Genomic DNA, 144,179 nt, shown 5'->3' with positions numbered 1-144,179 from the left:
TATGATGTGGACAGCCGTCTCTTTTCCACACAACAGGACCTGAGAGAGACCACCTGACTAAAGGGGGTGGAGAGAGGAAGAAAGGGGGGGTAGGAATGTGACTTACCCTGTGTGATGTGATTGTTTACAGAGAAATTGGTTGACCTTGCCCCTTGCTGCCACGCACACACACAGACACACACACATACAGACACGCACATACACGCACATACATGCACATACACACAGACAGATAGACATGCACACTCCCTCTGGCCTGGCTGTAGGTGTGTGGGACAAGGCTGCTGACTGCTGGAGCTCTGGGAACCACTAATATCAGACCTGATGGAGTTGATAGAGGAACTGTAGAAGTAAGGACGGACTGTAGAAATAAGGACGGACTGTAGAAGTAAGGACGGACTGTAGAAGTAAGGACGGACTGTAGAAATAAGGACGGACTGTAGAAATAAGGACGGACTGTAGAAATAAGGACGGACTGTAGAAGTAAGGACGGACTGTAGAAGTAAGGACGGACTGTAGAAGTAAGGACGGACTGTAGAAATAAGGACGGACTGTAGAAATAAGGACGGACTGTAGAAATAAGGACGGACTGTAGAAATAAGGACGGACTGTAGAAATAAGGACGGACTGTAGAAATAAGGACGGACTGTAGAAATAAGGACGGACTGTAGAAATAAGGACGGACTGTAGAAATAAGGACGGACTGTTTAAATAAGGACGGACTGTTTAAATAAGGACGGACTGTTTAAATAAGGACGGACTGTAGAAGTAAGGACGGACGGACTGTAGAAGTAAGGACGGACGGACTGTAGAAGTAAGGACGGACGGACTGTAGAAGTAAGGACGGACGGACTGTAGAAGTAAGGACGGACGGACTGTAGAAGTAAGGACGGACGGACTGTAGAAGTAAGGACGGACGGACTGTAGAAGTAAGGACGGACGGACTGTAGAAGTAAGGACGGACGGACTGTAGAAGTAAGGACGGACGGACTGTAGAAGTAAGGACGGACGGACTGTAGAAGTAAGGACGGACGGACTGTAGAAGTAAGGACGGACGGACTGTAGAAGTAAGGACGGACGGACTGTAGAAGTAAGGACGGACGGACTGTAGAAGTAAGGACGGACTGTATAAATAAGGACGGACTGTATAAATAAGGACGGACTGTTTAAATAAGGACGGACTGTAGAAGTAAGGATCGACTGTAGAAGTAAGGATCGACTGTAGAAGTAAGGATGGACTGCAGAAGTAAGGATGGACTGCAGAAGTAAGGATGGACTGTATAAATAAGGATGGACTGTATAAGTAAGGATGGACTGTATAAATAAGGATGGACTGTATAAGTAAGGATGGACTGTAGAAGTAAGGATGGGACAGTGTGTAGTGCAACCATGGCCACAAAAATACATATGTCACCTGTTTCTGTCTCTCGGCTTCTTGAAGTTAGTTCTAAAATGGAGCCGGAGATGAAGTTTGTTTGGTTTTTCAGCTTCTATACTCTCCTCGTTGGAGAGTATACTCTGACCTTAATCCCATAGAAAGCCCTGACCTTAATCCCATAAAAAATTTGTGAGTAGAACTGAAAAAGCGTGTGAGAGCAAGGAGGCCCACAAACCTGACTCAGTTATAGCAGCTCTGTCAGGAGGAATAGGACAAAATTCACCCAAGTTATTGTGGGAAGCTTGTGGAAGGCTACCCGAAACGTTTGACCCAAGTTAAACAATTTAAAGGCAATGCTACCAAATACTAATTGAGTGTATGTAAACTTCTGACCCACTGGGAATGTGATGAAAGAAATAAAAGCTGAAATAAATCATTCTCTCTACTATTATTCTGATATTTCATATTCTTAAAAAAAGTGGTGATCCTAACTGACCAAAGACAGGGAATTTTTACTAGGATTTAATGTCAGGAATTGTGAAAAACTGAGTTTAAATGTATTTGGCCCCACCTGGGGCAGCAGGTAGCCTAGTGGTTAGATCGTTGGGCCAGTAACCGAAAGGTTGCCAGATCGAATCCCTGAGCTGACAAGGTAAAGATCTGTCGTTCTGCACCTGAACAAGGCAGTTAACCCACTGTTCCCCGGTAGACCGTCATTGTAAATAAGAAGTTGTTCTTAACTGACTTGCATAGTTAAATAAAGATAAAAAAGAATGTAAACTTCCGACTTCAACTGTATGTACCTATAGGTAGGTATAATGTGACTAGGCCACAGGATAAATCATGAACAGTAGCAGCAGCGTCCAGTATGTGATGAGTCAAAAGGGTTCGTGTAGTCTTATAGCTTGGGGGTAGAAGCTCTTCAGAAGCCTTTTGGTTCCAGACTTGGTGCATTGGTACCGCTTGCTGTGTGGTAGTAGAGAGAAGAGTCTATGACTTGGGTGGTTGGAGTCTTTGAAAATATTTAGGGCATTCCTCTGACACTGCCTGGTATGGAGGTCCTGGATGGCAGATAGGTCGGCCCCAGTGATGTACTGGGTCATACGCACTACCCTCTGTAGCGCCTTGCAGTTGGATGCCAAGCAGTTGCCATACCAGTCAAGATGCTCTCAATGATGCATCTGTAGAGCTTTTTGAGGATCTGAGGGACCATGCCAAATCTTTTCAGTCTCCTGAGAAGGAAGTGGCGTTGTTGTGCCTTCTTCATGACTGTGTTGGTGTGTGTGGAACATGATAATTCCTTAGTGATGTGGACATTTAGGAACTTCAAGCTCTCCATCGTGTTTGTTTTACATTTACTTTGTTTACAAATATTGAAGACAACAAGCATATATTTGGGGTCTGATGGGGTAGGACAAATGAACTAAGCTCATGATGCATTTATAAATTATTTTCTCCAAGAATCAATGGGCACATTTCATTAATTTATAAGTCCAAAAATGGATGTAGCAACTGCTGATTGCCCCTTCAATTCCAACTGAGAATATTTAATATAACTCGTAATGCTATGAAACATTTTCAAATATGAAAAGTTCAAGTGTTGCGCGTTTGTCGAGTTTTTCCCAGCAAACAATCAACTTCAGTTTGTGATGAATCTTTGAGAACAAGTCAATAAATCGTTGATTGATTAATTATTAGTGTAACGGTCTGGGCGTAGTGGGTGATGAGTCAGGCGCAGGAGACAGAAAGTTCAATGTAGCGCTTTATTACGCACAAAAGTAATTCGCCCAAAATGCCGGGCGCACCAAAATACAAACGCCCAAAATATACTATCCACCACACAGAACACAGTGGAAGGATCATTAAGCCCGCACAAAGAACAGGCGTGCCTACTGGCTTAAATAGCCCAACTAACAAGCCTAAATGAAAACAGGTGAAACTAATTAGACAAAACAAACCGAAAGGGAAAAAGGGATCGGTGGCAGCTAGTAGGCCGGTGACGACGACCGCCGAGCGCCACCCGAACAGGGAGAGGAGTCACTCTCAGTAGGAATCCTGAAAGTACCCCCCCCCCAACGCGCGGCTCCCGCAGCGGGCAGAACCGGAGGGCGAGGCGCAGGGCGATCCGGATGGAGGCGATGGAAATCCCTCAACAGTGATGGATCCAGGATGTCTCCCACCGGTACCCAGCACCTCTCCTCCGGGCTGTACCCCTCCAAGTCCACGAGGTACTGCAGGCCCCTCACCCGGCGTCTCGAGTCCAGAATAGCACGTACTGTGTACGCCGGGGACCCCTCGATGTCCAGAGGGGGCGGAGGGACCTCCGGCACCTCACCTTCTTGCAGGGGACCAGCTACCACCGGCCTGAGGAGAGACACATGAAACGAGGTGTTAGTACGATAATAGGAAGGGAGTTGTAATCTGTAACACACCTCGTTTATCCTCCTCAGGACTTTGAAGGGCCCTACACACTGCGGCCCCAGCTTCCGGCAGGGCAAGCGGAGAGGTAGGTTTCGGGTCGAGAGCCAGACCCTGTCCCCCGGTACGAACACGGGGGCCTCACTGCGGTGGCGGTCAGCGCTCCTCTTCTGCCGTCCACCTGCTTGCTTGAGGGATTCCTGGACAGCCCTCCAGGTCTCTTTGGAGTGATGCACCCACTCCTCCACTGCAGGAGCCTCGGTCTGACTCTGATGCCACGGTGCCAGGATCGGCTGGTAGCCTAACACGCATTGAAATGGTGACATGTTAGTGGAGGAGTGGCGGAGTGAGTTCTGTGCCAGCTCTGCCCATGGGACGTACCTGGACCACTCCCCTGGCCAGTCCTGGCAATACGACCGCAGAAACCTACCCACCTCCTGGTTCACTCTCTCCACCTGCCCATTGCTCTCGGGGTGATAACCGGAGGTCAAGCTGACCGAGACCCCCAGACCCCCAGACGCTCCATAAACGCCCTCCACACTCGGGACGTGAACTGGGGACCCCGATCAGAGACGATGTCCTCCGGCACCCTGTAGTGTCGGAAGACATAGGTAAATAGAGCTTCCGCAGTCTGCAGGGCCGTAGGGAGACCGGGCAACGGAAGGAGACAGCAGGACTTAGAAAACTGATCCACAACAACCAGGACCGTGGTGTTCCCCTGAGATGGAGGAAGATCGGTAAGGAAGTCCACCGACTGGTGAGACCACGGCCATTGTGGAATGGGGAAGGGTTGTAACTTCCCTCTAGGAAGGTGCCTAGGAGCCTTACTCTGGGCGCACACCGAACAGGAAGAGACATAGAACCTCATGTCCTTAGCCAAGGTGGGCCACCAGTACTTCCCCCTAAGACCCCACACTGTCCTCTCCACACCAGGATGACCCAAAGAGGGTAGTGTGTGAGCCCACCGAATCAGTCGATCACGGACACCAAGCAGCACGTACTTGCGACCTGTAGGACATTTAGGAGGTGTAGGTTCCACCTGTAACGCCCGCTCAATGTCCGCGTCCACCTCCCATACCACTGGTGCTATCAGCTTAGAGGCTGGAAGGATGGGAGTAGGATCGATGGGCCGATCCTCCGTGTCATAGAGACGGGACAGCGCGTCGGCCTTAGTGTTCAGGGAACCTGGTCTATACGAAATGGTGAACCTAAAGCGGGTGAAGAACATGGCCCACCTTGCCTGACGCGGATTCAGTCTCCTAGCTGCCTGGATATACTCCAGGTTCTGGTGGTCCGTCCAGATGAGAAAAGGGTGTCTAGCCCCCTCAAGCCAGTGTCTCCACACCTTCAGAGCTTTTACCACAGCCAACAGCTCCCGGTCCCTCACATCATAGTTGCCTTCCGCTGGACCGAGCTTTCTAGAAAAGAAAGCGCAGGGGCGGAGTTTTGGTGGCGTACCCAGGCGCTGTGATAGCACGGCACCCACCCCAGCCTTGGACGCGTCCACCTCCACTATGAACGCTAAAGAGGGGTCCGGGTGCGCCAACACGGGTGCATCAGTGAACAGCGCCTTCAACTGGTTGATCAGGATATCGTCGATATACATAATCACGCCCTGCCCGTGGAGGTCCCTGAGAATCTCGTCCACAAAGGATTGAAAGACGGCTGAAGCATTCTTCAACCCATACGGCATGACGAGATACTCATAGTGGCCCGATGTGGTACTAAACGCTGTTTTCCACTCGTCTCCCTCCCGAATATGCACCAGATTATACGCGTTCCTGAGGTCCAGTTTCATGAAAAACCGCGCTCCGTGAAATGATTCCACCGCCGTAGCGATGAGAGGTAGCGGGTAACTAAACCCCAATGTAATGGAATTGAGACCTCTATAATCAATGCATGGATGCAGACCTCCCTCCTTTTTCTTCACGAAAAAGAAACTCGAGGAGACGGATGAAATGGAGGGTCGAATGTACCCCTGTCCCAGAGATTCTGTGACATATGTCTCCATAGCCAACGTCTCCTCCTGAGACAATGGGTACACGTGACTCCTGGGAAGTGCAGCGTTTACCTGGAGGTTTATTGCACAATCACTCTGTCAATGGGGTGGTAATTTAGTCGCCCTCTTCTTACAGAAGGCGAGAGCCAAAACGGCATACTCAGGGGGAATGCGCACAGTGGGACCCTGGTCTGGACTTTCCACCGATGTGGCGCAATGGAAACTCCCATACCCCTACCTGAACACTCCTCTGACCACCCCTGGAGAACCCCCTGTTTCCACAAAATCCTGGGATTGTGACTGACCAGCCAGGGCACCCCCAGCACCACTGGAAACGCAGGTGAATCGATAAGGAAGAGACTAATCCGCTCCTTATGATTCCCCTGCGTTACCATGTCCAGTGGAACCGTGGCCTCCCTGACCAGCCCTGACCCTAATGGCTCTCCATCATCCGGCTATCTAAGGAGTGCACGGGGAAGGGGGGGACCTATCGGCACCAGCGGAATCCCCAGCTTGAGGGTGAGTCCACAATCCATAAAGTTCCCAGCTGCGCCTGAATCGACTAGCGCCTTATGCTGGGAAGAGGGAGAAAAGTCAAGAAAATAAATTAATACAAACATGTGACCAACAGGGGGTTCTGGGTGAGTTTGATGCTGACTCACCTGGAATGACCGAGAAGTGTTCTGCCTGCCCTCTCGACTCCCAGAGGGGCCCCACCCCAGCACCAGTCGGCCGTGTGTCCTCTCCGACCACAGCTGGTGCAGGAGGAGCGCCCTCCTCCGGTTCCCCTCGATGCGGCCCCCCCTAACGCCATAGGAATGGGCGCGGGAGGGCTAGGAGGTGGAACTGACAGGACCCTTTCTGAACCCTCGCGGGCAGCCAGCAGATTGTCCAGTCGGATTGACGTGTCTATCAGTTCGTCGAGGGAAAGAGTGGTGTCCCGACACGCTAGCTCCCTGCGGATGTCCTCCCGGAGGCTACACCGGTAGTGGTCCATTAGGGCCCTGTCGTTCCACCCGGCCCCAGTGGCCAAGGTCCGGAACTCCAACCCAAAGTCTTGCGCGCTCCTCGTCTCCTGCCTAAGGTGGAATAGTCGCTCACCCACCGCTTGGCCCTCTGGGGGGTGGTCGAATATGGCCCGGAAACGGCAGGTGAACTCTGGCTAGTGGTCCCTCGCCGAGTCTGGGCCATTCCAGACAGCGTTGGCCCACTCCAGAGCTCGACCCGTCAGGCAGGAGACGAGGAGGCTCACACTCTCCTCCCCCGACGGAGTCGGCCTCACGGTAGCCAGGTACAACTCGAGCTGGAGTAGAAATCCCTGGCACCCAGCCGCCGCTCCATCGTGTACTCCCTCAGGGCGCAAGACGAAGTGCGCCGGTGCCAGACGTGGAGGGGGGAGGAGTAGGTGGACTCGTAGGGGGAGCCGGCGGTGAAGTGAGGAGACTACTCCTCTCCCATCGGTCCATTCTCTCCATCATCTGGTCCATCGCTGACCCAATCCGATGGAGGACGGTGGTGTGATGGAGGACACGTTCCTCCATCGATGGAAGTGGGGTGGCGGCTGCTCCTGCTGACTCCATGCTGAAGGTGCGGGCTTCTGTAACGGTCTGGGCGTAGTGGGTGATGAGTCAGGCGCAGGAGACAGAAAGTTCAATGTAGCGCTTTTTTACGCACAAAAGTAATTAGCCCAAAATGCCTGGTTCACCAAAATACAAACGCCCAAAATATACTATCCACCACACAGAACACAGTGGAAGGATCATTAAAGCCCGCACACAGAACACAGTGGAAGGATCATTAAGCCCGCACAAAGAACAGGCGGGCCTACTGGCTTAAATAGCCCAACTAACAAGCCTAAATGAAAACGGGTGAAACGAATTACACAAAACAAACAAAAAGGGATCGGTGGGAGCTAGTAGGCCGGTGACGACGACCGCCGAGCGCCACCCGAACAGGGAGAGGAGTCACCCTCGGTAGGAGTCGTGACAATTAGACTGCTACAGACAGAGACGAAATGTAGGATACCCTATATTATCTGCAATTATGAATGCATTAGGCCTAACTAACATCTCTTTAAAATCATGGTCTTTCAGATATTGCTCAAGACGACAAAATGTTATGAAACAACACTCAATGCGTATTAGAAAACTCAAAGATGGCGGAAAAAGACAGGTCTATATAAAGGTTTTTTAAAAATGTGACATCACAATTAATATGCTATACATTTCTCAATTTTTAAAGGTTTGACTTGGTTATGGGATGTTTTACTCCCTGCCAGTCAGTTTAAGATTGTTTAAATTAACCAATTGCATTATTATATACAAACTTAAAATATAGTCTATCCTTAATATATACCGCACTTGACCCCCTGACCTGATTAAAATGTCTAATTTAATAGGCTAACTATTTTAATTTAGTGATAGGCCCCTACATTCGTTTATAACAATCTGACATATTTGTAATATTGAAGTTATAAAGAATAACGGATTTCATATTATGCCTAACAGTTGTTTGATGAAATATTAATTATTAAAAAGGTGAATTGGAAATGCGCGTACTTTAGGCCTACACGCACCTCGGCAGACGCACTTGTCAAACCATCTAACCAAACACATTTTCTCATGATCAGTTGCTGTTCGTGATGAATGTAGCGTAGTGTTTTCGTTCCTGTTCATTCTAAAGGAGATGACACATGCAATTATAGCAATCAACTAAAACAGTTGGTCTTGAGTTTGAATTGACATAACTATTTTCCTTGACATTAGCCGTATTGAGTGACAAAGCATCAGACTTTATTTAATCTGAATTATGTGAATTATAGGCCTACATGTTCACTTATGCAGCCAAAGAAGACGACAATCACTCGACAGTTAAAAATGAAATAGGTCTATTCAATAAATATACTGCGAGTGTAGGACAATTATCTCGAAACGATTGTTTAACATAATTCTAAATCTTCTACACATTTTTATAAAATTCTTCAAGAAAAATGTGTTTTATATCTCACACTTACCAACTAAGGCTGCTGTTTCTTATCGCAGGATTAGGATTTGAGACATTGAGGGTTCTAACTCTCTCGCTCACTCGCTGTCTCGCTCTCGCTCACTCGCTGTCTCTCTCAGCGTTCCGCTGCACATGAAGTTTAGAAACAGTCGTTGTCTGATATTCGCAAAACACCCTCACATCGTCTAGTTATCAATAGCAGGTTGATATTTGTCCATCGGTCATTTCCATCCATTTCTCTGGCAGTTGAAATGCTTATAATACCACAGATTGGTAGTAGTAGACTAGACCTAATGTTGACTATATAGGCCTATCTCTGTGATCATTAACAGTGTAACCAAACCGTGCGGGTCCGCGGGGGGTCAGTCGTATGAGCGTGGTGACGTCTGTGGTGTACGTGGCGACGGAAACCGTTATCAGAGCATCCCCCCAACTCAACACACACAATCTCCACTCCACAACAGCCACAATCCTAATGCCACTCCATGACAGCACATTATCTATATGAATGTCCCAACGCACAGACGTATGGACTGCTTCATATGAGACCGTCGAGGACTGTTGACAGACTAGTAGCCTACAGACCGAATAGAGTCAATAGACCATAAATGTCCCAGCGCTGAACTGACATCTGAACACGGTAAGACGCAACAATTGTTGAAATAACCTGGTCTGTTTTGGAGAGGTGCATGGCCTACAGGCTATAGTCGTTTGTCTTTTTATTTGTGAGAAAAATAGAGATCTATCCTACTTAGCATATATTTATGAAAGCATATAATATAAGACTATTAATATAGGACTATTATTAAATGATCTGCTAGGCTATCACTTGAGAAAATAATTGTTGGGTTAAAGGGAAACTTGCGCGTTAGAGCGCGCGGGACACTGCATGTATAACAGCCCAAATTAAGGTGAGAATCTTGTAATAAGGAGTTTATTACCGTCAGAAATGACCGTTTTGAAGAACATGAACAAATATCAAAGAAGAATGTCAAGGATATGGAGTCATTATCGGTAGCCTATGAGTCGAAGCCAAGAAAATGTTAGAAAAGTATATAAAATAGCCTATATGCTATAATTATTTAGGCCTACACAAAGCCAATTTCTTACACAAACGCATAATGCGCAGGTCTATAATTTAACACAATTTGGCTATTACAATAGACTACATCTGCAATGTAGCCCTGACAGACTATTTCAGTGTGTGTGATTGCGGATGGATTATTTCATGGAAATCAGAGTCAAATTCATTTCGCCAACCGGAGAGAGCCGAGTCCAAACGAGCGCCAGTTTACCTCGCGCTGACCCCTTCAACTTTCAACTCCGGTTGACTCTGGTCTAGAGCTGCACGGTAATGCGCAAAACCGGTTGATTATCTCGATTGTCAGTAATCCAGACAGAAAAACGAAGGGATTTCCTTGAAGCTTATCATTGCTGATTTGAGGGACACACTGAGAGCTCCCCTGCACGGAGAGAGAGAGGGAGAGGAGGAGGGAAGGCGGGAACACGGGGGTCTCTTGAGGCTCGACCAGGCTGGCTGCGACAACGGTCAGAGTCAGATAGTGTACGAAAGTTTGTCCAGACATAGGCTACAATCCAGTTTTAAAATACTAAGACGTATATAACCTTCGTCCAGTATGATATTCACGGTATAATGCGTTACTGACGGAGGTCTGCTCACAGAGTGTTCTAATTAATTCGGTTACTTATGTGCATGAGTGTGGGCCTGTGGGAATTTCGGATATAGGTAACACAGCGACTCTGGACACTGATTTAACACACACACACACACACACACACACACACACACACCAGGATGACCGTTGAATTTCGGATATAGGTAAAACAGCGACTCTGGACACTGATTTAACACACACACACACCAGGATGACCGTTGAATTTCGGATATAGGTAACACAGCGACTCTGGACACTGATTTAACACACACACACACACACACCAGGATGACAGCTAAACTGTGTTCTCCAGGGACGAAACAGAACAGCGCATAAGGTAGGCGGTCTACACCCAAAGAGTAAGGAGTGTTTGAGTATGAATGTGTTGTTTAGTCTCAGCGGCTTGGCTTTAGACGGCGGCCTCCATGACGTTCCTGTCCAGAGTTGATGTATAGTGCAGACCTATTTAACGTAGGGATTTCCATTACTTCAAAGTCATTTCGAAGTAGGCTAAGTATTTGGATATTTTTTATTTGAAAATAAAAGTAGTTTAATGTTGGAATGTAGGCCTATTTGGAAACATTGTTGGAATGTAGGCCTATTTGGAAATATTGGCATGTGAAAATACTCAAAAACACAAAGTGTAATTTTAAACACAAATATTTAAATACTATATGCATTTGAACCCAGTTTGGTCCTATGGGTATTTCAAATAATGGGTTTTTGGAAACAAGTATTTGTAAATAGTTTCAGGTATTTATAGGATGTTATTTGAAAATACTATCAAATAGGCTACTTCAAATAGAAGTAGCTGATTTGGCCACATTATTTGACAGTACAAAAATACACAGAAAAATAAGTAGGCTACCAGACATAGCATATGTATTTCAACCCGGGTGCTGTTCAGTGAGAGATATTCATGTGCAGTCTGGGATTTTACCTACAACAAGTCAAACTGGACCTCTCATCGGTCATCTAGAAACAGTGTTTAGATTTTGGGCTCTATTCAGTCTCATCGCGTAAATTCAGTTTTACAGCGTGATTGAAATTTAAAGGCAATGTCCCTGATTTAGCGGAGATTGCATTCACGGTAAACGCTGCATATTTCGGCTCCATCGGAAATCACCTTTACATTTCTATCGCGTATATGTAACGCTTCAGTTTTACAGATTGAAAGAGCCTTTAGCGTTACTAGAAATGTTATAGTCAATAATATATTGAAAACAATGTGGGTTTTTTTTACCAGTGGGCCCTGATCTTTCACAGTTTATAGCATCATATCATTGTATAGCTTACTAATAACATATTTGATTTCTAGTAGCCTAAAATAGTGTTATTCTTAGGTTATTATTGATACATTATTTATAGGCTTAAATTCATGTATGCATAAACTACATTATTCATTATTAGACTGTTATTAGATTATGATTATGATGATGATGGTGATGATTATTATTGTTGTTGTTGTTGTTATTGTTGTTATTATTATTATTATTATTGTTGTTGTTATTATTACGTTGTTAATATGCCCACCATGTGACATAATCATGAAATTATTTTCAATATATCCTAATAATAGTTTGTCACAAAGCCTTAGCCTACTGATATTTGATTTCTTAATTTGTTTCATTTGATTATATAGACCATTTGTGCATGGGCATATTTCTTTACGTGTTTTAAAAGGTATAACCCAGATTATTTGGTAATATAGTTTTAGTTTGAATTGCATTATTATTTTGGCATATTTTCTGTGAAATGAGAATGAGCTGCACATTGAATTCAAGTCAATATTATCAGCTCTACAGTCAACATATTCATATATTTGTAGAGATCATATTTGCTTTATTTTGTAACGTTTCAATGTAGCCTATAATGCAAGCTTTAGTGAACACTTTTCATTTGGATGATAAGCTAAGCATATAATTGAATCCGGATATACACTGAGTGTACAAAACATTAAGAACACCGTCTCTTTCCGTGACATAGACACTGGCCAGGTGAATAGGTGAAAGCTGTTTTCCCTTATTGATGTCACTTGTTAAATCCACTTCAGTGTAGATGAAGGGGAGGAGAAAGGTTAAAGAAGGATATTTAAGCCAATTAAGACATGGATTGTGTGTGTGTCATTCGGAGGGTGAATGGGCAAGACAAAATATTTAAGTGCCTTTGAATGGGGTATGGTAGGTGCTACCCGTTTGTATCAAGAACTGCAACGCTGCTGGGTTTTCCATGCTCAACAGTTTCCTGTGTGTATCAAGAACGGTCCACCACCCAAAGAACATCCAGCCAACTTGGCACAACTGTGGGAAGCATTGGAGTCAACATGGGCCCGCATCCCTGTGGAACGCTTTCGACACTCTACACTTGTAGAGTCCATGCTCCAACGATTTGAGGCTGTTCTGAGGGCAAAAATTGGGGGGGGGGTGTTCTTATTGTTTTCTACACACAGTGTACAGTATAGGCCTAGGCCGATGATTCTGAAAATATAGCATCTATATAGGCCTATCGCTTTTGGCTATTAGCTTAATGGAATATGGAATGATAGCCTCTGTAGTAGGTCTAATAGGCTAATAGTAAAGTATTGACTGATAATATAATATTAGAAAATAGTGTGTGTGTGTGTGTGTTGTCTATCCCGTCCGTGTGTCCCTCGCTGTCAGACAGTGTAATGGCTAACGCCATCCATGAGCGCGTGGACACCGGCAAGGACTCACCGAAAGAGAACAAACCGGAGAATCACACTCGCTCCCTGAGCTCGCCACCTTCACCGCAGACAACGTGCACACAGCAGGTAACTAACCGTGTGTGTGCGTGTGTGTTTAGTTGTTCTAAACATAAAAACGATGCACTTCCATGTATTTTTAAATTGTGGGTGATGACGATTTTTGCATGCACGGTAATTACATGATTTTTTTCTCCTTAAGTGATATGGAAAAATCCTTATTGAAAATAATGTCATTATTAGGCTAATAATCTACGGTGTTATAGCCTATTAGAGATCCCTGTTTTTTCACAGAATAATATAGGCCTAGGCCACTAATTTAAACGATTATCTTATTCCCCCAATATACTAACTTAAAGTCAGCTAGGTAAGAGTCCATGTCATGTCAAAGCAGAAACAAACAGTCCGTTTTGGGAATGCAGGAGCTGAATATGACCTAGATTTGGTTTCAAAACTGTCGGTTGGTTACCTAGAACATGCCCAGAGCAACACGGAATGACTGACTGACTGCTTCTCTCTGGTCAAATCTGTGTCAAACTCCGTTAAAATATCGTTGTTGACGGATAAATGTGAAACCTTCAGGATAAATGTGAAACCTTCAGTAGCCTGTTTAACAGTGTAGAACTATGCAGCATGTAATACATAGGCTTACACTAGTTATTGTTATTAATGTAAAGTAAACCAAGGTCCAATAATACGACCTAGTCTCATTAAGATAAAATACAATGTAAATGGGCAGGCTTTACAGGCCAGCATATTTGTATTTTATTTATTGTTTTAACAATGTTCAAATAAGTTTGTGTAGACCTTGGTAGGATATTCATGGCGGAGGGAGTTTAAATGTTTAATATATTTATGATCTCATCTGTTCTCTCTATTCTCAGGGAATGGATGGAATAAAAGTATACATGCAAGAGCGGGAACTGTGGGATAAATTCCACGAGCTTGGAACGGAGATGATCATCACTAAGGCGGGAAGGTCTTAATCTCTTCATTTTTATCTTCAAACATCAGTGCTGAATGCTTTGAAAAAGTAAAAGTAGCCTATTCTTTGCTGAATGTATTTTTGTGTTAGGTGAGATTGAGAATGAAAATCGTGTCCCTATAAACTTGCAAAATACATAGTTTCTTTCTTTTTACTTAGGCTATATGGTAATTACCAAGGAGCATTTATGAAAATATAAAAACTAATCTACTAGGCCTATAGACCTCTTAAACCTTCAAATATTTAGTCACATTTTTGTGATTAATGTTTGTAGCCTAACATTTTTATTTAGCCTATAATTATCACAATTATATTTTGTTTCGGTTTTTGCTCACAACTGCAGCGATGGTTGTTATGCCTCAGTGATAGGCCTACGGAAATGGCATTTTTTTGCTATGTTCCTTACTGTCGGTGGTTTTCCTGTCTCGCCAGGCGGATGTTCCCCTGCTACAAGGTGAAGGTGACGGGCCTCAACCCTAAAAGCAAGTACATTCTCCTCATGGATGTCGTGCCAGCGGATGACCACCGCTACAAGTTCGCTGATAATAAATGGCAAGCTTCATATCACATCTTTGCATATTTAAATAGCCTATTTGATGTGTATTGTTTGTGTTAAATGTAGATTCATGTTTATTTCATGAGCTTATGAAATAAATACTTGAAATGGGTGTAGTAGCCTATAACTGACTCAACACACCCAATAACCCATAGTCAAGGTTCAAGCTTCAAAGTATCAGAAAACCAAGAGCTAGGCTTATATCTATCTCTCCTATTAGAGATTTCATCCCAATAAGACTATGCTGCTATTAGAGATTTCATCCCAATAAGACTATGCTGATAAGAATTACATTTACATTTGAGTCATTTAGCAGAAGCTCTGATCCAGAGCGATTTACAGGAGCAATTATGATTAAGTGCCTTGCTCAACAGATTTTTCACCTAGTCAGCTCTGGGATTCAAATCAGCAACCTTTCGCTTACTGGCCCATCGTTCTTAACCGATAGGCTACCTGCCGCCCATGATAAAATGCTATATGCTGTATTTTAACAACATCATAGAGAGAGAAATATAACACAGAGCAGAGCCGTGGATGTATAGCCCTTCTAAAACGGTGCAGTGATGTGCCAGTCCTGCCCTGTTCCCTATTTCCCTGTGTTTTCCTGCTGGCCGCGCGCCACTCCCCCTGTCCCTGACCACCGGTTCAGTCTCAGTACCATGGGTTCATGTGGCGGGCAGATTAAAGACCGGGTCTCTCTGAGGTCCACACAGCATGAGGCTGCAGGGGAGATCTAAACCCACTTGTGCTGCGTGAGTCTGTCATCCTCTCCCTGGTCACGTGATGATGCCCTGTGGCACCCTAAAAGACGCTTCATTCAGCTGATCCCACTGGCCCAATGGGAGGCAGATGGCCCGTTTTCAGTCATGTTTAGGACAAGGACCTATGTTAATGTCTAATGTGAATGCTGTTGTGCGTGGGTACATCTCCCTCTAAGGGAGGTTCTTTGTTTGTAAATATCCGTGGTGCTCTGTCATTTCCCTGTCCCATTTGACAGACGTGAAATAACTTCAGTGAACATGTTTTCCAGCTCGGTCCAGTTGTTGCCAGTTGGAGGCATCCTTCTCGGACAGATTCCAACTTAAGAAGTCATACACACCGACAACAATACGCACACACGTTATAGTCTATTGTATTTCATGTGAACCAGAACATTTTGCCTGTTTGAAATAGATCAGATTAGTTTATTATCCTACAAGGACAATCATTTTTGGAAACATCTTTCATGCTCACATGGTTGTGATTTGCCAGTACGTCATCCATCGCTCTGATTAACACCTGTATTGGTATTAACATATCCTGATGTAACTGATGAGGGCCAGCTGTGTCTCTCTTCATGTTGAAAGCAGTTTACATGTGAGGAGGATGTTGGTCTAATAATAAGAATAGATAATAATAGATACAGCCAGAGGCACAACCGTGGCATGTCCTGTGCCAGTGTGACAGTAGAGGAACAGTATAGAGCATGGCTGGGTCAGACTGTGTGTGTGAGAGAGAGAGAAACACATACAGTATGAGTGGCGGCAGAAAAGGGCAGGGCTGGGTCAAAGCAGGGCCATCTGACACTCACATCAGCGTCCAATTGCGATTGATATTTGGTTGAGTTGTCAACGTGTGAATTCAGTGTGTGTGTGTGTGTGTGTGTCAGGTCTGTTTCGGGGAAGGCGGAGCCGGCCATGCCAGGGAGGTTGTATGTCCACCCTGACTCTCCGGCCACTGGGAGCCACTGGACACGCCAGCTTGTCTCCTTCCAGAAACTCAAACTCACTAACAACCACCTGGACCCCTTTGGACACGTCAGTCCTTTACTTCTCTCTACCTGTGTGTGTGTGTGTGTGTGTGTGTGTGTGTGTGTGTGTGAGGATGGATAACGCTGCTGATAAAGCGGCGGTAACCACAATAATGATGTTAATGAAGTTCAGGGCCATTAGCTCTTGCCTCATACCCATGCCTGGTGGGACTATCACATCAATTAGGATTAGGTCTCTCAACGAACACACACACACACACGTTAGAGAGGGAGCACAACAAAGATACACCCAGTAAATTGGTACAAAAAGAGACACATCTGGAAATTAACAATTGAGCATGGGTCCAGAGTATTCTACAAGTGGGATGGCGCTACAGCATTCAGTGTTTTACTGTTTACTGTATGTCTCTGTTTTTGCTGTATTGCAGATTATATTAAACTCAATGCATAAATACCAACCCCGCCTCCACATCGTCAAAGCAGATGAACACAATGGGTTTGGTTCCAAGAACACAGCCTTCTGCACGCACATGTTCTCAGAGACCTCATTCATCGCCGTGACATCATACCAGAACCACAAGGTACTGAAACACTGAAAACACAAAGTCATTATTATTTAGTTAACAAAGTCACTTTTTTGTTGATCTTATTTGATCAGATATTTGGATTATTTTGTCATAGATACAATTGAATTATCCAGGTCCTGTTGTGCAGATTATTTAAATGAGTTGCAGCTAAAGCAGGCCAGAGTTGTCTTATGGGTGTATCTTTTTTTGCCATGTGAATCAGTGCATTATTCCCCAGGGTCACTGTTCTCAATTCAACATGTCCAGTTTGATAACATCCCAGTGTGTACACTTCACAGGGCAGTTCTGACCTGTTCCTTTCCTTTGATCATGTCTGTTATGGTTCCAGCACCAGAGAGCAATCCCTCTCACACACATAGTTCTCTCTCTCTCTCTATCTCTCGCTCGCTCGCTCTCTCTCAATTCAATTTAATTCAATTCAAGGGGCTTTATTGGCATGGGAAACATACAGCTGATGTTGGAAGTTTACATACACTTAGGTTGGAGTCATTAACTTGTTTTTCAACCACTCTGCAAATTTCTTGTTAACAACTATAGTTTTTGCAAGTCGGTTAGGACATCTACTTTGTGCATGACACAAGTAATTTTTCCAGCAATTGTTTACAGACAGATTATTTCACTTATAACTCACTATAACAAATCAAATCAAATGTATTTAAATAGCCCTTCTTACATCAGCTGATATCTCAAAGTGCTGCACAGAAACCCAGCCTAAAACCCCAAACAGCAAGTAATGCAGGTGTAGAAGCACAATTCCAGTGGCTCAGAAGTTTACATACACTAAGTTGACTGTGCCTTTAAACAGCTTAGAAAATTCCAGAAAATGTCATGGCTTTAGAAGCTTCTGATAGGCTAATTGACATAATTTGAGTCAATTGGAGGTGTACCTGTGGATGTATTTCAAGGCCCACCTTCAAACTCAGTGCCTCTTTGCTTGACATTATGGGAAAATCAAAAGAAATAAGCTAAGACTTCAGAAAAAGTATTGTAGACCTCCACAAATCTGGTTCATCCTTGTGAGCAATTTCAAAACGCCTGAAGGTACCACGTTCATCTGTACAAACAATAGTACGCAAGTATAAACACCATGAGACCACGCAGCATAACACCGCTCAGGAAGGAGACGCGCACTTTGGTGCAAAAAGTGCAAATCAATCCCAGAACAACTGCAAAGGACCTTGTGAAGATGCTGGAGGAAACAGGTACAAAAGTGTCTATATCCACAGTAAAACGAGTCCTATATCGACATAACCTGAAAGGCCACTCAGCAAGGAAGAAGCCCCTGCTCCAAAACCGCCATAAAAAAAGCCAGACTACGGTTTGCAACTGCACATGGGGGCAAAGATCCTACTTTTTGGAGAAATGTCCTCTGGTCTGATGAACCAAAACTAGAACTGTTTGGCCATAATGACCATAATCATGTTTGGAGGAAAAAGGGTGAGGCTTGCAAGCCGAACAACACCATCCCAACCGTGAAGCACGGGGGTGGCAGCATCATGTTGTGAGGGTGCTTTGCTGCAGGAGGGACTGGTGCACTTCACAAAATAGATGGCATCATTAGGGAGGAAAATTATGTGGATATATTGAAGCAACATCTCAAGACATCAGTCAGGAAGTTAAAGCTTGGTCGCAAATGGACAATAACCTCAAGCATACTTCCAAAGTTGTGGCAAAATGGCTTAAGGACAACAAAGTCAAGGTATTGGAGTGGCCATCACAAAGCCCTGACCTCAATCCTATAGAACATTTGTGGGCAGAACTGAAAAAGCTTGTGTGAGCAAGGAGGCCTACAAACCTGACTCAGTTACAGCAGCTCTGTCAGGAGGAATGGGCCAAAATTCACCCAACTTATTGTGGGAAGCTTGTGGAAGGCTACCGGAAACGTTTCACCCAAGTTAAACAATTTAAAGGCAATGCTACCAAATACCAATTGAGTGTATGTAAACTTCTGACCCACTGGGAATGTGATGAAAGAAATAAAAGCTGAAATAAATCATTCTCTCTACTATTATTCTGACATTTCACATTCTTAAAAAAAAGTGGTGATCCTAACTGACCAAAGACAGGGAATTTTTACTAGGATTAAATGTCAGGAATTGTGAAAAACTGAATTTAAATGTATTTGGCTAAGGTGTATGTAAACTTCCAACTTCAACTGCATGTTAACATTGACAAAGCAAGTGAAGTAGATAATATACAAAAGGGAAATTAACAATAAAAATGGACAGTAAACATTACACTCACAGAAGTTCTCTCTCTCTGTCACGCACGCACACACACAAAGACATGCAATACAAATTCAATGTATGCGTTCAATAATTTTATTTTTGCAATATAACATTTTAAACTATTGAATTCAAATAACATTTCTAAACACAAATTCAACTTTCTTTAATTCAAATTACACTTCTGTTGGCATTGATTTTGCTCCATAGTTAAAGCCCACGTGTATTGTGATAAATACATCCCGTGCCTAACAGGAAAAACACAAACCAACCCCACCGTGACGTTGACAGTGAAAATAAATATTTTTCACTCCAAATGTTCCAAGAACCAGTATATTTGGCTTGATGTATTTAAACCTGGCGACTGTTTAGGGAAACAGTTTACACTGGGATCTTCTGCTGGTTAAAAAAATGTATTCTGTCAGAATATAGGTTCCATGTTTGGGTTCCAAGTAGATCCCTTTTGGGTTCCAGATAGAACCCTTTTGGGTTCCATGTAGAACCCTCTGTGGAAAGGGTTCTACATTGCACCCAAAAGGGTCCTTCCAGGAACCAACAAAGGTTATTCAAAGGGTTGTCCTATGGGGATAGTCAAATAACCCTTTTAGGTTCTCTATAGCACCTTTTCTTTCTAAGAATGTGGTCAGGTTCTGTGAAATGTTCATGTAGCGTTCCAGAGTCCTCAAATCCACCCCCGTTCAGGTCCAGATTCAACATTCCTTCTGGATCAGTAGGATACAGTATAACACAGGACTGGGCTGGGTGTTAAGTGATCTAAGGAAGTATGTTGTGTCCCTGTCAGATCACCCAGCTGAAGATTGAGAACAACCCGTTCGCTAAGGGCTTCAGAGGCAGTGATGACATGGAGCTGCACCGCATGGCTAAGATACAGAGGTGAGTACAGCCTCTCTCTCTCTCTCTCCCTCTCTATCTCTCTATCTCTCTCCCTCTCTCCCTCTCTCTCTCTCTCTCTCTCTGTCTCTCTTTCTCTCCCTCTCTCTCCCTCTCTCTCGCTCTCTCTCTCTCGCTCTCTCTCTCTCTCTCTCGCTCTCTCTCTCTCTCTCTCTCTCTCTCTCTCGCTCTCTCACTCCCTCTCTCTCTCTCTACAGTGGAGGATTCTGTGGGAAAGAGGAGACAGTTAAGCATCTGTTTTTTTTCTCGTTCCAGACTGGTAGGGGTGTTTTCTGTCCTGGGTGGGTGGTGTACAGGCCTAGGGTTTGGGCTGACTCTGGACCTATACTGTACGTTGACCAGGCCTGGGTATACATTGCCATCAAAAAGTATTTAAACCCCTTTTTCCACATTTTGTTATGTTACAGCCCTATTCTAAAATATATATATTTTTTTTAAATCCTCAGCAATCTACACACAATAACCCATAATGAAAAAGCGAAAACAGGTTTTTAGAAATATTTGCAATTTTTTTTTAATTATCTAAATGAAATACCTTATTTACATAAGTATTCAGACCCTCTGCTATGAGACTCGAAAATAAGCTCAGGTGCATCCTGTTTCCATTGATTATCCTTGGGATGTTTCTACAACTTCATTGTAGTCCACTTGTGGTAAATTCAATTGATTGGACATGATTTGGAAAGGCACACACCTGTCTATATAAAGGTCCCACAGTTGACAGTGCGTGTCAGAGAAAAAAACCAAGCCATGAGGTCGAAGGAACTGTCTGTAGAGCTCCGAGACAGGATTGTGTCGAGACACAGATCTGGGGAAGGGTACCAAAAAATGTGTGCAGCATTGAAGGTCCCCAAGAACACAGTGGCCTCCATCATCCTTAAATGGATGATGTTTGTAACCACCAAGACTCTTCCTAGAGCTGGCCGCCCGGCCAAACTGAGCAATCGGGGGAGAAGGGCCTTGGTCAGGGAGGTGACCAAGAACCTGATGGTCACTCTGACAGAGTTCCTCTGTGGAGTTGGGAGAACCTTCCAGAAGGACAACCATCTCTGCAGCACTCCACCAGACCGAAGAGTGGCCAGACCGAAGCCACTTCTCAGTAAAAGTCACATGACAGCTCGCTTGGAGTTTGCCAAAAGGCACCTAAAGACTCTCAGACCACGAGAAACAAGATTCTCTGGTCTGATGAGATGAAGATTGTACTCTTTGGCCTGAATGCCAAGCGTCATGTCTGGAGGAAACCTGGCACAATCCCTACAGTGAAGCATGGTGGTGGCAGCATCATGCTGTGGGGTTGTTTTTCAGTGGCAGGGACTGGGAGACTAGTCAGGATTGAGGCAAAGATGAACGGAGCAAAGCACAGAGAGATCCTTGATGAAAACCTGCTCCAGAGTGCTCAGGACCTCAGACTGGGGCGAAGGTTCAACAGGACAACGACCCTAAGCACACAGCCAAAACAAAGCAGGAGTGGCTTCGGGACAAGTCTCTGAATGTCCTTGAGGGGCCCAGCCATAGCCCGGACTTGAACCCGATCGAACATCTCTGGAGAGACCTCTAGAAAGACCTGCATCAACACTCCCCACCCAACCTGACAGAGCTTGAGAGGATCTGCAGAGAAGAATGGGAGAAACTCCCCTAATACAGGTGTGCCAAGCTTGTATCGTCATACCCAAGAAGACTCGAGGCTGTAATTGGTGCCATAGGTGCTTGAACAAATTACTGAGTAAAGGGTCTGAATACTTATGTAAATATGATATACACTTCTAAAAACCTGTTTTTGCTTTGTCATTGTGGGTTATTGTGTGTAGATTGATGAGGGGAAAAAAACTATTTAATCAATTTTAGAATAAGGCTGTTACGTAACAAAATGTGGAAAAAGTCAAGGGGTCTGAATACCTTCCGAAGGCATTGTAGCGTAGCCAACAGGCGAAGGGACTGACTAGTAAACTACTTGTTTGGGCAGGCAAAAATGGCAGTGTGGAAGACCAGGAAACATGAGATGCGGGGTGGAAGGACCCCAGAGCTGTGCTGCTGAGGTTGGTGTGGCCCAGCTCACATTGGAGCATATACAGTGAGCTCCAAAAGTATTGGGACAGTGACACATTTTTTAAAAATAATACAATGACTACAATGTTAAAGTGGAGACTGACAGTTTTAATTTGAGTCTTTTTTCATTCATATTGGGTGAACCCTTTAGAAATTACAGCACTTTCTGTACATTTTCCCCCATTTTAGGGGACAAACTAACTTGTATGTGTATTAATAAAGTAGTCAAAAGTTTAGTATTTGGCCGGGTGGTCCCATATTGTGGATTGTCCTAAATGAAAATTAAATAATGATGCGTGAGAAAGTTACAGACGGACAAGTGTCATACTCCCAAGACATGCTAACCTCTCGCCATTACAATAACAGGGAAGGTTAGCATTTTCGAGGGGGGTATGATATACAGTACCGGTCAAAAGTTTGGATACACCCACTCATTCAAGGGTTTTTCTTTATTTTTACTATTTTATACATTGTAGAATAATAGTGAAGACATCAGAACTATGAAATAACACATATGGAATCATGTAGTAACCAAAAAAGTGTTAAACAAATCTAAATATATTTTATGTCTTAGATTCTTCAAAGTAGACACCCTTTGCCTTGATGAAAGCTTTGCACACTCTTGTCATTCTCTCAACCAGCTTCACCTGGAATGCTTTTCCAAGAGTCTTGAAGGAGTTCCCACATATAATGAGCACTTGTTGGCTGCTTTTCCTTCACTCTGCGGTCCAACTCATCCCAAACTATCTCAATTGGGTTGAGTCGGGTGATTGTGGAGGCCAGGTTGTCACGACTTCCGCCGAAGTTGGTCCCTCTCCTTGTTCGGGCGGCGTTCGGCGGTCGACGTCACCGGTCTTCTAGCCATCGCCAATCCACCTTTCATTTTCTATTTGTTTTGTCTTGTCTTCCCACACACCTGGTTTCAATTCCATCATTACATGTTGTGTATTTTACCCCCATGTCCTTGTCCGGAATTGTTTATTGTAGTGCTTGTGCAAGTAATGCTGGTGTGTATCGGGTTTTTGTTTACCCATTGATTTATGGTTCTGTTAACGGTGGTTTTATTTATTAAACTGCGCCGTTGTAAATCAGTTTTTGCTCTCCTGCGCCTGACTTCTCTGCTGCCAGTAAGCACCCCCTACAGAATTCCGGAGCAAATTTATGGAGTCAGCAGGAGCAGGTAACCCAGGTATAGGGGTGGAGTAGGGGATCCGGGAACACAGCAATGCTCCACCATCTTGGCACCGCCATGGACCGCGTTGTCCAGACAATGGACCGCTGGGAGAGACAGGGAGTTCTCCCAGCGCCTCCACCAGCACAACCGGGGTCTCCACTACACGCTCCTCCTTCTCCTGGTCCCAGTGTGATTCGTCTCTCCCTTCCCCAGGAATACGATGGGACGGCTGCGAACTGCCAGGGGTTCCTTTTGCAGCTGGACTTATACCTGGCAACCGTCCACCCGGCTCCTTCAGGTCATGAGAGGGTGTCCGCCCTCGTCTCGTGCCTCAACGGAAAAGCCCTGGAGTGGTCCAACGCCGTGTGAAGAGAGGGAGATGCGGCGTTGGACCAGTTTGAGGAGTTCACCCGCCGCTTCCGGGCTGTCTTCGACCACCCGCCCGAGGGTAGAGCGGCGGGTGAACGCCTCTTCCATCTGAGGCAGGGGACGAGGAGCGCCCAGGAGTTGGCCCTGGAGTTTCGGACCCTGGCTGCCGGCGCGGGATGGAATGACAGGGCCCTGATCAACCATTATCGCTGCAGTCTGCGCATGGACGTCCGTCGGGAGTTGGCCTGCAGAGACACCACCCTCACGTTCGACCAGCTGGTGGACCTGTCCATCCGGCTGGATAACCTGCTGGCTACCCGCGGACGTTCAGATTGGGGTCTGTTGGTTCCACCCCCCTGCACCCCCTCTCCGATACCCATGGAGCTGGGAGGGGTGGTGCGCAGGGAGACCGGAGGGGGTTCCAGCTCGTGTACCATCTGTGGCCGCAGAGGTCACACTGCCGGTCGGTGCCGGGTTGGTTCCTCTGGGTATTGAGGCAGCAGGCAGGGCGCTCTGGCGTCACCCCAGGTGAGCCGGTACCATTCTCACCCAGAGCCCTCTGTTGCACATATGTTTGTGTATATCACTTTTCCTGAGTTTTCCCCGCATTCCCAGCATAAGGCGCTCGTCGATTCAGGCGCGGCTGGGAATTTTATAGATAGATCGTTCACCCATAGTTTAGGGATCCCCATTATTCCCGTGGCTGTGCCCTTCCCCGTTCACGCCTTAGATAGTCGACCATTAGGGTCAGGGTTGATTAGGGAGGCCACCGCTCCTCTGGGCATGGTGACGCAGGGGAGAATTAGTATCTTCCTTATTGACTCTCCTGCGTTTCCCGAGGTGCTAGGCCTACCCTGGTTAGCTTGTCATGACCCCACTGTTTCTTGGCCACAGAGGGCTCTTACGGGGTGGTCACGAGAGTTCTCGGGGAGGTGTTTAGGGGTTTCCGTTGGTGCTACTATGGAGGAAAGTCCAGACCAGGTCTCTACCGTGCACATTCCCCCTGAATATGCCGATTTGGCTCCTGTCTTCTGCAAAATGAAGGCGACTCAATTACCACCCCATCGACGGGGCGATTGTGCGATAAATCTCCTGGTAGACGCTGCACTTCCCAGGAGTCACATGTATCCCCTCTCACAGGCGGAGACGGAGGCTATGGAAACATATGTCTCCGAATCCCTGCATCAGGGGTACAGTCGGTCCTCCACTTCACCCGCCTCCTGTATGACACAGAGGAGCGGCCCATGGACCCCACTCCCATACTCCCCGCCTCCTGCCTGGTGGCGCCGGTATTGTGGGAGCTGGACGCGGACATTGAGCAGGCGTTACGTGTAGAGCCCGCTCCCGTCCAGTGTCCCACTGGACGTCTGCACGTTCCGTTTGCTGTTCGTAACCGGTTGATCTATTGGGCCCACACGTCACCCTTCTCAGGTCATCCGGGGATCGGTCGGACAGTGCGCTGATTGAGCAGGAGGTACTGATGGCCTACCTTGGCTAAGGACGTGAGGGTTTATGTTTCCTCCTGCTCGGTGTGCGCCCAGTGTAAGGCTCCTAGGCACCTGCCCAGAGGGAAGCTACACCCCTTACCCGTTCCACAACGGCCTTGTTTGCACCTGTCGGTGGATTTTCTAACCGATCTCCCCCATCACACAGGGTAACACCGCGATCCTGGTCATTGTGGATCAGTTCTCAAAGTCCTGTCATCTCCTCCCTCTGCCCGGTCTTCCTACGGCCCTACAGACTGCGGAGGCCTTGTTTACGCACGTCTTCCGGCACTACGGAGTGCCTGAGAATATAGTGTCTGATCGAGGTCTCCAGTTCACGTCTAGGGTCTGGAAAGCGTTCATGGAACATCTGGGGGTCTCAATCAGCCTTACTTCAGGGTTTCACCCCGAGAGTAATGGGCAGGTGGAGAGAGTAAACCAGGATGTGGGCAGGTTTCTGCGGTCCTATTGCCAGGACCAGCCGGGGGAGTGGGCAGCATTCGTGCCCTGGGCCGAGATGGCACAGAACTCGCTTCGCCACTCCTCCACTAACCTCTCTCCTTTCCAGTGCGTACTGGGGTATCAGCCGGTTCTGGCACCGTGGCATCAGAGCCAGATCGAAGCTCCTGCGGTGGACGAATGGTTTAAGCACTCAGAAGAGACCTGGGACGCCGCCCATGTGCACCTGCAACGGGCCGTGAAGCGGTTGAAGGCGAGCGCTGACCGCCTCCGCAGTGAGGCCCCGGTGTTCGCACAGGGGGACCGGGTCTGGCTCTCGACCCAAAACCTGCCCCTCCGCCTGCCCTGCTGGAAGCTGGGTCCGCGGATTGTGGGGCCATTCAAAGTCCTGAGGAGACTGAATGAGGTATGCTACAGGTTACAGCTTCCCCCAGATTACCGTATTAATCCCTCGTTCCATGTGTCTCTCCTCAGGCCGGTGGTGGCTGGTCCACTCCAGGAGTCTGAGGTGCGGGAGGTTCCTCCGCCCCCTCTGGATATCCAGGGGGCCCCGGCGTTTGCTGTTCGAGCCATCCTGGACTCGAGGCATCGGGCGAGGGGCCTTCAGTACCTCGTGGAGTGGGAGGGGTACGGTCCGGAGGAGAGATGCTGGGTGCCGGTGGAGGATGTCTTGGACCCTTTGTTGCTGCGGGAGTTCCACCGTCTCCATCCGGATCGCCCTGCGCCTCGTCCTCCGAGTCGTCCCCGAGGTCGGAGCCGACACTGACTTCCGCCGAAGTTGGACCCTCTCCTTGTTCGGGCGGCATTCGACGGTCGACGTCACCGGCCTTCTAGCCATCGCCAATCCACTTTTCATTTTCCATTTGTTTTGTCTTTGTCTTACACACCTGGTTTCAATTCCCCAATTACTTGTTCATTATTTAACCCTCTGTTCCCCATGTTTGTTTGTGAGTGATTATTTTTATGTAATACGGTCCGTTTATGTGGGCTCGCTTATTTTGTATTGTCTTTGACATTTTTGAGTAAAATACGTTTATTTACTCATATCTGCTGTCCTGCGCCTGACTCCTCTAAACCAGCTACACACAGACCACATTACACACTGTGCTGGTTAATTCTAAATAAATCACCGTCGGTAAATAAATCACTGACAATGTCACCAGCAAAGCACCCCCAGACCATCACACCTCCTCCTCCATGCTTCATGGTGGGAACCACACATACAGAGATCATCCGTTACCTACTCTGCGTCTTACAAAGACACAGCGTTTGGAAGCAAGAAATTCACATTTGGACTAATCAGATATTTTGATTTGTTTAACACTTTTTTGGTTACTACATGATTCCATATGTGTTATTTCATAGTTCTGATGTCTTCACTATTATTCTACAATGTATAAAATAGTAAAAATAAAGAAAAATCCTTGAATGAGTAGGTGTGTCCAAACTTTTGACCGGTACTGCATGTGCATCTGTAACTTTCCTACTTATCATTATTTACGATTAATTCAGCACTATCTGTAATCATGGTATCATCTACATTAACATATTCTATTCTTATTTACAATAAAGTGACTCCAAAATGACACAATACATTGTTCACCATTAATTTCTATTGCTAACAAAATAATGTGAAACACAACCAAAACAATCAGCAAATGCATCCAACAAGTTTGTAGAGTCACGAGCTTGGTGTAATCATTGCGTGCAAGGAATATGGGACCAAGTACTAAACTTTTGACTACTTTAATGCACATATAAGGGAATTTGTCCCAATACTTTTGGTCCCCTAAAATGGGGGAACTATGTACAAAAAGTGCTATAATTTATAAACGGTTCACCCGATATGAATGAAAATACCCTCAAATTCAGGCTGACAATCTACACTTTAACCTCAGTCATTGTATAATTTCAAATCCAAAGTACTGGAGTACAGAGCCTCAGACGTTTGAAAGGGACAGTCTGTTTTGTGTCAGCAGTTTAAGGGGTTAAGTGTTCTATGTCCTCTCAGAGAGAGACTAGATTAGGAAAAGAAGGAGAGGAGGAGAGAGGATGAGAAGGGAGGACTGGAAAGGTAAGTAGTCAGTGTACTGCTCTATGTGAGGAGAAAGGAAGGAGGAAATAAGAAAGGGGATGGCCTGTGGTGTTAGAGTGAGAGAAGAGGGAAACAGGAGAGTATCTGAAGTGGCATGTGGCTGAGAGTTTATTTTTAGAGAAGCATATTATCTCTCAGTAGAGTGTGTGTGTGTGTGTGTGTGTGTGTGTGTGTGTGTGTGTGTGTGTGTGTGTGTGTGTGTGTGTCACAGTAGGATGAGAGGTAGAGAGACAGCCCACTGTCCCCTACATAACACTGAGGTAGCTGAGAGGCCAGTGTAGACGAGAAAAAGAGAGAGAGGGAGAGAGAGTGGAGGAAAAGCAAGTAGAGAGAATAAAATGTGTATTTTTGCAGAGTGGATATTTGCTGTACAGCAGGCAAATACTTCATAAAATGCAAGTCTATAATAGAACAAGAATGATGAAACTGGGAGGGAGAGTGCAAAAATAAAGAAATAATGTGGTTTGATTCTGAAGGGGTAGACACAAGTATGGAAATATACAGTACTTTTAAGAACAGGCTGAACTAAATTCTTGTGTAATGTCTTGGCAAGCAGCTTAGACAATATTTTCACCTTAATTAGATGGTTAGGCCTAAAATATACTCATATCTGCAGTGACTGGAGACCTGTCTAATTACTGTGCTTGGTCTCTCTCTCTCTCTCTCTCTCTCTCTCTCTCTCTCTCTCTCTCTCTCTCTCTCTCTCTCTCTCTCTCTCTCTCAGTAAGGAGTATCCGGTGGTTCCTCGTAGCTCAGTGCGTCAGAGGGTGTGTCCTAGTGTGAGTCCGTTTGGGGGGGAAGCGAGGGGGTTGGGTTCACACCCCTATTCCTGTGAGAATGGGGTGAGCAGCACCACCCAGGATCTCCTCACCCCCCCTCCAGCCCCCTACACCCTCCCCCAACCAGACTCAAACAAACACATGCAGGTGTACCACTGCAACAAGAGGAAAGGTACGCAACGCTGCATTTGTCTGCTTACTGTCACCCTAGACCAGGGGTGTCAAACATCCGGCCCACGGTTGGTTTGAGTATTTATTTTTAGATTTTAGATTCGTTTTTTCGTTTTTTCCAATATACTTTCAAATGTCTAAAACCAAATCAAAACTGTGTAGAAATTATGATGTTTCCTGACTGTGTCCAGATCGCTAATAATCCAGTCAGATCACCCTTTATACAAGTCAGTATTCAACGTCCATCCATGTCTGAGGACGTCGGGAGATGATGTGGAAGCCAGCCACTAGGGGCAACAGTGAGCGCTGTTACCTTCAAGTAGGTTTGGTTTTCTAGGCTGTTGTGGATGGGGATAGCGAATGGGCGTAAGCATCTGTAAATTCAAATCCAGCGATAGAAAGTTGTTTTGGATATTTTGGTTTTAAATGTATCCCAAATCTTAACCCTTACCTCAACCATTTGGAGTTAATGCCTAAACTCCACCCTAACCCTAAAAATGTTGAGTTAATGCCTAAACTTGACCTTTAACACTTCAAAATTTGACTTTGTAACAAACTCAAAAGATTTGAATGACAAACATGTATGAATGTCTCATTCTGATGTGAGACTGTGAGAACTTGTTGAATAATAACCTAAATGAAAGCAAGACAGATCAGGGAGCATCAAAAAAAAAAACGATGGATAGAGGAAAATGTTTAGCACATTTTGACGACAAGGAAATATAACCAATTTTCAGTGCGGACCTCCAGACCTTGTTGAAGATGGAATGCGGCCCCATGGTAAAAGGAGTTTGACACCCCTGCTCTAAACACTGGATTAGTTTTTATGCCTCTTTGAGTCTGGCATGTTTTGTTTCCATGATTGTCGTTGCTAGTGGAAGACCACCCAGCTAGCACATAGTGTTCTGAAAACCATATGTTTCTTAGAGCTTAATGAGAGCTTGGTTGTCCTGTGGTTATTTTGCATATAACCTTCCCACAACGTTCTAGGAGTGGTGCAGGACAGTTGCTTAACTTTGGAATATTCTCAGCACATTGAAGGATCTTGACAAAATAACTTTCTTTTCTTGGTATTTCATTACTTTAACAGAACATTTCCTAAAGGTTCAAGCATGGTTACATTTAATTACATTTTTGGTAATGTTCTAGGAACGTTCTCCAACTGCTTTACATTGGGATTGGTCTCAAATAGTTCAGAGAACGTTAAGAAAGAACGTTCTCCTTTGGGAATTTCAATACTTCAGCATAACGTTTACTACAGGTTTCCTCATGGTTCTATTTAAGTCATGTTCTCAGAACATTAAGAAAACTTTCCATAAATACATTAATGTTCAAAGAACGGTCTAATGTTATTGAAAAACATTTACATTCCGTCTCAGCATCTTGTTAAGTGTGTTCAGGTGTGTGGTCACGCCCACTTATTGGCCACACCTGATCTTAATGAGTGCTTGTTTCCTTTGAAATAGGATCTGTTTGAATGGGCTAAATTGAACAGCTTCGTATGAGCTAAAAAACACATTGCATGCTTGCTACATCCTGGTGGCGCAGTGGACTAATTCCATGGCTAGAGAACAGGAGATCATAGGTTTGAACCTCACTGATGCCGTGCCACAATAAAAAAAGAAATGTGTTTTCCAAAGCAAATTAATCTCCATGTGTCCTATCTGTGCTTTGAGTTCAAAACCATTAATGCAAGCTATTGTTGTTATTGAAACATTCAGTGAATGTTTTCAAGAAGTTATTCAAAAACCTCTAAATAACCTATAATTTCCGTTCTCAGAATGTTAATAAAACCTCCCAGGAAAATGTTCAGGGAACCACAGTAAAACACTCTCAAAACTTTCCTGCAACCTAAAAATGTACTTTCCCAGAGCAGCAGAATATTTCACTTCCGTTCTCAGAACGTTTAAAAAAACATTACATTTTGTCAGTCAGGAAACTTTATGGCTTCGTTACCAGAACCAACGGGGAACCAAGAATGTACGTTCCCACAACTTCCAAGGAACCAAATGTGCTTGCGGGGCAGTTCCTTTCTTAGTGTATTCCTCAGTCTCATACCTCCTTCTCTCTCTCTCTCTCTCTCTCTCTCTCTCTCTCTCTCTCTCTCTCTCTCTCTCTCTCTCTACAGCAGATGATACCTGTCCTACAACAGAGCATCACCACTACAATAAGTCCTACATCAACAGTTCTCCCAGCGATGCTGCATCTTACTATCACCCATCTGCTTACCCTCCTCCCCCTCTCCCTCCCGCTGTCCATCCCCCTGGTCTCTCTGACTCCCTCCACAGGTCAGAGGCGGGGCAGCGGCAGGCGTGTATGTTTGCTGGATCTGAGCCCAGACTGGATGACCCTAGCTGTACATCCTGGTCCTACAGCTGCCCTTTGACTCCTGCTATGACCCCCATGACCCCTACTGACCCCTACATGACCTTCCCCCACCAGCCCTACTCCTCCAGTCCCCGGGGCTCTCAGCTGAGCTCAGTAGCCCACCAAGGCTCTCCTCCTCTGGAGGACTCTCTCTCTCAGTGCCCCTACCAGACCCAGAACTCCAGACCACCCCAGACACCCCAACACACCAGCTCACCCCTCAGAGAGTACCACTGCTACCCAACCTCCCTGTCTCCTACCCAATACCACACCCTACACACACAGATCAGGGGAGGGGTCCCAGAGTGGAGCGAGCCCACCTGATTGGACCACAGGTGTAGGGGAAAGACAGACTGGTGGCTGGGGGTTCTGTTTATGTGAGGTGTTTATGTGAGGTGTGTCGTTTGATGTGTGAAGAGATTTAATTTGTCAATTGTGTCTTTCCCTGTGCTGTGGATTGAGCCTTGGATCGTCTTTGTGTTACATTTAATACCATCCCCCTCTGTCTGGGACCACTCTGGAAGGGACTGATGTTAGCGGAACCAGGTGGATAAGCACTCTAACTGGAGGGACAGGAAGGAAGATGACACCATCAACTACAACGTTCCGAACTTCATCCCTGAGACTGTTTTTAATAATGCACTATGTTACCTGTCTGTCCCCTGAAGAAGTGAGACTTTGTCTTTGTGGCCGTGGTTTCCAGTTGGTTTGTGTGTGTGTGTGTGTGTGTGTGTGTGTGTGTGTGTGTGTGTGTGTGTGTGTGTGTGTGTGTGTGTGTGTGTGTGTGTGTGTGTGTGTGTGTGTGTGTGTGTGTGTGTGTGTGTTTGTGTCAGCTCAGCTCAGCTCAGGGCTGCTGTGAGTTAATGTCGACTGAGAGGCCGGCTGAGTGGCCACAGGCAGAGCAGAAGAGAGATAAACAGTTAGTTTAGACCAGGCTGCAGGGAGTAAGACGTGACACACACGGACACACAGACAAACACACATGCATATACATACACACACACACACACACACACAGGGCCATGCACAGATCTTTGGTGGGGCAGGTTCTCAAAGTGAAATAACCACCCCAAAATAATAATATGTATAACTTAAATCCATTCATTGTTTTCTACTGCTCCTGTAGCCAAATTCTAATGTATTATTATTATCTCTGCAATAACACACTCATTCATCACACATTGTAGGGCATTAAAGCTAGACAGATGACAGGGAGTTAGTTCAAATAAGCACTACTGGGGTGGGCTATATCAGCTGATCATCTAGATTGTAGGTTATGAATCAGCTAGTTAGCAAGGCTAATCTGTTAAAACAAGCAAACTAGTGTTTACCTGATTTAAATTTGTTCTGCTGCTGACAAACAGTCAAACTTGCAGATGTCCCCTTCCCTGTCCCTGACTGTGAAACAACACATGCTAGCAACTCCACAGTAACCCACTACTGGCAATATTCATTTCAAATCCCCCGCCCGGCACCGGTAGGTAGCTAATGCAGGTAGGAGGATTGCAGCAGCGCACTGGCGCACTCGCAGTGGCAAAAGGGCATTGGAGGGGACTTTTCTCAAGATTGATGAGTTCATGAGAAATGATCTAATTTGATGGACAATGTGTTGCATTGGAAGTTAAAAGAGACGACACTAATCAAAAGGGCACTTTTTTCAAAGGAGGGCAAAAGGGCAGGTACTCCAACACCCCTAGGGTGTCTGTGCACCACAGGAGGTTGTTGGCACCTTCATTGGGGAAGACGGGCTCGTGGTAATGGCTGGAGTGGAATAAGTGGAATAGTAACAATTACATCAAAGAAATGATTTCCATGTGTTTGATGCCATTCCATTCGCTCCGTTCCAGCCATTATTATGAGCCGTCCTCCCCTCAGCAGCCTCCTGTGATGTGCACGTGCCTGCATACACACACACATTTTGTTTTGTTTAGAGGCAGCCGCGGGGCAGAAGACCTGTACACAATCCCATTTCATTTTTGGTATTCACACATCTCATCATCATGCTGCTGTCACTACTGCCATGTCCTTTACTCCCGAACTGGCTAAACAACACTCCGTTTCCCCAAACTGACCAATCACACCTTGGTTGTGCATCATTCCTCTTGTTGTGCAAGTCACTCAATTAGCCCATGTCAGCTACATTTTTTAGATTGGTAAGTTAGTCTATCTAGATATCTAAACTTGTAGTAATCATGGCCGAATTACCGACGGCATGAAGGGCACATGCACAGGGGCTCTGACCTCCAGGGTCCTCATTGATATTGTGAGTCACTCTCACTAAGATTTCATATTATCGTGGTATGAGTCATGGCAAAATATGTAGAATTTCAGGAAATGTGCTTTAAAACAACATGCAAAATTTCTCTCCACCTCTATGGCAAAATTTGTAGAATTTCAGGAAATATGCTGCATGCAAAATTTCTCTCCACCCCCATGGCAAAATGTGTAGAATAGCAGGAAACTTGCGGTAAACTGCACAATTTCCTCTCAGCCCCATGACAAAACTAATAAAATTGAATTACATTTCTTATAATATTGCAACATTTCTCTCCATCCCATGGCAATAAAATGTGTAGAATTGCAGGAAAATAACTTTAAAACATAAAAAGGTTCTCTCTGCCTTCAAGAGGGGCATGTTACAATGTTTTGCCAATGAGATAAACAAAAACATGCTGCATATGAGTCAGTGGGTGCATTATTTGGAACTGGGTGATGGCCAGGTGGTTTGCACTAACATAGGAATAGTTACATGCTGGGGGAGAGTCATTCCTGTGTGTGTGTGTGTGTGTGTGTGTGAGTGTGAGAGTGTGTAAGAGTTGAGAAATAAGTGATCAATTGGGAAGTGTTTTTGCTTTATTGTATTGTAATTTTTGATAGTATTTATTGGTATAGAGATTTTGTCTGGTTTTGTTGTAAGTTCATGAAATGACACATTGTTGGTTAAATTGTTCAAGTTGATTGTTTCTCATTGAAGGTTTGTTTTTTGGCTTTTTCTATCTCCTGTCATTTCCTTATGGAGACTATGTTTAACATGGTTGGAATAAATGGCTTTATAAATACATTTGAAGAGAATTTGGAATAACTTTGTTTTCATGTTTATGTTCCTTCTGAAGAGACATGCAGCATATACTTCAACATACTGTAGAAGACTGTCCTTACTCAGCGCTACATGGTGTACACTCTTAGAAAAAAAGGTACTATCTAGAACCTAAAAGGGTTCTTTGGCTGTCCCCATAGGAGAACCTTTTGAAGAACCATTTTTGGTTCCAGGTAGAACCCTTTTGTGTTCCATTTGGCTGGGGACAGCCAAATAAACCTTTTGGAACCCTTTTTGTGTGCTGCTGGCCATGGACCACAGCGGATGAGAACACACACGCATACACATGAACATGCACACTAAGGCTGAGTAGTGGGTTACTCCTACAGTGCAGGTTAAAGAACACCGATGAGGTGACCTGAGCTGTCAGTGTTGATAAAGGAGGTTAAGTTAAACAGAGTAGTCTAGTTCTGGGGTTCGAGTGCAGCTGTGTGTGTGTGTGTGTGTGTGTGTGTGTGTGTGTGTGTGTGTGACAGGTTGTTTGGCCTCTCGAGTCTCCTCCAGCTGGACCCCCTCACACAGATGACCTACTGCCCAGAGAAGAGTGGGGTTGGCTGTGCTGGAGTGTACCGGGCATCTCCATGATGACTGTTGGTGGTCACCTATCTCACTCTCCCTCTCTCTCCTCTGTAGTGTTTCTCGTTAAGGTGTCATGTTTCTGCTCCTCAGTGGGGTTAAGGACTCCTCACACCTGCTCACAGCTCAGGGAAGAGAAGAGCCCGTTACAACACACACACAGACACTCAGACAGACACAGTGCTTTGTAGAGAAATGTGTGTGTGTGTGTGCATGCAAGTGTGTGTGTGTGTGTGTCAGCTTGACTTTCCCCAGCTTTCTCTCCAAGACTTTGCCACAGACAAAATGTAAACACACTCTTACTCTCTACATCTCTGTCCCTCTTTCTCCCTCGCTCTCTTTTTCTCTCTCTGTATCTCTCTCTCTCTTTCTGTGTCTGGTGTCGGGGGTTAAGCAGACAGCGCCTTTGAGGGTCTGTTTTTCCTTAACCCCTTCTCTCCTGTGTTAGAAAGCACTGAAAGGAGGAGAGGGGAAGCGAAGAGGAGAGGAGAAAGGGAGAGGCCCCTGATCCGTCTGTCATACAAACAAAGTGGAGATAAATCACACACTCCTAGAGGAATGTTCAGTTACACTACTGTAATACTATAACAGGGTTCTCCAGACAGAGAAATGACACAATCAGGTTATGAATGAGAAATGTCTCTCTGTAACTGTTGAGACTATCAAACAGTGGATATTGTGTGTGTGTGTGTGTGTGTGTGTGTGTGTGTGTGTGTGTGTGTGTATGCATTGCAAAAGCTGAGTGTTCAGTCTGGATACTGTCTTAAACATACTGGTCTAGCTGGGAGATGGATGAACCATATGATCAAAGAGCCTAAGTGGTGCTTATCGTTATCTCCCCCTCCCTCCCTCCCTCCCTCCCTCCCTCCCTCCCTCCCTCCCTCCCTCCCTCCCTCCCTCCCTCCCTCCCTCCCTCCCTCCTCCATCCCTCTCTGTCTTCCCTTCTCTCCCTCCTCCATCCCTCTCTGTCTTCCCTTCTCTCCCTCCTCTGTCCCTCTGTCTTCCCTTCTTTTCCTCCTCCATCCCTCTCTGTCTTCCCTCCCTCCTCCATCCCTCTCTGTCTTCCCCTCCCTCCCTCCCTCCCTCCCTCCCTCCCTCCCTCCCTCCCTCCTCCATCCCTCTCTGTCTTCCCTTCTCTCCCTCCTCCATCCCTCTCTGTCTTCCCTTCTTTTCCTCCCTCCCTCCCTCCCTCCCTCCCTCCCTCCCTCCCTCCCTCCCTCCCTCCCTCTCTGTCTTCCCTTCTCTCCCTCCTCCATCCCTCTCTGTCTTCCCTTCTCTCCCTCCTCCATCCCTCTCTGTCTTCCCTTCTCTCCCTCCTCCATCCCTCTCTGTCTTCCCTCCCTCCCTCCCTCCCTCCCTCCCTCCCTCCCTCCCTCCCTCCCTCCCTCTCTCTCTCTCTGTCTTCCCTTCTCTCCCTCCTCCATCCCTCTCTGTCCTCCCTCCCTCCCTCCCTCCCTCCCTCCCTCCCTCCCTCCCTCCCTCCCTCTCTCTCTGTCTTCCCTTCTCTCCCTCCTCCATCCCTCTCTGTCTTCCCTTCTCTCCCTCCTCCATCCCTCTCTGTCTTCCCTCCCTCCCTCCCTCCCTCCCTCCCTCCCTCCCTCCCTCCCTCTCTATCTTCCTTCTCTCACTCCCCTCTCCCTCCTTCCTTAGTTTTGGTTATAGGTAAGTATTATAAATAATTACAATCTGACATAAATATCCACAGTTTTACCCATCCTCTTTAAGAACACAGTGAGGCATTTGTGCGATGTTTGGTCATACATAATTTTGGGCAATTAAGCAATCAGAAATTAAGCGTAATTGATGATGAGTATGTTGCACTTACAGAATCAGGGCCTAGGAGTCAGTCACTAACAGCAGTGGAGGGGTCTGATGGTCTTCTAGCCGCTCTAGTTTTGTAAACTAGGCTAGTTAGTTAGCTAGTAGCTATGGCTACGCATATTTACAGTTACTTACAACAGCTGGTGCCTGCAACAATGATAGCTTACTTACCATGCCCACAGCTGTTCCTCTTCATTTGATTCAACATTCCAAATGGTATGTATCAAATATGGCTGCTGGTACACCCACCAGGGAAGATCTGAAGGATAATGTATGTTCTATAAATTCAAATTCTACGGTTTTAAAGCCCTAAGAGTGGTAAGGTCATTAAGCTGTTCATAGTAACGAGCCCCAGACTCAGGCTAATAACCCCAAATGAGACTTTATGGCTGAACACATGATACACATTATAAGATGCTGATACACATTACAGGATGCTGATACACATTACAGGATGCTGATACACATTACAGGATGCTGATACACATTATAAGATGCTGATACACATTACAGGATGCTGATACACATTACAGGATGCTGATACACATTACAGGATGCTGATACACATTACAGGATGCTGATACACATTACAGGATGCTGATACACATTACAGGATGATGATACACATTACAGGATGCCGATACACATTATAGGATGCTGATACACATTACAAGATGCTGATACACATTATAAGATGCTGATACACATTACAGGATGCTGATACACATTACAGGATGCTGATACATATTACAGGATGCTGATAAACATTATAAGATGCTGATACACATTACAGGATGCTGATACACATTACAGGATGCTGATACACATTACAGGATGCTGATACACATTATAAGATGCTGATACACATTACAGGATGCTGATACACATTACAGGATGCTGATACACATTACAGGATGCTGATACACATTACAGGATGCTGATACACATTACAGGATGCTGATACACATTATAAGATGCTGATACACATTACAGGATGCTGATACACATTACAGGATGATGATACACATTACAGGATGCTGATACACATTATAGGATGCTGAAACACATTATAAGATGCTGATACACATTACAGGATGCTGATACACATTACAGGATGCCGATACACATTATAAGATGCTGATACACATTACAGGATGCTGATACACATTACAGGATGCTGATACACATTACAGGATGCTGATACACATTACAGGATGCCGATACACATTATAGGATGCTGATACACATTATAAGATGCTGATACACATTACAGGATGCTGATACACATTACAGGATGCTGATACACATTATAGGATGCTGATACACATTACAGGATGCTGATACACATTACAGGATGCTGATACACATTACAGGATGCCGATACACATTATAGGATGCTGAAACACATTATAAGATGCTGATACACATTACAGGATGCCGATACACATTGCAGGATGCCGATACACATTATAGGATGCTGATACACATTACAGGATGCTGAATCCCATTACAGGATGCTGATACACATTGCAGGATGCTGATACCCATTATAAGATGCTGATACACATTACAGGATGCTGATACACATTACAGGATGCTGATACACATTACAGGATGCTGATACACATTACAGGATGCTGATACACATTATAAGATGCTGATACACATTACAGGATGCTGATACACATTACAGGATGCTGATACACATTACAGGATGCTGATACACATTACAGGATGCTGATACACATTACAGGATGCTGATACACATTACAGGATGATGATACACATTACAGGATGCCGATACACATTATAGGATGCTGATACACATTACAGGATGCTGATACACATTATAAGATGCTGATACACATTACAGGATGCTGATACACATTACAGGATGCTGATACATATTACAGGATGCTGATAAACATTATAAGATGCTGATACACATTACAGGATGCTGATACACATTACAGGATGCTGATACACATTACAGGATGCTGATACACATTATAAGATGCTGATACACATTACAGGATGCTGATACACATTACAGGATGCTGATACACATTACAGGATGCTGATACACATTACAGGATGCTGATACACATTACAGGATGCTGATACACATTATAAGATGCTGATACACATTACAGGATGCTGATACACATTACAGGATGATGATACACATTACAGGATGCTGATACACATTATAGGATGCTGAAACACATTATAAGATGCTGATACACATTACAGGATGCTGATACACATTACAGGATGCCGATACACATTATAAGATGCTGATACACATTACAGGATGCTGATACACATTACAGGATGCTGATACACATTACAGGATGCTGATACACATTACAGGATGCCGATACACATTATAGGATGCTGATACACATTATAAGATGCTGATACACATTACAGGATGCTGATACACATTACAGGATGCTGATACACATTATAGGATGCTGATACACATTACAGGATGCTGATACACATTACAGGATGCTGATACACATTACAGGATGCCGATACACATTATAGGATGCTGAAACACATTATAAGATGCTGATACACATTACAGGATGCCGATACACATTGCAGGATGCCGATACACATTATAGGATGCTGATACACATTACAGGATGCTGAATCCCATTACAGGATGCTGATACACATTGCAGGATGCTGATACCCATTATAAGATGCTGATACACATTACAGGATGCTGATACACATTACAGGATGCTGATACACATTACAGGATGCTGATACACATTACAGGATGCTGATACACATTACAGGATGCTGATACACATTATAAGATGCTGATACACATTACAGGATGCTGATACACATTACAGGATGATGATACACATTACAGGATGCTGATACACATTATAGGATGCTGAAACACATTATAAGATGCTGATACACATTACAGGATGCTGATACACATTACAGGATGCCGATACACATTATAAGATGCTGATACACATTACAGGATGCTGATACACATTACAGGATGCTGATACACATTACAGGATGCTGATACACATTACAGGATGCCGATACACATTATAGGATGCTGATACAGATTATAAGATGCTGATACACATTACAGGATGCTGATACACATTACAGGATGCTGATACACATTATAGGATGCTGATACACATTACAGGATGCTGATACACATTACAGGATGCTGATACACATTACAGGATGCCGATACACATTATAGGATGCTGAAACACATTATAAGATGCTGATACACATTACAGGATGCCGATACACATTGCAGGATGCCGATACACATTATAGGATGCTGATACACATTACAGGATGCTGAATCCCATTACAGGATGCTGATACACATTGCAGGATGCTGATACCCATTATAAGATGCTGATACACATTACAGGATGCTGATACACATTACAGGATGCTGATACACATTACAGGATGCTGATACACATTACAGGATGCTGATACACATTATAAGATGCTGATACACATTACAGGATGCTGATACACATTACAGGATGCTGATACACATTACAGGATGCTGATACACATTACAGGATGCTGATACACATTACAGGATGCCGATACACATTACAGGATGCCGATACACATTACAGGATGCTGATACACATTATAAGATGCTGATACACATTACAGGATGCTGATACACATTACAGGATGCTGATACACATTACAGGATGCTGATACACATTATAGGATGCTGATACACATTATAAGATGCTGATACACATTACAGGATGCAGATACACATTACAGGATGCTGATACACATTATAAGATGCTGATACACATTACAGGATGCTGATACACATTACAGGATGCTGATACATATTACAGGATGCTGATACACATTACAGGATGCCGATACACATTATAAGATGCTGATACACATTACAGGATGCTGATACACATTACAGGATGCTGATACACATTATAGGATGCTGATACACATTACAGGATGCTGATACACATTACAGGATGCTGATACACATTACAGGATGCCGATACACATTATAGGATGCTGATACACATTATAAGATGCTGATACACATTACAGGATGCCGATACACATTACAGGATGCCGATACACATTATAGGATGCTGATACACATTACAGGATGCTGATACACATTATAGGATGCTGATACACATTATAAGATGCTGATACACATTATAAGATGCTGATACACATTACAGGATGCTGATACACATTACAGGATGCTGATACACATTACAGGATGCTGATACACATTACAGGATGCTGATACACATTATAAGATGCCGATACACATTACAGGATGCCGATACACATTATAGGATGCTGATACACATTACAGGATGCTGATACACATTATAGGATGCTGATACACATTATAAGATGCTGATACACATTATAGGATGCTGAATCACATTACAGGATGCTGATACACATTACAGGATGCTGATACACATTATAAGATGCTGATACACATTACAGGATGCTGATACACATTACAGGATGCTGATACACATTACAGGAGGCTGATACACATTACAGGATGCTGATACACATTATAGGATGCTGATACACATTACAGGATGCTGAATCCCATTACAGGATGCTGATAGACATTGCAGGATGCTGATACCCATTATAAGATGCTGATACACATTACAGGATGCTGATACACATTACAGGATGCTGATACACATTATAAGATGCTGATACACATTACAGGATGCTGATACACATTACAGGATGCTGATACACATTACAGGATGCTGATACACATTATAAGACGCTGATACACATTATAAGATGCTGATACACATTACAGGATGCTGATACACATTACAGGATGCTGATACACATTATAAGACGCTGATACACATTATAAGATGCTGATACACATTACAGGATGCTGATACACATTACAGGATGCTGATACACATTATAAGACGCTGATACACATTATAAGATGCTGATACACATTACAGGATGCTGATACACATTACAGGATGCTGATACACATTATAAGATGCTGATACACATTATAGGATGCTGATACACATTACAGGATGCTGATACACATTATAAGATGCTGATACACATTACAGGATGCTGATACACATTACAGGATGCTGATACATATTACAGGATGCTGATAAACATTATAAGATGCTGATACACATTACAGGATGCTGATACACATTACAGGATGCTGATACACATTACAGGATGCTGATACACATTATAAGATGCTGATACACATTACAGGATGCTGATACACATTACAGGATGCTGATACACATTATAAGATGCTGATACACATTATAGGATGCTGATACACATTATAAGATGCTGATACACATTATAAGATGCTGATACACATTATAGGATGCTGATACACATTACAGGATGCTGATACACATTACAGGATGCTGATACACATTATAAGATGCTGATACACATTATAGGATGCTGATACACATTACAGGATGCTGATACACATTATAAGATGCTGATACACATTATAGGATGCTGATACACATTACAGGATGCTGATACACATTACAGGATGCCGATACACATTATAGGATGCTGATACACATTACAGGATGCTGATACACATTATAAGATGCTGATACACATTATAGGATGCTGATACACATTACAGGATGCTGATACACATTATAAGATGCTGATACACATTATAGGATGCTGATACACATTACAAGACGCTGATACACATTACAGGATGCTGATACACATTACAGGATGCTGATACACATTACAGGATGCTGATACACATTACAGGATGCTGATACACATTATAAGATGCTGATACACATTATAGGATGCTGATACACATTATAAGATGCTGATACACATTACAGGATGCTGATACACATTGCAGGATGCTGATACACATTACAGGATGCTGATACACATTACAGGATGCTGATACACATTATAAGATGCTGATACACATTATAGGATGCTGATACACATTACAGGATGCTGATACACATTATAAGATGCTGATACACATTATAGGATGCTGATACACATTACAGGATGCTGATACACATTACAGGATGCCGATACACATTATAGGATGCTGATACACATTGCAGGATGCTGATACACATTATAAGATGCTGATACACATTATAGGATGCTGATACACATTACAGGATGCTGATACACATTATAAGATGCTGATACACATTATAGGATGCTGATACACATTACAAGACGCTGATACACATTACAGGATGCTGATACACATTACAGGATGCTGATACACATTACAGGATGCTGATACACATTACAGGATGCTGATACACATTACAGGATGCTGATACAGTAGCTCTTATCTGTGTGAGGTTTGTGAGCAGGAACCCACAAACACAAAAATCAGTGTGGGTAAGATCTGGTAAATTGGACAAGGGATAGATAAATTCAGATCATAATTTCCCTGAATTCATCATTAGTCTTCCTCATCACTCACATGAAAACACACACATACACACACACACACACACACACACACACACACACACACACACACACACACACACACACACACACACACACACACACACACACACACACACACACGCACACTGGTGAGCGGGTCAGTGGACTGCAGTACAAAGACAATGGGAGGGGTTGTAGGTCACACTACCAGCAGATAGGTCAGAGAGGTCAGACTAACCTGATTGGAGGATCTGGAAAGGCTGTCGTCCTACCTCAACACTGGTCTAGTGCTGTATATAGTCCATACAGTCTGCAGTATAGATCCCTGTATGCGTTAAACTACCCTAATCCTGCAGGTTCAGAGAAGGTCAGAGGCTGTTCAAGCAGGGGACAGAGATCCTCCCTGACCTCCCCGTCTGTCTGCAGCATGGACCTCCGTGAGGGGGCCCAGTAACCAGACTGCCTGTCTCCAGTATGGAGCTCTGTGAGGAGGCTCGGTGACCAGCCTGAATGTCTCCAGTGTGGAGCTCTGTGAGGAGGCCCCCTGCGGCACAAAAATACAAACCATCTAATGGAGTCATGCCCTGTTCACCAGCCCAGAAACTCAAACAAACTATTACTAGACCCAAGAAACCCACCCTCCCCTCAAACACACAGGATCAAATGCAGTGACAAACACAGAGACAGACACATGCACACACACGCACACACACACACAAACGAGGCGCAAACACACATGAAACGGGAGTAGAGACGTACCCCCCAGTGAGTAGTTAAAGGTTTGGGGGTCGACGTGGAGCCAGTGTCCAGTCTCATTACAGACGGGAGAGTTGAGAGGCACGCTAATCCACCCACCCCCTTCCATCAATACACACACACACGCACGCACACACACACACACACACACACACACACACACACACACACACCACACACACACACACACACCACACACACACCACACACACACACACACACACACACACACAAGCCCCTTTCACCACCTGCAGAGTTACTGTTGAGCTAGCTGTAGTAAAGTGTCATACATTTGGTATATTTAAAAGATGTGGTTGTAGTAAGAATTAGCAACTCCTTGTTCACAAAGCTCAGGATTTCTACATTTATACAAAGTGGGTGGGGTGGAAAGCATTTTCTACTACTAAAATCTGTTGAAATTCCAAAGACGTTTAGACCAAAACTGCTATTATCAAAAAAATCTGTGAGGTCGACTTAATATAATTTTATAACGTCTCATGTCAAGCAAGTTTCAAGTTTAAAAGCAACGTCAGATGAGACTTCAACGTCCAGGCCTCAGGCCCTCCTTCAGCAGCAGGCAGCACATGCAGCCAGAAGGCTCCTCCCCCAGTGTTCCTCCAGTGTTCCCTGAAGGTTTGTTGTTACCCGTGTTGCACGATGTTGGCAAACAGCCCAACAAGACCCCTGCAGAGACACTAACACACAACACAAACATCAATAAACAAATAAATGCATACACACACCTCTACACACATCCATACACACACCTCTACACACATCCATACACACATCTCCACTGCACACATCCATACACACACCTCTACACACATCCATACACACATCCCCACTGCACACACACACCCTCCCCTTTCTGCCCGTTTTGTTGGCCATGGAGTGAATTGTTTTCCAACTACTCCCCCCTCCCCAAACACACACACACACACACTCACACACAGTTCAGGCATCACTCAAATATGGTCTCTCATCACTAATCGATGAGCCCAAAGAGCATCATTACCATAAACACAGACTTCCTATCAGGAAGGTACTCACTCTGTTTGGGATGTCCTGTTGACCTTTAATAATGGATGACTAAATGTTTATCATCCGCCCTCAGTGGGGGTGAGAGGGATGGAGAGAGAGAGAGAGAGAGAGAGAGAGAAGGAGAGAGAGAGAGAAGGAGAGAGAGATAGAGAGAGAGAGAGAGAGAGAGAGAGAGAGAGAGAAAGAAAGAGAAAGAAAGAGAGAGAGCGTGAAGCAGGGCGGGAGAGAGAGGGGGAGAGAAGGAGAGAGAGAGAGAGAGAGAAGGAGAGAGAGAGAGAGTGAGAGAGAGAAGGAGAGAGAGAGAGAGAGACAGAGAGAGAGAGAGAGAGAGAGAGAGAGAGAGAGGAGAGAGAGGAGAGGAGAGGAGAGAGAGAGCGTGAAGCAGGGGCGGAGAGGAGAGGAGGAGGAGGAAAGAGAGAGAGATGAGAGAAAGGAGGAGAGAGAAGGAGAGAGAGAAGGAGAGAGAGAGAGAGAGAGAGAGAAGGAGAGAGAGAGAGAGCGTGAAGCAGGGCGGGAGAGAGAGGGAGAGAGAAAGAGAGAGAGAGAGAGAGAGAGGAGAGAGAGAGAGAGAGAAGGAGGAGAGCGAGAGAGAGAGAAGGAGAGAGAGAGAGAGAGAGAGAGAGAGAGAGAGAGAGAGAGAGTGAGAGAGGGGTGAGCATGTGAGGCATCTTTTTTAACATATTTTTTTCAACACTTTCCGTTAGTTGGAGATTTAAACTTTGTGTTTGTGCAGCCATCACACTAGCTGGGGTTGAGATGTATGATGTGTGTCCCTGAAAGCTGAAGTGTGTGTATATTCATAGATGGAGGTTGATGTGTATGTGTGCTGGTATCTGCCCCTCCTCTCCTCTCCCAGGGGACAGCAGAGTGACCGAGGGAGACCCAGAGATGGATGGATGGAACAGGAAACGACAAGCAATCAAAGATAATCAGAGAGTCAGGAACATGGAGGATGCCTTCAAATATTAATCAGCTGGTAAAAGGTCTGCTGAAGTTTAAATGGGTGTGAGGTCCCCATCTCCACATCCTCATACTGTCACCCTCGATAACACACTTTTATTCTAATAGCATAGCTACATTAGCATGAATAACTTTATGTGTATGCACGTGTGTGTGTGTGTGTTTCATATTTGCATTTGTAGATGCATTTTCCTGGTCCTGCTGCTCTCCTCTCGTCTGTCTTACCATCTTCAACACAATATGATCAGTAGAGTTACACTCCGCTGGCAGGCAGAACATCACACTGTATTGCCATTAGCTACAGTGCCTTCGGAAATTATTCAGCATCAGGGACTCAGAGACTAGTCAGGATTGAGGCAAAGATGAACGGAGCAAAGTACAGAGAGATCCTTGATGAAAACCTGCTCAGGACCTCAGACTGGGGCGAAGGTTCACCTTCCAACAGGACAATGACCCTAAGCACACAGCCAAGATAATGGAGGAGTGGCTTTGGGACAAGTCTCTGAATGTCCTTGAGTGGCCCAGCCAGAGCCTGGACTTGAACCCAAACGACCATCTCTGGAAAGACCTGAAAATAGCTGCGCAGCAACACTCCCCATCCAACCTGACAGAGCTTGAAAGGATCTGCAGAGAAGAATGGGAGAAACTCCCCTAATACAGGTGTGCCAAGCTTGTAGCGTCATACCCAAGAAGACTCGAGGCTGTAATCGCTGCCAAAGGTGCTTCAATAAAGTACTGAGTAAAGGGTCTGAATACTTATGTAAATGTGATATTTATGTTAGTTTTTTTTCTAGATTAGCAAAAATGTATAAAAACCTGTTTTTTCTTTGTCATTAATGGATATTGTGTGTAGATTGATGAAAAAAACGAGTTAATCAATTTTAGAATAAGGCTGTAACCCAACAAAATGTGGAAAAAGTCAAGGGGTCGGAATACTTTTCAAAGGCACTGTACATTGGAACACTGTTAATAACAGTCCCATCTGTGTCCTGTGATGTTGTAATGTAGTCTAACAAGGTGGCCACTGAGCTGTTAACTGTCTGCAGTCTGAAGATGACACTGCCCTCTGGATCACAGGTAGCAACTAGTCAGTGAGGATCAGTTATAGTCACTTTACACGCCTGCCTATGTTAGCTGTGTCACAGTCCCCAGAGAAATGTGTGATATCAAGTGTGATACTACAGCTTCAAGTCACGAGATTACACTTTTCTCTCTTTGTTTGCAGACATTAGTCAGATGAGAGAAATACACACACACACACACAAATACACGCATGCATGCACGCAAGCACACCAGTGGAGGCTGCTGAGGGGAGGACGGCTCATAATAATGTCTGTAATGGAGTCAATGGAATGGTATCAACCACATGGAAACCACGCGTTTAATGTGTTTGATGCCATTCCATTGACTCCATTCCAGCCATTATTATGAGCCGTCCTCCCCTCAGAAGCCTCCACTTACACACACTCACACCTCTGAGGCTATCTGGAGTGGTTCTGGGTAGTAAAAAATATAGTCTAAAGATATAGATCCTGCTATAGATATGCAGGTAGGCTATACATAGAAGTAGAGAAAGAGAGACAGCGTGTAAAACAGACCACATGCGTTATTAGCGGGGTTCCCCATATGTACTGCAAGAAGTCCGTGATCAGATCTCACTTTTTTTAATGAATATTACTAACAGATTAAACACATTTTGACAAAGGGGTCCGTGGAATAAGTTTAGAGTGTGTAATACAATACAATATAATATTATTAATCTACAATTGAACTCCTTGTATGCTATTTTTTATCTCACTCAAGTTGTGTTCTGTTCTGGGCCAGACAGATTACCAGGATGTGTAGTCAGAGCATTTGCTGACCAGTTGGCGAGTGTCTTCACTGACATTTTCAACCTCTCCCTGACCCAGTCTGTAATACCTACATGTTTCAAGCAGACCACCATAGTCCCTGTACCCAACAAAGCAAAGGTAACCTGCCTAAATGATTACCGCCCTGTAGCACTCACATCGGTAGCCATGAAGTGCTTTGAAAGGCTGTTCATTGCTCATATCAACACCATCATGCCGGAAACCCTAGAACCACTCCAATTTGCGTACCACCCCAACAGATCCACAGATGACGTAATCTCAATCACACTCCACACTGCCCTATTCCGGCTGGACAAATGGAACACCTATGTGAGAATGCTGTTCATTGACTACAGCTCACCATAGTGCCCACAAAGCTCACCACTAAGCTGATGACCCTGGGAAATAAACACTTCCCTCTGCAACTGGATCCTAGAATTCCTGACGTGCTACCCCAAGGTGGGGAGGGTGGGCAACATTACCACCACCATGTTGACCCTCAACACGGGGGCCCCACAAGGGTATGTGCTTAGTCCCCTCCTGTACTCCCTGTTCACCTACGACTGCGTGTCCACGCACAACTACAACAGCACCATCAAGTTGTCTGATGACACAACGGTGGTAGGCCTGATCACCGGTGACGATGACCATGATACAGCCTATAGGGAGGAGGTCAGTGACCTGTCAGTGTGGTGCCAGGACAACAACCTCTCCCTCAACGTCAGTAAGACCAAGGAGCTGATCATGGACTACAGGAAACGGGGCTGCAGTGGAGCGGGTCGAGAGCTTCAAGTTCCTTGGTGTCCAAATTACTAAGGACTTAAAATGGTCGACACACACACAAACAGTCATGAAGAAAGCACAACAGAACCTCTTCCCCCTCAGGAAGTTGAAAAGATTTGGCATGGGCCCTCAAATCCTCAAAAAGTTCTACAGGTGCATCATTGAGAGCATCTTGACCGGATGCATCACTGCTTGGTATGGCAACTGCACCGCCTTTGATCGCATGGCACTACAGGGGGTGATGTAGACAGCCCAGTACATCACTGGGGCCGAGTGTCCTGCCATCCAGGACCTTTATATAAGGCGGTGTGAAAGGAAGGCCCAGATAGTTGTTGAAATACTCCAGTCACCCAAGCCATAGACTCAAGCCATAGTTCTCTCTGCTTCCGCACGGCAAGTGGTACCGGAGCATCAAGTCTGACACCAACAGGCTCCTGAACAGCTTCTAACGGAGCGAATGGAATGGCATCAAACAGGGGTGCGTGCTTAGTCCCCTCCTGTACTCCCTGTTCACCCATGACTGCGTGGCCAAGCACGACTCCAACACCTTAATATAGTTTGCTAACGACACAATGGTGGTAGGCCTGATCACCGGTGACGATGACCATGAGACAGCCTATAGGGAGGAGGTCATAGACCTGGCAGTATGGTGCCAGGACAACAACCTCTCCCTCAATGTGAGCAAGACAAAGGAGATGATCGTGGACTACAGGAAAAGGAGGGCCGAACACGCCCCCATTCACATCGACAGGGCTGTAGTGGAGCGGGTCGAGAGTTTCAAGTTCCTTGGTGTCCACATCACCAACAAACTATCATGGTCCTAACACACCACGAAAGTTGTGAAGAAGGCACGACAACGCCTTTTCCCCCTCAGGAGACTGAAAAGATTTGGCATGGGTACCGAGATCGTCAACAAGTCATACAGCTGCACCATCGAGAGTATCCTGACCGATTGCATCACCGCCTGATATGGCAACTGCTCGGCATCCAACCGTAAGGCGTTACAGGGGGTAGTGCGTACGGCCCAGTACATCACTGGGGCCAAGCTTCCTGCCACACAGAACCTACAGTTGAAGTCAGAAGTTTACATACACCTGAGCAAAATACAGTGAGGGAAAAAAGTATTTGATCCCCTGCTGATTTTGTACGTTTGCCCACTGACAAAGAAATGATCAGTCTATAATTTTAATGGTAGGTTTATTTGAACAGTGAGAGACAGAATAACAACAAAAAAATCAAGAAAAACGCATGTCAAAAATGTTATAAATTGATTTGCATTTTTAAAAGACTGTTGAATAATTCATCAAATGGCCACCTGGACTATTTGCATCGACCCCCCCCCCCCCTTGTTTTTACACTGCTGCTACTCACTGTTTATTATCAGCGCATAATCACTTTACCCCTACCTATATGTACAAATTACCTCGACTAACCTGTACCCCCTCACATTGACTCGGTACCGGTACCACCACCTCATTATTTTAATTTCATTACATTTTTTACTTTTGTTTATTTAGTAAATATTTTCTTAACTCTATTTTCTTAAAACTGCATTGTCGGTTATGGGCTTGTAAGTAAGCATTTCATGGTAAGGTCTACACCTGTTGTATTCGGCGCAGGTGACAAATAAAATATGATTTGACTTGATTATGAGGGGGTCTCTGATGAATTTGCTATCACAAAAGGGGTCCCCGCATACACACACACACACACACACACACACACACACACACACACACACACACACACACACACACACAGGCACAGACACACAAACACATACACACACAGTAGTGGAGCTTCTATGTCAGTAGTTTGCCACTGGGGGCGACAGAGGCTTTGTCTATGTGTTGCCATAGAGACAGGATTGTATAGCAGGGTATAAAGAAGTCCAAAGGGAAAGCTGCTTAAGTTTCTAACTGAAGATCAGAAACTCCCTGGAGACAGCAGAGATAATGGCCTTGGATCTGGAGGATTATTTCCGTACTGTCTTTGAGGAACATCTCTTAATGTGAGTTTGTTTGTGTTTGTGTTAGTATGCTCTCCGCTAGTGGGGCTGAGTGAAGGAACACAGATTGATGTCCACTGAAAGTTCTGTGTGTATGCGTGTGTGCGTGCGTTTCTGTATGAAATGCATGCATTCACTACTGTAAGTCGCTCTGGATAAGAGCGTCTGCTAAATGACTAAAATGTAAAATGTAAATGCATACGTACTTTCGTGCTTATGTGTGTAGGAAAGTGCCTGTGCGGGACAGAGGTCTGATGAGCGGAGCCACACGGATGATTGAGAAACAGAGAGAGATCAGAGAGGTGGATAAACAACTCCAGACACACAGAGAGGTAGGAGCTACGTTCTTATTCATAGTACTCATAATCATGGGAACCTGTGACAAAAATGTGACTATCATAGTTAACATACTGTATGTACCTGGGATATTGTGTGTGTGTGTGTGTGTGTGTGTGTGTGTGTGTGTGTGTGTGTGTGTGTGTGTGTGTGTGTGTGTGTGTGTGTGTGTGTGTGTGTGTGTGTGTGTTTCACAGGAGTTTGAGTTAAAGACGGAGAGTTTGCAAAGGCGGAGAGATGAGGTGATGAAGAAGGAGGAGAAACTGAAGGAGTCGCTGTTCAAATTTGACAAATTCCTCAAAGTTGGTGGCTAACACACACACACACACACACGCACTGAAACACACAGACTGGAAAAAACATCGTAATCAAATGTGCCATCTTGCAGGAAAATGACGCAAAACGTGGTCGGGGTGAGAAGAAGGCAGAGAGAGAGAGGGATGCTGTGCGTCAGAAGGAGGGAGAGATAGAGAAACTGAAGGAGGAGTGTGCTGTCCTGGAGGCCTGGAGATTGAGGCTGCAGCGCAGGGTGGAGAAGACTGCTTTCTACTGGACCTTCCTGGAACAGGTCCTTAGACTGGCCAAGGTACCCAAGCCTGGCATTCACTAAAAACACCCTTTTCGCACTACTGCGCTAAACTGAACCACCCACCCACTCCCCCCCCTCTCTCTCTTTCCTCTTTTCTATGTATTATCATGAATCTACCCCCCCCCCACACACACACACACACACACACCTCAGTTCATCTGATCTGTTCTCAACTCCGGAGAATAAATAATAAATAAAACATAATGTGTTTCCTGTGGGATCATGGCACTTGCTTTCTCTTGTTAATTACATTTTTATAATCAAATTTCCTCCTCTTCAGTGTGGGCTGACTAATCTACCAGCTCACGTGTGTTGCCTATGCCATGTCCACATCCCTGTTTAACCATAACCCTAACCCTAACCCTAGCCTCAACCACAACCCTAACCCTAGCCTCAACCATAACCCTAACCCGAAACCTTAACCCTAGCCTCAACAGCAATCCTAACCCTATCTTCATGTCCACATCCCAGTTCAACCCTAACCCTAGCTTCAACCCTAACCCAAATCCTAAACCTTACCCTAAACCTCTCCACATCCCGATTCAACCCTAACCTTAGCCTCAACCACGAACCTAACCCTAGCTTCAAATGTATAACGTGTACATGTGTGTGTGTGTATGTAGTATGAGGATGTGTGGGAGCTACTGGGGAGGTTTGCCACCCTGCTATCCACCAAAGAGCAGCTGCGTCAGAGGGAGAGTGAGGTGCAGGAGCAGGCTGATGGCCAACGGGGGGCGCTACAGAGATACACAGACCAGCAGAGCTGCAGCATTCTGCAGAAGAATAACCTGCTGTCTCAGCTACAGACAGAGCTGGACCAGATACGCTCCAACGCTCTCAGATGGGTACCAGACCTGATCACGCTTTCACAGGGTCGTCACTAGAGGGTCGTCACTAGTTACCACAGCCACAAAGTCATAATTATGGCTAAACCTATTTCTACAATTTATCTTCTCAATATCTGATATTTAACCTAACCCTAACCTTAACAACACTGCTATCCTTATGCCTATCCCTCACCTTAAATTAAGACCAAAAAGCAACTTTTTGATGTCATTAATGTTTACGATATAGCCAATATGCCTTTGTGGCTGTGGTAACTAGTGACAATCCCTTTAGATGGGTCACAGATTTACAATTGATTATAGTCCATGTCTTTCTATCCAGAAAATAAACAATGTTTTTTGTTCAGGAGAACACGTGGTATCACATCCAAACCACAGCGGCGAAGGAGACGCTTTTATTGGGCCAAATTAAAGTGGTGACCCTTAACCTCTACCACATGATGGGCGGGACCACAGGGCAGGAAAAGGGCGTGGCCATCGATGACACAGAGACACAGCTAGAGAAGGTTAGTGATGTTATTATGTCATAGATTGAGGTTTGTGATGTTACAGATGGACTGTGTTTGTGATGTCACCGCTGGAAAAGGTCAGTGATGTCACAGCTGGAGAAGGTTTGTGATGTCACAGCTGGAGAAGGTCAGTGATGTCACTGTGATGTTACAGATGGAGGCTTGTGATGTCACAGATAGTGAAGGTTAGTGATAGAAATAGAATGAATAGAACAAACTTTGAACCTCTAACCCTGATACACATCAACCCACATCAACTCTATCATCCCAGACACCCTAGACCCACTCCAATTTGCATACCACTCCAACAGATCTATAGATGATGCAATCTCAATTGCACTCCACACTAACCTCAACCCCCTAGATAAGAGGAATACCTACAGTACCGTTCAAAAGTTTGGGGTCACTTAGAAATGTCCTTGTTTTGAAAGAAAAGCACATTTTTGGTCCATTAAAATAGCATCAAATTGATCAGAAATACAGTGTAGACATTGTTAATGTTGTAAATTACTATTGTAGCTGGAAACGGCAGATCTTTAATGGAATATCTACATAGGCGTACAGAGGCCCATTATTAGCAACCATCACTCCTGTGTTCCAATGACACGTTGTGTTAGCTAATCCAAGTTTATCATTTTAAAAGGCTAATTGATCATTGGAAAACCCTTTTGCAATTATGTTAGCATAGCTAACATAAAGAAGCAATACAACTGGCCTTCTTTAGACTAGTTGAGTACCTGGAGCATCAGCATTTGTGGGTTCAATTACAGGCTCAAAATGGCCAGAAAAAAGAACCTTCTTCTGATACTCGTCAGTCTATTCTTGTTCTGAGAAATGAAGGCTATTTCATGCGAGAAATTTCCAAGAAACTGAAGATCTCGTACAACGCTGTGTACTACTCCCTTCACAGAGCGCAAACTGTCTCTAACCAGAATAGAAAGAGGAGTGGGAGGCCCCGGTGCACAACTGAGCTAGAGGACAAGTACATTAGAGTGTCTAGTTTGAGAAACAGACGCCTCACAAGTCCTCAACTGGCAGCTTCATTAAATAGTACCGGCAAACACCAGTCTCAACTTCAACAGTGAAGAGGCGACTCCGGGATGCTGGGCTTCTAGGCAGTAAGACCAAGGAGCTGATTTTGGACTAGAGTAAACGGGACTGCAGTGGAGCGGGTCAAGAGCTTCAAGTTCCTTGATTACCAAATTACTAAGGACTTGGTCGACACACATGCAAACAGTCGAGAAGAAAGCACAACAGCAATTCTTCCACCTCAGGAGGTTGAAAAGATTTGGCATGGGCCCTCAAATCCTCAAAAAGTTCTACAGCTGCATCATTGAGAGCATCTTGACTGCTGCATCACTGCTTGGTATGGTAACTGCACCGCCTTTGATTGCATGGCACTACAGAGGGTGGTGTAGACAGCCCAGTACATCACTGGGGCCGAGTTTCCTGCCATCCAGGACCTTTATATAAGGCGGTGTGAAAGGAAGGCCCAGATAGTTGTTGAAAGACTCCAGTCACCCAAGCCATAGACCCAAGCCATAGTTATCTCTGCTTCCGCACGGCAAGTGGTACCAGAGCATCAAGTCCGACGCCAACAGGCTCCTGAACAGCTTCTAATGGAGTGAATGGAATAGCCTCAATAACATTGAAACCATGTGGTTTTGGCACTGACCCTGGAACTGCCAATATCAAGTGCCAATATGCAGGGAACCAACGCTCGTGTTCTTCTTATTTCTATTCTTCATGTGTTTTTGTTCTACTTTACTTTTTATTTAAAAAAATTCTAGTATTACTGATATTGATTACTGCATTGTTGGGAAAGAGCAAGCAAGAAAGTCATTTCACTGTACTAGTGCACATGACTTAAAACTTGTCAATTTGACTGGTAAACTCATGGGTACCCTCACAATGGCTGCCTGGTATTGTGATGCAATAATTTCCATATTAATGTATAATGTTCATTAAAATTATACTTACTGATGTGGCTCATGCAATCAAATTTACACTCAGTGGCCAATTTATTAGTTAGACCCATCAAGTACCGGGTCTGACCCCGCTTCGCCTCCAGAACAGTCTGAATTCTCTGAAACATGGAAACGTTGCTCCATTGGTATCAATGGACCTAACGTGTGCCAGGAAAACATTCTCCACATCATTACACCACCGCCACCAGCCTGTACCGTTGACACTAGGCAGGCTGGGGCCATGGACTCATGCTGCTTACGCCAAATCCTGACTCTGCCATCAGCATGATCCAACAGGAACTGGGATTCATCGTACCAGGCAATGTTTTTCCACTCCTCAATTGTCCAGTGATGGTGATAACGTGCCCCCTGGAGCAGCTTCTTTTAGCTGATAGGAGTGGAACCCGGTGTGGTTGTTTGTTGCAATAGCCCAACCGTGACAAGGACCGACGAGTCGTGTGTTCCAAGATGCTGTTCTGCACACCACTGTTGTACTGCGCAGTTATTTGTGTGTTTGTGGCCCACCCATTTAGCTTGCACGATTCTTGCCATTCTCATTCGACCTCTCATCAACAAGCTGTTTTCACCCATAGGACTGCCGCTGACTAGATGTTTTTTGTTTGTCGTACCATTATCAGTAAACCCTACACACTGTGGCAAGTGAAAAGCCCAGGAGGCCAGCCGTTTCACGAGACTGGCACCGACGATCATACCAGGCTCAAAGTCGCTTAGGTCACTCATTTTGCCCATTCTAACATTCAGTCGAACTGTGACTGGATGCCTGTCTGCCTGCTTTATATAGCAAGTCATGGCCACGTGATTCACTGTCTGTAGGAGTGAACCGTTTTCGAGAACGGAGTGGTGTACCTAATAAACTAAGTATTTTGTAATGTCAGTTAAATCGATTCAACAAATCACAGCACAGATTGAAGGGTACACTTCTTGCTTTTACTTCCTGCTTTGCTCCTATGGGTACACTCACAATGGCAGTCAGTCCCCCCATTATGCCATCATTGACTTGAAAGGGATTCCCATTCTATTCATTCTATTTCTATGGATGACACAGCTGAAGGTCAGTTATGTCACATTTATGTCACAGCTAGAGAAGGTTAGTGATGTCACAGTTAGAGAAGGATACCGATGTCACAGTGATGTAGAGTAGGGGACATATTCATTTGCTAACAGTAAAATCTAAATGTGTTTTCCTCTCCAGATCCAACTCTTCATCCAAGACCAGTCTGCCATAGTGAACAACCTCAAACAGAGCCCTTCTCATGCCACTACTAAAGCCAACTTGAAGTGAACAGGTGGAGGATGATCAAGTGGGTAGACAGAGGATCCTGCAGGTCTTATTATTGGAGATTTCAATGCATATCTTGTATTGTTTTCACACAGATAGTAATGTTATGGTCAGCACTCTGTGCAGCAGTGGTGGAAAAAGTACATAAAAGGTACCTTAATAGAAAATAACTCAAGTAAAAGTGAAAGTCACCCAGTAAAATATAACTTCAGTAAAAGTCTAAAAGTATATGGTTGTACATGTACTTAAATAGTGGTGAAAAAAGTACTTGTCATACTTGAGTAAAAGTCAAAGTAAATGCTATATATCAAATTCCTTATATTAAGCAAACCAGATGGCACAATTTTCTGGTTTCTTTTATTTACGGAGAGCCAGGAGCACATTCCAACACTCAGACATCATTTACAAACAAACACAGTATTTGGTTTTAGTTAGTCCACCAGATCAGAGTTAGTAAGGATGGCAAAGCTTTATATTGTTAGGTTTGTGTATTGGACCATATTGATGTCCTGCCTGAGCATTCAAAATGTAACTAGTACTTTTGGGTGCCAGGGAAAATGTATAGGAGTAAAAAGTACATATTTTCTTTAGGGATGTAATGGAGTAAAAGTTGTCAAAAATATAAATAGTAAAGTAAAGACACCCCAAAAAAACGACTTTACACCACTGCTGTGGAGCAAACCTACCATGATGACAATAATAATTCTGCAATCAGTCTAGTACTGACACCTAGTGGCAACTGGAGGGAATACTAACTATACATATCAATAGAGGGCCAACCTGTTTAGTGTTTCTCAAGCCTTGATCAAATGTATCCAACAATTGCATGGTGCCAGTTTTCTATTATTCTGACCAATTTTGCATAACAACTATAAATGGTTGAATTCCTAAACTGATTCATTAATACCACACTGTACATGTTTCAATAAAAATGATTTTTAAACAACGGTTTTAAAAAATCCCCTTTTCTTTTAAGAAACACTTAAGAATAGATAACATCAAACACAGAGTAGTAATCATACAATAGTAATCAAGAGCTGCGTTGCAGAGTATTTATTGGAATAAACTCTTGACACCTAAAAGGAAAACATACAAAAGGAGAAAAGGAAAATGGACGTGTTTTTGGAGAGCTGCCACATCTTTCCCACAAATATAAAAACCATGCTGGAATAATGGACTGTCCTGGTCTGGCCGAGTTTTCCACAGGGCCGCTGCTGTTATTTGCCCTTCTTGCCTTTGCCCTTCTTGCCCTTGCTACCCTTCTTGCCCTTCCCCCTCATGGCCTTGCGGACACGGTGGCCCCTCCAGTAAGCCTGGATAATGGTGGCGGCACGGCTCTTCTTTTCCAGCTCTTTCTGCTCCTCCTCCCTCCTCTCCTCGGCCAAACGCCGCTCCTCCTGGATCTGACTGAACTCCTGCTCCAGGACAGCATACGCCTCTTCTAGCTCTCTCAGCTCCTCCTTCTCCTCATCATAGAGCCTTGTCATGTCCTCCAGCTCAAACTGGGAGGGACCAGACAACACAGAGAGAGAGATAGAGAGGGGGGTGGGGGATTTACTAAGCATCACTAAAATCGTATATTAATTGCTGTTACTCAGTGGAAGATTTGTTATGATTTTTTAGGGTTAGTCTACCTGTTTCTCTCCCATATCAGCATCATACTTCAGGATCCAGTTCTCTATTTCTGTCTCCACTTTATATTTTTTCTGCCAGGAGGGGAGAACAACATTGAAAAAAGTTATATTTCCCATTGCAGGATCTACTACATGCATAGAGAATACTTATCAAAATGTTTTAGATAAGGGGCAGGGGCTAGGGCTCTATTTCTGGGATCTCCCACCTTGCGGAGCGAAGTTTCTACCTCGCGGTTCTCAGAAATCAGGTTGTTAAGCTGAACTCTCAGTTGATTGGCTTCCTGCTGCATGCGGGCCCGCCTCCCCTCTGAGGTCTTAGCGTCTGATTGGTTCTGCTTGTCGGCATCCTGCTGTGTCCGCAACACAAAGTCCTCAGAGATCTTCTCCATCTGGTGCAGAGAGCTCTTCAACTTCCTGATCACCTCATTTTTCTTAGAGGTCTTAGAGAGCAGGGGGTAGGGGGGCGGGGAGAGAGAAAGATAAAGAGAGCAGCAGAGAAAGTAGAGAGTTTACGTTTTGGAGAACTGAGCTAGAATTATCACGGGTTAAAACTTTCAAGGTCTAAACTCTGGTGTAATAACAACAGTAGTATAACGACAATGATAACTGTATCGGCACCTCAGCATCTCTGTCTTTGATGGCGGCAGCGACTTCCGCCTCCAGTGTAGCAACCAGCTCCATGTTGTTACCATGGCGCAGCGAAACCTCCTGCATGTAGCGTGTTCTTTGACGTTCCTCGGCAGGGCTGGTGAGCAGTTTCTCTAACAGCACCCCCTGCAACTCCTGCAGCCCCCCTACCAGCCCTCGCACCCCTTCACTCACCCCCTGCCCCCCTACCTCTGCCTCACTCCTCAGGGCACGGGTGGCGGCTGGATGAGCTCTCAGCAGTCTGAGCACGTTCCTCAGTGAGCTGGGGATGGTCCTTTCTAACTCTGCTCTCGCTCTCTCCCCTGCCTCCCCCTCAACCAGCTTCTGCCCCAGGCCCTCCAGCCTCTCTCCAAGGTGCTGGTGCTCCTGTAAGGCCCCCTCCAACTCCAACCCCAATCCCACAGACAGCCCTCCCAGGCGGGCCAGCACAGCCGGCAGCACGGCTACCGTCTCCACCCTGGCGATGCAGTCTTCCAGCACCCCTGCGATGCGCTGCGTCTCCAAAGATGACAGCTTCTTCCGTGAAGGGTCCAGGATCTTTAGGAGGTCCTCCCTGAGCACTTTGGCCCGAGGCTGTGGACTGGGTTGGGGACTGGAGCACATCATTTGGGTGCAAACATCCTCCAGGGGCTGTATGGCCACCTCTGCAGACATACTGCCATAGACAGGGGGGAATCTTATTAAACAATAAAACATCATGCCCAAATTAACACTATAACATCGGTCAATTCAGCATCACAAACATATTTACCACTAACGTTAGGACAATATTACTATTTGCTAACTACGTTATTAACAGTTGCCTAATGTCTAGTGTAGTTTACTTTTAGATATAATGTACTTACTTAACGTTAGCTACAAAAAGATACAGATTCCATGCGGGTAAAACATTTTATCAAGAAAACATAACGTTAGGCCTAAAGGAAAACAACATACCTCCTCTGAACTTAAACAGCACCTAAATAAAGCAAATCGAATCGCACTAGCCACATTACTGGCAGCAGCATAGAAAACAACATCACATCGATGTTGATAGTTTACAATACAGTTGCTAAGAGACCAAAGAAGTGGGGTGGGAGGGGCCCATTCGCGTTGACGAAGAGCTGAAATAAATTAGCATAAATAAATCATGGTCATGATCATGCATTGTAATTTAGGCTCATTAGCTTGTTATATTACAACATGATTACTAAAGTCCGATTTATGGAGGCCGGTCTGATTGATAAACTTTTGAATTTCAAGTTCAACTTTTGTTTTGATTAACAAGGACTGCCTTTAGTCTCATAGCGCTGTATTATAATTTAAAGTGAACGCTACAGCCAGAGAGCTATTCAATCGTACCAAACATTTCTGTCAAAAACCCATCCGTAAAACCTTGAGTTCCTAATTTTTGTATTCGTTTCGCGCTATTATCGGTAGGTGCACTTGATTCAGAAAACCTAGCACCGGGAAAGCAAAGTGTTCCAATTTTGAACCATTCAATGTGTCTGAATGTAGAACTCCGCCTACCCGGCAGATCCTGGGAGAAAATCAAATGCACCTATAGGCCTAGTTCTGGCCAATCGGATAGCTCAGATCACCGTGTCCGCAGTTTCCTCGCACAAAGGACTGTCAAAAAAGCCGCGAACGCACAACAAATGTGATAATGTAATATTTCAAAACGTTTAAAACCATGACTAGAGAGAGACTCAACGAACACAACAAGATCTGCTGTTTTTATGAGTAAGTTCATGTATAAGTTGTTATTCAGCACTGTCAACACTTTGTTTAATAGTTTTATAAGCCATCAAATGCACATGTTTCGTTAAGCTTTCATTGTTATTATTTGCGGCCTGTGTCTTATAGTATAGAGGAATATTTCACTTTCTCTGGTCATAGGAGTAACAACATGAATTTGTGCACGAGGCAGAAGTAATTCAGTGTGACTTAAAGAGCATACCCTTTTTTTCAATTTTCGTCTAAAATGACATACCCAAATCTAACTGCCTGTAGCTCAGGACTGAAGCAAGGATATGCATAATTCTTGTTACTATTTGAAAGGAAACACTTTGAAGTTTGTGGAAATGTGATCTTAATGTAGGAGAGTATAACATATTAGATCGGGTAAAAGATAATACAAACTAAAAAACATGTGTTCCAGAGACAGCAGGGGTTCAAACTGTAGAACCCAGTTCCTACATTTGAATATAAAAATGGATTTTATCAAACAAAACTATGCTACCATTTATCTCTGTGACCCTCAGGATGACAAATCAGAGCAAGATTACAGAATGTAAGTACATTATTTACCTTCAGAGGTGAATGTATCAAACCAGTTGCCTTGATAAAAGCGTTTTGTTGTTGTGCACTCTCCTCAAACAATAGCATGGTATTTTTTCACCATAATAGCTACAGTATATTGGACAGTGCAGTTAGATTAACAAGAATTTAAACTTTCTGCCGATATAAGACCTCTGCCTCACTCCTCCTGGAATGTTGGCTGTTACTTAAAACGTTATTCTAGTCACTATGCATAGTCACTTTAATAACTCAACCTACTACCTCAACTATACCGGTACTCCCCTGTATATAGTCTCGCTATTGTTATTTTACTGCTGCTCTCACCTAGTCAACAGCCAGTGGAATAGCGTGGCGCGAAATACAAATACCTCATAAATGCTATAACTTCAATTTCTCAAACATATGACTATTTTACACCATTTTAAAGACAAGACTCTCGTTAATGTAACCACATTGTCCTCGTTTCAAAAAGGCTTTACAGCGAAAGCAAAACATTAAATTATGTCAGGAGAGTACCCTGCCAAATATAATCACACAGCCGTTTTCAAAGCAAGCATATATGTCACAAAAACAAAAACCACAGCTAAATGCAGCACTAACCTTTGATGATCTTCATCAGATGACACTCCTAGGACATTATGTTATACAATACATGCATGTTTTGTTCAATCAAGTTCATATTTATATCAAAAAACAGCTTTTTACATTAGCATGTGATGTTCAGAACTAGCATACCCACCGCAAACTTCTGGTGAATTTACTAAATTACTCACGATTAACGTTCACAAAATACATTACAATTACTTTAAGAATTATAGATACAGAACTCCTTTATGCAATCGCGGTGTCAGATTTTAAAATAGCTTTTAGGCGAAAGCACATTTTGCAATATTCTGAGTAGATAGCCCGGCCATCACGGCTAGCTAATTTGACACCCACCAAGTTTGGCCCTCACCAAACTCAGATTTACTATAAGAAAAATTGGATTACCTTTGCTGTTCTTCGTCAGAATGCACTCCCAGGACTTCTACTTCAACAACATATGTTGTTTTGGTTCCAAATAATCCATAGTTATATTGAAATAGCTCCGTTTTGTTCGTGCGTTCAGGTCAGTATCCGAAGGGTGACGCGGCGAGCGCACCCTTCGTAAAATAGCGATAATATTCCAACCGGGCGACGTTGTATTCATTCAAAGAGAGAAAGAAAAACATGGAGAATTCACATGAACGCGCATCTCCAGTGTCATTGTTCCCTGCCTGACCACTCACAAAAACTCCTGCTGTTTTTCGCCCAGAGACTGCAGAGACGTCATTCCACTTTCTGGCGCCTTCTGAGAGCCAATGGAAGCCTTAGAAAATGTCACGTTACAGCAGAGATGCTGTATTTTTGATAGAGATGCCACAGAAGGAGAACAAATTGTCAGACAGGGCACTTCCTGTATGGAATCTTCTCAGGTTTTGGCCTGCCATATGAGTTCTGTTATACTCACAGACACCTTTCAAACAGTTTTAGAAACTTTAGAGTGCTTTCTATCCAAATCTACTAATTATATGCATATTCTTGTTTCTGGGCAAGAGTAGTAACCAGTTTAAATCGGGTACGTTTTTTTATCCGGCCGTGCAAATACTGCCCCCTAGCCCCAACAGGTTAATTACTTGTTACTTTTATTTCTTATTCTTATCCATATTTTTTTTAACTGCATTGTTCGTTAGAGGCTCGTAAGTAAGCATTTCACTGTAAGGTCTACACCTGTTGTATTCGGTGCATATAACTAATTTGATTTGATTAGCGCTCGTTAGCAACAACCGTCCGGGTTTAGGGACACCGATCCCATAGAGGTTAAGTTTCGCCATCAGCTGGAAGACTGTGTCCCATTTTCTCAGTGGAGGGATGGAGAGAGGAGGGACCTCACCGTTCCCCTCAGACTGACCATCAGTCCAGTAAAACAACTAAACAATGTATTATGCTCACTCAGCTGTGCCTCACAAGTAATACAACAAATTATTATATTTACATTACATTTACGTCATTTAGCAGACGCTCTTATCCAGAGCGACTTACAAATTGGGGCATTCACCTTATGATATCCAGTGGAACAACCACTTTACAATAGTACATCTATATCTTTTTTGGGGGGGGTAGGGGGAGGGGGGGTAGAAGGATTACTTAATCCTATCCCAGGTATTCCTTAAAGAGGTGGGGTTTCAGGTGTCTCCGGAAGGTGGTGATTGACTCCGCTGTCCTGGCGTCGTGAGGGAGCTTGTTCCACCATTGGGGTGCCAGAGCAGCGAACAGTTTTGACTGGGCTGAGTGGGAACTGTGCTTCCGCAGAGGTAGGGAGGCGAGCAGGCCAGAGGTGGATGAACGCAGTGCGCTTCTTTGGGTGTAGGGACTGATCAGAGCCTAAAGGTACGGAGGTGCCGTTCCCCTCACAGCTCCGTAGGCTAGCACCATCGTCTTGTAGCAGATGCGAGCTTCAACTGGAAGCCAGTGGAGTGTGCGGAGGAGCTGGGTGACGTGAGAGAACTTGGGAAGGTTGAACACCAGACGGGCTGCGGCGTTCTGGATGAGTTGTAGGGGTTTAATGGCACAGGCACGGAGCCCCCGCCAACAGCGAGTTGCAGTAATCCAGACGGGAGATGACAAGTGCCAGGATTAGGACCTGCGCCACTTCCTGTGAGAGGCAGGGTCGTACTCTGCGAATGCTGTAGAGCATGAACCTACAGGATCGGTTCATAGCCAGCGGTCAAGGATGAGTTGATGAGCGAGGTGAGGTAAGGGAGAAGGTCTCCGGAAATGGTCTGGAGAAGAGAGGAGGGGATAGGGTCAAGCGGGCAGGTTGTTGGGCGGCCGGCCGTCAAAAGTCGCAAGATTTCATCTGGAGAAAGAGGTCAAAGCATAGAGTAGGGCAATGTGAGCAGGACCAGCGGTGTCGTTTGACTTAACAAACGAGGATCGGATGTCGTCAACCTTCTTTTCAAAATGGTTGACAAAGTCATCCGCAGAGAGGGAGGGGGGAGGGGGAGGAGGATTCAGGAGGGAGGAGTAGGTGGCAAAGAGCTTCCTAGGGTTAGAGGCAGATGCTTGGAATTTAGAGTGGTAGAAAGCGGCTTTAGCAGCAGAAACAGAGGAAGAAAATGTGGAGAGGGAGGAGTGAAAAGATGCCAGGTCCGCAGGGAGGCTAGTTTTCCTCCATTTCCGCTCGGCTGCCCGGAGCCCTGTTCTGTGAGCTCGCAATGAGTCGTCAAGCCACGGAGCAGGAGGGGGGGACCGAGCCGGCCGGGAGGATAGGGGACATAGAGAGTCAAAGGATGCAGAAAGGGAGGAGAGGAGGGTTAATGTTGCATAGGCTTATGTTTTTAATAAGGGAAATAAGTATTTGACTCCCTCTCAATCAGAAAGATTTCTGGCTCCCAGGTGTCTTTTATACAGGTAACGAGCTGATATTAGGAGCACACTCTTAAAGGGAGTGATCCTAACCATAGCTTGTTACCTGTAAAAAAGACACCTGTCCACAGAAGCAATCAATCAATCAGATTCCAAACTCTCCACCATGGCCAAGACCAAAGAGCTCTCCAAGGATGTCAGGGACAAGATTGTAGACCTACACAAGGCTGGAATGGGCTACAAGACCATCGCCAAGCAGCTTGGTGAGAAGGTGACAACATTTGGTGTGATTATTCGCAAATGGAAGAAACACAAAAGAGCTGTCAATATCCCTCGGCCTGGGGCTCCATGCAAGATCTCACCTCGTGGAGTTGCAATGATCATGAGAACGGTGAGAAATCAGGCCAGAACTACACAGGAGGATCTTGTCAATGATCTCAAGGCAGCTGGGACCATAGTCACCAAGAAAACAATTGGTAACACACTACGCCGTGAAGGACTGAAATCCTGCAGCGCCCGCAAGGTCCCCCTGCTCAAGAATACATATACATGCCCGTCTGAAGTTTGCCAATGAATATCTGAATGACTCAGAGGACAACTGGTGAAAGTGTTGTGGTCAGATGAGACCAAAATGGAGCTCTTTGACATCAACTCAACTCGTCGTATTTGGAGGAGGAGGAATGCTGCCTATGACCCCAAGAACACCATCTCCACCGTCAAACATGGAGGTGGAAACATTATGCTTTGGGGGTGTTTTTCTGCTAAGGGTACAGGACAACTTTACCGCATCAAAGGGACGATGGACGGGGCCATGTACCGGCAAATCTTGGGTGAGAACCTCCTTCCCTCAGCCAGGGCATTGAAAATTGGTCGTGGATGGGTATTCCAGCATGACAATGACCCAAAAACGGCCAAGGCAACAAAGGAGTGGCTCAAGAAGAAGCACATTAAGGTCCTGGAGTGGCCTAGCCAGTCTCCAGACCTTAATCCGATAGAAAATCTGTGGAGGGAGCTGAAGGTTCGAGTTGACAAACGTCAGCCTCGAAACCTTAATGACTTGGAGAAGATCTGCAAAGAGGAGTGGGACAAAATCCCTCCTGAGATGTGTGCAAACCTGGTGGCCAACTACAAGAAACGTCTGACCTCTGTGATTGCCAACAGGGGTTTTGCCACCAAGTACTAAGTCATGTTTTGCAGAGGGGTCAAATACTTATTTCCCTCATTAAAATGCAAATAGTTTTATAACATTTTTGACATGCGTTGTTCTGGATTTTTTTGTTGTTATTCTGTCTCTCACTGTTCAAATAAATCTACTATTAAAATTATAGACTGATCATTTCTTTGTAAGTGGGCAAACGTACAAAATCAGCAGGGGATCAAATACTTTTTTCCCCCACTGTAACAGCCTACACTCTCCTGGGAAAGCTTTACACTAGATGTTGGAACATTGCTATGGGGACTTCCATTCAGCCACAAGAGCTTTAGTGAGGTCGGTCACTGATGTTGGGTGATTAGGCCTGGCTCGGAGTCGGCGTTCCAATTAATCTCAAAAGTGTTTGATGGAGTTGAGGTCAGGGCTCTATGCAGGCCGGTCAAGTTCTTCCACACCGATCTTGAAAAAACAATTTCTGTATGGACCTCGCTTTGGACATTGTTATGCTGAAACAGGAAAGGACCTTCCCCAAATTGTTGCCACAAAGTTGGAAGCACAGAATCGTCTAGAATGTCATTTTATGCTGTAGCGTTAATATTTCCCTTCACTGGAACTAAGGGGCCTAGCCCGAACCATGAAAAACAGCCCCAGATCATTATTCCTCCTCCACCATACTTTACAGTTGGCACTATGCATTCGGGCAGGTAGCGTTCTCCTGGCATCCGCTAAACCCTGATTAGTCCGTAAATGGTGATCTTAGGCTCGTGTGCGGCTGGTTGGCCATGGAAACCCATTTCATGAAGCCTCCCTACAAACAGCTATTGTGCTGACGTTGCTTCCAGAAGCAGTTTGGAACTCGGTAGTGAGTGTTGCAACCGAGGACAGACGATTTATATTCGCTACATGGTTGAGCACTCGTCGGTCCCGTTCTGTGAGCTTGTGTGGCCTACCACTTTGTGGCTGAGTCGGTGTTGCTCCTACAGTCGTGGCCAAAAGTTTTGAGAATGACACAAATATTAATTTTCACTAAGTTTGCTGCTTCAGTGTCTTTAGATATTTTTGTCAGATGTTACTATGGAATACTGAAGTATAATTACAAGCATTTCATAAGTGTCAAACGCTTTTATTGACAATTACATGAAGTTGATGCAAAGAGTCAATATTTGCAGTGTTGACCCTTCTTTTTCAAGACGTCTGCAATCAGCCCTGGCATGCTGTCAATGAACTTCTGGGCCACATCCTGACTGATGGCAGCCCATTCTTGCATAATCAATGCTTGGAGTTTGTCAGAATTTGTGGGTTTTTGTTTGTCCACCCGCCTCTTGAGGATTGACCACAAGTTCTCATTGGGATTAAAATCTGGGGAGTTTCCTGGCCATGGACCCAAAATATCGATGTTTTGTTCCCCGAGCCACTTAGTTATCACTTTTGCCTTATGGCAAGGTGCTCCATCATGCTGGAAAAGGCATTGTTCGTCACCAAACTGTTCCTGGATGGTTGGGAGAAGTTGCTCTCGGAGGATGTGTTGGTACCATTTTTGATTCATGGCTGTGTTCTTAGGAAAAATTGAGTGAGCCCACTTCCTTGGCTGAGAAGCAACCCCACACATGAATGGTCTCAGGATGCTTTGCTGTTAGCATGACACAGGACTGATGGTAGCGTTCACCTTGTCTTCTCTGGACAAGCTTTTTTCCGGATGCCCCAAACAATCGGAAAGGGGATTCATCAGAGAAAATGACTTTACCCCAGTCCTCAGCAGTCCAATCCCTGTACCTTTTGCAGAATATCAGTCTGTCCCTGATGTTTTTCCTGGAGAGAAGTGGCTTCTTTGCTGCCCTTCTTGACACCAGGCCATCCTCCAAAAGTATTCTCCTCAGTGTGCGTGCAGATGCACTCACACCTGCCTGCTGCCATTCCTGAGCAAGCTCTGTACTGGTGGTGCCCTGATCCCGCAGTTGAATCAACTTTAGGAGATGGTCCTGGCGCTTGCTGGACTTTCTTGGGCGCCCTGAAGCCTTCTTCACAACAATTGAACCGCTCTCCTTGAAGTTCTTGATGATCCGATAAATGCTTGATTTAGGTGCAATCTTACTGGCAGCAATATCCTTGCCAGTGAAGCCCTTTTTGTGCAAAGCAATGATGGCGGCACGTGTTTCCTTGCAGGTAACCATGGTTGGCAGATGAAGAACAATGATTCCAAGCACCACCCTCCTTTTGAAGCTTCCAGTCTGTTATTTGAACTCAATCAGCATGACAGAGTGATCTCCAGCCTTGTCCTCGTCAACATTCACACCTGTGTTAACGAGAGAATTACTGACATGATGTCAGCTGGTCCTTTTGTGGCAGGGCTGAAATGCAGTGGAAATGTTTTTTGGGGATTCAGATCATTTGCATGGCAAAGAGGGACTTTGCAATTAATTGCAATTCATCTGATCACTCTTCATAACATTCTGGAGTATATGCAAATTGACATCATACAAACTGAGGCAGCAGACTTTGTGAAAACTCATATTTGTGTCATTCTCAAAACTTTTGGCCACGACTGTAGAAGTTTCCATTTCATAATAACAGCACTTACAGTTGACCGGGACAGCTCTAGCAGGGCAGAAATTTGATGAACTGACTTGTTGGAAAGGTGGCATCCTATGATGGTGCCACATTGAAAGTCACTGAGCTCTTCAGTCAGGCCATTCTACTGGCAATGTTTGTCTATGGAGATTGCATGGCGGTGTGCTCAATTTTATACATCTGTCAGCAACGGGTGTGGCTGAAATAGCCAAATTCACTTATATGAAGGCGTGTCCCCATACTTTTTCATATGCAGTGTAGCTTTTGTGAAAATTGACTTTTCGTAGCAGGTTTAGGAGAACTTATGCAGCAGGTTATGATAATTACCGTAGCAGGTTAGGATAATTAGGTTAAGGTTAGGAAAATGGTAAGGATTAGATAAAATGCACAAAAAAACAACAACTTTAAAATAAAATAACTTTTGATGTAAATTTGGCAAAAGCTGTATCCCTTCTAGACATGACCATAGAAGACAGGCGGGGAGAGGTGAGATCAGGTGGGACCATTCTAGCCAATGAGAGGGCACATACGTGTGTACAGAGCATAAAGATAGATAGAAGACTCATCTTTGTATCTGTGCCATTATAGCATCTGTGACAGCATGGGAAGCTCCATTGAGGCAATCTCCATTTTAATGTGAATTTCTTCTTTTTCATTGGCTGATTGCTCCCAACTCATAGGAATCCCCACGCAGTTGACGACTTTAAAATGGTGGAAGCCCTCAATGGCAAACTCCATGTTAAAACGAGTTATAGCCATGTTGAGTCCTCTATCTCTGTGACAACAGGCACAACTCTGATATTTATTTTAAAAAAAATATTTAACCTTTATTTAAGATATAAAGTAGTTTTTTTCAAAGTTGCGGAAATACCATGTGTGTCCGCTAATAACAGAGCATTAGTAACAACCTTAAACATTATGACACTTCTATTCGATCAAATAAGCCGCACGCAGCAAATGAGCAATTCAATATTTTTGTTGACCAAATTCGACACTATCATTGACCTCCATAAAAATGTCCTCACTTGTTGGGCTTATTTTCTTGGCCATATTTTAGGCGGGATAAAACCTTTCCCTTTGCCTATTCCTCTCTGAGGTTGCTCATTACTGGACCTGTCAGCCATTACTTTTACCAGCCCATGGTGCCTACCACTGTTCCATACTGCATTGTGAAACGCTTGCTCTTGGATCGCCTTATCTTCGCCCCTGCATTCTTGCTGGTTTTCTTTTTTTGTTATGAACATCCAAGAGGTTAGTCACCTGCTCCACTATCAACTCTCCTGCACTATACACCTGACTAACTCTCATGGCTTAGATATAACATGGGGTCATAGTGCAATGTAACAGTCCCATATCAAACTTGGTATTACTCTGTGTAGTTCAAACTTTATGCAGGGACTGCTTATTAATTTTCAGTTTAGGTTGGTCCTAGTGAAATTATGCAGTACTACTCAGACAGTTAATTTCCATTAGTGGTTCATTAATTACATTCTAATCCAGACTATTGCCATGCCTGTACATTCATTTTCATCCATTCTAATGCTATTTTAGGGTAAGAAGTGAGCAGACTTCCAGAGCAAAGTGAATAGTAGTTATTGGCTTGCCTTGAAGATGAACTGGAAATTGTAGACCCCCTTCCAGTTCATCAACATCAACTATGTGGCTGTAGAGGTGAGCAGTTCTCCCTGGCTTTTCTTTTATGCATTCATCTGGAATGTAGTTGTGCTCTGTTACCAATCTGTGTTGTGTTTTCAGTTTCGAGTGCTGTTCGCCAACATGGTGGCCTTATTTTAGTATGCTTACCTTGCGTCTGTGAGGAAGTGAGACTCCCAAGATCTTCTCCCTGATTACTGAATGTAGAGGGCACAGGGTGTGCCTCGGGAGCTACAGAATGTTACAAGGACAGGTCTGTGAATGCCAGTGCAGCAAGCTGGTACAACCAGGCAAATTAACTGGGGTGATGTGTAGGACTTCAGTCACACAATACACAAGGTACTGCACTACTACACTAATGTCTTAGGTCTCTCTATGTGGTGTTGTGGTGTCTCTTTTGTCGTGATGTGTGTTTTGTCCTATATTTTTTTTATTTTTTAAATTTTGAATCCCCTGTCCCCGCAGGCCTCCTTTTGCCTTCTGGTAGGCCGTCATTGTAAATAAGAATTTGTTCTTAACTGACTTGCCTAGTTAAATAAAGGCAAAATGAAAAAATACTAATAAATGAAATCCTAATACATCCAATGTGTTGCTCACATGCAAAATAACTTATAACTGAAATGTTCAATCTTAATTGTTACTTCTTGAATAAATTGAAATACTTGAGTATTCTCCTTTGGGCCAAGGTTTATGTTGGTTTGAACAATAGTAAATACATGTCATATATTCTTGTTTGATAAAAAAAAATGTTTTGTATAATTTAAGATGAAGCAAAGCAAATGTGCTGTAGGAAATAAATAACAGTAACTGTTTCAATCTTGAAGGCAACTCATTTAACACCATATGAAAATGCAATGTTAAGATTGTCATCAAACCACAACGTATTGTGTATATTGCTGACAAGGTCGACCTGTAGTTTTCTTATGTGGACTGCATTGTTTTAGTTTGAGTCTCAACTCAACTGTAAATGTGACTGCTGTCTCTATCAGGTCAAATAAGGGAGCAACAGCACATCGGACTGAAACTGGCAAATAATTTTGCATGCTGATGTACAGTATTTGTTTTAACCCTATTTTATAAATGAAAACAAGAACCAGTCCACTATCCGGTGTCTATCATGTTGCTTTATCTTTTTTTATGAGTTGGAGCAATAACAATGATAGCAGACTGCTTGAGTTTTATACTTGTTTATTACTTGATTACAATCTAATTTACATTATTTAACATACAGTAAGCCTATATCAGCAATGCTTAATTTAAAATTTACAATTGAATAAAAATGTTATACAACAATGATCATTTCTGGACTAGCTTTTTCTCTATAGACATGGAATGATTATTAAAAAAACTGGTGGTTTCAGGTCGATACTGGGTGTCTTCAGCCTCCCCTTAGACGGAGCGTCAGGTAAATAGTGCTTAGATTTCTGACACCATAGTCTTCCAGTTTCTTGCCATCATCGAGCTGCTTGCCCTCGTGAATCAGCCTCTGTTGGTTGGCTGGGACTCGCTCCTCGTTTTCGACCTTGGCTTTGAACTGGGTTACAGTCTCACCTGATACCACCTCATATGTGTGAGTCTGGCCCTTTTCGTTTTTCAGGAACACCTGGATATGAGTGGGTTCTGTAATCAGCAACATCAGTTTGGATCCTGAATGCAGGCCATAGTCACTCAAAGTTTTTGAATCATCGCTGAGACTGATGTTGTTCCCATTGACACCTGACAGCCTCTGCCTTTCCATGGCCACTCCAAAGTGTTGCTTGATCAGACTCTTGAGGGACCCCAGAGTGGTGTGTGGCTGAACCATCAGGGGATGTGAGTCCCCATTCAAAAGTGTTATAGTGAGTTCCATGACAGATATCTGAAAGAGGATTTAATGTATTATTTATTTGGCTTTACAATAGCATAGCTCATTTGAATGAATTAGTCTAGTAACACTTCACTTAAAGCCTGCGGTTATAATGCTTTATAACTTGTTAAAATCATGTATGATCCTTTATAATGTCTTATAATAAGGGTTACAATATGTCATGTCTAATCTCTATCAACATTTCAGCTGACTCATTGCTGGTATTTAGTTAGATTCATTAAGAAATGATTGAAAGACATAAGGGAGTCATTATAACTTGTATATTTACCTACAGGCTGTCATTAAGCTTTACCATGTATTCGGACGATTGTAATACCTGACATAATATAAGATCATTTACTTGATACGCTATTAAGCTTTTTTTTATCCAGCACATTTCTGTATGGCAGGCCTATTTTAGCCCTATGATGTACAAAAAAAAGATTTACCTTTTCAGTAGATATGCGTATTATTGTGAAGTCTTGCAAGTTGAAAGATGATGACAGCTCTGTGACCGTCTGCAGCTGAGCAGTGTATATAACAGCTGATAAACCCCGCCCCACAAATTAAGGTTCGTTTTCCTCTCTGCCTCCTTGCCCCTTTCGGTTTCTATTCTCGGTTAATAATAATGATGTAGGCAACTGTTGTTGGCAGAAAGCTGAGTGCAATAAATTATTTGTATGTTATTGTTCAATTAAGACTTAATAGAATACTAGCCTACTACTAACCCCATGAAATACAGTAGCCCAATGACAACTTGGTGCAAATGCTTCTACATATTACACAAAAATTCACAAAGATCATTCCATATCAGTCTAGATCATTCCCAATCAATCACACACACACACACATATGTCAGTGTTGTAACTTTGACTGCGGATATTCCAGATATTACTGGAATAATTAATTGATCTAAATTATTGTAATTAATTTGGTTATCCTATCCAAATGAATCAAACGTGGGGAACCATTAAGGTTTTATATAGAGATTTCTTTAATTCACACTATCGTAGTTATCATTTAACCATTGTACCAATCCTATATCAACAATAGTCTTGATTAACAGCCAGTTTCTATGTTCTCATTCTGAATGTCGTCGAGCTCAAAAATTCAAGGACCCAATCACTTGCAAATGAACTCAAGGCCACAGATAATTTATTTTTACGGTTTTATTTACAAGACTAAATAAGTTGGAAAAGTAGGTAGTTAACAGAGTAAGGCTGTGTATGGGCTAACGGAATACAACACAGTTGTTGAGGTTTGAATCTCCACTCTACATGAATTTACGTACTTGAACTCAGCAAATAGTACATACATTCACCAGACTTTTGAGGACAAGATGGTCTTATCAACTGAAGGAAAATATAAGAGGGTCCACCAAAACTGCACCACCGTGAAATTATAGATGTATCCACCCTGTCACGTTTGCTCCCGCTCTTCCCTCCCCCTGGCGCCAGGTTGCCCTGCATCACGCACTCCTGCCATCCATCACGCACTCCTGCCATCCATCACGCACTCCTGCCATCCCTCGTCACGCGCATCAGCGTTATTGTACACACCTGGACTCACGTATCACCTGTTTATTTCCTCCCCTATATTTGTCACTTCCCCAGCTCTGTACCCCGCTACCGCATTGTATTGTTTTTAGTATTTGTTTGCTGAAGCTGTTCCTGTCTCGTTCCATGTCCGTCTTCATTAAATGTTTTACTCCCGTACCTGCTTCGTTTCTCCAGCGTCATCGCATGTGACACACCCAGAGTTGCCAGTGGCTAGGCTTTCAGATCGCATCCGAATGTGGCCAATGCAGCAACAATATTAATCATGATATGTAATTAAGACTAACAGTCTTACAATAATCATTTACTGCGTGGGTAAAATCACCGGGGAAGCAAAGCCAGGGGGGAAAGCCATATTACAACATATATAGTGATGTGATAATTGCATTGTTTGCTCTGTAACGTGTTAGTTCATGTGCTTTGATACCGTGATATATACAGTTGAAGTCTGAAGTTTACATACACTTTTAAGTTGGAGTCATTAAAACTAGTTTTTCAACCACTCCACAAATTTCTTGTTAACAAACTATAGTTTTGGCAAGTCGGTTAGGACGTCTACTTTGTGCATGACACAAGTACTTTTTCCAACAATTGTTTACAGACAGATTACTTCACTAATAATTCATTGTATCACAATTCCAGAGGGTCAGAAGTTTACATACACTAAGTTGACTGTGCCTTTAAACAGCTTGGAAAATTCCAGAAAATGACGTCATGGCTTTAGAAGCTTCTGATAGGCTAATTGACATCATTCGAGTCAATTGGAGGTGTACCTGTGGATGTACAGTGGGGGGGAAAGTATTTGATCCCGTGCTGAATTTGTACGTTTGCCCAATTACAAAGAAATGATCAGTCTATAATTTTAATGGTAGGTTTATTTGAACAGTGAGAGACAGAATAACAACAAAAAAATCCAGAAAAATGCATGTCAAAAATGTTATAAAATGATTTGCATTTTAATGAGGGAAATATGTATTTGACCCCTCTGCAAAACATGACTTAGTACTTGGTGGCAAAACCCTTGTTGGCAATCACAGAGGTCAGACGTTTCTTGTAGTTTACCACCAGGTTTGCACACATCTCAGGAGGGATTTTGTCCCACTCCTCTTTGCAGATCTTCTCCAAGTCATTAAGGTTTCGAGGCTGACGTTTGGCAACTTGAACCTTCAGCTCCCTCCACAGATTTTCTATGGAATTAAGGTCTGAAGACTGGCTAGGCCACTCCAGGACCTTAATGTGCTTCTTCTTGAGCCACTCCTTTGTTGCCTTGGCCGTGTGTTTTGGATCATTGTCATGCTGGAATGCCCATCCACGACCTATTTTCAATGCCCTGGCTGAGGGAAGGAGGTTCTCACCCAAGATTTGACGGTACATGGCCCCGTCAAATAATGCGGTGAAGTTGTCCTGTCCCCTTAGCAGAAAAACACCCCCAAAGCATAATGTTTCCACCTCCATGTTTGACGGTGGAGATGGTGTTCTTGGGGTCATAGGCAGCATTCCTCCTCCTCCAAACACGGCGAGTTGAGTTGATGCCAAAGAGCTCCATTTTGGTCTCATCTGACCACACCACTTTCACCAGTTGTCCACTTTCACCAGTTGACCTTGCGGGTGCTGCAGGATTTCAGTCCTTCACGGCGTAGTGTGTTACCAATTGTTTTCTTGGTGACTATGGTCCCAGCTTCCTTGAGCTCATTGAGAAGATCCTCCCATGTAGTTCTGGGCTGATTCCTCACCATTCTCATGATCATTGCAACTCCACGAGGTGAGATCTTGCATGGAGCCCCAGGCCGAGGGAGATTGACAGTTCTTTTGTGTTTCTTCCATTTACGAATAATCGCACGAAGTGTTGTCACCTTCTCACCAAGCTGCTTGGCGATGGTCTTGTAGCCCATTCCAGCCTTGTGTAGGTCTACAATCGTGTCCCTGACATCCTTGGAGAGCTCTTTGGTCTTGGCCATAGTGGAGAGTTTGGAATCTGATTGATTGATTGCTTCTGTGGACAGGTGTCTTTTATACAGGTAACAAACTGAGATTAGGAGCACTCCCTTTAAGAGTGTGCTCCTAATCTCAGCTCATTACCTGTATAAAAGACACCTGGGAGCCAGAAATCTTTCTGATTGATAGGGGGTCAAATACTTATTTCCTTCATTAAAATGCAAATCAATTTATAACATTTTTCACATCCGTTTTTCTGGATATTTTTGTTGTTATTCTGTCTCTCACTGTTCAAATAAACCTACCATTAAAATTATAGACTGATCATTTCTTTGTCAGTGGGCAAACGTTCAAAATCAGCAGGGGATCAAATACTTTTTTCCCCCACTGTATTTCAAGGCCTATCTTCAAACTCAGTTCCTCTTTGCTTGACATCATGGGAAAATCAAAAGAAATCAGCCAAGACCTCAGAAAAAAATTGTAGACCTCCACATGTCTGGTTCATCCTTGGGAACAATTTCCAAACGCCTGAAGGTACCACATTCATCTGTACAAACAATAGTACGCAAGTATAAACACCATGGGACCAAGCAGCCGTCATACCGCTCAGGAAGGAGATGCGTTCTGTCTACTAGAGATGAACGTACTTTGGTGCGAAAAGTGCAAATCAATCCCAGAGCAACAGCAAAGGACCTTGTGAAGATGCTGGAGGAAACAGGTACAAAAGTATCTATAGCCACAGTAAAAACAAGTCCTATATCGACATAACCTGAAAGGCTGTTCAGCAAGGAAGAAGCCACTGCTCCAAAACTGCCATAAAAAGCCAGACTACGGTTTGCATCTGCACATGGGGACAAAGATCGTACTTTTTGGAGAAATGTCCTCTGGTCTGATGAAACAAAAATAGAACTGTTTGGCCATAATGACCATCGTTATGTTAGGAGGAAAAAGGGGGACGCTTGCAAGCCGAAGAACACCATCCCAACCGTGAAGCACGGGGGTGGCAGCATCATGTTGTGGGGGTGCTTTGCTGCAGGAGGGACTGGTGCACTTCACAAAATAGATGGCATCGTGAAAGAAAATTATGTGGATATATTGAAGCAACGTCTCAAGACATCAGTCAGGAAGTTAAAGCTTGGTCGCAAATGGGTCTTCCAAATGGAGAATGACCCAAGCATACTTCCAAAGTTGTGGCAAAATGGCTTAAGGACAACAAAGTCAAGGTATTGGAGTGGCCATCACAAAGTCCTGACTTCAATCCTATAGAAAATTTGTGGGCAGAACTGAAAACGCTTGTGCGAGCAAGGAGGCCTACAAACCTGAATCAGTTACACCAGCTCTGTCCGGAGGAATGGGCCAAAATTCACTCCACTTATTGTGGGAAGCTTGTGGAAGGCTACCCAAAACTTTTGACTCAAGTTCAACAATTTAAAGGCAATGCTACCTAATACTAATTGAGTATATGTAAACTTCTGACCCACTGGGAATGTGATAAATAAAAGCTGAAATAAATCATTCTCTCTACTATTATTCTGGCATTTCACATTCTTAAAATAAATTGGTGATCCTAACAGAACCTAAAACAGGGAATTTGTACTAGGATTCAATGTCAGGAATTGTGAAAAACTGAGTTTAAATGTAATTGGCTAAGGTATATGTAAACTTCTGACTTCAACTGTATATATATATATATATATATATATATGCCTAAAGCAGAGACATTAAGAAGACAGAGTGGCAGAATAAATTCAACCCCACCTTTGTTTATCACAAAACCGGAGAGGAACGTGTCCGTTGAAGTCCACAAAACAAATTGCACGTCTAACAAACAGTTACATAACCTACAGCATGGTCATGGAAGTTAATGTTTTTGACATTTTCGTAACACTAAACAACTATTTATTTAGAACCACGGAGAGTTACCACAAATCGCAATGAAAACAGGTGCTGCCTTAACTATTCCAGCATAATTTCAACATAATATAATCACCTATGCTTAGTCTAATACAGTGACAACTAAAACAAAACTATTTAGTCCAATCAATGTAAGCTAAATATGATGTGGCTGTCCATGGTACTGATGTGTGTGTGTGAGCTCAAGTAGAAAAAACATGTTGACTCACTCTACTTGTAGAAAAACGCCAATGCCATCCTTCTCTTTCATGTTGACAAAATGGTCTATGGCTACGTGGATAAAATGCTTGCTCGCTAGCCTAACTTCCTGTCATGGGCAAGGATGAGCCAGCTAGTTAACCTTAGCCTTCTACATCTAGCTGCATATTGAACTTCCATCATCTCAGTCAAGGGGCACATTGTATGAATTTATGGTTGGATCAGTATCACCATTAAAATCGTTGTCCAGTTCGGAAAATTAAGTAGAATCACAAGTCCAAATCCCTATCTCCATCCATGGTTAATTTAGGAAAGAGAAGATTTTAGCTAGCTAGCTAGCCACCAGAGGAAGACACAACAAGATGCAACAATTCAAGATTTCTGTTAATGACATTTGGTTTCAAATGCGATGTGATTGGTGTGATGCCAAATCCAAACTGGCTTCCCTTGACACTTTTTTTTTGGTGCACCAGGACCATTCACAGTTGAGCTCACTCAGTTTAGCTCAACACTTATTGGCTATTAATTAATTATTTTTTTTACGAAAGGAGACCAAATGCTCGCTGGCTTCCCTTGCGTTGGCGGCAACAATGTCATACTATTTTTTGACAGCATAATTGGGCTACACACAGTGACGGAGTGGCACTGTTCACCTTTCACCTCTGATGTCCTGTTAGTAAAATACAAAGACATTTTACACTGAACAAAAATATAAAGTGTTGGTCCCATGTTTCATGAGTTGAAATAGAAGATCCCAGAAATGTTCCATATGCACAAAAAACTAATTTCTCTCAAATTTGGTACTGTCGTGTCTTTGGGTACCATTAAACTGAAGATAGGTTTATCAATTAACTCCCTGTAATTATTATCACGCGATTAAACTGATTAATCGTTTAATTGTAATTAACTAGGAGATCGGGGCACCAAGAAAAATATTCAGATTACAAAGTTATAATTTTCCTAATATAACTTTCCTATATTATAATATAGGCCGATTATCTTCTGGTTTGAATGGTGTATTTTACCTCGCGTCCAGTCTCATTCCCAAACGTCGTAAATTGTTGTATCTGCACGAACCCAGTCTTTACTAAAATCATCCATACATCAATTGTCTTAAAATCATTTATTTACTACACTAAGTAATTAACAGAAAACATACAAACAGTAATTATCGTCACAAAGGATTGGTATAGTAATGTGCCATAATGGCTAACAAGCATGGCTGGTCTGTTAGACAATGGGTCATAAACGGTAAGCTGAGAAGTTACACAGAGTTCATTAATATTAACAATTGACAATTGAAGGCTCACTCATTCGGGAACAATTGCAATCAATATATATTTACGCTCATGTGTCGTCGGGATCCCTTTGGAAGAGTTATGTTCTGATGGAGAGTTTGTCCGCGTTCTCTCTCTCTCTCTCGGTTAGAATAGATCTTTCAGAGCGACATTCATTAATGTCGTCATAGAATGGATGTGGTTGGTCTTCGCGTTCGATGATATAATTTACTTAGCTGCAGACTAATACTTAATATCAAAGAGTTGTTCTTATTCTGTCGGTCTCGATAGTAAAAGTTAACCACGTGGTATAGTTCACTTTCAGTAGAGTACTTGGATGGTCAAACCTATGAGCCAACTCGCAATGGAGTGTAGGCCTGGTCTGTAGAAATGTAAATCAGGGGGTGTTTTATAGTGCCCATAGAACAGGCTTGTCAAATGACGCCTGGTCCTGTATGTGTCCCTGGGGGCGTGCCTATGACTGAGTTAGACTTGGTTACAGAAATACAATTCTATCACATTAACATCAGTACATAGCATCTCAATGTATTACAAATAGCTTTATCCTTATTAATACATTTTATACAACCATTATGATGCCAGTCTCATCGCTGAGGCTATTATATAAACAGTTTTATGGTAATATGGCTATATTGTCTCTTCTGAGTATCACAAAATTGTACCAAGCGGATCAGTTTGTAGCTGGAGTCTTCATCAATCTTCCATATCTTCTCCAGAACACACATGTCGCTCGGTTCTCCAATTCTATGAGTTGGAAGAATTTCCTTTGTCTCTCTATGAAACATGTTGTAGTAGATTCTCCTCTTGGAATTTTTACAACCCTTTCACACAGGGCCTGGGTGGGGGTGCAAGGTTGGGGGATGGTACAAAGGGGAGGGGGTCAACTGATAGCCCTGTACCCAAAGAGGCCAACGTCATGACAGTACACACATTTATTTACATCCCTGTTAGTGAGCATTTCTCATTTGCTGAGATAATCCATCCACCTGACAGTTGTGGCACATCAAGAAGCTGATTAAACAGCAGTATCATTACACAGGTGCACCTTGTGCCGGGGACAATAAAAGGCCACTCTAAAGTGTGCTGTTTTGTCACACAACACAATTTCACAGATGTCTCAAGATTTGAAGGAGCCTGCAATTGGCATGCTGACTGCAAGAATGTCCATCAGAGCTAATGCCAGAGAATTGAATGTTCTGAAACACAGCTGAAAATGTCCCAGTTCTTCCATGGCCTGCATACTCACCAGACGTGTCACCCATTGATTTGGGATGCTCTGGATCGACGTGTACGACAGCGTGTTCCAGTTTCTGCCAATATCCAGCAACTATCCAGGGACTGACAAGGACCAACCCTGCTTAGCTTCAGAGGTAAGCTAGCAGTGGGATGCAGTGGGGTAGAATGCATTTCATTTTCTTCCATGCTGTTATAGTGTTCTTAACTATGAAGTTGTTAATGTTTTTAACTTTATCCTTTGACAATAGACACATGAAAAGATTCTGGGGGTGAGCATGCGGATCTTCAAAATGTACCCATTGTTGCTCTTCAGTACATTTAACTATATGTCGCAAGTAAAAGCCTTGGGTGGCGAGTTGATACAATCGGAAGGTTAAAACCCTCAGACTTAGGAAGATGTAAAGCTTTCCTTTTTATTCTATGAGTTTTATTTGCCCATATAAAGTCTGTTATACTAGTATACTTTCTTAAAGAATGTCTTCGGTGGAGTAATTGGTATTACTGAGAATAAGTATACAGCTTTCGGAGCCATGCCATTCTGAAGAGGTTTATTCTACCAGTTAGATTTATGGGAAGATTGTTTCATTTAATTAGGTCTGCTTTCATATTGTTGAGTAATGGGATGAAGCTATATTAAAATATTTGTTTTTTGTCGTCACTTATTAAGCATCCTAAGCCTTTGATGTTTTTTGTAGTCCACTTAAAGGATTGCTCTAGATCGTTATTCTTTTATTTTTCCGATATCACTATGTCATGGATTTTTTAAGCCACTCTCGTTTGCAACAGTTGGTCTAATGATTACACCCTAGATCAACTAGATGCAGGCAAGAGTGTGCAAGAGCGGTATTGAATGTGTCACTGTCTGTCAATGTGTCGGTGTCTGTCACCTCAAATTTTTCTCTCGACCTGTGTGAACCTACGTCGTAAACCTTCATTCATAGGCGAGGTTGTAGCAACCTCATGATGGGTATAGGGACAATTTGAGTATCATGTAGTAGCCTAAACCTATCGATGTTACATTGAACTGGGTGAATGGAGTATGAATGACCAGCCCAATGACAGTCATCCAATATGCTGCAATAGAAAAACTGCCATGCTCATGAAAAGAAAAATGTGTCCTCCCTCATCTTAAACGGCACCGACTGCAACAGTGTCTGATGCCATCCCAGTCACCACATCTCAATCCCGCGGATGGGGCCCCTCTCCACTCTCATCAATAACCAACAGTGAATCTTAGCTATAATGACAAACAAGGAATAATAATGACTCAACATCCTTTCCTAATCTGTCCAGAATAAAATGACAATGTAGTACCCAAGCCAAGCTTGTCCCAACCTGCCATCCTTACCCACCCTTGCCCACCCAAGCCAAACTTGTCCCACCCTCCCATTCTTACCCATCCTTGCCCACCCAAGCCAAGCTTATCACCAACTCCCATTCTTGCCCTCCCTTACCCACCCAGGCAAAGTTTATCTCAACCTCCCATCTTTTCCCATCCACCCTTCTCTAAGGGCCTGATTCAATCAGATCCACTTTAGCTGAAATCCGCATTGTGGTTGTTTTGTTGTGTCAGAGGTGGAACTACGTTAAAAGTGTCAAATACACAAGCAGCTCAGGGTTCTGACTAGGTGGAATACAGCTATGACCGGAAGTGAGTTTTTCATAGCAGGTTAGGAGAACTCACGCAGCAGGTTAGGAGAATTAACGTAGCAGGTTAGGAGAATTAGGTTAAGGTTGTGGCCAATGGAATGGGTGGAGTAAAAGGCCAGTAACACTGCATTATTCAGAGCCCCATGAAATGACACCATATATACATTCTACAGACTCTACGGAGTATTCCCTACAATACCTTTACTGCGGCACCTAGAATAATTTTTGCTGTATTGTATGTATTTCATATACAATTATTTGCATTGGGGGCATTTATTTGCAAATGTCACTTAAATATGAACAAATATGATTCATTGTGAATGTTTAGACAATTATTTTTCATTTAACATGAATAAATACAGATTATTGACACTTTCTACTACTAGGAAGGGATCGAAATTTACGGAATGGTTACCTGGAGGAATATGGGGGAGGGCAATACTTTTTCAATTACAGTCAAGGGGAGAGTTAAGTACACTACATGACCAAAAGTATGTGGCCACCTGCTCGTCGCACATCTCACTCCAAAATCATGGGCATTGATATAAATTCGCCCCCCCCCCCCTTTGCTGCTATAACAGCCTCCACTCTTCTAGGAAGGCTTTCCACTAGATGTTGGAACATTACTGCGGGGACTTGATTCCATTCAGCCACGAGCATTAGTGAGGTTGGGCACTGATGTTGGGTGATTAGGCCTGGCTCACAGTCGGAGTTCCAATTCATCCCAAAGGTGTTCAATGGAGTTGAGGTCAGGGCTCTGTGTGGGCCAGTCAAGTTCTTCCACACCGATTTCGTCAAACCATTTCTGTATGGACCTCGCTTTGTGCATGGGGGAATTCTCATGCTGAAACAGGAAATGGCCTTCCCCAAACTGTTGCCACAAAGTTGGAAGCACAGAATCGTCTAGAATGTCATTGTATGCTGTAGCGTTAACATTTCCCTTCATTGGATCTAACGGGCTTAGCCTGAACCATGAGAAACAGCCCCAACTATTGTTCCAGGTAGCGTTCTCCTGGCATCCGCCAAACCCAGATTTGTCCATCGGACTGCCATATGGTGAACTGTGATTCATCACTCCAGAGAACGTGTTTCCACTGCTCCAGAGTCCAATGGCGGCGAACTTTACACCACTCCAGCCGATGCTTGGCATTGTGCATGGTGATCTTAGGCTTGTGTGCGGCTGCTCGGCCATGGAAAGCCATTTCATGAAGCCCCTGAGGAACAGTTATTGTGCTGAAGTTGCTTCCAGAGACAGTTTGGAACTCGGTAGTGAGTGCTGCAACCCCAGGATAGACAATTTTTTTGCGCTGAGCCTTTGTTGCTCCTAGATTTTTCCACTTCACAATAACAGCACTTACAGTTGACCGGGGAAGCTCTAGCAGGGCAGAAATTTAACTGACTTGTTGGAAAAGGTGGCATCCTATGAAGGTGCCATGTTGAAAGTCACTGAGCTCTTCAGTAAGGACATTCTACTGCAAATGTTTTTTCCATGGAGATTGCAATGCCATGTATTCTATTTTATACACCTGTCAGCAACGGTGTGGCTGAAATAGATGAATCCACTCATTTGAAGGGGTGCCACATACTTTTGTATATAGATGTATTTTTTTAATCGAGGGTAATGTAATTTGAAGTTGATTAAATATCAATATTTATCTTTTTTTATGAGTTGCTTATTAGACTATATCGATTTGTGCCATCTCTTATTCTCCACTGGGCATGCAATATCAAGTGCGCATTTAGGCTATTTAGCGCGGCCTCAATCAAATGATCCATAACCTATAGGCTACGAAGTGCGTGCTATGAGAAGCACAGAACAAAGTTATATTTTTAAGATAGCTGCTGGGATGTTGATCAAAAACTTTTTTGAGTGCTGCTTAACCAATTGTTGTGCTGTGTAGGGCTACGGTGGCAGTTCAGGAGGAGAGTCAAAGGTTTCTTCCAAAAATAATTGTTGATTAGGTCTAGCCCCAAAAAATGCATTGTCTTACGTGCGGACGAGCCTATAGCCTATGTTCTGTTCAGTTTGAGAAGGAGAGCGCGAAGATGAGAAGGAGGAACGGAGGACAACTTTGATAGCTTGCTACTACTATAAATGATTTTACTAAAAACAATATGCTTCTTGCCCATGATGTATTTATTGGAGTTATTGGCCTAACAATAAACCAGATTAGAGTAATTTACATTGTGGTGCTGAAACTTGAAGCAGCAGCTGCGGCAAAATCAATGGGAAATGGACAGCTCATGGTGGTGAAAGTAGGCAAAATCAAGTAGGCATAATTCATTTCAATTTCTTTATTTTAAATAGCCTACCTCTGTGTCAGTGAAGAATTGTTAAGCTCAAACCAAGACTCAAATTGAGGGGGGATGAGAGGGTATGCTACAGGTCTATCTTTTATTAAAGAAAATGGCAAAAAGCACAGGCCTAGTTTAAGATTTTGAAGAAAATAAAACGGATCCGATTTTATAAAGTGATATATAACAGCGCTTTATGATTTTATAAAGTGATCTATAACAGCGCTTTATGATTTTATAAAGTGATCTATAACAGCGCTTTATGGTTTTATAAAGTGATCTATAACAGCGCTTTATGATTTTATAAAGTGATCTATAACAGCGCTTTATGATTTTATAAAGTGATCTATAACAGCGCTTTATGATTTTATAAAGTGATCTATAACAGCGGTTTATGATTTTATAAAGTGATCTATAACAGCGCTTTATGATTTTATAAAAATCGATCTATAACAGCGCTTTATGGTTTTATAAAGTGATCTATAACAGCGCTTTATGATTTTATAAAGTGATTTATAACAGCGCTTTATGATTTTATAAAGTGATCTATAACAGCGCTTTATGATTTTGTAAAGTGATCTATAACAGCGCTTTATGCTGTAAAATAAGTGACTCAGATGCATATGGGGATATTCTTTGACATTCAGAGGCTGACTTTGCTTGGGATTATGTCACTACCAATTAGCCTAATTAAGCTATTGACTTTATGTACAATAGAAGATGTTTAAACCCAGACAGCTTTTAGGGAAACACTTGCCATCGACTTTGTTTGTATTATTATCAACAACAACAAAAAATTCAGGCGTTCAAATCAAATTTTATTTGTCACATACACATGGTTAGCAGATGTTAATGCGAGTGTAGCGAAATGCTTGTGCTTCTAGTTCAAACAATGCAGTAATATCTAACAAGTAATCTAACAAATTCACAACAACTACCTTATACACACAAATGTAAGGGATGAATAACAATATGCACATATAAATATATGGATGAGCGATGGCCATGCAGCATAGGCAAGATGCAGAGCAGTATATACATATGAGATGAGTGATGTAAACATTATTAAAGTGGCGTTATTTAAAGTGACTAATGATAGGGAGGGTTTTGGTAAAATATATTTTGCTGAAGGGAAGTCCATCCAATTTCATTTCAGAGAGGTCAGATTTTTCTACATGAAACCCTTATTATTAATAACGTTCACTCCCTCACACGGGGACTTTTAATTTGAGCAATTCAGACATTCCGTGAACCGGAAGTACTTTTTTTTGAGTGTTGCTGACGAGACGCAGCTCGCATAAATTAGTATTTGGAGATTATTTGAAAATATTTCATATTTAGTTTGACTTTGGATACGAACCTTAGTTGATGGTGGTGCCAATACAATGCTTAAGTGTCATGGTTTACATAACTCCATCAACAGTCGCTAATGGAAAGCACTCTTACCTAGTTTAGTGGAGTTAACGTTAGTTACCTGAAAAGTTAGTTATCCAGTTAGCTAGCTAACTAGCTAGCTAAATGTGTCAGTATGCTAACGTTATCTGAAGACGAAAGCTAGCTAAAAGACAGAAGCTAGCTAACTAGGTATGGCGTGTATATTTTGACCATAGCGTTAGCCAGTAACTAAGGCTAGCCTAGCTAGACGGAATTATCAGATACTAACGGTAGGTAGCTGGGACTTTTTTGTAGTTTTACTAGCTAACTAAATTGCTTTCCTCTGTGGATTTAATCTCTACGGCCGGGAGAATGGAGGATACCGATGATGACGTGCCCCTCATCCTGACCTGGGATGATGCGAACAGCGGTCTGTTGAGTGAGGAGACAGAGAGGGGAGACGAGAGTAAGTTTTTGTTGACATCCCCATTTTACTGCGTAGGTAAAATGGGTAGCTAGCAAGGATAGCTGACCCATCTAGCTAGATAACAAGAGTGACTGCAGCCAATGACATTGGAATTTCATTTAGCACAGCCTCTTCATAATGGGTATCATACTTTTTAGGTTTTGTCTTTGATCGGTTTGTAATTTTTGTGGAGTCATCATAATGATGCTCATTAGCTAATTTGCATACTTTTCCGTTATGCCGTCTAATTATATTCTTTCTAATGTTCCGCATAGATCAGATTAGGCCTGCTCGAAAAAATATGAGTTTATTGTCTTGGTGACCTGGCCTGTTTGGTGGTTGTTGGTTGTTTATTGACATTGATAACTCAACTATCATGATGACTCTAAGTGTTTACAAATGTCCTGAACTTTCTGAACTTCAAGGACTTTTTATTACTTCATTATTCTTTGTTTACTGGTTTAGTAGTTTATGATGAATAGGTTATGAGTGAATTAGGTACTATGAAAGTCTGTTTTTAAATTACTCAAACTAGAAAGAACAGCTTTTATGAATTCATATTAAGATTTTCAGCATTTCTCTAAATGGTGCACACACCAAACAACTTCTGTAAAGAACCACTGCCAAATGAATCTAATGTGGAAAAATGAATGAACAAAGGAGTACAGAAACAAATGTATCTTCTACTTTAACAGCCACTGTAGTTGAAGATAAAAGAGGGTGTAACCCTTCCATAGAGACTCACCAGAGAGGCAGCTCCTCTGCAGGCTAATGATAGGGTTTGGCTGAGGGAGGTTTTGTTGTTAGCGGGTATGGTAGTTGGGGAGGTTCTGCTGATTGTCATCAGAGCAGATAAACACAGCGCTGGCTCACTGCTCTTTCGCTTTAAATTAAAAGAAAGAGGTTTCCCCATAACCCAGAGATCACGTGTGTGTCGTGTCTCCACTTCAGTAATCCTGTAGCCTTTGTACCTCTCACACACTGCAAACTGCCTCTCACATACATGCTGGAAACTGCAGTCTCAGCAGAGATGCAGATACCTCTGTGTGAGTGGCCCCCTACGCCACGCTGCCTCCCACCCGAAGCACACGCAGGGCAGTGTGTGTCTTTCTAAGCCCCCCCCGGCCCTCTCTGGTTCTGTGTGTGTGTGTGTGTGTGTGTGTGTGTGTGTGTGTGTGTGTGTGTGTGTGTGTGTGAGCTCTCGGTTTCCCCTCCTTTGGAAGTGGACAGGAAAAGTACGGGTGTTTTTCCAGGATATCTGGAGCGGGCAGAGCAGTGACTTTCCTGAGGCCTGGGAGAAGAAGGGGAGGCGAAGATTGTTCCACAGATGGTGGAGAGCAGGACATAGCAAAGGAAGGCCTGCTCTAAAACACACAGCCTGGAGCAGACCTTCACTCAGGCTCTGGCTCACGACAGGACACGATTCAGCTGCTGGCTTTGTTCTTGTGATTTAGGCCGCTTGGAGGAGCCACCATGGAGGAAAGAGGATTTCTGTAGTATTTTCCTGTTAGCCCGGAGGACTGACCAGGACTGCCCTGTGTGTGTTTGTATGGGCCTGGGGAGCCATAGGCAGGCACGGAGCCTGACCTCAGTGAGTTGTTGACGGGAGCTCCAACATTTTATTTCTCTGAAAAACAAATGAATGGCTGGGACTTTACCCACAGACACAGTGCTGTCAGGACAACAGCATATACTAGGCCACTTCAGAGGCCTGAGAGAACAGGAGCCTCACTTAGGATTATCCCTAAACTGGAGTCTGATCTCTACACAGCAGCAGACTGAGCTAAGAACACGCTAATGTCAGAGCATCTGCAGAGGCCTCCATGTGCAGGATCCGGCTGACTGATTGACTGACTACTGGACAGCTGGCTGGCATAATCTCTGTGAGCCCTGCCTACTTGGCACTCAGATCCAGTGATCACAGATGTCTGTCTGTAATTCCTAAGGAGAGGACGGAGACACATCTACGCATCTACTAAGATTTAATTTTTACTGCTTGATTTTATGAGGAACTTTTGAAAATCTGTTTGTAGATCTGTCAGTGGCGGTGGTGTTAAGGGTCAGTGGTGAACTGGATGTATATTATCTTTAGCAAGTATGACATAGTTGGATTAAAAGATGAGTTGGTTTGATTTAAGGATTATATCTATCATGGTGTCAGAGACTGAAGTCATATTGTAAGTACTTAGGGGAAGTTGAAGACCATAGCTTAGTTTCCCCTCAGCCTGCTAAGGCTCCATACAGCCACGACCAGACATCACACTGATCTAACCAGGACCTTCTTCATTCTCAGTCTGGTGTCTCTCACCATCAGGAGGTGACCTCACTTCCTGTCTAGAACTTGAAGGACATTCCTCAAGCTAACGTTGGTGAAGAGCAGCGTTGTGGGTGATAAAACCCGTGTGCACAGAGAGCAGTGCTGAGGTCAAAGGTGAAACCGCACTGAGCAGAGGGAGGGAGGAGCCCAGAGAGGAAGGGAGAGAGAGAAGCTGTACCTCCAAAGAGTGTGACTGTGCAGTTTGGACTTCCCTGTCTCCCAGGCTGAGGCCAGAGTGAGGCAGGCTGCTGACTGAGGCTGTGGGATTTTACCCTAGCCCTTTGACAGGAGAGACACACTCTGGATGGTTCATCTCTTCACCAGCTGTCATCGGACGCCCCAGCAACATCTTGTTTTTATCTAATGGTTTGTTCCTGGGACAGAGGAAAAAACGGTCTCTAAGAACACAGGGAGAAACACCAGCTCTGCATGTGTCTGGCCCTGTGTGCTTTGTGAAGACTTCAGGATCAGTTTCTAAACTGTGGAGGACCTCTCTGTCTGAGTATCCCTGTGAGGGATCTTTTTTTATATTGTCTCTCTGGCGGCATCCTTGTGCAGTAGCATGTTAGCCCCTGCATGTCCTTGGAGGTGTGTGAACGCTGGACCTGTGGACTGTGAATGACACACACACACACACACACACACACACACACACACTGCTTTAGGGGACCACGTCCAAACACACACACATACCCAAACTGTATCGCTGGAGGCCATTAGAGCCATGGAGTGTTCGTCCGTGCTGATGGAGACTGCTGGTATTCATGACAACAGTGTAGAGTTGACCCTGGAGGAGAGTCCAGCCCTCATCTCCTCATTCTGCAGCAAGCTAGACTGCATGGGTGGGTGGGTGTGTGTGTGTGTGTGTGTGTGTGTGTGTGTGTGTGTGTGTGTGTGTGTGTGTGTGTGTGTGTGTGTGTGTGTACACATTTCACTATACTTGTGAGTATCAGAAGCCCTCACAAGAATACTAAACCAACTGAAATTCAGTGAAATGAGGACATTTTGCCAGTCCCCACTTGGCTATTCTAGGTTAGCATTAGGGAAAATAGGATTTTGAATGGGAATCAATTCTTAGTCCCCAAAAAGTATGTGTGGGGGGGAATATGTTGTGAAAATGCAGTACAGTGAACGAAACCACTAAATCACTCTTTGTCATGTTTGGAGGCTCTTTACAAATTTGTATTAATGTTGTTTTTTTCTACTGTGTAGATGGAGGAGGGGGGTATGACATCGTGAATAACCAGGTGATACCAACACCGGGGCCACCACCAAACTACAGATCACACAATGCCTCACTTCAACAAAGCTGGGAGATGAACTACCAGGAAGCAGCGATCTATCTACAGGTAACCCCCCCATGCACACACACGGTACTTACTTGGTATTTACTTACATTTTGATAGTAATGATTAGCAACATTATAATGTTACGGCGTAGTTATACACTCACCGGACAGTTTATTAGATACACACATCTAGTACCGGGAACCCCCTTTGCCTCCAGAACAGCCTAAATTCTTTGGGGCATAAAATGTACAGTACCAGTAAAAATTTGGACACACCTACTCATTCTAGCGTTTTTAATTATTTGTACTATTTTCTACATTGTAGAATAATAGTGAAGAGATCAAAACTATGAAATAACACATGGAATCATATGGTAACCAAAAAAGTGTTAAACGAATAAAAATATATTTTATATTTTAAAACTTTGAAAGTTTCTTCAAGTGCAGTCGCAAAAACCATCAAGCGCTATGATAAACTGGCTCTCATGAGGACCGCTACAGGAAAGGAAGACCCTGGAGTTACCTCTGCTGCAGAGGATAAGTTCATTACGGATATCAGCCTCAGAAATTGCAGCCCAAATAAATGCTTCAGAGAGTTCAAGTAACATCAACTGTTCAGAGGAGACTGCGTGAATCAAGCCTTCATGGTCGAAATGCTACAAAGAAACCACTACTAAAGGACACCAATAAGAAGAAGAGACTTGCTTGGGCCAAGAAACACGAGCAATGGACATTAGACTGGTGGAAATCTGTCCTTTGGTCTGATGAGTTCAAATTTCAGATTTGTGGTTCCAACTGCCGTGTCTTTGTGAGACGCAGAGTAGGTGAACGTATGATCTCTGCATGTGTAGTTCCTACTGTGAAGCATGGAGGAGGAGGTTTGATGGTGTGGGGGTGCTTGGCTGGTGACGCTGTAAGTGATTTATTTAGAATTCAAGGCACACTTAACCAGCATGGCTACCACAGCATTCTGCAGCGATACGCCATCCCATCTGGTTTGCGCTTAGTGGCACTATCATTTGTTTTTCAACAGGACAATGACCCAACACTAGAGGTCGACCGATTATGATTTTTCAATACCGATGCCGATTATTGGAGGACCAAAAAAGCCGATACCGGTTAATCGGCCGATTTATTTATTTACTTATTTTTTTTTTGTATTTTTTAATTTTTTTAAAATGTATTTATTTGTAATAATGACAATTACAACAATACTGAATGAACACTTATTTTAACTTAATATAATACATCAATAAAATCAATTTAGCCTCAAATAAATAATGAAACATGTTCAATTTGGTTTAAATAATGCAAAAACAAAGTGTTGAAGAAGTAAAAGTGCAATATGTGCCATGTCAGAAAGCTAACGTTTAAGTTCCTTGCTCAGAACATGGAAAGCTGGTGGTTCCTTTTAACATGAGTCTTCAATATTAACATGAGTCTTCAATATTAACATGAGTCTTCAATATATGAAAGCTGGTGGTTCCTTTTAACATGAGTCTTCAATATTCCCAGGTAAGAAGTTTTAGGTTGTAGTTATTATAGGAATTATAGGACTATTTCTCTCTATACGATTTGTATTTCATATACCTTTGACTGTTGGATGTTCTTATAGGCACTTTAGTATTGCCAGTGTAACAGTATAGCTTCTGTCCCTCTCCTCGCTCCTACCTGGGTTCGAACCATGAACACATCGACAACAGCCACCCTCGAAGCAGCGTTACCCATGCAGAGCAAGGGACGTTTGAAACGTTATTAGCGCGCACCCCGCTAACTAGCTAGCCATTTCATATGGGTTACACCAGCCTAATTTCGGGGGTTGATAGGCTTGAAGTCATAAACAGCATTGCGAAGAGCTGCTGGCAAAATGCACGAAAGTGCTGTTTGAATGAATGCTTACGAGCCTGCTGGTGTCTACCATCGCTCAGTCAGACTGCTCTATCAAATCATAGACTTAATTATAACATAATAACACACAGAAATACGAGCCTTAGGTCATTAAAATGGTGGAATCCAGGAAACTATCACGTTTATTCTTTCAGTGAAATACGGAACCGTTCCGTATTTTATCTAACGGGTGGCATCCATAAGTCTAAATATTCCTGTTACATTGCACAACCTTCAATGTTATCTCATAATTACGTAAAATTCTGGCAAATTAGTTCGCAACGAGCCAGGCGACCCAAACTGTTGCATATACCCTGAATCTGCGTGCAATGAACGCAAGAGAAGTGACACAATTTCACCTGGTTAATATTGCCTGCTAACCTGGATTTCTTTTAGCTAAATATGCAGGTTTAAAAATATATACTTCTGTGTATTGATTTTAAGAAAGGCATTGATGTTTATGGTTGGGTACATTCGTGCAACGATTGTGCTTTTTTCGCAAATGTGCTTTTGTTAAATCATCCCCCGTTTGGCGAAGAGGGCTGTCTTTGTTAGGAAGAAATAGTCTTCACAGTTCGCAATGAGCCAGGCGGCCCAAACTGCTGCATATACCCTGACTGTTGCAAGAGAGGTGACACATTTTCCCTAGTTAAAATAAATTCATGTTAGCAGGCAATATTAACTAAATATGCAGGTTTAAAAATATATACTTGTGTATTGATTTTAATTAAGACATTGATGTTTATGGTTAGGTACACGTTGGAGCAACGACAGTCCTTTTTCGCGAATGCGCACCGCATCGCTTATATGCAACGCAGGACAGGCTAGATAACTACACATGGTTGATGATATTACTAGTTTAACTAGTGATTATGATTGATTGATTGTTTTTTATAAGATAAGTTTAATGCTAGCTAGCAACTTACCTTGGCTTCTTACTGCATTCGCGTAACAGGCAGGCTCCTCGTGGAGTGCAATGTAAAGCAGGTGGTTAGAGCGTTGGACTAGTTAACCGTAAGGTTGCAAGATTGAATACCCGAGCTGACAAGGTAAAAATCTGTCGTTCTGCCCCTGAACAAGGCAGTAAACCCACTGTTCCTAGGCCGTCATTGAAAATAAGAATGTGTTCTTAACTGACTTGCCTAGTTAAATTAAGGTGTTTAAAAAAAAAACCGGCCAAATCGGCATCCAAAAATACCGTTTTCCGATTGTTATGAAAACTTGAAATCGGCCCTAATTAATTGGCCGTTCTGATTAATTGGTCGACCTCTACCCAACACACCTCTAGGCTGTGTAAGGGCTATTTGACCAAGAAGGAGAGAGATGGAGTGCTGCATAAAATGACCTGGCCTCCACAATCACCCGACCTCAACCCAATTGAGATGGTTTGGAATGAGTTGGACTGCAGAGTGAAGGAAAAGCAGCCAACTGTAACGATGTGGGCTGAGAAAATTAACACCACATAATACAAAAATAAGAAACACGAACAATGCACAGAACAGAAACAATAACGCCTGGGGAAGGAACCAAAGGGAGTGACACATATAGGGAAGGTAATCAGGGAAGTGATGGAGTCCAGGTGGTTCTGATGACGCACAGGTGCGCGTAATGATGGTGACAGGTGTGCGCCATAACGAGCAGTCTGGTGACCTAGCGGCGGGAGAGGGAGCACACGTGACACCAACAAGTGCTCAGCATATGTGGGAACTCCTTCAAGACTGTTGGAAAAGCATTCCAGGAGAAGCTGGTTGAGAGTATGCCAAGAGTGCAAAACTCTCATCAAGGCAAAGGGTGGCTACTTTGAAGAATCTCAAATATAAATATCTTTAGATTTGTTTAACACTTTTTTGGTTACTACATGATTCCATATGTGTTATTTCATAGTTTTGATGTGTTCACTATTATTCTAAAATGTAGAAAATAGTACAAATAAAGAAAAACCCTTGAATGAGTAGGCGTGTCCAAACTTTTGACTAGTACTGTACATGTAGGTAGAGGTAAAGTGACTATGCATGGATAATAAACAGACAGTAGCAGCAGTGTAAAAATGGGGGTGGGGGAGAAATGCAAATAGTTTGGGTAGCCATTTGATTAGCTGTTCAGGAGTCTTATGGCTTGGGGGTAGAAGCTGTTAAGAAGCCTTTTGGACCTAGACTTGGCGCTTCGGTACCGCTTGCCGTGCGGAAGCGGAGAGAACATTCTATGACTAGAGTGGCTGGAGTCTTTGGCAATTTTTTGGGCCTTCCTCTGACACTGCCTGGTATAGAGGTCCTGAATCGCAGGAAGCTTTGCCCCAGTGATGTACTGGGCCGTACGCACTACCCTCTGTAGTGCCTAGGGTCGGAGGCTGAGAAGTTGCCATACCAGGCGGTGATGCAACTAGTCAGGATGCTCTCGATGGTGCAGCTGTAGAAAGTTTTGAGGATCTGAGGACCCATGCCAAATCTTTTCAGTCTCCTGAGGGGGAATAGGTGTTGTCGTGTTTTCTTCACAACTGTCTTGGTGTGTTTGCACCATGATAGTTTGTTGGTGATGTGGACACCAAGGAACTTGAAGCTCTCAACCTGCTCCACTACAGCCCCGTCGATGAGAATGGGGACGTGCTCGGTCCTCCTTTTCCTGTAGTCCACAATCATCCCCTTTGTCTTGATCCCATTGAGGGAGAGGTTGTTATCCTGGTACCACACTGCCAGGTCTCTGACCTCCTCCCTATAGGCTGTCTCATCGTTATCGGTGATCAGGCCTACCACTGTTGTGTCGTCGGCAAGCTTAATTAAAACTTCTTAAGGCTCAAATCCCGTTAACGGGATCGATTTGACAACAACTGGTGAAATGGCAGAGCGCCAAATTATTTTATTTTTTTAAATAAAAAATATTGAAATTTCATACATTCACAAGTGCAATACACCAAATTAAAGCTGAACTTCTTGTTTGTCTAGCCACAGTGTCAGATTTCAAAAAGGCTTTTCGGCGAAAGCAAACAATGCTATTATATGAGGACAGCACCCCATCAAACAACACAGAGAATCATATTTCATCCCGCCAGGCGCGACACAAAACTCAGAAATAACTATATAATTCATGCCTTACCTTTGACGAGCTTACCTTTGACGAGCTTCTTCTGCGCTTCTTCTGAGCTTCTTCTGCGACACAAAACTCAGAAATAACGATATAATTCATGCCTTACCTTTGACGAGCTTCTTCTGTTGACACTCCAATATGTCCCATAAACATCATAAATGGTCCTTTTGTTTGATTAATTCTGTCGTTATATATCCAAAATGTCAATTTTATTTGGCGCGTTTGATTCAGAAAAACACCGGTTCCAACTCGCGCAACATGACTACAAAATATCTCAAGTTACCTGTAATCTTTGTCCAAACATTTCAAACAACTTTCCTAATACAACTTTAGGTATTTTTTAATGTAAATAATCAATAAAATTTGCGTTCAATACCGGAGGAAAACAAAGTGGAGAGTGCTTTTCAGGTCACGCGCCTCTATCAAACAGTACACTTCCCTCGAGCCTCATTCTGAACAGGGCTACTTCTTCATTACACAAAGGAAAAACATCAACCAATTTCTAAAGGCTGTTAACTTCCAGTGGAAGCGATAGGAACTGCAGGCATCTGCCTTAGAATTATGGATTCTCAATGAAAACTCATTGAAAAGAGAGTGACCTAAAAAAAATGGTTTGTCCTCGGGGTTTCGCCTGTCAAATAAGTGCAATGCATTCCAGCAAAGCCACAACACTAAACGATACATTAACTGCACTATAACGGTGACAAACACTGCCTACAAATGGCCTACATAAAGCTGTCCCAGCATCACTGCTACACCTGGCTATCAGCGGAGCCTTGTCTGGCAGCGAAACAGTTCATTCAGCCTCATTTACTGCCTTTAAAAAAAACATAGCTGATATGGCTGACTTGCTTAAACAATGGTTTCTAATGACAATTGTGATGTACAAACTATGGTATAAGGGGATGACAAGCGGATAAATAGACCAAATTATTAGGGTGAGGCACATGGGCTACTAACATCTTACTACACAACATACACTTAGTATTACTTTCTTAGCTACAGTATACTTATCTCCCTGGCATATTACATCATTTATGCAGCAGCATACAAAACATTTTGGACTCACCTTGTTGTGCTGTGGTCACTTGAACAGGAAGGTGGCGCGGCAGTCTTTTTCATGGGCAAATCATAGGCCAGATTTACAATTTAGAGTTGGATGACCATTCAAAACGTATTTTCCCAGTCAGAGCTTGTTTATTCCCGACTTCTAAGTTGTCTTGAGTAGGGATGCACCTATATGACATTTTTTGCCGATACCGACATTTTCCTTGCCAAAAAAAACAATACCAATAACCGATATTTAAAATTTTAGCTGCCTTTTAAGCATTCTAGTGCAGCTAAATAGTTAACACACACACACACACACGTGGATGCAGCGGTCTAAGGCACCGTATCTCAGTGCAAGAGGTGTCACTACAGTCCCTGGTTCAAATCCAGGCTGTATCACATCCGGTCGTGATTGGGAGTCCCATAGGGCGGCACACAATTGGCCCAGCGTCGTCCGGGTTTGACCGGGGTAGGCCGTCATTGTAAATAGGAATTTGTTCTTAACTGACTTGCCTAGTTAAATAAAAGTTACACACACACACCACACCACACTGACCAAAAAGTTATTTTGTTGGCATTTCCGTATGTCCCCATTACCAGTAAAACATAATCAAAACCTATTTCTTTCACTTACTTGCTGTGCTGTTTCGTCGTTTCATTCAACCAGAATTTCATTATACATGTCAAGCAGTGAAGTTTCAGCTCTGTCGGTCCGTGGTCTCTCGTCCTCGGTACGCACTGTCACTGTGTCTGTTTCCATCTCGTCCAGCTGTGTATGTAACATTTCACGTAAACCCTGTTTCTTGTCTGCATCGAAGTAGCGGTCCTTATACCTAGCATCGAGCATGGTGGCAACACAGTAAAGAGGCTCAGAGAGAATACCACCGAATTGCTTGTTCACACCCTTGAGTACTTTTGTAAGTTTTAACCCCACGGTCTGTCAGCAATTTTGTTGCGCAGGTGTTTCAATGCCATGACAGAGGGTATCACGTCTGCTGCAGACGCAGTTAATGAGCTTATTTCTCGATTCAGTTTGCAAGTTTCAAACATGTTCTCAAATGCCATTGAAATGGCAGCAGTGATATGAGAACCAGCACATTCTTGAGTATGGAATACGGCTTTCCTCAGTACGAAATCCTCGTCAACGCACTGTGCTGTCAGAGAGGCAGTTTAGGGCAGGTGGCTGACTGTAAGAAAGCCGAGCTATGGAGGGACTAATCAGCATCATGTGACAGATAGATCATGTGAGTTTAAGTGCTAAACGTTGTACCTTTTTTTGGTAGCTACAGGTATAGCTCAGGTGAATGGTAAAGAGCTGTAGAACAAATGTATCATATTTTCACACTTGTGTTATCAAACAAAATTCAGGTGTGTGTGTGTGTGTGTGGTCAATAGGAAGGAGAGAACAATGATAAGTTCTTTACACACCCTCGGAACCCCAAGGCGCTGGCAGCGTACCTGTTTGCTCACAACCACCTGTTCTACATGATGGAGCTGCTAACAGGAGTCCTACTGATGGTCCTGTCACTCTGTGAGGCTCCCGCTGTACCATCACTACGCCTGGATGTTTACGTGCGTACACACATACTACCACTGACACAGGTCTACATCACTCTGGAGCTGCTGGGTTAGAGGTTAAAGGTTGTGTTCTGTCTCTGTAGGTCCATGCCACTCTGGAGTTACTGGCTCTGGTTATGGTGGCGTTTGAACTCTGTATGAAGCTGCGCTGGCTCGGCTTCCACACATTCATCAGACACAAGAGGACCATGGTGAAGGTAAATACATATCTGCATAGAAGTGAAACTCCAGTCCTAAAAATTGGAGCATCCCAAACGTATTGTATAGATTACAAATAAGAATAGTCCCAGAACAGTGCCCTGAGGGAACCCTTGTGACCTTTTTTTACTCACAAGAGTGACAAACTCTTGCCTGTCAGTTGGTTTTAAAAACATTTGTATTTTCACCGTTTCATATGTCTGACACCTGGTCTGTCCTATGTGTAGACTTGTGTGTTGCTGCTCCAGTTTGTGGAGGCCATAGTGGTTCTGATCCGGCAGACATCGCACCTGCGTGTGACCAGAGCACTCAGACCCATATTCCTGGTGGATTGCAGATACTGTGGTGCCGTGCGAAGGTATACACACACATTTTCTTTTAACTAAGTCACTGAGAAATGTTGTTTGCAAAGCGTGAATAACTGTTGTGTGTTGTTATCCTCTTGTCCAATCAGAAACCTGCGTCAAATTTTCCAGTCCCTTCCCCCTTTTATAGACATCCTGCTTCTGCTGCTCTTCTTTATGGTCATCTTTGCCATCCTGGGTGAGACACACACACACATCATTTCTTCAAGGTTGATAACGACATTGATCCTAGATGAAAATCCTTGATGAGTCTCCAAAAACAGTGGACAATTGAACAGTGGAAATTAAATTATTTATATAAACAACCTCAAAATTAATAAAATCCATTCTGTTCTATTGTGCCTGTGTGAGTATGGCTCTGTTCTCTCTCTCTACAGGCTTCTGTCTGTTCTCCCCTAATACTTCTGATCCGGTGAGTGAGAATGACATTTGTTGTATTTTGTGCCTCTGTAGAAGACTGCTAGTCTTGTGCTAACTGGAGTGGTCTATCTTATACTGGTCTCATACCATTTTGTCTGGTGTTCTCTCTCCTCAGTACTTCAACACTCTGGAGAACAGCATCGTGAGTCTTTTTGTGCTCGTGACCACCGCAAAGTAAGGCTCCGATACCACACACACACCAACTCCTGCTTTACACATCAGTCTGTCTAATAGTCTGATGTTTCATACTCTGTGACTGTTTTGATTGTAATACTCTCTAAAGAAAGCATTGTCCTTGATAAGATTGTATTACTCTCTAAAGACAATATATTGCCTGATGCAGTGTTTCTGCTGAATTCATTTAGCTGTGGCGCTGCGCCACGGCAAAACAATTGCCGCCACTGCAAAAAATAACAGTTTAACATCATAGAAACTTTCAGTAAAGTTTTGTTATGCACATTTGCTTTTCCTCAGTAAATAGATCTGTCTGGGTACAACACTCATTCTAAAGGTTATTTAGCTGTTTGCTTTGGGCCACTGTAGCAGCTATACCTGCCTGCGTGCGAAACACAGTGCACCGTCCTGCAAACAGCACGCTAGTCACTGGAGAGACCTGCAGCGCGAAACACAGTGCACCGTCCTGCAAACAACACGCTAGTCACTGGAGAGACCTGCGGCGCGAAACACAGTGCACCGTCCTGCAAACAGCACGCTAGTCACTGGAGAGACCTGCGGCGCGAAACACAGTGCACCGTCCTGCAAACAGCACGCTAGTCACAGGAGAGACCTGCGGCGCAAAACACAGGTTACTTGAATCACTTCAGAGTGCACCGCCTTCAGTCGGAGAGACAACGCGCCATATTAGGCCACCCAGATCTCACCCCTCACTTACTCAAGTCTCAACCCTGCACTAGTCAAGTCTAACCCCTCCTCAAGCCTCACCCTCCCCTAGTCAAATACTCAGTGTCAAGTACCAGTGGCGTATCACAGTTTTGCGAGGCCCCCTGCAAGGTCAGAGCAAAAAACAACAACCAAACAAAAGCAGCAACCTTCGTGCAATTCTACACATTTCACCTGAGCAATCTTTTTGCAGGTGCATGGCAACAGTTGAACAGGATGAAGGAAAAAGGAAACCGCACACTGCTCTTGATAGTATCACTGATCTTTAATACGCTTACGTATCGGCCTCACGGCCTTCCTCAGAGCTTTTGTGAATTTTTTTTAATTAGCACCCTTATGTAGACCTAGCTCCACCCACATCCGATCCACGCATGGAAAGGGGTTGGAGGCAAAGGAAAAACAAATACGTGCTACCAAATATAACAATATGCATATCATAAATATTCAAAATAAAGTGTGTAAATAAGACGTATATTAAACACGTCTGTAAAACCACAATGAGGACATATCAAGTTTTCATTAATCATTGGATACATCGTACGAAAAACATCAGAGTAATCTTAAATAGGGGCATAGAGAAAAAATAGCAGTTTTAAAGCTAATTTCATGTTATTCTACAATGAGGCTGAGAGAACGTTTAATTTACAGCTAATTTCCATTTTGCAATGGCTTATGACATGTTCATATGCTATCTGGGCCCCCCAACCAAAAATAAATAGACTGGACTGCATCTCCAGTTGTCAGAACAGGGAGAGAGTAGGCTATTGGGTAGGGCAAGTAGCGCACTGTCTAATTAAAATAGTTATTCATTTTGGAATACAATGCCCCCCCACTGCTACTAACACTGGCCTGATGATATTGTATTACCAAAAACAATACACTATGAATATATGCAGAAACTGCTTCTCCATTACAAATCCCCAATCACACTTGTAGGTAATGTCATGGTGACATTAGCTAGCATAGCTCATGCACAGAAACAAGTAAATGGGTCTTACTGTCGTGCCGTGTCGAACTGCACATTTGAAGGCCGTGCATATAAAGTTGTTTTTGACAAAAATCAAAAAGTTTTAGTTAGTCACTTTCACAAGGTTGGAGTAACGACAGGTTCAGCTACTTAAAACATTGTCTCATCTGTTTTGCCTTTTAGAATTAGATAAAATTAACAAGTAAGGACACTTTTTTCACTTCTCCCATTAACTTGCCAAACCCCGGTCTCGTCTGTCGAGCCTGCTTCACGACGTGTTTCACGGAAGTATCGCGATGTTGCGCCTCTGGGTTTGAAAACTCCATGGTATTACTCTCTCAAGACAGAATGGTGCCTGATGAGGTTGTATTACTCTCTCAAGACAGAATGGTGCCTGATGAGATTGTATTGCTCTCTCAAGACAGAATGGTACCTGATGAGGTTGTATTACTCTCTCAAGACAGCATAGTGCCTGATGAGGTTGTATTACTCTCTCAAGACAGAATGGTGCCTGATGAGATTGTATTACTCTCTCAAGACAGAATGGTGCCTGATGAGATTGTATTACTCTCTAAGCATTGTGCCTGTTGGGATTGTATTATTCTCTCAAGACAGCATAGTGCCTGATGAGGTTGTATTGCTCTCTCAAGACAGAATGGTTACTGATGAGGTTGTATTACTCTCTCAAGACAGAATGGTGCCTGATGAGGTTGTATTACTCTCTCAAGACAGAATGGTACCTGAGGAGGTTGTATTACTCTCTCAAGACAGAATGGTGCCTGATGAGGTTGTATTACTCTCTCAAGACAGAATGGTGCCTGATGAGATTGTATTACTCTCTCAAGACAGAATGGTGCCTGATGAGATTGTATTACTCTCTCAAGACAGAATGGTGCCTGATGAGATTGTATTACTCTCTCAAGACAGAATGGTGCCTGATGAGATTGTATTACTCTCTAAGCATTGTGCCTGTTGGGATTGTATTATTCTCTCAAGACAGCATAGTGCCTGATGAGGTTGTATTGCTCTCTCAAGACAGCATAGTGCCTGAGGAGGTTGTATTGCTCTCTCAAGACAGTATAGTGCCTGATGAGTTTGTATTATTCTCTCAAGACAGCATAGTGCCTGAGGAGGTTGTATTGCTCTCTCAAGACAGCATAGTGCCTGATGAGGTTGTATTGCTCTCTAAAGACAATATAGAGCCTTATGAGACTTCTGGTGTGTCCTGTTTCCTCTAGCTTCCCAGATGTGATGATGCCAGCGTACTCTCGCAACCGCTGGTCCTGTGTCTTCTTCATCGTCTACCTCTCCATAGAACTCTACTTCATCATGAACTTGGTATACACACACACAGACACACACACAATATGTTGCTTCCCTCCTGTGCACCCTATGGCCATGGTATAACACTGTGTGTGTTGCAGCTCCTGGCGGTGGTGTTCGATACGTTTAACGGTGTTGAGAAGATGAAGTTTAAATCTCTCCTGCTTCACAAACGCTCTGCTATCGACCATGCCTTCCAACTTCTGGTCAGCAGACAGGTACACACACACACACACACACACACACACGTTTAGCCCCCACCTAAAGTGTCTGTAAGCTGTTGTAACTTATGTTTAACTGTTGCATTTTGTGTGTGTTGTCTCCCCAGAGGCCAATGGGTGTGTCTCTGAAGCAGTTCGATGGTCTAATGCGTTTCTACAGACCTCGTATGTCATCCAGAGACCGCTTCCTCACATACAAGGCCCTCAACACTGCAGGAGCACCCATGCTCAGGTAACACACACACACATACACTCATGCAGACATCACAAGCAAACACGCACATACTGTAAGTGTTGTTGTTTTAAAGAAGTCTTTGTGATGTTCTGTTGCAGCCTGGATGACTTTTATAAGTTCTATGAAGTCATCGGTCTCAAATGGAAGGTAAGCCTAACATACTGTCGTGACGTGACTACTATTAATCTGAAGACTGTTATTTATCTTATCATTAACTGTGTTTAATTGTTACTCAATTAAATGTAATAATGTAACAATTAATTCATTAGGAATTTGGGGAACCACGGGAAGAGTTACCATCTCCCGAATTAAATTCGAAAGATATATAGATATCTCTTACATCAATAAGTCACTTATTATTCATTAACTCATATCAGTCTCATTCTGAACGTCGTAGACCTCTTGAATCTGCAAGAACTCCAGCCTTTTCTGATTATTCAGTTCTACACCAATTGATTTAATAATTTATTTACTAAATAAATAATAACACAGAATATACATACACACTTACATGAGATAAAAGTCCCTAGTGGACTGACAAGATATGATGGCTTGTTACACATATGGAGAGGGAGGGGTAGGTAAAGAGAGACAACACTTGGATACATTTGGAACCTACGCTCAAAGGAATAGTAATACTTTGCACATGAACCACTGCTCATTTGGATAAGAAATGCAATGTATATATTTATGCGTAATGTCTTTCTCTGTCGTCTCTCTGTTGAAACCAATCGATCCGTCTATGGGGTATGGCTTGATGTAAGGCTCTGGTTGTCCACCAGAGGTCACAATGTCCTCCTTAGTTGTAGAGCTTCTCTGGTAGTGAAGTGCTTGTTAGACGAGATACTTCAGTTGTACCAACGGTTGTCTGAGATGGGATTTTTGCTTCCCACCTCATGTCTTTAGTCAAAGTGTTAGGACCACTTTTACATGCACAGCTGCGGACTGTGAATGTTTCTGGCCTCGTAGTGGAGGTTATCTTCTCACGTCGTGTTGCTTTTCAGAGTTTCCAACCATTTCAATGTGTTGACCATGGTGTCACGTCTTTTGGCCGCACCATTTTCAGCCGTGTAGCCACCACTCCACGCTGTCTAGTCTGAATGTAAATTTAGTTACCAAGGCTTTTATCCTCGGGTAAAAAGGGGGCGTTCCATCACGCCGATACAATGTCTGTGCTCACATGGGCATGGTTACTGACTGGGCAAAAGTTATGAAAAACAATTATCTAATTTAGAAGACTAAAATCACATTTATAACTTAACCAAAAGTTCATACTTAATCATATATTTTATACAACATTTAGATGTAAACTTAACAAATAGAATGCGTAGCCTTTCCAAGTTACAGTTATTTAGTTATACCATCCTTAAAAACTCTTAGGGCCAGGGGGCAGTATTTTCACGGCCGGATGAAAAACGTACCCAATTTAAACAGGTTACTACTGTGGCCCAGAAAATAGAATATGCATATTATTAGTAGATTTGGATAGAAAACACTCTGAAGTTTCTAAAACTGTTTCAATGGTGTCTGTGAGTATAACAGAACTCATATGGCAGGCAAAAACCTGAGAAAAATTGAACCAGGAAGTGGGAGAAATGAGATATGTAGTTGTTCTTTTTTTGAGTCCCTTGAGAAACTACAGTGACATAGGGTTTACGTTGCACCTCCTAAGGCTTCCATTGGCTGTCAACTTTCTTTAGAAACTGGTTTCATCCGTCTCCTGTTACCGGGCGGAAAATTGTGGCTCAGTCAATCAGTGGCCAGTCTGAAGACAGGTGTCTCGTGACGCGCATGCACGCGAGTTCGCTGTTCGTTATTTTTCTTCTGGGATGAATACCCATTGTCGGGTTGGAAAATTATCGCAATTTTACGTTAAAAAATACCCTAAAGATTGATTGTAAACATCGTTTGACATGTTTCTACAAACGGTAATGGAACCTTTGAACTTTTCGTCTATGGATTTGCGCCCACGCCTCATGGCATTGTAATAGTGTTCTGATGGGCCAACAAAACGGAGGTATTTGGACATAAATGATGGACTTTGCAGAACAAATGAACATTTCTTGTGGGAGTCCTTCTGAGTGCATTCCGCCGAAGATCAGCAAAGGTAAGAAAATATTTCGAACATATTTTAGAGATTTGTCGACGCCGTGGTTGTAGGCTAACTGTATAGCTTAGCATTGAAGGCTAAGTTCTGTACTCAGAATATTGAACAATGTGCTTTCTCCGTAAAGTTATTTTGAAATCTGACAAAGCGGTTGCATAAAGGAGTAGATTATCTATAATTCTTTAAATAATTGTTATACATTTTGTCAACGTTTATGATGAGTATTTCTGTAAATTGATGTGCCCTTTCATCAATAGTAATGGGGAGAAAACATTTTCTGAACGTCACGCACCAATGTAAAATGGGGTTTTTGGATATAAATATGAACTTGATCGAACAAAAAAAATGCATGTATTGTCTAACATGATGTCCTAGGAGTGTCATCTGATGAAGATTGTCAAAGGTTAGTGCTTAATTTTAGCTGTATATCTGGTTTTGTGATGGCTATCTGTGCTTGGTAAATGGCTGTTTTTTTTATTGTTTTTTGCTAAGGTGCTATCCTAAAATAATCTAATGTTTTGCTTTCACCGTAAAGCCTTTTTGAAATCGGACAATGTGGTTGGATTAACGAGAAGATTGTCTTTAAAATGACATATAATACTTTAATTTTAATTTTGAGATTTTTGTGTTTTGAATTTCGCGCCGTGCTCTCTCACTGGTTGTTGTCCAACCAATCCCGTTAACGGGATTTTATCTCGAAGGGGTCCTCAAGAGGTTAATGACATCACAAAATAATAAACATTATGACATGATTATTCTTTTGATCCCCACTGACCATTCCTATCTTATAAATATTGTTCCCATTTTCACTTTCTGCACAAAAAGGTTTTGGCGGCCAAAGTCTCTCTACACAAAGCACATTCTTTTCCCAATACTCCAGGGCAGGAAAGACCCTTTTGCGGCACACAATTTATGACCGGGTGTTAAGGTTCCAGAACCGGCACAACTCCCCCCACTCCCCCCTGGCTATCTGTCAGCCATTTGCCAAGCTGATCTGGAACCTTTGATCCTCACCCAGGATCGAGTCATGACAACACACACACAATTTTCCCATCTCTCTGTGTGGATACCTGTACCTATATACACACCTCTCTGTGCCGTCTGTGTGTGTTATTGTACTCTGTAGGCACGGCGGAGCGGGGAACACTGGTTTGATGATCTTCCACACACTACTTTTCTTATCTTCAAAGGTGATTCTTACTTTTTCCCTTCTATCTTCCATCCATCTAATGCTGTGTTCTTATCTGGGGTGACTCAGACTGACTGACCTCCTTCTGTTTATGTTTCTAACAGGCATCAACCTGCTGGTCAAGTCTAAAGCCTTCCAGTACACCATGTGTAAGTGGACATCCATTATTAGTAGTTTATAGTACTATGATTTGTGTTGTCATCCTAGGACAAATCTTACTCTAGGACAAATCTTACTCTAGGACAAATCTTACTCTAGGACAAATCTTACTCTAGGACAAAACTTACTCTAGGACAAAACTTACTCTAGGACAAACTTACTCTAGGACAGCCTAACTCTCCTCTCTCTCCTCTCTCTCCCCTCTAGATGTGGTGGTGGCCGTTAACGGAGTGTGGATCTTAGTAGAGACCTACATGTTGAATAGTAAGAGTCTTAGTAGAGTCCTACATGTTGAATAGTAGGAGTCTTAGTAGAGACCTACATGTGGAATAGTAGGAGTCTTAGTAGAGACCTACATGTTGAATAGTAGGAGTCTTAGTAGAGACCTACATGTTGAATAGTAGGAGTCTTAGTAGAGACCTACATGTTGAATAGTAGGAGTCTTAGTAGAGACCTACATGTTGAATAGTAGGAGTCTTAGTAGAGACCTATATGTTGAATAGTAGGAGTCTTAGTAGAGACCTATATGTTGAATAGTAGGAGTCTTAGTAGAGACCTACATGTTGAATAGTAGGAGTCTTAGTAGAGACCTACATGTTGAATAGTAGGAGTCTTAGTAGAGACCTATATGTTGAATAGTAACTAAACCTATTCCCAAACTATAAAGTACATTTAATGCAGATTCTCTATTGAGCATGCTTTTTAGTTCAGGACTAGACTGTTTCTGATCTCTGTCCTGGCCCCTTCTCCTGCAGGTGGATTCTCCTGGTCCAGAATGGTTCCCTGGAGCTACATCATCTTCCTCACCAGTAAGAACACACACACACAGAGCCACCTCCTCTTTGTCACTAGTGAGAACACACATTTGTACTCCCCCCTCTCTCTCTTTCTCAATCTCTAGTCTATGGGGTGGAGGTGTTGTTGAAAATAACAGGCTTGGGGCCGTTGGCCTACTTCAGCTCTGGCTGGAACCTGTGAGTACCGACCATTAAACCCTAACACCCTACCCTCAACCATTAGCATGTCCACTGTGATTATCTAGTAGCCTAGTAGCCATCAGTGTCTCTGTGTTCGCCTCACCAGGTTTGACTTCTCTGTGACGGTGTTTGCCTTTCTGGGCTTGATTGCCCTGGCCTTCGACATGGAGCCCTTCTACTTCATTGTGGTGCTCAGACCGCTGCAGCTACTCAGGTGGGTTACTATGACAACACACATCTATGTTTTCAGGGTTATTTTGTTAGGTACATGTTATATGTAGATTTTATAAATATTGTAATGATCATCACGTGTAAGTGTGTGTTTTCTCTCTCAGGTTGTTTAAGATAAAGCAGAGGTATCGCAACGTGTTGGACACCATGTTTGAACTCTTCCCAAGGATGGCAAGGTAACGCCTTTACTTCCTGACCTCTGAACCATAACCCACTATATTTACATACAAGGCAGGTATGAACCTTTTAATAAGAACCTTTGTGTGTTCTCAGTTTGGGGCTGACACTGATCATCTTCTACTACTCCTTTGCCATCGTGGGGATGGAGTTCTTCGCTGAAGTAGTTTACCCTAACTGCTGCAAGTGAGTCACACACACACTCCTCATACACACAGTTTCCTCACACACTCCACACATCAACCTGTAAGTCTACCCTGACACGTTGTTCGAAGCAGAGCCTACCACAGACTATGAATTCTACAAAGGATATTGGAGCTCTAGTAATATGACTACAAGATGGCTATCTTGGTCAGGGTGGTTCACATGGGTTTCAGTTATGTTATTTCTCTCTATTCTTTCTCTCTTTATCTACTCTATTTCTCTCTCTACTCTATTTCTCTCTCTCTCTACTCTATTTCTCTCTACTCTATTTCTCTCTCTCTCTACTCTATTTCTCTCTCTCTCTACTCTATTTCTCTCTCTCTACTCTATTTCTCTCTCTCTACTCTATTTCTCTCTCTCTCTACTCTATTTCTCTCTCTCTCTACTCTATTTCTCTCTCTCTCTACTCTATTTCTCTCTCTCTACTCTATTTCTCTCTCTCTACTCTATTTCTCTCTCTCTACTCTATTTCTCTCTCTCTCTACTCTATTTCTCTCTCTCTCTACTCTATTTCTCTCTCTACTCTATTTCTCTCTCTCTCTCTACTCTATTTCTCTCTCTACTCTATTTCTCTCTCTACTCTATTTCTCTCTCTCTCTCTACTCTATTTCTCTCTCTACTCTATTTCTCTCTCTCTCTCTACTCTATTTCTCTCTCTCTACTCTATTTCTCTCTCTCTCTCTACTCTATTTCTCTCTCTCTACTCTATTTCTCTCTCTCTACTCTATTTCTCTCTCTCTACTCTATTTCTCTCTCTCTACTCTATTTCTCTCTCTCTCTACTCTATTTCTCTCTCTCTCTACTCTATTTCTCTCTCTCTACTCTATTTCTCTCTCTCTACTCTATTTCTCTCTCTCTCTACTCTATTTCTCTCTCGCTCTACTCTATTTCTCTCTCTCTCTCTACTCTATTTCTCTCTCTCATACCCCCCCTATCAGTACCAGTACAGTAGCTGATTCCTACAGGCAGATCAATGTAACCATAGGCAACAGGACGGTGCTGGACGAGGGCTACTACTATCTCAACAACTTCAACAATATCCTCAGCAGCTTTGGTAAACACATGCACACACAGTAGTCGATACTAGGCAGTTCCCTGTTATATATAATGAACAAAAATATAAACACAACATGCAACCATTTCAAAGATTTTACTGAGTTACAGTTCATATATGGAAACCCAATTGAAATAAATTCATTAGGCCCTAATCTATGGATTTCACATGACTGGGCAGGGGTGCAGCCATAGGTGGGCCTTGGAGGGCATAGGCCCACCCACTTGGGCATGGGTGCAGCCTTGGGTGGGTCTTGAAGGGCATAGGCCCACCTACTTGGCAGCCAGGCCCAGCCAATCAGAATAATTTTTTCCCCACAAAGGGGCTTTATTACAGACAGAAATACTCCTCAGATCCCCCCACTCCCGCCAAGACGATCCCGCAGGTGAAGAAGCCGGATGTAGAGGTCCTGGGCTGGCGTGGTTACATGTGGTCTGCGGTTGTGAGGCCGGTTGGACGTACTGCCAAATTCTCTAAAACGAAGTTGGTAGAGAAATTAACATTCTGGTGAACATTCCTGCAGTCAGCTTGCCAATTGCACGCTCCCTCAACTTGAGACATCCATGGCATTGTGTTGTGTGACAAACTGCACATTTTAGAGCGACCTTTTATTATCCCCAACACAAGGTGCATCTGTGTAATGATCATGCTGTTTAATCAGCTTCTTGATATGCCACACCTGTCAGGTGGATGGATCATTTTGGCAAAGGAGAAATGCTCACTAACAGGGATGTAAACAAATTTGTGCACAAAATCTGAGCGAATTAACTTGTCTGGGCTAGGGGGCAGTATTTTCACTGCCGGGTGAAAAATGTACCCAATTTAAACAGGTTACTACTCTGGCCCAGAAAATAGAATATACATATTATTAGTAGATTTGGATAGAAAGCCCTCTGAAGTTTCTAAAACTGTTTGAATGGTGTCTGTGAGTATAACAGAACTCATATAGCAGGCAAAAACCTGAGAAAATTCCAAGCAGGAAGTGGAAAGTATGAGAATTGTAGTTCTTCTTTTGATTCTCTATCGAAGAAACAGTGTCTGTGGGGGACGTTGCACTTCCTAAGGCTTCCATTGGCTGTCTAAAGCCTTCAGAAAGTGGTTTGAGCATTTTCCTGTCACTGGGCAGATAATAGGAGCTCAGTTACTGAGTGGTCTGCCTGGCAACAAAGGGATTGGATATGCGCAGTCACGCGAGCACGCCGTTCCTTCTTTTTCTTCTTGAATGAATATGCTATTGTCCGGTTGGAATATTATCGCAACTTTACGTTAAAAATACCATAAAGATTTGATTTTAAACAGCGTTTGACATGCTTCTAAGTACGGTAATGGAACATTTTGAGTTTTCGTCTCTCGTTCCGCGCTCGCGCATTATGCCTTTGGATAAGTGATCTGTACGCACAAACAAAACGGAGGTATTTGTACATAAATATGGATTATTTTGAACAAAAACAACATTTCTTGTGGAAGTAGCAGTCTTGGGAGTGCATTCTGACAAAGATCAGCAAAGGTAAGAGAATATTTCTAATACTAATTCTGAGTTTAGGTGACCCCGAACTTGGCGGGTGTCTGTATAGCTCACCGTGATGGCTGAGCTATGTACTCAGAATATTCAAAAATGTGCTTTCTCTGTAAAGCTATTTTAAAATCTGACACAGACTACCCCTGGATGCAACCGCTATCTATAATTCTTTAAATAATTGTTATATATTTTGTCAACGTTTATGATGAGCATTTTTGTAAATAGATGTGCACATTCACCGGACGTTTTGGTTGGAATACATTTTCTGAACATCACGCGCCAATGTAAAATGCTGCTTTTGGATATAAATATGAACTTTATCGAACAAAACATACATGTATTGTGTAACATAATGTCCTAGGAGTGTCATCTGATGAAGATCGTCAAAGGTTAGTGCTTCATTTAGCTGTGTTTTGGGTTTTATTGACACATGTCCTTGCTTGGAAAATGGTTGTGATTATTTTTGTCTATGTACTCTCCTAACATAATCTGTTTTGCTTTCGCTGTAAAGCCTTTTTGAAATTGGACAATGTGGTTACATCAAGGAGAAGTGTATATTTAAAATGGTGTAAAATAGTTGTATGTTTGAGAGTTGAATTATGACATTTTGTTGTTTTTGAATTTTCCGCCCTGATATTTCACTGGCTGTGTTCCGCATCCCACCTAGCCCATAGAAGTTAAGCTTTTTGTGCATTTGGAGAAAAAAAATATATATTTTTTTTCAGCACATGAAACATGGGACCAACACTTTACATTTTGTGTTTTATATTTTTGTTCAGTGTAATAAAGTGCTAGGGATTTATTTGGAATTCAGGATCTCTCTCCCTCTCCTCTCTGCAGTGACTCTGTTTGAGCTGACTGTGGTAAACAACTGGTACATCACCATGGTAATACTCTGTTCGTCCTCACAATGAATGCTGCCTATCTGATTAAACCTCTGGTGCTGCCTGACTGTCAAGCTTGTCCAGCGTTGTGATTGGTTGCTGAGGTTGATTGACAGCTGCTGTCCCCTACCCCACAGGAAGGAGTGACATCCATGACCACTCACTGGAGCCGCCTCTACTTCATGACCTTCTACATCGTCACCATGGTAAGACCGGTTGTGTCTGTGTGCACACGTACACTACCGTTCAAAAGTTTGGGGTCACTTAGAAATGTCCTTGTTTTTGAAAGATAAGCACATTTCATTGGTCCATTTAAAATAACATCAAATTGATCAGAAATACAATGTAGACATTGTTAGTGTTGTAAATGACTATTGTAGCTGGAAACGGCTGATTTTTTTTTTATGGAATATCTACATATGCGACAGAGGCCCATTATCAGCAACCATCATTCCTGTGTTTCAATGGCACGTTGTGTTAGCTAATCCAATTTATCATTTTAAAAGGCTAATTGATCATTAGAAAACCCTTTTGCAATTATGTTAGCCCAGCTGAAAACTGTTGTTCTGATTTTAAAGAAGCAATAAAACTGGCCTTCTTTAGACTAGTTGAGTATCTGGAACATCAGCATTTGTGGGTACGATTACAAGCTCAAAATGGCCAGAAACAAAGACGTTTCTTCTGAAATTCGCCAGTCTATTCTTGTTCTGAGAAATGAAGGCTATTCCATGCGAGAAATTGCCAAGAAACTGAAGATCTCGTACAACGCTGTGTACTACTCCCTTCACAGAACAGCGCAAACTGGCTCTAACCAGAATAGAAAGAGGAGTGGGAGGCCCCGGTGCACAACTGAGCAAGAGGACAAGTACATTAATGTCTAGTTTGAGAAACAGGTGCCTCACAAGTCCTCAACTGGCAGCTTCATTAAATAGTACCCACAAGACACCAGTCTCAACGTCAACAGTGAAGAAGCAACTCTGGGATGCTGGCCTTCCAGACAGAGTTCCTCTGTCCAGTGTCTGTGTTCTTTTGCCATCTTAATCTTTTATTTTTATTGGCCAGTCTGAGATATGGCTTTTTCTTTGCAACTCTGCCTAGATGGCCAGCATCCCGGAGTCGCCACTTCACTGTTGACATTGAGGCTGGTGTTTTGCGGGTACTTTTTAATGAAGCTGCCAGTTGAGGACTTGTGAGGCGTCTGTTTCTCAAACTAGACACTAATGTACTTGTCCTCTTGCTCAGTTGTGCACCGGGGCCTCCCACTCCTCTTTCTATTCTGGTTAGAGACAGTTTGCGCTGTTCTGTGAAGGGAGTAGTACACAGCGTTGTACGAGATCTTCAGTTTCTTGGCAATTTCTCGCATGGAATAGCCTTCATTTCTCAGAACAAGAATAGACTGACGAGTTTCAGAAGAAACCTCTTTGTTCCTGGCCATTTTGAGCCTGTAATTGAACCCACAAATGCTGATGCTCCAGATACACAATAGTTTTCAGCTGTGCTAACATAATTGCAAAAGGGTTTTCTAATGATCAATTAGCCTTTTAAAATGGTAAACTTGGATTAACTAACACAACATGCCATTGGAACACAGGAGTGATGGTTTCTGATAATGGGCCTCTGTACGCCTATGTAGATATTCCATAAAAAATCTGCTGTTTCCAGCTACAATAGTCATTTACAACATTAACAATGTCTACACTGTATTTCTGATCAATCTGATGTTATTTTAACGGACAAATGTGCTTTTCTTTCAAAAACAAGGACATTTCTAAGTGACCCCAAACTTTTGAACGGTAAGGTATGCTTGTTTGTGTTTTTGTGTGCGCAAGCGTGTGTAATAATTTCCCTCTGTCCTCTCTAGGTGGTGATGACCATCATCGTTGCCTTCATCCTGGATGCGTTTGTGTTCCGTATGAATTACAGCCGGAAGAACAAAGAACCACTGTTAGACCCTGAGGGTAAGTCTGTGTGCGCGAGTGAACGGTCAAAGTAAGATGAGAACGGTGTAATGCTTGAGATGTGCGTGTAAAGATGGTGTGTTTGTGTGTTGTAGATGAGAACGGTATAGTGTTTGAGGCAGAGGTGAGTCGTGACGAGGCGTTGGCCACTCTGGAGCTTTATAAGAAGACGTGTCCTGGGCTCTCCTCACTTAACTCTCTACAGGGAGTACTGCTGGCCATGGACCGCAGTGGGGTGCGAACACACAGACCTACACTCACATACACGCACACAAACCCCATCCTACACTCTTACAAATATAGACTTACGTGTGTGTGTGTGTGTGTGTGTGTGTGTGTGTGTGTGTGTGTGTGTGTGTGTGTGCGCGCGCGTGTGTAGAGCTCGTCTCTGGTGTATCTGGGTCGGAGGTCGCGGACCAAGAGTGACCTCAGCATGAAGATGTACGAGGAGGAGATTCAGGTGAGTCACATTGCCATGACAACCAGAACCCTGCAGACTGCTCCATCTTAGATGTCACTTTAAATGAGATTTGAGATGACTTGATCTAGCTGAAGACAGGATGTTGATCTTCCCTCACTGTCTAACCAATGGGATTATACAAATGACTATATTTCTGACACTTCGTTTTTTTAAATGGTGTGTGTGTGTGTGTGTGTGTGTGTGTGTGTGTGTGTGTGTGTGTGTGTGTGTGTGTGTGTAGGAGTGGTATGCTGAGTACTCCAGAGAGAATTTACCCCAGTCAAACAGAAGCCTAGTGGGGAGAGAGCTGGACATCCCTCCTCCCTGCCCTGAACATGAATCCTAACCCAAGCTCAACTCACAAGGACTACTTAGCACCAACTAATACTCACTCACTGTTTCTCTCTTCAAACACACCTCTTTGACTTCAGTCATCATGCCACAGAGCACTCTGAACTAAATGTTTTCCACAATGACAATACGGAGACCCACTCAACACTCCATCTCTCCCTCCCTCCACCCATCCTGAGGGATTGTACCCTGGCATCTTGCTGGACAGTCGGGATGTGGACAGATGGGATGATGTCACTGGACTACAGCCTGGATCCCAGCAGTGATTTGTGTTGATATAAATCATGTTCTCTCTGACTGGATCGCAGTGTTCAAACAGGTTTAAGAGCTTTATCTAACCCCAACCCTTACAGGACTTAGTCTGCTGATGCATGGATAGGAGAAGCAGAGCATCGATGGATGGGTTAGAGGTCAGGGTTTTTAAGTGTTAGGGTTAGGCCCTCTAGCTGTGAGACAGAGAGCTGATGTTCAGGACCTGAGTACGACGAGACACTAGGATGGACTTGGGATTTCACAGTACTCTTTTTTTTTTCTTTTTTTTTTAACTGCACAGAGAGGACACATCTGGACAGGGAAAGGACACACACCTGTAGATAAAGGACACACACCATAGAGATAAATAGAGGACTCTAGTGCCCAAAAGCCTGATGTAGCCTGGGCAGTGCCATTTGATGACTTTCACCATTTTGAAGTAGTCAACTGGGTGGGACTTTCTATGGCTTAAGGAAGGATCAAATCATTCTAGCCAGGTCATCAGGAAGGATCAGCCAATTAATTATACTCGTACCCAGACATTCCATAACTGCATGTGGCAGTAAATCGCTAACCTTGGCTTTATACCTGTTCAAACACTCCAGGTGGCATTATACTCCCTTTAAGTTTGTAGAAGTAGTAAAATAAGAAAATGGACTACTTCAAAATGGAGAATGCCTGAATGGTGCTGCCAATGCTCTCAGACGCCGTAATGGGACAGATACAATTTTGCGTCCTCCATCTCTATGAGATGAACACTGCTGCATGTAGATACACTCTACAGCCTATTTTGTAGCCACTACCCCTTCTGTGTTCATTCTGAGGTCAGTGGTCATCGGACTGTCCTGGCATCAAGACACGCCCGCCCTGTCTGCCAGTACTAATCTAAGCCCCCTCAAAAGCCACTACACACACCCCTCAAACCCCTGCACCTGTCCAGTAACCTACAGCTATATCTCCTAACCAGTGTTTCAACAAACCTAAGACAGTACTTTACTTTTATAACTTGTTATTCTGTCAGTGTATTAAATTAGGAATAATTTAAATAAATGTTTCACTTTGTCAAGTGCATTTGCATAGCTAACTTATCTTATTTTTATTTAACTAGGCAAGTCAGTTAAGAACAAATTCTTATTTACAATGAAGGCCTACACCGGCCAAACCCGGACGATGCTGGGCAAATTGTGCGCCGTCCTATGGGACTCCCAATCACGGCCGGTTGCGATACAGCCTGAATTTGAACCAAGGTGCCTGAATTTGAACCAAGGTGTCTGTAGTGACGTGTCTTAGAACGCTGCACGACTTCGGGAGAGGTCGGGCTCAGACTAGCCCTGAGATATGGCTATAGGTCTATTAACAATATCTGGTTGTTACATGAAGGATGTTTTTATTTCTATCTTTAACAGAGACCACACACAATAATCAACATCTTAGCACCTAGACATCAGTCTACACATAAGAGCCTTTATTTATTTCCTTTAACCTTTATTGAACCAGGAAAATCCCATTGAGACCCAGAGTCTCTTTTTCAAGGGAGACCTGGACAAGGCAGCTACAAACAATCAATATATTAGAATTAAAACATATCAATTGAATACAATTCAACATGAAAAAAAAAGCATCTACACTCCTCTGTAACAGTCTCCCTTATTTATCTGTTTTATTCAGTCAGTGGCACTAACATATCTAGATGAAGCATTGGTTGCAGACTATTCCATGCCCCTGTAAGTAGCAATCACCTAGCTGACCCGGTATGGTAACTGCTGGTGGTGAAAGAGACCAGACTACAGAGTTAAAAGGCATTGTAGATTAACACATACAAATGTAGCTTTCTGCGCATATAAAGTGAGGTCCAACCCACTCCTTGGTACAAGGTGCAATGGTGGGTGAGTGACTTGGCATTTGTAATAAAGCGTAAGGATGTATGACAGGAGGCTGCATGCATATACAAGTCAGCATAATCAATTACAGAAAAAAGTGGCCTAAACAATCTTCTTTCTGGCCATAAGCGGGAAGCAAGCCTTATTACAAAAATATGACCCCAATTTCAATTTAAGCTTCCTCCACAAGATTATCCATATGAACTTTAAAGGTCAGGTCATCCAACCATGTACCTAGGTATTTGTAGGATGACACTTTTTAATGGATAAGCTGCCAGATGTGACAATGCTAACCTTCTCTGGCTGAGTGCTAGCTCTGGTAAAGGTCATTAATGTAGTTTTAGTACATTCAATACCAGTTTGAGACCATAAAGGGAGACCTGCAGTGACTGAAAAGCAGACTTGAGCTCTTCATCAGCCTGAACCAGAGGAGTGAGTACATGAATATGACTGTATTATATAGATATAGATGCAACCTTACTGGTTGCATCCCATTTCACTAATAAAAATTGAGAACAACACAGGAGCTCAAATGGAACCCTGGGGCACACCTCTATTAATCTCAAGAAAGCTAGACTTGTGATTGTCAGCATATACATATTGGTTTAGGAACTGTTTACTGCCCCTTCACTGAGACCTGTTACTGAGTCTAGCCAGCAACAATTCATGGTCAACTGAATCAAATGCCTTTGATAAATCAACGATAAAAAGCAACATTGTGCTGCTCTGTTTAAGTGCATTTATGTCCTTTGCCATAACTGCAGTTGTGGTGCTGTGCTCCGATCTAAAACCAGACTGAACCCTGCTTAGGATGTTCTTTTCAATTAAGATGTTTTTTTTACTGAGTTCACTAGGGATTTGTGATTTACCTGGATCTCAGTTCCTTTAACACATATATACACACAGCCCAGACAAAGTTCTCATAAGAGCATCCTTTACCAAAGGTGCAAATATCTATCAGGGGCAGTAATGTACTACCTCTATATCTATCATACATCTGTCATAGTAAAGAAAACTATTTCTTAATAAAACATTTTTTTGAAGCTACTTCGTAAAGTAGCTTGTTTAGGGCCATCTTCAAATCATTTTAACAGCTGCGCCCTGCTGTTTCATGTTTCAGAAGTTGGAACTATATAGGTATTTCTATGCCATAAATGCATAGAGCACATTTGACAATTTACTCACATCAACCATTACAAACAGCAGTGTGTCTCGCTAAGATAGGAGACACTGCATTCACATTGATTTAAATGAGAGAATTCCCAAGTGCTACTGCAACTTTTGTCTTGTATTTTTGATTTGCTCCAACTCAATTAAGGCCCAGTGTTATTGGCTTTAAGTCACTCAGGTCTCGGACCGTCTTGTCAGTACTCGCAGGCGGCTCCACCAGACTGGTCCAAACCATCCTTTACTGGCTTCAGGTGTGGATAAAGCCAAACTCAGTGAGCAGCGCAACCAAGAGGAAGACCGTGTAGAAGAGCAGGAGGAAGATTCCATAGGACCGGCCCATGTGGAAACAGCGCAGAGGAACTTGGATGAAGGAGAGGGCCAGAGAGAGACCCAGAGAACCTGCTAGAACCCAGGTCAACAAACCCGCTGGTTCAAACTAGGGGGGGGGGGTGAAATAGGGTTATGCAAGTCCAATCATGTGGAAACTGAAAAAAGGTATTGCACAGAGTTCAATATCGGGACGGCTGCTATTCTCTCTCATTGATAAACATTTTAATTTATTTCCTGATAAAACTCCTATCCTATGCACTTCAGACAAAGACATTTCTCTGGTCACTACCTCTCTACAAAATGTTTATGACACCCAATTACAAACTCAGCTCATATATACAGTTGAAGTCTGAAGTTTACACACACTTAGGTTGGAGTCATTAAAACTCGTTTTTCAACCACTCCACAAATTTCTTGTTAACAAACTATAGTTTTGGCAAGTCGGTTAGGACATCTACTTTGTGCATGACAAGTAATTTTTCCAACAATTGTTTACAGACAGATTAATTCACTGTATCACAATTCCAGTGGCTCAGATGTTTACATACACTAAGTTGACTGCCTTTAAACAGCTTGGAAAATTCCAGAAAATTATGTCATGGCTTTAGAAGCTTCTGATAGGCTAATTGACATCATTTGAGTCAATTGGTGGTGTACCTGTGGATGTATATCAAGGCCTACCTTCAAACTCAGTGCCTCTTTGCTTGACATCATGGGAAAATCAAAAGAAATCTGCCAAGACCTCAGAAAAAACATTGTAGACCTCCACAAGTCTGGTCCAACGCCTGAAGGTGCCATGTTCATCTGTACAAACAATAGTACGCAAGTATAAACACCATGAGACCACGCAGCCGTCATACCGCTCAGGAAGGAGACGCATTCTGTCTCCTAGAGATGAACGTACTTTGGTGTGAAAAGTGCAAATCAATCCCAGAACAACAGCAAAGGACCTTGTGAAGATGCTGGAGGAAACGGGTACAAAAGTATCTATATCCACAGTAAAACGAGTCCTATATCGACATAACCTGAAAGGCCACTCAGCAAGGAAGAAGACACTGCTCAAAAACAGCCATAAAAAAGCCAGACTACGGTTTGCAACTGCACATGGGGACAAAGATCGTACTTTTGGAGAAATGTCCTCTGGTCTGATGAAACAAAAATAGAACTGTTTGGCCATAATGACCATCGTTATGTGTGGTGAAAAAAGGGGGCGGCTTGCAAGCCGAAGAACACCATCCCAACCGTGAAGCACGGGGATGGCAGCATCATGTTGTAGGGGTGAATTCCTGCAGGAGGGACTGGTGCACTTCACAAAATAGATGGCATCGTGAAAGAAAATTATGTGGATATATTGAAGCAACGTCTCAAGACATCAGTCAGGAAGTTAAAGCTTGGTCGCAAATGGGTCTTCCAAATGGAGAATGACCCAAGCATACTTCCAAAGTTGTGGCAAAATGGCTTAAGGACAACAAAGTCAAGGTATTGGAGTGGCCATCACAAAGCCCTGACCTCAATCCTATAGAAAATTTGTGGGCAGAACTGAAAACGTGTGTGCGAGCAAGGAGGCCTACAAACCTGACTCAGTTACACCAGCTCTTTCAGGAGGAATGGGCCACAATTCACCCAACTTATTGTGGGAAGCTTGTGGAAGACTACCTGAAATGTTTGACCCAAGTTAAACAATTTAAAGGCAATGTCACCAAATACTAACTGAGTGTATGTAAACGTCTGCCCCACTGGGAATGTGATGAAAGAAATAAAAGCTGAAATAAATCATTCTCTCTACTATTATTCTTACATTTCACATTCTTAAAATAAAGTGGTGATCCTAACTGACCTAAGACAGGGAATTTTTACTAGAATTAAATGTCAGGAATTGTGAAAAACGGAGTTTAAATGTATTTGGCTAAGGTGTATGTAAACTTCCGACTTCAACTGTATATATATATATATATGAAAGGGTACTGAAGCTAAGAGCAGACGTACTGTCACCACTGGCTCGTTGTTAAACATCTGCATCAGACAGCCAATGCCCACTCCAATAAGCATGTCTGAGGAACATGGTCAAGGCAGAAACATAATGCATACACATAGCAAAGGTACACACACACTCGCATTATGCTTTTCACAGTCAAACACACACACACTCGCATTATGCCTGCACAAACATGTCCAGAAGACACAAAAGGATACTAAAGATGATTCCCCCAAAGCAGGCTGATATTGCCATCTGAGGGTAGCCCTGACGAGCGATGGTGACGTCAGAAAAACTATCTGGAAATAAACAGATTCAACACTACAGCAAGCAAGCAGTCAGTCTGTCTTCTGTTGAATGATTAGTAGGGGAGTGCAGATAACCTCAGTTTGCGTGTATGTGTCTCACCCCCTATGCTGTTTCCCCAGGCCAGCAGTGTGAGACCCAGTAAATTGTTGGACAGACTAAAGACCACACCGAGCATGTGCAGGATACTGACCACCTCCAAGGCCGCAGCACTGATCCATATCGCACTCACCACAAAGCCCAGCAGAGAGAACAGCTATGGAGAAAACCCACACACATCATACACACCACAACACCTAACAGAGACAACAACAGTTATGGAAAGAAGGAATGTGTCTGTGTATGTGTTCTTACTGAGTGGTATGGCGGGGGGTGGTTGTTGGTGGTGGTGAGGAAGACTATGGCGGAGAGGAAGAGGCCAAAGAGCAACGTCAACGCCCAGACAGGAAACTGATCCTCGATCCGATACATCCCGTCTAGAGAGAGAAAGTGACACCAGTCCAGTGGGTTAGCACACCTCTTCTGGAGAGGATGTCACACTACAGAATAGAGATTGAGGTTCTTTGACCACACACCCACACAGTCGTGGCACGCAGGTCAGCTGGTTCTTCACCTGCACCCGCCTGCAGTTGCTAACAACGCATCCGCAACCGCCAGACTATATGTGATAAAGGGAAATCTGAGGCCCTGCACCCAACACTAACCCGCTAATATAGAAAATGTGCTCTAGGCTACAGGCAGAGATGGTCGGAACGATTTTTTTGACGGGTGCCTGATTTAGATACATTTCTGCTTATTTCTGACATTTTGGTAGGCTATTTGTTAGTCAACTTGTCTATAATTATATACATGCAGCTTCTCTTCTGTCATTATATGTTGTCCCAGAAGACTAAATAAACCCCTGCTCACCAGAATAATGTCAGGAATTGATGTTTCAATCTAGTTGACATTGGTAACGTTCTCGGTCATCTCTGATTCTTTCGTGGAGCAAAGACGTTTAGGGACCGGGGAGAAAATAAATTAACTAAAAAAACGGAAAGATTTTCTGTGCAAAATTTCCAAATGACATCAGTCTGACCAGTTGTAAGGAAACAAAGCTATGAAAACGACCAAACATGTTTCTGATAAGATTTCAGTTCAGCTTGGATGCACATTTTATGTGGTTTAAATACTAGCTTTTATGATACTGATCAAGATATCGCCTCTATAGCAGTGGAGGCTGCTGAGGGGAGGGCGGCTCATAATGGCTGGAACAGAGCAAATGGAATGGCATCAAACAGGAAATTATGTGTTTGATGTATTTTATACCATTCCACGAATTCCACTCCAGCCTATACCACGAGCCCGTCCTCCCCAATTAAGGTGCCACCAACCTCCTGTGCTCTACAGACTGTATCTAACTGCACATTCACATTCTCTCAAGATGCTGAAAGAAATAAATCATATTTCTCCACTCCTGTTCCCATATCCACATTTTTCCTACATTTGGTATATAATTTTATTGCAAGAAATGCTTAATTATTTTAATATTAAGGCTATGTGAGAGGTTATAGACCTACAGTCAGTGTCCAGATTTCAGTTTCCATTTAACCCATCAACAGTAGGCAGTACAGTTCCCTTGGCGTGCCATAGGCCAATTTGAAGTCCCCGTCTTACATTTACATTTTTTTTTACATTTTAGTCATTTAGCAGACGCTCTTATCCAGAGCGACTTACAGTAGTGAATGCATACATTTCACTTTTTTTTTCCTGTGCTGGCCCCCCGTGGGAATCGAACCCACAACCCTGGCGTTGCAAACACCATGCTCTACCAACTGAGCTACAGGGAAGGCCGTCTTGTGACTGTCGAATTTGTATAGGGCCTCACAATCATCACACATAACACAGCTGGCAATGCTGTCATCCTCTTTTACCACTTCACCAAATATTTCCCAAACATGACTTTTCTGGCCGTCCTTTCTCTTTATTTTCAACTCTCCATTTCACAGCTTTTCTCTTAATTAAACTCTGCCTCAGTGGATTGACATTAACTTTCTCTGCCTGTTCGCAAAGGCATTTGCTGATTGGCATGTAGGCTATTTGGCGTGCGTACAGTTAGGCCCTAACGCCTTGCAACAAAAGTTCAACATTCACCTTCTGCTACCATTTCTGTTAAGCCGTCTACACATACAGTTTGACACATACGTTCAACATATGCACCACAGAACGCACTGCAACTGCCTCTGCAACACAATGCTGCACGGCGAACACAGCGTTCCATTGGAAATGAATGTACTTCTGGTGTACCAAAATGCAATGATGCTGTCGGTATGATCGAGGTGTAAAGCTTACACATATGCACTAATACCAGATAGGTTTATCTTTCACTATTTTAGGCTAAATGTGACCTATAGATATAAATAGCACAATAATTATACATTGGTGGATTTTTTAAGGAATTAAACCCAGGCGGGCAGCAGATAATGAGTCAACCTGCGCTTCACTAATACACAGGCATGTAGACTTACACTCTCCAGAACGGAAGGTGAGCACACACACCAGTGGTGCGGTGGTGAGGTGGAGGCAGTTTAATGGTCTTCTCCAGTTCCTGTCTTCTTTATCAGGATCCACCACTGGAACAGTCAGCAGCAGCAGCACCTCTAGTGGCATCTGGTGGACAGGGGAGAAACTGCAGCTCAGTAACCACACATTCAAGCACACATTGATGCTCCTCCTGTCCAAACAAAAACACAAGGTCTGGCTCTGTTTACAACCCCTGTCATAACACTTACCCCTAATTATTACGGTTCTGCAAATAGAAAAGTGCAAAGACACAAATTCAGATCTGCAAATAGAAAAACACACATACAGTCATGCATGCACACCTTTAGTATTTTGATGGCCCTCCAGCGCCAGGACTTCCTCCTCCAGATCCTGCTGTCCACCGGGTGAGAGAACTCAACAGGATGGAACTGGTTGATTCACAGTAGGGCAGCAGGGGACAGTACTCACTGTCTATACACGCACAAACACAAACACTTGACTGGATTGATTCTCGTAGCACACCCCAGCGGAATAACTTAGTAGGATGTACACAGTGATTGTGGTTGTTACCATAGTCTTCCTGGATGCTGCTATTAGATATAAGAATTCCCTCATCATCGGACTCAGACGACTGGAACTCTGCAGACAGATATGACTGTCAGACACACACACACAGTCTTGTACAGCTAACCTTGTGGGGACACACAATTCAGTCCCATTCAAAAGACTATTTTCCCTAACCCGTACTCTTACCCTAACTCTAGCTCCTAACCCTTAATGTAATTCCAAACCTAACACTAATTCTAACCTTAACCCTAAACCCCTAGAAATAGTATTTGACCTCGTGGAGACTAACAAAATGTCCCCAATTGGTCAAATATTTGTTTGTTTACTATTCTAGTGGGGACCAGAATAGTTAAACACGTCTACCAGGTGACACTCACTGTGTGTGTGTGTGTGTGTGTGTGTGTGTGTGTGTGTGTGTGTGTGTGTGTGTGTGTGTGTGTGTGTGTGTGTGTGTGTGTGTGTGTGTGTGTGTTACCTGGTACATGTGTTGAGCTCTGGATGGAACTTCTGGTCGCTGAGTGTTTCTGATGACTGTAGATGTAGGCACTCGCGATGACTGTTATCACATACACCACATATAGCCCCAGGTACCCTACACAGAGAAACAAACACTTCTTATTTCACCCCATTCACCCCAGTGTAAATAGTCCTAACTTCTGAAGTACACTGAATACTGTGTCTAGGTCTGTAATATTTTGACTGGGTTCAAGCTTGAGGGACACAGAGGTATAACTGATAGACGAACCTGAAATAGAGAGAGGTTTGGTGTTGTGTAGCTCCCAGGGCTGACACAACTCTTATTCAACTCTAACGCAAGAGGTCTAACCCAACTGTGTGTGTGTTTACCCAGTGTCTCTCCCAGTGATATAGTTCCTCTGTAGAGGATGACGACGGTCCAGAAGACAGCAGCCATGTAGAAGATGACATCACGCAGGAAGGGGCGGGACGCCACAGTGAAGGGTTTGACCAATGACACAGCCCCGGCAACCACAGTGGTTACGAAGATACCCGCTCCTATGGACGGAGGGAAAGAGGGATTAAAGGAGCAGGTCTACTCTGACTGAACAGTGCTTCTATAGCAAGGAGTTGTATGTGTACGTACCAAACAGTGCTCCTATAGCCAGGCCAGCAGTGTGTGGACGGGAGAAGGCCACTGTAGCACTGAAGACATCTGGGGCTCCGTTACCTAGCGCCAGGAACGTCACACCCTGACGCACACTGTTAGGGAAAACACTTCAGGTGCTAGAGTAGAGTTTGTTTGTGAGTGTATTTGTGTGTGTGTGTCTGACGAGGTGATAATTTAAGCAGATTTAAAGAAAAATTCATGAAAATATGTTGAATGCGATACAGTGTGTGTGTGCTGTAGAGGGATACAGCCACGTTGTGTGTGAGTCGAAGGGTGGAGGAGATGGCTGAGAGGTTGGGACAGAAGCTGAAGATAGAAAAAACATAGATGCACCTTAAGTCAATCAATAGGTAACCTAGAACCCCCCCCAACCTCCAACACACACAGTATGTAACCACAGTCTGGAGGACATTTGCTTTGTCTGTGATACGTGATCAGGCACATGACCAAATCACAAACATTAAATTAAGTCTTATCTCCCTGAGTGGAATCCTTAACCATGACACACTCATCTCAGGTGGTTAAGTGACTAGGCCCATCCCACTGGACACAGACGTCAAGTCAATGTCATTTCATTGAAATGACGTGGAAACAACATTGATTCAACCAGTGTGTGCCCAGTGGGATGTGACCATATCAACTTGAACTGCTGAAGATAACGCTGTTGTAACTCTGCAGTCAACGGAACACAACCACAAACACCTCTCTCTTTACAGCCAGCGTACAGCGAGAGACAGAGACTGTTATGAAACTCATGTTTCTCAGTCTTATACAGAGTCTGTAAACTTAACTTACAGGCAGTAAAGACATTATAAACAGAACATGTGAGTGAAACTTACAACTTTGATGCAGTCAGTCCCAGAACTATGAACAAGAACAACAACCAAATAATCTATAGAGAAAGGAGAGGGATAGAGATGAAAGATTAGTTCTGACATGGCCAAAATGTCAATGTATAAATATTAAATTACTTTTATATCAAATGGGCGGGTGTCGCATCTCTTCTTCCCCACAAATAACTAGTGTAGCCTACTACTAGGCCTATGAAGTACAGCCTGGGCCTCTGGGGTGACTGGGTGGACACCCTGAGGAGAAATCCTCAGTTAAACACTTGTCGTGAAAATGTTTAACCTCTCTTCGGTAGGGGGCAGTATTTTGACATCCGGATGAAAAGCGTGCCCAAAGTAAACTGCCTGTTACTCAGGCCCAGAAGCTAGGATATGCATATAATTGGTAGATTTTGATAGAAAACACTCAAGTTTCTAAAACTGTTAAAATTATGTCTGTGAGTATAACAGAACTGATGGCAGGCAAAACCCCGAGGACAAACCATCCCCCCAAAAAAACTACATTCAGCCTACCACTATTTTCAATGGCTATCACTTTTATTATAAGGCCAAGTCCTCCCAGATTGCAGTTCCTAGGGCTTCCACTAGATGTCAACAGTCTTTAGAAAGAGTTTCAGGCTGGTTTTTGGAAAAATGAGCCAGAAATTGTAGTTTTTCTAGGTGGCTCCCATTTTGGCTGTAGTGTTTCCAAGCGCGTGGAAGAGAGTGCGTTCTTTGGTATTTTTCTCCGGTAAAGACAATAACGATTCTCCGTCTTAAATTTTATCATTTATTTACGTATTAGGGTACCTAAGGTTTGATTATAAACGTTGTTTGACTTGGAAAAGTTTATTGGAAAAGTTTATTGGAAAAATAAACTTGGAAAAGTTTATTAGTAACGTTTGGGATTCATTTTGTATGCATTTTGATGGAGGGAAACTGGGTGGATTATTGACTGAAGCGCGCCAGCTAAACTGAGTTTTTATGGATATAAAGAAGGACATTATCGAACAAAAGGACCATTTGTGATGTAACTGGGACCTCCTGGTTGAAATATGTTTTTCATGTGTTTGTACGCGGGGCGCTGTTCTCAGATAATCGCATGGTGTGCTTTTTCCGTAAAGCCTTTTTGAAATCTGACACAGCGGCTGGATTAACAAGAAGTTAAGCTTTATTTTGATGTATTACACATGTGATTTTATGAAAGTTAAATATTTATAATACTGTAGTTTGAATTTCACGCTCTGCAATTTCACCAGATATTAACCAAGTGAGAGAGACTGTCATTTCTTCAAACAATCATCTTTATTTAATAAGAATTGCAATAATGAAGCTGGCCAATCATACACTCTGAAGTGGAAGGCTGGGAGCTCAACCATACAAAAAATACAGAGGTCTTATAGCAGACCTAAAAATGCTTAGTCATGGCTGGTTCCACCCCTGCCCGGCAGATCGGGGCATCACAAGCTACCTTGTGTTCATCTTGTGGTTATGTGTACCAGGTGATGTTCACCCCCTCCATTTGGCTTAGTTTGTCAGAAGCAAAGTTGATTAGAAACAATAGCAGGTTTGTTATGTTCCTCAGGCTATCTATCTTGAGTTGCCCCATGTCCTTGACTATACACTCAGAGGGCCTTCGGGGAGCTAGAGGGGAACCATCTTTTTGCAGAAGCACAGCATTGGTAGTTATGAAAATCTCTTACCATTGCCAGGCACATAGTTGTTAACTATCAATATTCATACAGATATAATCAACAAAGCAGGTAAATATGTAATTTTTCCCTCACAGCCTGATTTCATGACTCATGATTTCATGTGTTTTACTGCATGGTTCAGTTAAAGCTGATGTAAATCCAGCTTTATTAGAGGAAGTTCTACTCAGAACAGAGGGAAGTATCCGTTACTAGCTTCTATTGAGGTTGCTTCAGCTTCCTTATTTCAATGTAAGTCATTCTGGGTAGTAAGAGCACCTGCTAATGACAAGACACACACACACACACTTACACAGAGTGTGATGGTGAGGGGTGTGAGGTCGGGTGGTAGTAGACAGAAGGTCATCTTGAGGTAGTTGATGAAGCTGTCTTCCATACTGCAGTCTGGGGTGGTCTTCACAAATGCACAGCGATCAACAGCACTCAGGTTCATCACTACGGCACACTGAAAGACAATTGCATGCCCACACACACACACACACACACACACACACACACACACACTTCATCGATACATCACACTGGAGGGGGGATAAGCTTACAAAGAAATAATGGTTAAATCTGGATAATGGCGACCATCATCTCTCACACTGAGCTCAACACAGACGGGTTAGCTGAGAACCTAATGAAAACAAAGCAGCGCTTTAAGGGGACAGAAGGCCTAGTGTTGTTGTGATTCTGGATGGCCAGATACAGTAGCTTGCAACAATGACAAAAATTCACTAGCTAGCTAACCAACAACTGTAATGATGTATTTGAGAGACAACAAGTGCCCATTGTGCAACTTTATTTATGTTTTCAATAAACATTGGAGATGTTTACATGTTGTCAACAATTGAAGCCAACTCCGTCTGTTTTGCCCCTAGTTGCGCACATGTCGTTTCGTTGCTAAACAACCAACCCCTCTATACAGGCTGACAGTGAAGGTGTCATAATACCCATAAAACCATTTTCCTATAGGAAATTTTAGAAACACAGCCCTAATTTTAAGTGTTTCTAAAATCCCCTATAGGAAAAATGAATGGTGGAAAAATGATTGGAACCATTTAATTCTTCTTCGATGAAGTTTAATGGCGGTTGGCATTCAATATGTTGCATATTGTACTTTGCTTGAACAAAATAAATAAATAAACAAGCAAACAAACAAATAGCCTACAATCTAACACTATACTCATAATTTATTTATTTTTTTAAATAACACCACCCTACTCCACTATTTAAATATATTTAGTCCTACCTCAGGCCAACAACCTGAAAGGGTGGGACATCACCACTTAACACACCCTGGAACTCTTCTGATGTCAAGTCTCGCACACCCAAATACTTCTCTGCAGCTGCCAACACAACCACAATTTTCTGTGACTTACGTACCATCCCTGCAGTACAGTTGATAACCATTGCTATAAATGCTAAAAATCCAATCTTACTGAAACATATATCACTTGTTGGTTTATCCCTCTGTACTGGTACAGATCTACTACTACACCACTCCTCTCAGGATCTCTCCCCATTGACCCATCTTCCTCTACTTTCTTCACTGCCTCAGCATTTGACAACTTCTGCATTACTCTAACCCTGGAAACCACAACCTGCCTCTCTCGCACGGGACATTTCTGATCCCCAGCCACATGGGCACCCCTAAAATTAACAGATACCACTACTTTCCCCAATGCTATACATTCCTTTGTCTCATGCCCTTCTGCACACTTCTCACACCTAGGAACCTCCCTCCTACACACTGCTGCCACATGCCCATAAGCTTGACACCTGTAACAACGTAATGTATTCGGCACAAAAGCTTGTACAGAACAACTTATATATCCTAACATCACTTTGTCGGGCAAACGCTCAACATCAAAACTCAAAAGAACAGACAATGACTCTTCTGTTTCACTACTCTCGCAACCCTGTCTGTCGCACCAAACAACGAGCATTACAAACACCGGGAATCTTCCCCTTCAGTTGGTCAACTTTTACATTTACTGCTACCCCAGTAATCAAGCCTTTCAATGGTGCCCTTTTCTTGAGAGCGAAACAATTCACATCTCTTGCCCCCATTCGTTTAACATGGAGTGCCTTCTCCCTCTGACCAGCAGAAACACAAACAATTATCACAAGACCACTTCTGGTTACCCTCACCGATTCCACAGTACCCAACTCTGTTTTCACCCACCCTGAAACCACAAAATGGATCAGCCAAAAGGCAAGGGTCCACTTTTTCCAACAACTTCAATCCTACTGTCACAGACTCATCTTTATCCTGACCTATCCATTTCCTTATTTGACTGCTAGGTTTTATGAGTCATACTGTGGTACTCTATTGGGCTGGTGAAAACAATATAGTTGGATTTAGTTTGTGCAGATAAAGGAAAGAGGAGAGCTATTCTAGATTATTGAGATGCACCCAAAATGTCAATTTTAAAAAATGTAGGGTTTTTTGCTCACATACACCAATCACGATCAAATAAAAAAAGGCATGTCCATGCCTTATGCTACTTGGAAGAGTAGCTGAGTAAAGCTGAGTAAAGCCGAACTCAGTTTCTCTTATATCAAGAATTTAGTATTGATAACTGGTTGCGAGATTTGCTAGCAACAGCATTGAATCACCATCAGTCAATAATTCTGAAAATGCTTACCTGTACCAACGTTTGTCCAGTAGAACTGCGGAAATTCATACTTTTAATAAAAACTTGTATTGACTACAACCACAATTTTTCTTCTTTCGTTGCTCAACCCAAATGAGTTTGTGCCAATTTATTCTCCGTTTACGTAGTATGTCAAGGCCACTATGTCTCAAGTTGAGCAACACAAACAAGGAAAAAGTCGGTGGTTGTATTGGATATGTTTTTATTAAAAGTATGAATTTCAGCACCCCTCTGAAGGACCGCAGTTGTACAGGACAAACATAGGTACAGGTAAGCGTTTTCAGAATTGACATTTTTACAAGTATCGATTGCTGGTGATTCATTGTTGTTGCTAGCAAATCGCACGACCAGTTATCAATACTCAACTCTGCCTGTATATAGGATAATGGAGTTGAGCGTTCTGCTCTACTTGAAGAGTTGCCCAGTTAGGCAGTTAGCCGCACATCACCAAATATAATCAAATCAACATGATTTTGTCAGAAGAAGAGACACATTTCAAGGGGCACTTGTCGGGGAAAGCTGAGTTACAAAGTCAGACTTATGGTTGAAATCTAATTAGATAAACTATATATACAAAAGTATGTGGACACCCATAAGATTAGTAGATTCGGCTATTTCAGCCACACCCGTTGCTGACAGGTGTATAACATTGAGCACACAGCCATGCAATCGCTATAGACAAATATTGGCTGTAGAATGGCCTTACCGAAGAGCTCAGTAACTTTCAACGTGGTACCCTCATAAGATGACACCTTTCCAACAAGCTAGTAAATCAAATTTCTGCCCTGCTACAGTTGCACTGGTCAACTGTAAGTGCTGTTATTGTGAAGTGGAAACGTTTAGGTGAAACAACGGCTTAGCTGTGAAGTGGTAGGACACACAAGCTCACAGAACGGGACCGCTGAAGTACATAGTAGAGGTCGACCGATGAATCGGAATGGCCGATTAATTAGGGCCAATTTCAAGTTTTCATAACAATCGGTAATTGGTATTTTTGGCCACCGATTTGCCGATTAAAAAAATAAAAAAATTAACACCTTTATTTAACTAAGCAAGTCAGATTAAGAACACGTTCTTATTTTCAATGATGGCCTAGGAACGGGGGTTAACTGCCTTGTTCAGGGAGGATTCGGGGATTCGTTTTTTCAACCTTCCGGTTACTAGTCCAACGCTCTAACCACCTGCCTTACATTGCACTCCACGAGGAGCCTGCATGGCAGGCAGACTACCTGTTACGCGAGGGCAGCAAGAAGCCAAGGTAAGTTGCGAACTAGCATTAAACTTATCTTATAAAAAACTATCGATCTTAACATAATCACTAGTTAACTACACATGGTTGATGATATTACGAGTTTATCTAACGTGTCCTGCGTTGCATATAATCGATGTGGTGCCTGTTAATTTCTCATCGAATCACAACCTACTTCAACAAACGGGTGATGATTTAACAAGCGCATTTGCGAAAAAAGCACTGTCGTTGCACCAATGTACCTAACCATAAACATCGATGCCTTTCTTTAAAATCAATACACAAGTATATATTTTTAAACCTGCATATTTAGTTAATATTGCCTGCTAACATGAAATTGTGTCACTGCTCTTGCGTTCATTGCATGCAGAGTCAGGGTATATGCAACAGTTTGGGCCGCCTGGCTCGTTGCGAACTAATTTGCCAGAATTTTACGTAATTATGACATAACATTGAAGGTTGTGCAATTTAACAGGAATATTTAGACTTAGGGATCCCACCCGTTAGTTAAAATACGGACCAGTTCCGTATTTCACTGAAAGAAAAAAACATTTTGTTTTCGAGATGAGTTTCCGGATTCGACCATATTAATGACCTAAGGCTCGTATTTCTGTGTGTTATTATGTTATAATTAAGTCTATGATTTGATAGAGCAGTCTGACTGAGCGGTGGTAGGCACCAGCAGGCTCGTAAGCATTCATTTAAACAGCACTTTCGTGCGTTGTTACGTGTTACGTTTTTCTTGTTCCCCATTTTCCCCTGTTAGTGTGTTTGTGTCTTGGGCATTACAGGTGTACCGAGTTGCGGCTAACGATGGTGGACGATGGGGGGGAGAAACGCCATATTAATGCTGATGATTTTGGAATGATATTTTCGACGAGCAGGTGTCTACATACACTACATGACCAAATGTATCTCACTAACCTTGTCTGTGTTTTCCTGATGGAACATCGCGAAGTGCGTGCCCACCATAGTACTCACGGACGAGCGCAGGTCAGCACCGTCAGAGGATCGATCTGGAGACGGAACTACCGCGGTACCAGACTCTCCAGAGCCTAAGCCATAAATACATTGAAAGCACAACAGCAGCAACATGGCGATAAAAACTACCCGAGATTTCATAATTTATTCCGTTCAAGGATTGCGTCCATTCCGAGACTGGGTGGGTGCGGTTTAGATCAAACCTAATAGAATACTGGAGAAGAAATGAAAGTGTCACTAATTGCTGTAAACTAAATGTTGCAATGAAAAGTTGAAGGCTGCCTGATCAGCAATAATTAACAGCTTGACCAAACCTTTGTTACAGCCACCTCTTTATTATGTAGTCCTTACAAATATACGCGCAAAGCTCTTCTTCTTGTAGTTGTTTCTGTTTGTGTTAGCAAAGTCCGTGAACATTATGTACATTATGTCCTCTAACTCGCGGACTCAGTGTTACTTCCTTAAAATACGTGACGTCCACACTTAAACCCTTCCGACAATTGTAGTGAGGACCAGGCAGACGCCTTCGTGTGTGTGTGCGACCCACTGACAGCTGCAGTCTCAGATCAAACAGAAATCAGTCTGGGTGGTGAGTGAGTGCTCTCCATCAGAAAATCTTTATTTTAACACAGGTCAGGAAATAGCATGCAGTCATACATAATAGGTTAATCACGAAGTACCCTTTCTTACATAGACTACATCGCCTTGAGAACATGAATATCGCCTGCCCCCAGCCAACCCCACACCCCCTCAGTCTCTGGTTGACTCTTCATAGACCAGCGCAGCATCCAGGGGCGGAGTCTTCATGTTGTAGGATCCTATGGCCGCCTTACTTACCACTGCACACAAGTCCTGCTCACACCACCTGTAACACACACACACAGTCACAGATACACACATTTACTGTTAGAACTATTAGCCTACAAGTAGTAAGGACTAGGGCAGGGCTCTCCAACCCTGTTCCTGGAGAACTACCATCCTGTAGGTTTTTCACTCCAATCCTAATCTAGCTCACCCGATTCTAATAATTAGCTGGAGTGAAATCCTAGAGGGTAGCTTTCCAGGAACAGGGTTGGAGAGCCCTGGACTATGGACTAGTTGTGGGGACGGATGCGTGTTTACCGCAGAGCAGCATAGGCATCAGATTGAGAGGCTCCCTCCCATGAGGCGTGGTCAATGAGCAGAGCCCCTGAAACACACACACACACACAACATCCTCAGGGCAAGCCAACTCTGGCAATGGTTAACTGAGAAAGGTGACGGGCTATACAGTAAGTGTTACTCCTGTTATACCAATGCTCAGTCAAATCGAATTGTATTTGGCACATGCGCCAAAAACAACAGGTGTAAACTTTACCGTGAAATGCTTGCTTACGGGCCCTTCTCAATGATGTAGAGTAAAAAATATCAAATAAAAAGTGTGTAGTACCCATATAAATGCGTGCCAAACTGTATGCCAGGTCTCGTGCTGCCAGCTCCATAAAGCCAGGTGGTTTGAGAGCAGCGGCCTGCAGGAACTCTCTCAGACCAGAGAGAGCGCTGTCTACTGATCTCACAGCCACAGACAGGGAGGGGAGGGAGGCTGCTGCTAGCAGGGACTGGGAAATGAGTGGGAGGGAGAGACGCAGATAGAGGGAGAAAGTCTGAATTTGTATAGCAATCAGAGGTTGTAGGGTTTTTTTCTTTTTTTAATAGTAACAGTCTTTCATGCCTGCCATTCAATGTTGGTGCAAGGAGTATGATGCTAGATAAAGGAAACTAACTAAATATCCCAAATGTAAATCTTAACTGTCTAAGTCTATCAACAAAAACTAAGCTCAGTAAAAATATATACAGTACCAGTCAAAAGTTTGGATACACCTACTCATTCAAAAGTTTCTCTTTATTTTTAGTATTTCCTACATAGAATAATAGTGAAGACATCAAAACTATGAAATAACACATATGGAATCATGTAGTAACCAAAAAAGTGTTAAACAAATCAAAATATATTTTATATTTGTGATTATTCAAAGTAGCCACCCTTTGCCTTGATGACAGCTTTGCACACTCTTGGCATTTTCTCAACCAGCTTCATGAGGTAGTCACCTGCAATGCCTGCAATTAACAGGAGTGCCTTGTTAAAAGTTAATTTGTGGAATTTCTTTCCTTCTTAATGCATTTGAGCCAATCAGTTGTGTTGTGACAAGGTAGGGGTGGTATACAGAAGATTGCCCAATTTGGTAAAAGACCAAGTCCATATTATGGCATGAACAGCTCAAATAAGCAAAGAAAAACGACAGTCCATCATTACTTTAAGACATGAAGGTCAGTCAATCGGGAAAATTTCAAGAACTTTGAAAGTTTCTTCTAGTGCAGTCGCAAAAACCATCAAGCGCTATGATGAAACTGGCTCTCATGAGGACCGCCACAGGAAAGGAAGACCCAGAGTTACCTCTGCTGCAGAGGATAAGTTCATTAGAGTTACCAACCTCAGAAATTGCAGCCCAAATAAATGCTTCAGAGTTCACATATTAGACACATCAACATCAACTGTTCAGAGGAGACTGCGTGAATCGGGCCTTCATGGTCAAATTGCTTCAAATAAAACACTTCTAAAGGACACCAGTAATAAGAAAATACTTTCTTGGGCCAAGAAACACGAGCAATGGACATTAGACCAGTTGAAATCTGTCCTTTGGTCTGATGAGTCCAAATTTGAGATTTTTGGTTCCAACTGCTGTGTCTTTGTGAGACGCAGAGTAGGTGAACGGATGATCTCCGCATGTGTGGTTCCCACCATGAAGCATGGAGGAGGTGGTGTGGGGGTGCTTTGATGGTGACACTGTCAGTGATTTATTTAGAATTCAATGCACAATTAACCAGCGTGGCTATCACAGCATTCTGCAGCGATACGCCATCCCATCTGGTTTGTGCTTAATGGGACTATCATTTGTTTTTCAACCTGACAATGACCCAACAAACCTCCAGCCTGTGTTAGGGCTATTTGATCAAGAAGGAGAGTGATGGTGTGCTGCATCAGATGACCTGTCCTCCACAATCACCCGACCTCAACCCAATTGAGATGGTTTGGGATGAGTTGGACCGCAGAGTGAAGGAAAAACAGCCAACAAGTGCTCAGCATATGTGGGAAATCCTACAAGATGGTTAGAAAAGCATTCCAGGTGAAGCTAGTTGAGAGAATGCCAAGAGTGTGCAAAGCTGTCATCAAGGAAAAGGGTGGCTATTTGATGAAACTCAAAAATAAAATATATTTTGATTTGTTTAACCCAGTGGTTCTTAACCTGGGTTCGATCGAACCCCAGGGGTTCGGTAAGTCAGTCTCAGGGGTTCGGCGGAGGTCAAGACACACACCCGACTCATATGATTCGTGATGACACGCCCCGCTTGGCCATCATTGGCTGCAGGTGATCACGCAACATCGCTTGGCCTATCTGTGCTGCAGGGAATTTGGCGCGCTCAGTAGTCGAATTGTGACTGTCGTGATACTAACTATGTCGAGCAAAAAAAGAAAGTGGTCGGACGAATATGTACAATATGTACATGTATAACGGATTGTGATGAGAGTCAGCGTCCTAACTGCATGATTTGCAATGCCAAGTTGAGCAATTCTAGTCTAGCACCGGCAAAACTAAGAGAACACTTCCTTAAGCTGCATGGAGATGGACAATACAAGAACACAACGCTCGCTGAATTCAAGGTGAAGAGAGCCATTTTTCCAATTAAGAAGGGTTCGGTGAATGCGCATATGAAACTGGTGGGGGTCAGTACATCCAACAAGGTTAAGAACCACTGGTTTAACACTTTTTTGGTTACTACATGATTCCATATGTGTTATTTCATAGTTTTGATGTCTTCACTATTACTCTACAATGTAGAAAATAGGGAAAAATGCTGGAAAATGCTGTCATACACGTCGATCCAGAGCATCCCAAACATACTCAATGGGTAACATGTCTGGAGATTATACAGGCCATGGAATAACTGGGACATTTACAGCTTCCAGGAATTGTGACATGGGGCTGTGCATTATCATGCTGAAACATGAGGTGATGGTAGTGGATGAATGGCACAACAATGGGCCTCAGGATCTCGTCACGGTATCGCTATGCATTCAAATTATCATCAATAAAATGCAATTGTGTTCGTTGTCCGTAGTTTATGCCTGCCCATACCATAATCCCAACATGGGGCACTCTGTTCACAATGTTGACATCAGCAAACGCTTGCCCTCACAATGTCATACACGCCGTCAGCCATCTGCCCTGTACAGTTGAAACCATGATTAATCCGTGAAGAGCACATTTCTCCAGCGTGCCAGTGGCCATCGAAGGTGAGCATTTGCCCACTGAAGTCGGTTATGACGCCGAACTGCAGTGAGGTCAAGACCCTGGTGAGGACGACGTACACGCAGATGAGCTTCCCTCAGACGGTTTCTGACAGTTTGTGCAGAAATTCTTTAGTTGTGCAAACTCACAGTTTCATCAGCTGTCTGAGTGGCTGTCTCAGACGATCCCGCAAGTGAAGAAGCCCGATGTGGAGGTCCTGGGCTGGCGTGGTTACACGTGGTCTGCGGTTGTGAGGCCAAATTCTTGGAAAAAACGTTGGAGGAAGCTTATGGTAGAGAATTCTTATGAACATTCAATTCTCTGGCAAGAGCTCTGGTGGACATTCCTGCAGTCAGCATGCCAATTGCACGCTCCCTCAAAACTTGAGGCATCTGTGGCATTGTGTTGTGTGACAAAACTGTACATTTTAGAGTGGCCTTTTATTGTCCCCAGCACAAAGTGCACCTGTGTAATGATAATGCTGTTTAACCAGCTTCTTGATATGTCACACCTGTCAGGTGGATGGATTATCTTGGCAAAGGAGAAATTCTCACTAACAGGGATGTAAACAACATTTGAGAGAAATAAGCTTTGTGTGACTATGGAACATTTCTCAGATCTTTTATTTCAGCTCATGAAACAGGGGACCAACACTTCACATGCTGTGTTTATATTTCTGTTCAGTGTAATCAGAATAATAAAAAAACTGTCAGGTTAAGCTAGAGATATTTGGTTTTGCATTGGATGCATCTCAATCCACCACTTCCACCGATGTCGTACTTCCTCGTGAAAGGTGAAAGGTGACAGAGCTAGAGCTGTGTTTGTCAGAACATGAGACATCCCAAAAATCTCACAAAATGGTCTGTTACGTCCCAACAGTTTGGGCTACACACTAACATGTTGGTGGTTCTGCTCTAGGATGCCTACAGGCCTGAAGATCCCCGGTACCAGTTGGAAAAATGAATGGAAGTATATATGGAGACTGTTTAGTGCCAAAAATAAGGGGTTAAATACATGTTTCCTGACCTTTCTTATATCTCTCACATATAGGACAGACACTTCAGAACAAACTTCCTTTTGATATCTGTTGTTCCATGTAGTGAATCTGTTATTCAATGCTTTTGTATGGGCTAATAGCAGTAAGGCCAAATAAAAATGTTCATCATATAATAATTATAATTTTTTTATACTTCAATAGGCTTTAAAATTCAAAATCAAATAGCTAAATGATCCTTGGTATGACCTTCTTAAAACAATTCCATATAGCTTAGTTGAACCCCCCCCCCCCCCCCCCCCCCCAACCTAGACAAGGCTTAGTCAGTAGAGGGTTAAGGGACCCTGACCTGAGTGTGTGTGAAGTAGGCCTGCAGTACGAGGCCTGAGCTCCGAGAGACGCAGCGCAGAACATCCAGAGACAGAACATTAGTGGTCCCCTCCCAGATACTCAACACCTAGAAATAGAGAGTGAGAGAGAAGAGGTACTGTCAGGTCTGCTTTACCGAATAGGAGCGAAGGGCATGTGACCTGGGCAGGGCTCTAAAATGAGCACTGTGTGACTAGGAAAAAGATTTTAATTTTAAGGCTACGCTGTACCGTTGTTAACGAGTGCCCTAGAGAAAAAAAGTGTGCAGATTTGATAGCGTCTTGGTTGCACCATTACTACAGTGAAAACGGCTTGCTTGTAGCCCAACCAGGTCAAAAGATCTGACCCATATTACCTGAATTGCCAGGACCGCATTTTACATTCATAAACCATGTTGTGGGCAGTTCAAAAACTACTTGCGCGTGGTTAACCATTTGTTTGCACTTTGTTGAGTCAGGTTATCTCAAAGGGTTAGCTAGCTAACAACCTGGTAACATGACCAGTATATCCAAACATTTTGGGGCACAGAAAGAAAGGAGATAGCTTCTTCAGGAGATCAATGATCATAGCAATGAATGAATGACAAATCTCTTGCATGTCATCATCACAAACCTGACTTTTTTAAAGAGACAGTGTACAATTTTCTATGTACTCCATATCATTAGGAAAACAGTGCTTTTACACAATGTAGAAACCTAATATTCCACAAATGACTTTTTAATTTCAAGGACAGGTATTCGTATCAACATCTTAGCTTAACTAATGTCTTTATAGTGTTAAATATTAGTTTATCGGGCACAACATGTGCTTCAAAAGTAGATTGAATTCATATAATCCCAATACAGTTTATATCTCAATAAAAAAAAAATATATTTTCTGTGGCTCCTACATTTTGCACAATTTTCTCTCAGCCTCATGGCACAAGGTGAACAATGGCATGAGATGAGCTATGAAACAATATCGTTTTTCTCTCTGACCCATGGCAAAATGTGTTGAATTGCAGAAAATTTGCACCCTGGAGGTCAGGGCCCCAAATGCAGTAGTCTGGACCTGGGTACTTTTGCACTACAAGTATTGCCACTCAATTGTTGTTGTTAAGTAACAGACTGAAAGTAACAAACTACTTCATCCATTAACAGCAACATAACTTTACTCCATTACATAACACAAAGTAAGTTTGTGTACATCATGTGACTACCTACCTGAGCATCCCTGAGCATTGCAGGTAGTCCCGTGTCCTCGATGTAGCCCTGCCCCCCGAAACTCTCCAGCCCCTCGGAAATCACAGCAATCGCCTGAGACACACAGGGATGGCACACACACACACACACATCCTGCATCACCTCACACACATCTCTAATGCCTTTATACAACAACAAAAATGATTAAATACACACACCAGTTTTTCACTGCCATCTGCCAGTATTAACCAATGTCTATGTACTGTTTTCTGGTGTAATGTAATTGGCTACCTGTTTGTCGACAAAAACAGAGTGTGTATGTCTGTGCGTACCTGTTTGCCAGTGTAGAGTTTAGCCACAGGTGTGAGCAGGCGAAGGAGGTGAGTCTCCAGCTGGGAGGCGTGGCCTGTCTCCTCTCGGCCAATCAGACGACAGACCTCCATCACCAGCAGGAACGCTCCTCGAGTCTCCACCTATAGGGGGAAGGTATTGAGGGGAGGGAGGGAAGAAGAGAAAAAGAGAGCTGAGGTGTGTGAAGACAAGCTGAAGACAAGTGGTAGGTTTAGGGGTTATAGTAGGGTATTCTATTTTACAACTTTATTTTCAGCTGACCTCCATCCTAGCGAGGGTCTGCATGTGAAGGGGGTGGTCTCTTAGGAGCTTTCCAAAGGCAGAGCGACGTGTGGCGTAGTCACGAGCCAGCTGGAGTACCCTGCACACACCCACACACCATCAATACACACCCTTGGCCATCATTACGGCAGTGGGTAGTAGTGAATAGATGTCCTACCTCCTCATACCAGCCACAGCAGACACGCTGTTATGGATACGAGACACAGTCAGCATGTTGGCTATACACGCCACACCTCTCCCCTCTTCTGACAGCTGAGAAAGAAGGGAGGAATGTTAGTGTCTGTGAGTGTGAGAGAGAGAAAGAGAGAGAGAGAGAGAGAGAGAGAATCTGACCCTGTGAGCAGGCAGGCCGTCCAGCAGCAGCTCGGCAGTGGGCATCTGTCTGGTTCCCAGTTTGTCCTTCAGTCTTTGGACCTCGATGCCCTGAACCATCCCCTGCTCATCACGCACTGCAGCATAGAACATAGACAGACCTCTACTGCCCTGAGACAGACACACACACACACACCAGTTAGGAAGAGGAAGACAGACGTGGGGGGGGGGGGGGGGGGTCAGAGAATCAGGAGTGAGGAGGTCAAGTAAGGTGAGGGGTCAGGGATCTGGTGTTAGTATGAGCAGAAGAGTAAGGAGTAAAGAATTGAAAAAATGAGGGCTGATGAACATTAAGTGGTACCGATGTGGTCTGTCCGTCTACGTCTGTGACTCTGGCCAGTGTGAGAGTCATGTCTGCATCTGTAGCCGAGGTGAACCACTTGAAACCTGACAGTCTATATGTACCATCACTCTGAGGCAACGCTACGGTCTCTGTGCCATTGCCTAGACACACACACACACACACACACACACAAATAACATTATCATCAGTAGGCATGGAACCTATCATCATCTAATACAGTGTATGTAACCAACCAGAGAGAATACAGACACACTGACCTACATCAGATCCGCCCCTGCGTTCAGTCATCCACTGTCCAGACGTCCAGAAGTGCTCAGGGTCACGAGAGGTCAGGCGGCTGAAGGCGTCCGCTACTGGCCATGACACACCTAGAGACTAGGCATGCACACACAGACAAGTTTATGAATCAGAATATCACAAGTTGTAGTGGTTTTGTGTTTGTGTGGGTAACACAAATCAACAAATCATCAATTCCAACATGAGCAGTGATAACCATTAAAGTTAATTCAGACAGACAGACAGACACACACAAACAAACATACACACACCTGTATAACCTTGGCAGCTCCATCAGTCATAGCCAGAGGACAGGTGTAGAGACCAGAGGAGGGAGAGTACAGATACAGCTTACACATCTGGTACACACGACTGGAACACACACACACACACTTTATATTAGTACTAAACTCAGCAAAAAAAGAAACGTCCCTTTTTCAGGACCCTGTCTTTCAAAGATAATTCGTAAAAATCCAAATAACTTCACATATCTTCATTGTATAGGGTTTAAAACACTGTTTCCCATGCTTCCCATGCTCAATGAACCATAAACAATTAATGAACATGCACCTGGGGAACGGTTGTTAAGACACTAACAGCTTACAGATGGTAGGCAATTAAGGTCACAGTTATGAAAACTTAGGACACTAAAGAGGCCTTTCTACTGACTCTGAAAAACACCAAAGAAAGGTGTCCAGGGTCCCTGCTCATCTGCGTGAACGTGCCTTAGGCATGCTGCAAGGAGGCATGAGGACTGCAGATGTGGCCAGGGCAATAAATTGCAATGTCCGTACTGTGAGACGCCTAACACAGCGCTACATGGAGACAGGACGGACAGCTGACCGTCCTCGCAGTGGCAGACCACGTGTAACAACACCTGCACAGGATCGGTACATCCGAACATCACACCTGCGGGACAGGTACAGGATGGCAACAACAACTGCCCGAGTTACACCAGCAACGCACAATCCCTCCATCAGTGCTCAGACTGTCCGCAATAGGCTGAGAGAGGCTGGACTGAGGGCTTGTAGGCCTGTTGTAAGGCAGGTCCTCACCAGACATTACCGGCAACAACATCGCCTATGGGTACAAACCCACCATTGCTGGACCAGACAGGACTGGCAAAAAGTGCTCTTCACTGACGAGTCGCGGTTTTGTCTCACCAGGGGTGATGGTCGGATTTGCGTTTATCATCGAAGGAATGAGCGTTACACCGAGGCCTGTACTCTGGAGCGGGATCGATTTGGACGTGGAGGGTCTATCATGGTCTGGGGCGGTGTGTCACAGCATCATCGGACTGAGCTTGTTGTTATTGCAGGCAATCTCAACGCTGTGCATTACAGGAAAGACATCCTCATCCCTCATGTGGTACCCTTCTTGCAGGCTCATCCAGACATGACCCTCCAGCATGACAATGCCACCAGCCATACTGCTCGTTCTGTGTGTGATTTCCTGCAAGACAGGAATGTCAGTGTTCTGCCATGGCCAGTGAAAAGCCCGGATCTCAATCCCATTGAGCATGTCTGGGACCTGTTGGATCGGAGGGTGAGGGCTAGGGCCATTCCCCCCAGAAATGTCTGGGAACTTGCAGGTGCCTCGGTGGAAGAGCGGGGTAACATCTCACAGCAAGAACTGGCAAATCTGGTGCAGTCCATGAGGAGGAGATGCACTGCAGTACTTAATGCAGCTGGTGGCCACACCATTTACATTTACATTTAAGTCATTTAGCAGACGCTCTTATCCAGAGCGACTTACAAATTGGTGCATTCACTTATAATATCCAGTAGAACAACCACTTTACAATAGTGCATCAGATACTGACTGTTACTTTTGATTTTCACCCCCCCTTTGTTCAGGGACACATTATTCCATTTCTGTTAGTTACATGTCTGTGGAACTTGTTCAGTTTATGTCTGTTGTTGAATCTTGTTATGTTCATAGAAATATTTACACATGTTAAGTTTGCTGAAAATAAACGCAGTTGACAGTGAGAGGACGTTTCTTTTTTTGCTGAGTTTATATTTAACCTTAGCTGACACATACTATCGGTGTATGAAATTTGAATAATGGCAAGTCACAAAATGCCAATGAGTTGTTTCTGAGATTACTGTCACTTGTGATGTTTTTATGTTCGCTGCGTGTTTGTCAGGTGAGTGTATATGTATTAGGGTTTAGGTAAGGATTCAGTGTGTGTTTGTCAGGTGAGTGTATATGTATTAGGGTTTAGGTAAGGATTCAGTGTGTGTTCGTCTGGTGAGTGTATATGTATTAGGGTTTAGGTAAGGATTCATTGTGTGTTTGTCAGGTTAGTGTATATGTATTAGGGTTTAGGTAAGGATTCAGTGTGTGTTTGTCAGGTGAGTGTATATGTATTAGGGTTTAGGTAAGGATTCAGTGTGTGTTTGTCAGGTGAGTGTATATGTATTAGGGTTTAGGTAAGGATTCAGTGTGTGTTTGTCAGGTGAGTGTATATGTATTAGGGTTTAGGTAAGGATTCAGTGTGTATGGTTCAGGTGTGTGTCTACCACCTCCACTCCCCGTAGCTCCTCTCGTATCCAATGGCAACCAGCCCCTCCTGTGCTGATAGGTCCTTCATGCGTTGCCAGGCAGGGGAAGTGACAATGCGGTCAACACGGCAACCCCAGGGGTCATAGGTCACCAACCGAGGGGGTGTGACCTCACACTCCCGACCCCACCCATCCACCTCACGCACCAATCGCTCCCCAAACACATGCAGGTCGGAATACACTGCCTGGGAACACACATACCATCATCATCGTCAGTGACTAACAGATAAAACATCATCGTCATAGTTTCAATCCATTCTGAAACATTATGGCATACACAGTACACACACACCTCACTGGGCAGGTGTCTCCTCAGGTATCCCTGTAGCAGAGCGTCCTCCAGGAAAGGGTTCTTCAGCATTGGCCTCTCCTGGAAGAACCCTCCAATCCCGGCCCGGGAGAACTCTGCCTGCCCCTCTGCTCCGGGGACATCTTGGGGAGGCCGAACCAGGACCTTCTGAACCGTGCTCACAGAACTGCTGCGTGACAGCGGCCGATACAATCCGGTACACACCCGGTAACTGTGTCTAGCGACCTGTCGGTTCACAGCCATCATCCAGGAGCTCAGCCGTCACGCCACTGGCCTGAATATGATACAAAGTAAACTGATTTCTTCAAAACAGCAGCTGCATTTCTTTAGTTACATTAAAGGCCTACTCCTTGATTTGAAAAATAACAAACACCAGCCGTCACTTCTATAAAGCTAGCTAGACATTATAAGTGATATTCACCAAGAATCAATAGATTTTTTAAATATATATATATATATATATATATATATATATATATATATATATATATATATATATATATACACACACACACATACATATATATATATATATATATTTAAAAAATGCATTTAAATGATCATATATAAACAATTCATTTAAATGATCATAAATATCTGTAAATATCAGTGGGCCTTTAATAAGAAATCACACGCATTTGCGGTAGGAAATATTATGGACTGCAGCTTTAATAATAGTCTACAAAAACGAATGAATGAAATTAACAGTCAACACCTCATGTCATGTGTGGTCAAACATTATTTCAACATTTAGTTTAGTAATTCGAATTAAAAAAACGCTAAAAAACATTATGCAATGCCAACGTGTGATCAGCTTGTGACTCAAAAGTGTGTCAAAGTTCAGACACTGTAGCAACGGAGCAATCTATGCTGCACGGTAGTCTACCAATGGTTGTCAAACGTTTACAAAATATGTGGTTAGGAAAGCTTGAAGGAAAATGAATAAATATGCCTTACTTAACAATCCCTTCTGAAATTTTGTTTTTACACACCGTTCAGACTTCAACGAATCCCCTCCTACTTTTCTTCAAAATAATGGAGCAACCTCTGGTCTCGTTATAAGTCTATCAACCTTCAAAATAAAAGTCTGGAACATCAGACTAGACAGCTGCTTTTCAGAAGATACACATAGCTTCTACAATGAAATAAATGACAACCCTATAGTAAAGATCTAGAACTCTCAGCTGAAAAACATCATATTCAGTGAAATACAAAGAATAACCAAAAACCAATAACCATGCATGCATGTGACCAACTCAGTGGCCTTGTGGTCAGTGTCCACCCTGAGATTGGAAGGTTGTGTGACCAACTCAGTGGCCTTGTGGTCAGTGTCCACCCTGAGATTGGAAGGTTGTGTGACCAACTCAGTGGCCTTGTGGTCAGTGTCCACCCTGAGATTGGAAGGTTGTGTGCTTGATCCCTGGCCGAGTCATACCAGACTGTTAAAATGAGAAAAATAAGAGAGATAAAGAGATTTATTTTTAAATGTATAAATTCGAGGGTAAGGCCGTGATAGACCAGTGTCTTAGGGGTGTACTTGTACATCAAGCTGCCTTACACTATAGGAACAGGAGATAGGCTCCTGCCCTATGAGCTTACTATGCATGTGCGGTACATTATGTTCTATTCTGTGTGATATTTGTAGTAGATTTACCAACTAACCATGCATGTGTGGTACATAATTACTTCTAAATATGCCTTTGTGTAGTTGTTTGGGAACCAAATTGATTATTTCTCCATATAGAGGTAACAAATACTGCATTTTTCCCCCCAATGAGGACACACCAGACAAAATAACGTTCACCTTTTAATAAAATGTTTCCTTGACATGTTAAAAATACTTATAGAAGAAACATGACCACTGAATAATATGAACAAAGAACTATAAACTCAGAATCCAGATAACTTTGAGAACTAAATGAAAACAGTGAACCGTCGGGTCACAATGGCAAGAGGAAACAATTGGGACATAATACGGTTGTACTGAGGAAACGTTATAGATAGTCGTACTGATAAAACCCAGTAAGTACTTCAGTCTTGAGGGCATTGGGAGAACCAAACACCCTCAATAGGCTGGCTGGTAAATCTGACGACTACACTGTCAGAATAGGATAGGGTGGAGAGAGAGGAGGACAGGGTGGGGAGAGAGAGGCTATGGTGGGGAGAGAGAGGAGGACAGGGTGGGGAGAAAGAGGATGGGTGGGGATAGAGAGGCTATGGTGGGGAGAGAGGGGAGGACAGGGTGGGGAGAGAGGGGAGGACAGGGTGAGGAGAGAGAGGAGGACAGGGTGGGGAGAGAGAGGAGGACAGGGTGGGGAGAGAGAGGAGGACAGGGTGGGGAGAGAGAGGAGGACAGGGTGGGGAGAGAGAGAGGAGGACAGGGTGGGGAGAGAGAGGAGGACAGGGTGGGGAGAGGGGAGGACAGGGTGAGGAGAGAGAGGAGGACAGGGTGGGGAGAGAGAGGAGGACAGGGTGGGGAGAGAGAGGAGGACAGGGTGGGGAGAGAGGGGAGGACAGGGTGGGGAGAGAGGGGAGGACAGGGTGAGGAGAGAGAGGAGGACAGGGTGGGGAGAGAGAGGAGGACAGGGTGGGGAGAGAGAGGAGGACAGGGTGGGGAGAGAGGGGAGGACAGGGTGAGGAGAGAGGAGGACAGGGTGGGGAGAGAGAGGAGGACAGGGTGAGGAGAGAGAGGAGGACAGGGTGGGAAGAGAGAGGACAGGGTGGGGAGAGAGGAGGACAGGGTGGGGAGAGAGAGGATGGGTGGGGAGAGAGAGGAGGACAGGGTGGGAAGAGAGAGGACAGGGTGGGGATAGAGAGGCTATGGTGGGGAGAGAGGAGGACAGGGTGGGGAGAGAGGGGAGGACAGGGTGAGGAGAGAGAGGAGGACAGGGTGGGGAGAGAGGAGGACAGGGTGGGGAGAGAGAGGATGGGTGGGGAGAGAGAGGAGGACAGGGTGGGAAGAGAGAGGACAGGGTGGGGATAGAGAGGCTATGGTG

The 144,179-nt window shown here is 43.5% G+C and overlaps 7 protein-coding genes across 19 annotated transcripts; 3 read left to right on the top strand and 4 right to left on the bottom strand.

The window, feature by feature from the left end:
- Positions 1-9,221: 9,221 nt before the first annotated feature.
- Positions 9,222-31,913, top strand: LOC115200234 (T-box transcription factor TBX5-A). 9 transcript variants are annotated; one of them, XM_029763119.1, is made up of 9 exons: positions 9,222-9,438; positions 13,139-13,265; positions 14,081-14,175; positions 14,614-14,733; positions 16,386-16,533; positions 16,916-17,068; positions 20,102-20,193; positions 28,563-28,789; positions 30,917-31,913. In XM_029763119.1, the coding sequence occupies exons 2-9, from the start codon at positions 13,143-13,145 to the stop codon at positions 31,477-31,479; spliced, it is 1,521 nt and encodes a 506-aa protein (XP_029618979.1). In that variant the 5' UTR covers positions 9,222-9,438; positions 13,139-13,142; the 3' UTR covers positions 31,480-31,913. The 9 variants fall into 9 exon arrangements, with proteins under 9 accessions (XP_029618979.1, XP_029618980.1, XP_029618981.1 ...); XM_029763120.1 differs by having other exon boundaries at positions 13,135-13,265; positions 30,920-31,913; XM_029763115.1 differs by having other exon boundaries at positions 9,223-9,438; positions 13,135-13,265.
- An 18,496-nt stretch (positions 31,914-50,409) lies between these two features.
- Positions 50,410-56,403, top strand: cfap73 (cilia and flagella associated protein 73). Of its 2 annotated transcripts, none has more exons than XM_029763113.1 (7): positions 50,410-50,572; positions 50,796-50,901; positions 51,103-51,207; positions 51,294-51,491; positions 52,118-52,339; positions 52,687-52,845; positions 56,029-56,403. In XM_029763113.1, exons 1-7 carry the CDS (start codon positions 50,517-50,519, stop codon positions 56,116-56,118), a joined length of 936 nt encoding a protein of 311 aa, XP_029618973.1. In that variant the 5' UTR covers positions 50,410-50,516; the 3' UTR covers positions 56,119-56,403. The 2 variants fall into 2 exon arrangements, with proteins under 2 accessions (XP_029618973.1, XP_029618974.1); XM_029763114.1 differs by having other exon boundaries at positions 51,294-51,473; positions 56,029-56,138.
- Positions 56,404-56,458: 55 nt separating this feature from the next.
- Positions 56,459-59,477, bottom strand: drc10 (dynein regulatory complex subunit 10). 3 transcript variants are annotated; one of them, XM_029763112.1, is made up of 5 exons: positions 59,334-59,477; positions 58,368-59,073; positions 57,956-58,189; positions 57,750-57,821; positions 56,459-57,617 (listed from the first exon to the last, which is right to left on the bottom strand). In XM_029763112.1, the coding sequence occupies exons 2-5, from the start codon at positions 59,049-59,051 to the stop codon at positions 57,333-57,335; spliced, it is 1,275 nt and encodes a 424-aa protein (XP_029618972.1). In that variant the 5' UTR covers positions 59,052-59,073; positions 59,334-59,477; the 3' UTR covers positions 56,459-57,332. The 3 variants fall into 3 exon arrangements, with proteins under 3 accessions (XP_029618972.1, XP_029618970.1, XP_029618971.1); XM_029763110.1 differs by having other exon boundaries at positions 58,368-59,052; positions 59,334-59,476; XM_029763111.1 differs by lacking the exon at positions 59,334-59,477 and adding an exon at positions 59,243-59,332 and having other exon boundaries at positions 58,368-59,052.
- An 11,132-nt stretch (positions 59,478-70,609) lies between these two features.
- Positions 70,610-71,832, bottom strand: LOC115200231 (polyubiquitin-like). The gene is made up of 2 exons (XM_029763109.1): positions 71,734-71,832; positions 70,610-71,296 (listed from the first exon to the last, which is right to left on the bottom strand). The coding sequence occupies exon 2, from the start codon at positions 71,285-71,287 to the stop codon at positions 70,817-70,819; it is 471 nt and encodes a 156-aa protein (XP_029618969.1). The 5' UTR covers positions 71,288-71,296; positions 71,734-71,832; the 3' UTR covers positions 70,610-70,816.
- Positions 71,833-84,616: 12,784 nt separating this feature from the next.
- Positions 84,617-113,639, top strand: tpcn1 (two pore segment channel 1). Its single transcript, XM_029763104.1, has 27 exons — positions 84,617-85,206; positions 88,736-88,872; positions 96,225-96,401; positions 96,491-96,604; positions 96,833-96,963; positions 97,060-97,148; positions 97,348-97,382; positions 97,506-97,564; positions 100,496-100,595; positions 100,682-100,798; positions 100,909-101,033; positions 101,135-101,183; positions 104,270-104,333; positions 104,437-104,481; positions 104,699-104,755; positions 105,247-105,300; positions 105,393-105,465; positions 105,575-105,682; positions 105,804-105,875; positions 105,973-106,062; positions 107,019-107,134; positions 109,494-109,540; positions 109,675-109,743; positions 111,399-111,495; positions 111,591-111,730; positions 111,875-111,955; positions 112,197-113,639. Exons 1-27 carry the CDS (start codon positions 85,113-85,115, stop codon positions 112,299-112,301), a joined length of 2,445 nt encoding a protein of 814 aa, XP_029618964.1. The 5' UTR covers positions 84,617-85,112; the 3' UTR covers positions 112,302-113,639.
- A 292-nt stretch (positions 113,640-113,931) lies between these two features.
- On the bottom strand, positions 113,932-130,370 carry LOC115200230 (mitochondrial sodium/calcium exchanger protein). Its single transcript, XM_029763108.1, is given in 16 exon segments — positions 113,932-116,044; positions 117,925-117,989; positions 118,132-118,212; positions 118,322-118,475; positions 118,574-118,695; positions 120,727-120,868; positions 121,084-121,148; positions 121,151-121,213; positions 121,313-121,381; positions 121,785-121,901; positions 122,156-122,323; positions 122,412-122,517; positions 122,684-122,741; positions 123,275-123,327; positions 125,267-125,419; positions 129,793-130,370. Coding segments are annotated over 16 exon segments (1,803 nt in total). The 5' UTR covers positions 129,991-130,370; the 3' UTR covers positions 113,932-115,855.
- A 77-nt stretch (positions 130,371-130,447) lies between these two features.
- On the bottom strand, positions 130,448-142,261 carry LOC115200229 (acyl-CoA dehydrogenase family member 11). 2 transcript variants are annotated; one of them, XM_029763106.1, is made up of 15 exons: positions 142,176-142,261; positions 141,166-141,457; positions 140,835-141,058; positions 138,579-138,678; positions 138,288-138,405; positions 138,028-138,170; positions 137,688-137,837; positions 137,512-137,606; positions 137,334-137,433; positions 137,054-137,194; positions 136,743-136,835; positions 135,521-135,628; positions 131,279-131,447; positions 130,972-131,038; positions 130,448-130,714 (listed from the first exon to the last, which is right to left on the bottom strand). In XM_029763106.1, the coding sequence occupies exons 2-15, from the start codon at positions 141,427-141,429 to the stop codon at positions 130,600-130,602; spliced, it is 1,887 nt and encodes a 628-aa protein (XP_029618966.1). In that variant the 5' UTR covers positions 141,430-141,457; positions 142,176-142,261; the 3' UTR covers positions 130,448-130,599. The 2 variants fall into 2 exon arrangements, with proteins under 2 accessions (XP_029618966.1, XP_029618965.1); XM_029763105.1 differs by having other exon boundaries at positions 142,141-142,246.
- Positions 142,262-144,179: the final 1,918 nt, after the last annotated feature.

Source organism: Salmo trutta, chromosome 9 (genome assembly GCF_901001165.1).
Source record: "Salmo trutta chromosome 9, fSalTru1.1, whole genome shotgun sequence".
Taxonomy (NCBI): Eukaryota; Metazoa; Chordata; class Actinopteri; order Salmoniformes; family Salmonidae; genus Salmo; species Salmo trutta.
This window is presented reverse-complemented; position numbering and strand designations above follow the sequence as displayed.

What these genes read in the sequence shown, in the direction of transcription:
- drc10 (XM_029763112.1), bottom strand. Translation starts at nt 59,051, where the DNA reads ATGTCTGCAGAGGTGGCCATACAGCCCCTGGAGGATGTTTGCACCCAA. An exon ending in TCAAAGACAGAGATGCTGAG is followed by an intron (nt 58,190 to 58,367) that starts GTGCCGATACAG and finishes CTGCTCTCTAAG; the next exon opens with ACCTCTAAGAAAAATGAGGT. An exon ending in TAGAAACTTCGCTCCGCAAG is followed by an intron (nt 57,822 to 57,955) that starts GTGGGAGATCCC and finishes CCCTCCTGGCAG; the next exon opens with AAAAAATATAAAGTGGAGAC.
- cfap73 (XM_029763113.1), top strand. Translation starts at nt 50,517, where the DNA reads ATGGCCTTGGATCTGGAGGATTATTTCCGTACTGTCTTTGAGGAACAT. An exon ending in TTTGAGGAACATCTCTTAAT is followed by an intron (nt 50,573 to 50,795) that starts GTGAGTTTGTTT and finishes TTATGTGTGTAG; the next exon opens with GAAAGTGCCTGTGCGGGACA. An exon ending in GCTCCAACGCTCTCAGATGG is followed by an intron (nt 52,340 to 52,686) that starts GTACCAGACCTG and finishes TTTTTTGTTCAG; the next exon opens with GAGAACACGTGGTATCACAT.
- LOC115200229 (XM_029763106.1), bottom strand. Translation starts at nt 141,429, where the DNA reads ATGATGGCTGTGAACCGACAGGTCGCTAGACACAGTTACCGGGTGTGT. An exon ending in AGGAGCTACGGGGAGTGGAG is followed by an intron (nt 138,679 to 140,834) that starts GTGGTAGACACA and finishes TGTGTGTTCCAG; the next exon opens with TCGTGTGTACCAGATGTGTA. An exon ending in AGACCCTCGCTAGGATGGAG is followed by an intron (nt 137,195 to 137,333) that starts GTCAGCTGAAAA and finishes TTCCCCCTATAG; the next exon opens with GTGGAGACTCGAGGAGCGTT.
- tpcn1 (XM_029763104.1), top strand. Translation starts at nt 85,113, where the DNA reads ATGGAGGATACCGATGATGACGTGCCCCTCATCCTGACCTGGGATGAT. An exon ending in GACAGAGAGGGGAGACGAGA is followed by an intron (nt 85,207 to 88,735) that starts GTAAGTTTTTGT and finishes TCTACTGTGTAG; the next exon opens with ATGGAGGAGGGGGGTATGAC. An exon ending in TACTGTGGTGCCGTGCGAAG is followed by an intron (nt 96,964 to 97,059) that starts GTATACACACAC and finishes TTGTCCAATCAG; the next exon opens with AAACCTGCGTCAAATTTTCC.
- LOC115200234 (XM_029763119.1), top strand. Translation starts at nt 13,143, where the DNA reads ATGGCTAACGCCATCCATGAGCGCGTGGACACCGGCAAGGACTCACCG. An exon ending in ATCATCACTAAGGCGGGAAG is followed by an intron (nt 14,176 to 14,613) that starts GTCTTAATCTCT and finishes CTGTCTCGCCAG; the next exon opens with GCGGATGTTCCCCTGCTACA. An exon ending in CATCATACCAGAACCACAAG is followed by an intron (nt 17,069 to 20,101) that starts GTACTGAAACAC and finishes TGTCCCTGTCAG; the next exon opens with ATCACCCAGCTGAAGATTGA.
- LOC115200231 (XM_029763109.1), bottom strand. Translation starts at nt 71,287, where the DNA reads ATGGAACTCACTATAACACTTTTGAATGGGGACTCACATCCCCTGATG.